The 130,058-nt window shown below is 45.0% G+C and overlaps 3 protein-coding genes across 10 annotated transcripts; 1 reads left to right on the top strand and 2 right to left on the bottom strand.

Moving 5' to 3' along the window:
• Window positions 1–22,932: 22,932 nt before the first annotated feature.
• SOX13 (SRY-box transcription factor 13) lies at window positions 22,933–89,493 on the top strand. Of its 5 annotated transcripts, XM_081914567.1 has the most exons (15): window positions 22,998–23,035; window positions 23,645–23,792; window positions 61,591–61,798; window positions 63,469–63,574; window positions 64,701–64,787; window positions 66,879–67,051; window positions 69,248–69,316; window positions 70,726–70,840; window positions 71,673–71,755; window positions 71,841–72,000; window positions 73,912–74,021; window positions 75,988–76,084; window positions 77,887–78,030; window positions 84,318–84,534; window positions 85,309–89,493. In XM_081914567.1, exons 3-15 carry the CDS (start codon window positions 61,592–61,594, stop codon window positions 85,586–85,588), a joined length of 1,848 nt encoding a protein of 615 aa, XP_081770693.1. In that variant the 5' UTR covers window positions 22,998–23,035; window positions 23,645–23,792; window position 61,591; the 3' UTR covers window positions 85,589–89,493. The 5 variants fall into 5 exon arrangements, with proteins under 5 accessions (XP_081770695.1, XP_081770696.1, XP_081770692.1 ...); XM_081914569.1 differs by lacking the exon at window positions 23,645–23,792 and having other exon boundaries at window positions 22,933–23,035; window positions 70,729–70,840; XM_081914570.1 differs by lacking the exon at window positions 23,645–23,792 and having other exon boundaries at window positions 22,933–23,035; window positions 84,318–84,516.
• Window positions 89,422–115,265, bottom strand: ETNK2 (ethanolamine kinase 2). Of its 4 annotated transcripts, none has more exons than XM_081914572.1 (9): window positions 114,675–115,265; window positions 106,036–106,295; window positions 103,556–103,693; window positions 101,934–102,082; window positions 101,451–101,534; window positions 97,620–97,813; window positions 96,691–96,764; window positions 90,565–90,747; window positions 89,422–89,558 (listed from the first exon to the last, which is right to left on the bottom strand). In XM_081914572.1, exons 1-8 carry the CDS (start codon window positions 115,023–115,025, stop codon window positions 90,615–90,617), a joined length of 1,383 nt encoding a protein of 460 aa, XP_081770698.1. In that variant the 5' UTR covers window positions 115,026–115,265; the 3' UTR covers window positions 89,422–89,558; window positions 90,565–90,614. The 4 variants fall into 4 exon arrangements, with proteins under 4 accessions (XP_081770698.1, XP_081770699.1, XP_081770700.1 ...); XM_081914573.1 differs by lacking the exons at window positions 89,422–89,558; window positions 90,565–90,747 and adding exons at window positions 91,269–91,415; window positions 95,804–96,121 and having other exon boundaries at window positions 114,675–115,105; XM_081914574.1 differs by lacking the exons at window positions 89,422–89,558; window positions 90,565–90,747 and adding an exon at window positions 91,269–91,415.
• A 41-nt stretch (window positions 115,266–115,306) lies between these two features.
• REN (renin) lies at window positions 115,307–128,950 on the bottom strand. Its single transcript, XM_081914577.1, has 9 exons — window positions 128,501–128,950; window positions 125,147–125,303; window positions 124,256–124,379; window positions 123,951–124,069; window positions 123,092–123,288; window positions 122,341–122,463; window positions 121,507–121,651; window positions 120,815–120,913; window positions 115,307–120,433 (listed from the first exon to the last, which is right to left on the bottom strand). Exons 1-9 carry the CDS (start codon window positions 128,632–128,634, stop codon window positions 120,272–120,274), a joined length of 1,260 nt encoding a protein of 419 aa, XP_081770703.1. The 5' UTR covers window positions 128,635–128,950; the 3' UTR covers window positions 115,307–120,271.
• Between the last annotated feature and the right edge of the window lie 1,108 nt (window positions 128,951–130,058).

Raw genomic sequence — 130,058 nt, 5'->3', positions numbered from 1 at the left:
GTGCTTTGTGTGGTGGCAGAAAGTTATATGAAAATACTGTTTTCAATTGTTAATGAACCACCATGTAAGAGAAGAGGGTGGGAGAGAGCATGGACTGACTGGATTCTCTCTCATTCTCATTCTCTCTCATATAGACATGATTAGGTGGTTCCATGTGGTTTCCTAACATTTTCTAAAGCTGGTTCTCCCTCACCCCTCCCAATTCTGTGGGCCTTCCAGTCCTGGAGCTCTGGAGCTCCCTCTTTCTCCCTTTCCCTCCCTCCTAGACTAGACTGCCCTACCTGAATAGGTAAGGCATGGAGAGAGAATAGGAGCCCCTGGGTGCATTGTTTTTTTCCAATGGGCCTGGAACAATTGCTAAATACAAATCCCACAGAGAAAGGAAAGAGAGAAAGAGAGACAAAAGAGGTAACCTGAGCACAAAGGAGAGGAATGAAATGGTAAGTAAAGTCAAACAAAAAGGAGCCTGGCTGAGACAAAAGACATGAACAATATCCCCGAGGCAATAGGCTCCGGAACAATGGGGACAGTGACAGCAACACAAAGGCACCAGTGTTTGCAAGTAGACGTTATCTCACACAGCCACTGGCAGGCTCGGCCCTGGTGCTTCTATTTTCAGGGATGCTTTTTGTGCAATGCTGAACAATATTCCTTGCATGGTTGCAGATAGAAAAGATGGGGGGGAGAGTGATCCTGTGTGTGTCCCCCCCCCCATCTTTGAGGTCAACTCTGTAGTAGTGTAAACAGGCACAGCCCTTTTGTCTATGGACAGGCAGGAGAGGTGGGTTTTGCTCCCTTGGCATAATTGTCCTTTCTCTGTGGATGTTGTGGTTTTGGAACCAAAAGGAACCCTCAAAAGTGTAACCCAGTAAGAAAGATAGGCCTCCCAGGTAGTATATATCTCTCCTTACATTCTCATGGGTTTATGTGGGTCTTACCTGCCCAGGCATAATGCAACAGCGGAAAAAAACAAACAAGCCTGTATGTAGCTATTGATATCCCTTCAACACCATCCCTTGACGGTATATATGTGATGCAAGGGAGGGTCTGCTCTTTGGGAGGCTCACTGTGATACTGAACTCATGGATCTCTTCCTAAATCACTAACAGCCTCAGCTGGAGCTTGGACTGGGTTTTGCAGGCAGCACAGCCATGTATCAGGGCCTGCTCCAGCTGGACTTCCCCACCCAGGGGGCTATATACCACCAACTGCCCTGTGAGATGTACCCTAGTAAACTTATATTTTAATATTACTATGACTTTCTAAAGGGATCTGAATGATACTTGTAAGCTGCCCTGGAAGGATTTGCATCCTGAAAGATGGGATATAAATAGTACTGGTACTAAGTAGTAAAATAATAAATTGTTCGGTTTCTACGTTTGTGTGTCTTTCTGACGGAGCCGCTTCCTGCATCAGCATACAAGGTTAAAATGTAATGATCAGCTGTGTCCACCAATCGCATCAGTGGATAGATGTACGACTTCTCTTCCACCGTTCATTGTGGCAGATGACAGCTTTCTCCCCAGGAGAAAATCCACAACACTCCTGCTTCTCACATTATTGGTATGCACCGATACAGCTAGTGTTAGTCATGAGTGTGACTATGTCTGATTAAAACCTATAGGATGCAAGTTATTGCACTCATTTTCAGTGCAACTGAAGCCCCACTATGCACATGGAAGGGGGCAGGGCCCTGCCATATCCCAGCTGTTCACATCTCCCCAGTGTCTGCCAACCAAATGGAATATATGGGGAAAGGTACCTGTGTGCATACTGTTGTACACATGTAGGCGACTCCATGCAATCAAAGCTCCTGCTTGTGCTGTGCTCCCAGTAATATGAACTGTTTTCGTATGCCTCCACATGCAGGCATCAGGGCCAGGATCAGCAGAGTGTGGGGTCCCCACCACCTTCTTTCTAGTGTACATATGGAAAAACATGTGATGTGAACAGGGCTTATGTAAAGACTAAATTGAGCTGGAATGGAGACATCAATAATAATATTTGAGATGTGGCCTGTAATGGAAGGCAGGAGGTACAGAACCTTTTCACTCTTTCCCATGACTGCCTTTCAAGACAGGTCATGCTCAAAGCTTCATAGACTGCCACCACAACCCCTTTCAGGAATCCTCTTGGTGGGTCAGGAGTGCTTTCTAAGATCCAAGATAAATTAAAGGGGAAGCTGAAATAGCGTCCACCCCACTAATCCCTCCTTAGGGAACTGGCACATGCAGCCAGTGCAGAAGTGAGTCCCATCCTGCCTGCAGCTGATGACACTGGCCCATCAGAGTGATGACTCGAGCATTTGTTGGAAGACATTCTCATTTAAGGAGGCTAGCATTTAATTGTGGCTAGCATCAGTATGGGGGACGTTTCTCTGGTTTTAATCTGTAACTAGTTTATATGTTATGGGACGTGGGTGGCGCTGTGGGTTAAACCACAGAGCCTAGGACTCACCTATCAGAAGGTTGGCGGTTCAAATCCCCGTGACAGGGTGAGCTCCCATTGCTCGGTCCCTGCTCCTGCCAACCTAGCAGCTCAAAAGCACGTCAAAGTGCAAGTAGATAAATAGGTACCACTCTGGCGGGAAGGTAAACGGCGTTTCCGTGCGCTGCTCTGGTTTGCTAGAAGCAGCTTAGTCATGCTGGCCACATGACCCGGAAGCTGTACGCCGGCTCCCTTGGCGAGATGAGCGCCAATAAAGCGAGATGAGCGCCACAACCCCAGAGTTGTCCACGACTGGACCTAATGGTCAGGGGTCCCTTTACCTTTTACTAGCTTATATGTTACTTCTCAACTTCCAGCACACTACTGCCAGGACTCAGCTAGACTGGTAAAGGAAAAAGCAATTTACAGTATGTGTGTTTTATGTGCCACCAGATGGTGACGTGGAGTCCTGCTTTTCTTTACCTGTTTTCCCTGTTTAAATTTACAACGCTTTAAACTGAAACGCTTCTTTGATGTGTCTAGACCCAGCCCCAGTGTCTGTTCCAGGGGTCAGCTGACTCCAGCCCAGGGATGACACCATACACTGTTCGTGCAAAGGCCAAATCCTGCCATCTTGAATATGTAGTAAGGAGTAGGCACCAACGAACACAAAGGAATTTACTTTTGAGTAAGCAAAGCTAAGACAAGGGACATGGGTGGTGCTGTGGGTTAAACCACAGAACCTAGGGCTTGCCAACCAGAAGGTTGGCAGTTCGAATCCCTGCGATGGGGTGAGCTCCCGTTGCTCGGTCCCTGCTCCTGCCAACCTAGCAGTTTGAAAGCACGTCAAAGTTCAAGTAGATAAATAGATACCACTCCGACGGGAAGGTAAATGGCATTTCCATGCGCTGCTCTGATTCGCCAGAAGCGGCTTAGTCATGTTGGCCACATGACTCAGAAGCTGCACGCCAGCTCCCTCGGCCAATAAAGCGAGATGAGCGCCACAACCCCAGAGTCGGCCATGACTGGACCTAATGCTCAGGGTCCCTTTACCTTCAAGCAAAGCTAAAGCACACCTAGGATTACACTAAGAAGGCAGGAATAGCTTCTTCAAACGCTACCATAATTTCAGGGTTATGCAAAAGAAAACAAGAAGGTGGGTCACCACAGAGACATCTCTGGGGGGAGGGATCTATGAAATAAAAGTATGTGCCAAATCAGAAAGAAAACAAAGCTGAAAAGAGGTATTGGTTAACAAAGATTGTTGAACTGACAGATATGAGCACAACCAGAATTTTCTTTAAAAAATGTTTCTGAAAGATAAATAAACACCCTGATAAAAATGATGGAAAGAGTTGTGAAACTCTTTATCCAAACAACAACTGCTAGCTTTAACAGAAAGTGTGGTCAAGTTGCTACCTGTTTTGCAAGGTTTTCATTATCATTTGAAACATCCTGGAGATGAAATACAAAGTCTGACAGGGCACAGGATTAGGTGGAGATAGCAGAAGCTACTAGCTGCACGTATTAGAACCCATGACAAGGCCAGTGCAGGTTGACTCTCTGTTAGTGTCATCAATATGGCAAGTTGTTTCTAGGTTTTCTCTAGAAGATGCAGTGTGGGCCTGTTGCCATAATAGGTTACAGTTAAATCTTCCTTTGTTAACTGGTAAGTTGACAGACCCCCATCCTTTGATCATCCTTTCAGCCAGTTCAACAAAGCCTGGAATAATGGTCTTTTCTATATCATATAGGGACGCGGGTGGCGCTGTGGGTAAATCCTCAGTGCCTAGGACTTGCCGATCGCATGGTTGACGGTTCTAATCCCCACGGCGGGGTGCGCTCCTGTTGTTCGGTCCCAGCGCCTGCCAACCTAGCAGTTCGAAAGCACCCCCCGGTGCAAGTAGATAAATAGGGACCGCTTACCAGCGGGAAGGTAAACGGCGTTTCCGTGTGCTGCGCTGGCTCGCCAGATGCAGCTTTGTCATGCTGGCCACGTGACCCGGAAGTGTCTGCGGACAGCGCTGGCCTCTTAAGTGAGATGGGTGCACAACCCTAGAGTCTGGCAAGACTGGCCTGTATGGGCAGGGGTACCACCCCTATATCATATATGTACAGCAAGGCAACTATTTGGTTCAAAAACCCCTTATTGACAAATGCACTGAGCATTCTTGCCCTTCTGGACTTGAAGGTTGGCCAGGAACTTTATCAAGCAGTTTGTACATTTTACTGTGTGAGTACGGAGAATTAAGACTGTTAACAGAGACTGCTGTTGATGCCCCATATCAGTGTCGATCTGTTAAGGCAGCCCAGTTTGTGGAGATGGGTCTAAGCGCTCAAGTTGACATGGCTCTTGTTTGATCTTGATTGTCTTATCGAGAAGATGCATCCTGTTGTTAGAACTGGTTGTTTCCTCAGCTTCTAACAGCGATGGCTGAAATGAGCTCAATGCGGGGACAAGTGCATGGATTTTGCCTGCAAATAAATCACATATTAACATAGGCGCCGACTCCATGGGGCTTGAGGGGGCCCCCTCAAAAATTCGTTTGGGGGGGCTCTGCCCCCCCAATAATCTCTGGCGCCCCTCCAGCAGAGCGCCATCGCCGCCCCTCCCCCAGCCCAAAATGCACAGGGAGGGGCGGGCTGCATGCCTCCTGCCCTCCCTCCCGAGCAAAAGCTCCACCCAATTTCCTTTGGAGCTGATTAATAGGCGCAGCACGCTCTCCCCTATTCGCTCACGAGGAGGCGGCACCACTTTATTTGCATATTCATGAGCTTATTTATTATTCATGAGCTTTCCCGGGCCCCCCCAATATTTTTTATAAGTCCGCGTCCCTGCATATTAATCATTAATTGCGTATTACCATAATGGATTATGGTCGCGCTATGGGTTAAACCACAGAGCCTAGGGCTTGCCGATCGGAAGGTCGGCAGTTCGAATCCCCGCAACGGGGTGAGCTCCTGTTGCTCAGTCCCTGCTCCTGCCAAGCTAGCAGTTCAAAAGCACGCAGTGCAAGTAGATAAATAGGTACTGCTCCAGGGGGAAGGTAAATGGCATCTCTGTGTGCTGCTCTGGTTCACTAGAAGCGGCTTAGTCATGCTGGCCAGTGGCGTAGCGTGGGGGGGCCGGGGGGGCCGGCCGCACCGGGCGCAACATCTGGGGGGGCACGCTCGCACTCGCAGCTCTCTAAAATCCACGGGTTAGGGGGCGCAAATTACTTGCCTTGCCCCGGGTGCTACGCCACTGATGCTGGCCACATAACCCGGAAGCTGTATGCCAGCTCCTTCGGCCAGTAAAGCAAGATGAGCGCCGCAACCCCAGAGTTGTCCGTGATTGGACCTAATGGTCAGGGGTCCCTTTACCCTTAATAATGGATTATTACTTTAAACTTTGCTGAGCAGTTATTGGGGCCAGTCGTATACTAAGCACTGTACAGGAAATAAAAAACTGTGATAGCTACCCATTGAGTTTACAAACTGTGCACTGTATAGTGCACTGTATAGTATGGACCATTTCACTTCAAAATTATCTATAAAAAGCTAATGAAAGCAGATAGTGGGGGTCATGGGCAGATAACTGAGTGGCTTTGGACCCTGCGAAGTACTGCTGGCTGAATGCACACTTGCTTAAGGGGAACTTATGGAGGAAGCATGCAGTCCTATGCAAGTCCCTTTTGGATATGTGCGTGGGGCCCTGGGCGCCATGCAGCCACTTCATAGGGAATTTTGTGGGTGCTCGGGCACCCAGGGCCTCAGGGAGCTGGCACCTTTGATTCTCAGAAAGGATAAGGTGGTGATATTAGTCTTCCCCTACCCACTGCAGTTGAGAGTAAGTGCATCATGCATACATGCTTGTCACTCAACAGTAGTTAATTGATGTTGACTTCCATGTGTGAATGAGCCATCACAGATAAAACACCACAAACAAAGCTTTCATATCACTTGACATCATCCCAGACACAAAACTTCTCAATCCAGGTTGTTCAGCTATTCTGTTGTGAGTTGTTTATTTACACATTTATGCTTTTTCCAGTTAATGAAGTTTATTCATAGCAATATGTAACCACTTTTTAAAAAGAATCCTAGAAGACACGTACTGTAGGAAGTTATAGAACGAAAGATATGAAGTCATGCAGCTGTGTCATCATTTTTTAGAAGCTGGGAAAAAGTTCAGTGTATCTTTTAATTTTTTTTAAAAAATCACTTTTTAATTTTTTTAAAAAAATCACTTTTTAATTTTTTTTTAAAAAAATCACTTGTCAGTGGAAATGGACAGGCGGATGTGTCTGCATAGAAAGTCCCAGGGTCTGAGCCCTACCATGGAAGAGGCCCTACCAATCTCACTTCCTCTGGGAGACAAAACAAAGCCTCACTGCCTAACAGGCCAGGGAGGGCTGCACATGGTCTAATGTACATGCATTGCATTAGTTAGCTCTGGTGAAAGTAGAGAATAGAGAATACCTCTGTGTGCGACACCCTTGCAAGGTGGGTCTGCATGTCTGCCCTCAGTGCCTTTTATTTTCTTTTTCCCACCACTCGGCTAATATTTCCTGGCCAGTGAGATGCAGAGAAACACATTGCCTGGGGATGTTTTTAACATGGGAGGAGAAAAGAGCCAGCGGAGTTTCCAGTCACCATGGAAGCTTAGGGGCACTTATCTTTACCAGGAGGCAGAAAGACGCAAGAATAAGGGTGCCATTTCCCTTCTACCAGAACTAAACAGAAGGTGTAGTGTTATGTCTCATGCTTGAGGTGCAGAGATTTTGCATGTCTGAGGGATGCACTGGGCGTGGAGCCTCGGGGGAATGTAGAATGGAAGGAGAGAGGCAGGGAGGGGCACTGAATTTTGGCATCGCACAGGGCCCCGCTGAAATTTGAGACCCCAAGGTCTGCCACTGTCCTAACCCACCAACCACAAGAAGGACCATTCATCTCCCTGACTGATGTGTGGGCATCCACCCTCCCTCCCAGTTCAAGTCTGTGCCACTCTAGGATGGGCTATGCTATTTGGGATGTCCATTGTTGTCCTGAACTAACAGACCTATTCTTAAACCTCATTAAGGACCTCAAGCTGAAACTTGTCCCAGGTACCGCAGTCAGTGCGGCCATGTATCGGGCATGTTCAGTTGCTATGTTTGTGCATCTTTGTGCTACAGCCACTTCTCACATCAGCACACATGTCTTTCGCTTGCCCACTTTTAGGTACCACAAACCTCTTCCACACAACAAGAGGAAGGGAATAAACCAATTCATGCTTACCACCTAAACATCTTTGGTCCTCTTCTTTAAAACCGACTCATCATCCCTGGAGGGGGTTAGTAGGTGGAGCCTGCCCCATCTCTTTGTTTTCCAAGTAGTGCCTTTGTTCTCCATTCTTTGTTCTCTTTCTCTGTCTCTGTCTCTTCTGGTCTTTTGTTCCAGCTTAGTCTTTGTTGAGCCTTTTAGCTATTCCTCTCTTTGATGCTTTGTTGGTCTCTTCATCACTATGCTTTTAGTTCCTGTATATTTTTTTTCTCCAAAGCCTGCAATTGTTTCTCCTTCAATGCTGCTTTTGCCCGGGGTTTTATTTTTCTGACTGCATTGTCCACTTGGTTCCAAATGACATGTTCCTGGGCCTGCTTGTCTTTTAAATTCTTGTTTCTCTTGTTTGGGAGAATGATTTTGTGTCCTTTCTTAAGGTTCTTCCTTGCGATTACTTCTTTTCTCCCTGAAGTTGGTAATCGTGGTTGTTCATGGGGGAAGGGGGATCAGAAGGATTCTTGCTACGAATAGTAATTGGTACAGAGGACAGCAATATCAGTTTTCGTCTTCCTAAGAAGCCACTCCACTCTGATTTCAGAAAGTCCCAGGTGCCTCTTCTACCATGTTTGGATGACAAGTTCAACATCGGGGATGCAGAGACAAGTTCTACTATAAATATGCCAGGCTGTTAAACCTTTATTAAGCCAAAATTCACAAGTGCATATATACATATTTTAATCCTAGTCTTCCAGGTCCTTGCCCAACACTCCAACCATTGCACCACTGTGGCTCTCAATATACACATAGTAGTACTTTGAACTTGGCCCAGTAACAAATTGTCAACCAGTGCAGATATCTGAACAGCTCGGGATAGAGACTTTCGATTTCAAACCACCACCACCTCCCCAGAAATGGTTTCTCCTTCTCTTCTGACTTTCCTCAGATTCTGTCCATTCCCCCAGCTAATTAGAGGCAGAGCTGCATTGTTCTCAAATAAACAAAACAAATGATCATGGCTTGAGATGGGGACAGTGACTCAGAATTTGCCTCAGGTGCAAAATACTCTCATGCAGGCACTATGCTGCAGCTTCCAGATGACACTCAAAGGAAGCCCCACACAGAGTGCATTGCGGCAATCCAACCTTGAAGTCACCACTCAGGATTGGTTGTCACCACTGACTCCCCACCCATATTCTCTCTGTGTGTGTCCTTATTTGTTATGTTTCTATCCAGGGCTGTCTTAAGCATATCCGGCGCCGTGGTGCAAAGCTCCCTCCGGTGCCCACCCCCTGTTTCCCAGAGGTTTTTTTAGGGAGGACGGCGCTGCCGGTGGGGCTGGAGGAGGTGGGCAGCGGTTGGAGGGCAGCTCCTCCAGTGGGGAAGAGGCAGAGGCTAGACTCGGCGCCTCCAGGCTCAGCTGGCCACTCCGCGCTGTGGTGGCTGCAGCAGACGGAGGGCGTGGCGCTGCTTCGGCATTGCATGGCGGAGGCGGATGAGCTGGTGCCGGGAGGTGCTGTGTCCAGCCTCCACCTCTTCCCTGGCACCCTCCAGAACTTGGTGCCCTGGTGCCCCACACCACTAGCCTCTATGGGTAAGACACCCCTGTTTATATCTTGTTTTTCCTCCAAGGCCCTCAAGGCGGCATACATGCTTCACCCTATTTTTGTCCTCACAATAATCCTGTGAGGTAGGCAAGTCTGAGTGACTGGCCCCAAATCACCCAGGGAGCTTTATGACAAAGTGGTAATTTGAACCTGGATCTTCGCATCCCATATCCGGCGCTCTAACCACTATACAACTTCTTTTCTTTTCTTTTCCAAAGTCTTGTGGCTTCTCCTCAGATGTCTCTCTGCATTTCGCAGGACCTCAGAAGAGGACTGCAGTTCAATGTTCCACTGTCTTCTTTCTTTCTTGGGTGGGGCATTCTCCCCTCCCCCAGTCAGAGCAAGGTATGGTTAATGTTACACCTGCACAGGTGTTTTCACTAACAACAGAACCAAATCACAATTTGCAACCCTGATTTAGAAGCAGCTTTCCAAACTGTGATTTGAGATGAGGTTAGCATTAACATCCATGTGCTTCTCATTGCTTAGCCATTATGTGGTCTCCATCTCTATCGGGTCTGTGTGGCAAAGCCCCCATGGTCATATGAATTGATTGCCCTGCTGGATAAAACCAAAGGCCAATTTAGCCCAGCATGCTATTTTCAAAGGGCACAAAAAGCATTTGTTCCCAGTATTTATTTATTCTTAATTTTGAGATATACTTTCTCTGGGCTTGGGGGTTGCAGTTTCTGCTTGACTCCTTCCCTCCTCTACACAAACCAGAGGATTCAGAAGGAGAGCAGTCTCTCCAAGTGTCCCTATTTTCTGGGGACAGTCCTGGATTTACAAAAGCTGTCCCAGTTTCTGACTTGATCCCAGAATGTCCCACTTTTCCTTAGGATGTCCCTATTTTCATTGGATAAATGTGGGAAGGTAGTGCTATTTTTCCAGAAAAAGAGGTGCCGGAACTCGCCATGAACGCCTCCCTTTTTCTCTGAGAATGGCAATGGAGCCCACCTGAGAGGTGCTGGAACTGGCAAGTTCTGGCTGAAAAAAATCCCCCATTGGAAGGACATGCGTATTTTCATCGGAGAAATCTTGGGCCGTATGGGAGAGGGTCATGGTGGCTGGCATGGTGAAAGATCCCTTTCCCTCCAAGTTCTCGAGTTCTCGGCACTTTGCTGAAACAACTCAGGGGAGGGGATATTTGTGGTGGAGATTCAGGGGTAGGCCTAACATCACAGGTGAGAGGCATTCTAGATTTACAATGGGCTGGGGACTTGAAAGATCAGAACCTTTATGTCTATTTCAGAATGTGGATGTCTTACCTCTCTCCACCCATGTTTTCATGCAGAAGGTCTTGGATTCAATCTCCAGCATCTGTAGGTAGAGCTAGGGAAGAGTCCTGCATGAAACCCTGGGATGGTTCAGTCGGAAGACCCCAAGACTCTTAATCTCAGGGTTGCGGGTTTGAGAACCAAGTTGGACAAAAGATTCCTGCTTTGCAGGGTGTTGGACTAGATGACCCCAGTGGTCCCTTCCAACTCTAAATTCTTATTATTCCATGAGACAATACTGAGCTAAATGCCCTGATGGTCTGGCTTAGTAAAAGGCAGCTTCCTATGTTCCCACGTCAGGTTACTTCATATCTATTGGTTGTTGATTTAAAATTGCACCTGGCTCATTTGATTATCTGCTCCTTTAAAAGTGAAAATGGAAAGATAAAAGTAATAACACATCAATTTTCTTGAGAGGAAAATGATCTCCGTCTTCTTTCATGTGTTCCACTCTGCTAACATACACCATCTTTAGCAGAGGCACCTGAGGAAAAACAATGGAAGCCACAATTTGTGTCCCTCCCTCTTACTAGTTACCTTGCTTGCCTGCTCAGGATTGGGCACTAGAAAAGGAACAGAGAGGAGTCATGTACCCGCTGGCCTAAGGAGCAAATATAGCCGTTGAGGCGATGGGTTCCCACACAGGCTGGCAAGGAGCAAAGCCCATGCCCACTGCTAAACAATGGTTTGTTTCCTCACAGGAAGTAAAAAAAGAAAAGAAAAAAGCTGGCATGTTCTCCACTGTTTGTTCCCTCCAATCAACCATAAAAAGAACAGATCATTGTCCGATTCATTCCCAGGACGCAGTTGTATGTAACCTGAGACTGCGTTGCTGGAATACTGTAGCCAGCCCAGCATAAAGTAGAGATGTTGTATTGTGATGCTTCCAAGTCTTACAGGGACAAAAGGCACAGACAAAACAGACACTCCCAGCTCTTTGGGAGAGAAAAGGGGGATCTGGCATTTTGTCTTTATCTTACATTATGCATTGTCTTTCTCCATTCCCAGCCTTCTACTTCCTGACTGAACTAGATTTCTTTTGATACGCTGGCTGGCATGACTGGTTTGACTAAAGAAAATATGCTCACGTTCGGAGACCAGTGAGAATGCCAGTGCATGGCTTGGGAGGGCTTCTGGAAGACAGAGACCTAATACAGTAAGCCCACAATTTACGGGAGGGTTTGGTTCCTGGGAATCACGTGCTAACACAAAAACACGGAAAGCCAGGAAGGCCCAGCACTTACTCTCACTCTCAGACCATCTCTGCTCACTCATATCACCCCCTTTTGCTCTCTCAGACCACCTCCGCTTTCTCTCCATGCTCTTGCTATAGGAGCAAGACTCTCCGACTCTGGTTCGAACTCTCCGACAATCTGACACTGCCAGAACACTCTCCCAAGGTGACTGCAATGGCTGATAGGATGTCCAACTGTTGTTTCCCTCTCTCACACCTCCTTCAGACGTATTTCTACCATGAATTTTGATTTCCCCCGTGTTTTTCCGTAAAGTAGCAATTGTGCAAGAAAAGTGAGCGTAGGTTGTAGGCTTACTGTACAGTGGTACCTCAGGTTACAGACGCTTCAGGTTACAGATGCTTCAGGTTACAGACTCTGCTAACCCAGAAATAGTACCTTGGGAACTTTGCTTCAGGATGAGAACAAAAATCGTGTGGCGGCAGTGGGAGGCTCCATTAGCTCAGGTTAAGAACAGTTTCAGGTTAAGATCAGACCTCCAGAATGAATTAAGTTCTTAACCCGAGGTACCACTGTATTGCAAACAGGTCATTCAGATATTGCAAGCATGGCAACAGGCTCCTCCTCTCCCCACCTTTTGTATTTTCCTCTTGGGAGTGTGCACCCACCACCAGCCTGCTACTACAATTTAGCATTTGTTTTAAAATATGTGCATGCCTCTCCAGAACCATGTTATTAGGGAGGCTTACGACCAAGACAGAATCAAATTTAAAATCCATACAAGAAATTGGTACAACACTTTAATCATAGCTTTAAAATTAAGCTAAAACATGGAGGCCAACTATTTGACAGCAGTTTATGTACCTATGATAACAATGAGTTCAAGTCCTGATTCTGCTGCTCTAGTAGGGGCAGATCTGAGCCTGATGGAATAAAAGAACAGCTTCTCATGCTGCACGCAGATCTCCAGATTGCTCAGATATGATCTGAGTTCATCTGTATTATCTCAGGCCATCTATATTTGCAAGAGCCTGTTCAGACTTGAACAACAAAGAATACTGAGAAGTTGCAAGAAAAAGTGTCCATCACAGGCGTCTGGCTGAAGCTTGTGGTGCCACATTTTTCAGTTCACTGAATAATGCTGTCAAGTATTTATGATCTGTTAAAAGTGGCAAACATTCACCCATAAATCATATTAGTGGGATTTATTTGCTCCATACATGATGACTAGCCTTTCCTTATCCAGGTGGGAGTACTGTAGTCTTTTAACCACTGCCAATGAATTACATGCAAAACAGATGGCCCTTTCTAATTTGTGTGACATGGGCATGTGATAATATTCCATTTAAATACCATGAGGAGAGGATTAACAAATAATAAGAGGCTTTGAGGGATCGTAGTGATGGAGCATAGCTTTCCAGATTTCAAAGCAGTCTTAGGCTATTCAAATACTCTTCTTTGGGAAGCGTCCATACCATTTCTTGAGGAAACAGTGCAGTGGTCTTAAGACGTTTTCAAGATGTGGTAGGAATCTCCCATTGTTTAGGGAGTTTAAGATACTTAACAATTGATTTTCAGATCCGTTTTTCTTATATTCCTCTGTGGCTCAATCAATGGCTTGTGTATTGCTGTATTTAAGTAGCAGAAGGCCTTGTGCACTCACTTTATAGCCCAGAAACTCCATGTAGAGTAGATAGAATATAGATATAGAAATATAGGCCAGCTGCTTTAAGAAGCCCAAGGACCTTGGGCCAGCCTTGCAATGTTGTTGTGAGGATAAAATGGGGGGAGGGGGATAGAACCATGAGCTCTACCCTGAGTTCTTTGGAAGATGGGCAGGATAGAGTATCATGGAATGAGTGATAATATATTCACACAAGAAATGCCCTGGTATTTTGTTTCCCAGCAAACCCTGTACTACCCTTTCTTGCAAATCTGTAAAAAGCCCTTGAGTTTATGAGTGTATCTATGAGGTCTGGATATTGTATCTCCTGCTGCTGCTGCTGCTGCTGCTGCTGCTGCTGCTGTAGTATCTCTGCCTCCGGGACATGCAAGCTGCCACCATCACTGCCAATACTGGAGGATAGGAGAAAGGATTGGAATGGCTGAAAGGAAAGTGAAAGTGTTCAATGGTGATGCTCCCACCTCCCATCTCTCTTGGCCCCAGCTGTTGCTATAGCGACCAGAACAAAGCCTTTTCTCTTCCCTCCTCTGGGATTGTTAATTGTTTTTGTTCTCCCCTTAGGCCCCCTTTTTAATTGTCCAGTTGTTCCTAGGTGGGTGGGTGCCTCTCTCCCCCCCCCCATTCTGCTTACTCTAGCTCTCTCCTTTTTATCACATGCAACCAGGATAAATCAATGGAGGCTATTTGTGTTTTAAAGCCTGTAGCATGGTGGAGTAATTAACAGTCTTGTCTCTCACAAAAGGGTTAAAAATAAAAAGGTTCAAGGAATGCTTAGGGAAGGAAGACCCTTGAGATAAAGGGCTTTGATGGGCCATCTCATAACAAAGCAATCAGCCCCCTTTGACCTCCTGGGGCTTGTCTCCCACAGGGAAGCCCTGCCCCTTGCGCTAGCATCTCTCAGGCAATCTCCCACACTTGCACTCTCATTGGGGCAGCTCCCCAGAGAGTAAGAAGAGCATTGATCAGATTATTTCCTGCGGACCCCTATTTAAAAACCAATACAATTTTTCCTTCTTTGGGCTGGATTTTCTCGTCAGAAGGATGGGCTTCCGATTTGAAAAAGAAAGTGTTGTTTGTGTTTGTGTGTTCATGCACGTAGGCATGCACACAGCTATGTCAAAGAAAGAGAAACAGGTCTGAACAAGTGGATGGGGGACAGTAGTGCTAGAACAGATTAATCTATTGCATTGCATTGCATTGCATTGCATTGCATTGCATTGCATTGCATTGCATTGCATTGCATTGCATTGCATCTTTTTTTTCTTTTACAAACTTCATTGGAAATTTGAAAAAAACAATTGCCAAAAGTGATGTCTCCCAAGACAAATACATTAACAGATGTTAAGTCCAATCTTAATTCCAAGCAGTTCATGGCAATTTACATGCCTTTTCCGTCCCCTCTTCCCATTTGAACCACATATGTGGGATAGAGGCCACAGGCCACATGCATTACATGCAGAAGGTCTTGCATTCAGTTTCTGGCATCTCTAGTTAACTGGCCAGGCAGGGAAGGGCAAAGACCCCTCCCACAGACCCTACAGAGATGCCGCCAGTCAGAGTAGCCATACTGGACCTAAACATCAATGAGCCTTGTGGACCTTTAGAGACATTATGGCATAAGTCCACCAGATGCATCTTACACAAAGATTATATGACATTATACAGTTGTCTTTAAGATGCCAGAAGATTATTTCTTCTTAGCCTACTCCCCAGGAAATTATTGGGCTAAATGAACAAATTATCTGATCTGGTGTTAAAAACCTTCCTTTGTTTCATGGGTGAGCAAGGAGACTTAAACCAAGTCTCCAACGTCCAGCAGTCTGCACACTATAGCACACTGACAGTCTTTGATCTTGTTGGCAAATGCTATTTATTTATCTTTAAGAGTTTCTACCAGCTCTTCGCCATACGACCCCAAGTTACAATAGACTCTACAATTATAAAAACACATAAAAATATATAAAAGTATTTCAAATGGAACAGTATAAACTCCATTTTAGCTAATTTTAAGCAGAAATAAATGGGACCGTGGGTGGCACTGTGGGTTAAACCACAATGCCTAGGACTTGCTGATCGAAAGCTCGGCGGTTCGAATCCCTGTGACGGGGTGAGCTCCCATCGTTCGGTCCCAGCTCCTGCCAACCTAGCAGTTCGAAAGCACCCCAAAGTGCAAGTAGATAAATAGGGACCGCTCTCCAGCGGGAAGGTAAACAGCGTTTCCATGTGCTGCACTGGCTCGCCAGCTGCGGCTTAGTCACGCTGGCCACGTGACCCGGAAGCTGTCTTCGGACAAGCGCCGGCTCCCGGCCTCTTGAGCGAGATGAACACGCAACCCCAGAGTCAGTCACGACTGGACCTGTTGGTCAGGGGTACCTTTACCTTTACTAAGCAGAAATAAAGGAGATCTAAAGATGCTCTGGATACATATTGCGCAACCATCAATGAGTTCCCTCAAGAGTCACAAGTTAATGTTAAATAACTTCTCAACATGTACCCACGAAGCACATGTGCCAGTAGTTTCACACCAATCTAAAGTTTGGTGGGGAGTAAAAAAGCTGTATTTTAAAAAATTTCACATGATCACAAAGCATCCTGGTCAGTCTGAATTCTGAGTGTGTATGTGCAGTTTCTTGTTATATGTTCCAAGCCAGAAAATAACTTATGGGGCAAACAGCACTCGGTTCATAATATGAGTATTATGAGCTGAACAAATTTGTGATCTGAGGCAGGGAATTATAAACTCCAGAAACAAATCTGATATGATCCGGTTCCCTGGACGTGCCCTTATCTTGCCTCCTAGATAAAAAGACATTGGGTCCCATTCTATCTTACTGTAACTATCTTACTAAAGAAATGGCATTTCCAGCTTCTAAGGATATTTTCATTTTCAGAAGCCAAGGAAGATACACATTTGTTCGTTATTCCCTTCCCCAAGTCACAGTATAGAAAAAAAGGTACCTGTGTAGATCAGACTTGTATTTTCAAGTTTAAAATTGTAACAATGCAGTCTAACATATAGCACTAAGAAAAGATGTCAGTTGTTCACAGGCCTGAAATTTCAGTACCAAATTGAAAGCTGCCGTTCAAATGGCATGACCGTGACATTGATGGGGGGGAAATCGCTCTGTGCCTACATCTCTGTGGTGCAAACCCTAATGGCAAATCAAAGTGCTTTGGGATGGGACTCTTTGGGATAACTAGCCTGTCAAGGCTATTCTCCTCTCCTTCCAGATTGAAAAAGAGGAGCTAAGAGAGTAACAATTTTTATTTCTTACATCGCTTTCACCCAAACAGAAAAAGGACCAACACAGTAATGACTTGTCCCACATTCAGTGAATGTGATAAAGGGTGCTTCCAGACAGGGGCTTAATATTCTAAATGGGTATCACAAATGGGTTATTGGCAACACGATATAGTTGTTTAACTTACTTGATTTTCCTCAGAAAAAAGGAAATTTGGATTAAATAGAGTAAAATACAGGTTGGCATTTTGATGAAAACAATGTGTGGACACTGCACAAAACTTGCTAGCATTAGATATTGGTAGACTTTCTCCTTTGAGACACCTTAAAAAGGAAACTGTTACATCTGTGCTACCAAAAAGCATTCATTTGCTATCCCCTGCTCCCAAAGTGCCATGGCCAAGTGTCAGGAAGCAGTTCATCTTAAACAGCTTTAGCCTTGGCATCTCTGCTGAGTTTTAAAGCAAAATGCCTGTTGTTGTTGTTTTAAAAAAGACCTATTTACTATCTATATTTCCTTGGAGGACCTCCAGATTCATCTAATGCACCATGACAAAACAAAATAAATAGGGTATGGGTCTAAACTAAATACACATGTCGGAAGGCTGTGGTGCCCGAAATTGCTTGCGAAAATGAAGAAATAATTCCCACAGATGTTTTCTAGGATTTATTTTGGTCTATAGTAGCAGAAAACCAGAATATTTTTTGCCACTTTTAAAGAACTGGCTTATTGTTTCACATAGGTTTCCCCAGGCAATAGCCTGTTGCATCAAGTGCAGGGTGCACTGAGGAAATCCATACTTTCTACACTGATCTGAAGTGCACTGGCGTCTAAATCAAGAGGACAAGGTGTGAACTGAAAGGAGCAGGAGTGCTAAAGGGAGCTGATACCTGGAGAGCTAACCATGCATACAATGGAAATGTTTGCTTAAACACTGGAGCATGAATTTTAAACAAATAAGAGGCACTTGCCTTTTGTAACACACCGTTCTTATAACTCCACCCAATTCCAAGAAAAGCTCTTTTGTTAATGAATTCCAGTTTTGCAGTCTCTCGCTAAAACTGTTCCTATGTAATAGCCTTAAGGTCAGGCAACCATCCTTGCCCCCCAATACTGTAATGCTCTAATTTCTACACGGTATGTTCTCTTTTGTGTTCAGCTAATGTAAAAAGAGAGAGAGAAAATAAAAAGTCACACTTTTTATCATAAACCATTCCATTCCACTTTATTTACTCAGATATAAGCCCCACTGAGTCACATTTAAACATGTCAAATACATACTACTACAAATTCTGTATGGTCTACCTCTGGATTGGAATTCCTTTTAGACTTTAGACTTTAAACTTTACTATGAATCAGCAGCATTCTGCTGGTTGAAAGACTGGCTGCTTCTTGATAACACAGACATTTTGGATTTAGAAGGTTTTAATAATGTTTTTGGGTGGCATGCATATTTGTGGTACGACAAGGTTAAAGCACATAAAGCATTTAAAAACCATATTGTCAGGAAAGCATTGTTTAATGTTTGGATAAGATATAAGGATTTATTGGAAAATAAAACCCCAAGGTGGCTGTCACCAATGGAAGCAAAAGCCCAGAAAAAGCTCAATGTGGAGGCCAAATGGCCGAAATATTGGGAAATTTTGGAACAAGAGGGAGATAGACTGAAACTGCAGAGTTTTGAGAAACTAAAAAACAAAGTGCGAGATTGGCTTCATTATTATCAGATAATGGAGGCATATAATTTGGACAAGAAAATTGGCTTCCAGGTGGAAAAATCAAAATTAGAAACAGAACTGTTAGAACCCAAAACTAAGATTTTGTCAAAGATGTATAACTTGCTGTTGAAATGGAACACTCAGGATGAAACGGTGAAATCTGCTATGATTAAATGGGCACAAGATGTTGGACATAACATTATGTTTGCTGACTGGGAACAGTTGTGGATCACAGGTATGAAATTTACGGCATGTAATGCCTTAAGAGAGAATATTATGAAAATGATATACAGGTGGTACATGACCCCAGTCAAGCTTGCAAAAATCTATCATTTGCCCGATAATAAATGTTGGAAATGTAAAGAAACTGAAGGTACATTCTTTCACCTTTGGTGGACGTGCCCAAGGATCAAGGCTTTCTGGGAAATGATCTATAATGAAATGAAAAAAGGTATTTAAATATACCTTTCTGAAGAAACCAGAGGCCTTCCTTCTGGGCATTGTCGGCCAATTGGTGTCAAAGAAGGATAGAACTTTTTTTTATGTACGCTACAACAGCAGCAAGAATACTTATTGCAAAGTATTGGAAGACACAAGATCTACCCACCCTGGAAGAATGGCAGACGAAGGTGATGGACTATATGGGACTGGCAGAAATGACTGGCAGAATCCGAGACTAGGGAGAAGAGTCGGTGGAAGAAGACTGGAAGAAATTTAAAGACTATCTACAGAAATATTGTAAAATTAATGAATGTTAGAATGATGTTTGATAGAAATTAAGTGGTTTCCAGCTGTAATGGTTTAAGAGAATATGAAGAAAGGGTTATAAACAGGTAAAAATCTAATGGTAAGGATTTGCTGAACCAACAATTTGAGGTGGAATACAAAAAAGGGAGGTATGAGGAGGTCCGGAAAATAAGCTAAAGGAAAATTAGCAATGGAAAATCTGTGTGTTTTTAACTATTTTTATTTTGTATTTTTGTTATTTTTTTCCATTTTTATTGTAATACTTTAAAAAATCTTAATAAATATTTTATAAAAAAAAATAAAGAAAAAAAAGGAATTCCTTTTAGTTGCTTTAATTTTTTAATGGTGTTCTTGCTGTCCTGGGCTCCTTTCGAAGGAAGAGGGGGAAACAGAAATATAAACAAATACATTCATATTGTTGCAGGCCACCGCAATCTCTGAGTGGTGCGAGATTCCAGGGGTTCACCTAGGATTTATGTTTCCTTTTGGGAATGAGTCAGAGCCGAGAATGTGGCGTCTTTATATCTGGCTTATTTGCACCTATAGAATCACAGATTCATAGAATTGTAGAGTTGGAAGGGACCCTAGTCCAATCCTTTGCAAAACAGGAATATGCAGCTGAATTGAACCTGCAACCTTGGTGTTATTGGCACCACACTCTAACCAACTGAGCCTACAGTGGAGGAGTCCACAGCATTAGCACCCTAAAACGGTTTTGTTTCTTCCATAGTCACAACCTTGGAGCCAAACGGAAATCAGTCATTGTGCTCTGACCCTCTTTCCAGTTTGTTGGCTTTTCTGACCTGCAACCTTTTCTCCCTTAGGTCACATTGCAGCCAACTCTCAACTCTACTTCAAACTCTGGCTTTGTCTTCTGAGTCTAAACTGGAGGAGAGGCCCTAGCCAGTCTGACACAGAGCCCCCTCTCCATGGCTTTCTTAATAGCTCATCTCGCAAGTAGTTACTTCATCAGGAAGCCGTCCTGGCTTATATTTTGAGCCCTGCTGGAGCCAGGGGTTCAGGAGGCTTGATGAAATTCTAGCACTTACCGTACTAGATCCAGGAATTTAGGGGAATCTGGCACCCTTGAACTCCTATATGCTTGGGAAAATCTGAATATCATATGAAGTTCCAACTTATTATTGGGGTTTCAAGAACCACAGTCACATTGATATTTATATGATGATTCTCACTATATTTACTTTCAGCTGATTTTAATGGCGCTTCCAGTAACAATACTTTGGATTGCTGTCTTAATTTTAAAATATAAAAAGTGTGTGAGCTCCTACAGTTCGGCCAAAAAGATCCCCAACTCTGTGTTTAGATACTGAGGCCCCTCTTAACCACAAAAGTTGCACAAGAGGACATCCTGGCTTAACTTGTGTTGCCGCTCCAGTTCGAAAAAGGAAGGGGCCCGCAGCCGCTTAGCATGAGGAAGAACTCAGTATATTTTGAAATTTTGCATCCTCCCTTTCACCACTGCTGGATCTCCTACATGAACAGATTTGCTTTATCCCATTGGTCCAAGAAGGTAGAAACTCTCTAGACCCTAATTCAAAATCACACATATTAATACTCCCCTGCATTTGTAAGAAATACATATCTTTTAGTGTGGTAGCATCCAAACTTTGAAACTCATGTCTATTGACATCAGCCTTCACTGTACTCTTTTCACCATCTGCTACAAACATTTCTGTTCAGGCAAGCCTATCCAGATATATAGAGCATTGGTGTTTTAATCTGTTTTTCTAATTATTGTTTTAAATTGGGTTTTTTCAACTCTTTTTCCTTATAATAGTTTTATTCTTTTATTAAATGATTTTGAAGGGGTTACCGCCTCCAATTATTTATTTACTTAATTTGTATCCCACCTTTTCCTCCAAGGAGCTCAAGGTTCTCCTGATCTTTGCTTCATCTGCATAACAACCCTGTGAGGGAGGTTAGGCTGTGACAGGCAGCGACTGGCTCACTGTCACCCAGTATACTTCATGGCTTAGTGGGGATTTGAACCTTTGTGATTTTATATTGTATTTTTTTTTTTAATGTTGTGAACTGTCCTGAGATATGTGGATGAAGGGCAGTATACAGATTTAATTAATTTAATAATAATAATAATAATAATAAACTCTGCTCTCCTAGGTCCTAGTCTGACACTTAACTACTACATGCTGGATCAAGCACTATATAAATGCTATGAAATCAATCAATCAATCAATCTATCAATCAATTTATATGGGAATCCAAGAGATCCATTTCTAAAACCTTTGTTCTTACATGGAAGCAGTTACACACTGGCAGAAAAAGTTCCGTTTCTTTTGAGTGACACTAATAGCTTTGTGACACATAAAGTGGCTCTTTATGCACTCGCTGCAAAAAAGATTAGAATGAGTTAGATTATACTGTATTGCCATAAATTGTTTTAGAGATTTGGAGGTTTAATCTGAAGTTGAGCTGGCTTGGAGCTTGCTGATGCTAATTCTGTTTTTACTTCCCTCCTATCGCATATGTCTGATTTACATGACGGAGGGATGTTCTGTACTATGTAATAATAATAATAAAAGTACCGGTAATAATAATAATTTATTTATACCCTGCCCATCTGGCTGGGTTTCCCCAGCCACTCTGGGCAGCTTCCAGCAAAATATTAAAATACAACAGTCTGTCAAACATTAAAAGCTTCCCTAAACAGGGCTGCCTTGGTCAGACTCATGTTTGTAGCTTCGAGAACACTGTCCAACCATCTCGTCCTCTGTCGTCCCCTTCTCCATCTTTCCCAACATCAGGGTCTTTTCCAGGGAGTCTTCTCTTCTCATGAGGTGGCCAAAGTATTGGAGCCTCAGCTTCACGATCTGTCCTTCCAGTGAGCTCAGATGTCTTCTAAAATGTATCAATACATTTAGTTTATTTTATTTAATAACATTTGCACACCACTTGATTGTAAAAAAACAGACACCTCACAGCAGTTTGCAGAATGATAATAACAGCAAAACCAAGAAAAAAAATCACAAATGTTCTTTAAAACATTGCTGTTGACAATCTCTCTGTCTCAGGAGACAATGGAGGTGTGCATACGCCTTTGGGGTGGGATGAAGTCCAACCATTGGAGGGTTATAGCGCCTGCTGTGGCATAAAATACTAAAACAGATTAAGATGACTGCAACTTTCTAAGCAGTGAAATTGCATGGCTAGCTCAGCTGCTTAGAGTGCCGTGCTGATAATGCCAAGGTTGCAGGTTCGATCCTCGTATGGGACAGTTTCATATTCCTGCATTTACAAGGGGTTGAGTTTGATTATCCTCAGGGTCCCCTCCAACTCTACAATTTTGTAATACAGATACTGAATTGAAGTATATAAATGAACAAACGAAGCGGAATAAATAAATAATTTGAAGAACGAACAAAGAAATAAAAATCGAGCAACCGCATGAAAGTTCGCGCCAAGGAGAGAGAAACGCAACTGGCGCACCGTCAGCCCAGGAAGGCCTGCTCGGCGCAGCAAAGAAAGGCTGGTCGGGACAGAGGAGGAAGAGGGCGAAAGCAGCAGCATCCCTGACCTATCTCCCCACGAGGAGGGAGGCTGGCGGGCGGGCGGGGGCTGCCGGAGAGGATGTTCATTGGAAAGTGCACGGATGGGTGGCCGGAGGAGCGTCCTGCCCACTTCCCCTCCCCTCCCCTCCCCTCCCTCCCCTCCCCGCGGAGCCTGCGACGCCCGCCGCGTGCGATCGGACAGCCCCGGCCGCCTCTTGTATACAACGGGGAGGGAAGAGGGAGGGAGCGAGGGACGGGTCCGGCCTGCCCCTGGGGCGGGGCGGCGTTTGCAAGACAACAGCCCGAACCCGACACAAGGAATCGCTCGCTGCTGCTGGAGGGAGCCGCGCGGAGTCGCCAGCGCCAAGCAGCTTAGTAAGTGCCGCCGGCCGGGTCTTGGGGAAGCCCAGCCGCGCTCGCTCGCTCGCTCACCACCCCGCCCCCGCCGCCGTCTCACCCTCCCCACGCCGCTTGCAACCCCCGAGGGGATGACATTTCTCTCCGATCCGAGGCTGGTGGGCGAGGGAAGCCTCTGGAGATTTCCCCCTACCCCCCAAATAGATTGGAAGGTTTTGCGGGCGCCTCTGGGAACTTGTAGCTGGTTGGGGTGTTTGGAGAGAGAATGCGCGCAGCGCAAAGGCGCGCGCCGCTTGGGTTCTTTCTCGCGCGGAATTGTAGTTAATCCACTGATTAATAAAAAAAATCATTCCGTCTAAGAAATGGGAACTTCATTCATCTTGGAGGGGAGCATCCTGGTTGGCCTTTTCTTTTGCGGGGGAGGGCATGTGGTGTTTTCTTTTTTCTTTTTTTTAAAAAAGAAATATTTCTTTTAAAGCTCGTTCCAGTCCCTGTTTGCAAACTCTTATAAAGGGTGCTCTGTGCGCCGGCTACTCACCCGGCGCGCGCGGGTATGTTTGTGTACGCATGTATTGAAATCGACGGGACAACTCCAGCGCAGGGAATCAATGAATCACTTTCTTCCAGTCCATAAATGCACTTACCCAGGAATGCCCCATGAGAACCAAAAGGCGCTGCAAAGGGGGCGGGTGAATCTCTCCTTACAGTCGTCAAGACATCTCGTTTGGGAGCAATTCTGTGGATTTTAGTGGAGCGACTGTGCGGCTACTCTGGAGTAAGTCGCGTATTAATTCAAGATCTCCGTCCCCAGAAAAAAAGTGCTTTCGAAATAATATTTGCAGTGAGTCCCCTGCTTCCCTAATATGCCCCAGAAGGGAAGGGGTTAAAGTATCATTTGCGCCCGCGCACCCTCTCTCCCCCCTCCCGAAATAAAACCAGACCATCAGGTTTTCTGCACCGTCTCCCATGGTTTTCTGTTCAGTGGCTTTCTCTGTTCGCGCATAGGGACCGTATAAGATTTTGCTTCTTGCCATATATGCATTTAGGTAGAGCTAACTTAATCATATAGGTCAGGACTGAGGGATCGTTTCAAGGAGAATCAGAGCTACTTTCTCCTCTTCCCATTTCCTGCTTTCTATCTCTCTCTCTCCCCCCCCCCCTCGCATCTCCTGGCCAAAACAAAACAGCATATTTATAACTGACTAGGGGCACTGTCTCGCCAGCCAGTCTGTGGGGTTCTGTAACACAATGATTTCATAGTCAATGGGTGATAGGCAGGGTGATGCTCTTACAGTTGTAGGCACCAGCAGAGGTCACCAAGCATGTTATAAAATAAGCAGCCAGACACCATCCAGCTAAAAGGTTAATTCTCACTTACAAAGAGGAGCTGGCAGGACTATAACCTTAACCTGAATTTTCCTCCCCAGTTGTTTTGTTTTGTTTGCTTTCTCGAACAATGTGTTGTTTTATGTAGATCACTCTCAAGTTCCTTTATCATAGAATCGTGGAATTGTAGAGTTGGAATGGTGATTTGTAGCATGTTCATAATTGTTGATTGCTTATAAATAAGAGTCTCCCCCCTCCTATGTTTTGGAGATAGCACAGCCTGTTTCTGGATCTCATCTTTTACTGCCCTTTGTGTAGCACTGTTATTCTGCATGATAGGACACTTCTGTGGTGTTGGGGTAGGCAATGCTTTAGCAACAACAACAATAACAAATCATATTCTTATTGTTTTTCTATTATGTCCACAGTATTTTGTCTCTAATTTGAGTATATGGAATGGGAGTGCAGTGACCGGAGTGTGTGCATTATGTAACTTATCTGACAAACCTGATGGCTGCCCGAGGTGCATTTAAAGGGGAGTGTGGAGAGGAGAGGGCCTTTGCATGTGCATGGCACAGAAACCAAGATAATCCAGTTGCTTTCAGCCCCTGCTCCAAGTGCAGAGGGAGACAGTATCTCAGCATTTAGCATCAGCTTCAAAACGAGTGAAGAACATTTAAGCCTAAATGTTTGCTGCACTTAACTTTGGTTCAACGTGGCCTAATCTTCCCTCATTTTTCTCCCTTGAAAATAACATCCATAGGACTGGTTCTGTGAAGGCAATTAAAGGATTGATAATCTGATCCAATAAGAATTGGTGCAGATCTAGTGTAGAGATAGGAAATCTGCGGTCTCCTCGACTCTCACTAACCTTGACAATTGGGAGTTACTATTAGGCGTATTTGCGCCTGCTTGTAGCTCATGTGAATTGTTTGTGAAATAAATAAGCAGATAATGTGTAAGATGGAGTGCAAAGATGTGTGTGTAGAAGGGGAACCTGTGGTCCTTCAGATGTTTGTGGGCTACAGTTTCCATCATCCCTGGCCATTGACCGCTTTGGCTGTGTCTGATGGGAGCTAGGTTCCAACACAACGAAGGACCACAAGTTCCCTCTCCCTGGTGTAGGTTGGTGTCACAGCCCTGCTTTTTGTCTCCCCCTGTAATGCATAAGTACAAGAGAGAAACTTTGGTGCAGCATCTGTGGCTGAGAAAATAAGCTACAGTACTTCTTTCCACAGCGCACAGTTACTACCGTGGAACTCGCTCCCACAAATGGCATTGGTGACCACTAACCTTTGAAAGAGCATAAGAAAAATTCAAGGAGGAGAAGGCTATTGACCGCTAACTGAGACAGCTATGTTCTGCCACCATAGTTGGAGGCAGCAATGCTTCTGAATGCTGCTGGAAGTCACAGGAAGGGAGAGTGGTCTTGCGCTCAAATCCTGCTTGCAAATTTCCCACAGGCATCTGGTTGGCCACTATGAGAACAGGATGTTGGACTAGATGGGCCACTGGCTTGATCCAGCAAGCTCATCTTATGTCCTTACGCTGTTCTTAAGGCAGGTCTGGACTCTGGCAGTGAGGCCTTTCATGTGCTGGAGTTTAGACTCTTTCAACTCATGCTCCTTTTTGCTGCTGTATCCAGGACTATCAAGATGATTCACAAGACACTTGCAAATGCTAAAGTTCACAGAGTGCTAAAGTTCAAAGGGTGGGCGGGTGGGAAAGGTTATAATACCAGCAGAGCAGGCTTTCACATGATATCAGAGCAAGGCGTAAATCCTTTGAGCGGAATAGGAAATCCATTGCAAAAGGTGTTTTTGCACATTGCATTTTAAAAGTGTACAGCTGTGGGCTGAGATCTAAAGGATTCATGCACACACCAGGCCTCTGCCTCTGGTGGAAGCTTCTGCCCGCAGAAAAGGTATTCTGCAGGCTGAGGGAAAAGCTTCTGAGCGACATTCCATGATGTATCACAGGCTGCCACTGGAAGGAGAAAATGGCAACCCCCTTGGTCTTTTTGGATACCGACTGTGGTGAAATCCGAGGTATGAATATGATAAACATGGGTTCACAAACTGGTGTGTCACCTGGTTATACTCATCAGGGAGCTGTGATGGTCTGTAGGAAGTGCACACTTAGGGGCAAACCCAGGTTGGCCTCTACATAATGTGGGAATTGACCCAAAGATTCATCCTCGTTTGACAGTTTCATATGTCTTAGACTAAGATCCTTTTCTCTGATTAGGACTATTATTTGGAAATATATTTGCCCCCTTCCCCCAGTATCACCTGTCATTTATTTGAACGTTTCTCTTTGTAGGCAATTCACAGTTTGGGCTGCTATTAAACATCAGATTAAAAACATCAATGTGGCCTGGTAACATACTTGCAAGTAAAAGATGAAAATGTTTTAATATCCTTTGGCTATTTTTTTTCTGACAGATTCCTAAACAAGTGTGGTTATGCCAGTAAGAAAGTTAGGGGATCAGGGGTGGAGGCGCAGAATCATGATAGGTGTTTTTGTTCTCAACTTTCAACTAGTGTATTTTTTTTTTAAAGTACTGTGAACTGTGCTACTTGGTTTGCTGAGAATTCAGTCTGACTTTTTAAAGGATTTGGCCGGAGTGAGTTAGCACTGCTGCTATGCTTGTGACTTGTCCTCCATCCAAATGAATGTAGTTTATCTGGAGGCAACAGGCAAATAGCCTAAGGTTATATACTGGCACCTGAATTCCAAGCCTTATCTAAGATTGCAGAACAACCTATTGAGGACAGTCTTTGCTTTCTGAAACAAATACTATAACCCAGTTTTGCTCTCCCTGTGGAACAATATCTTTTTTGGCTGCTAAGTCCTTTGGATGCCTGCCAGGCTTTAGCACCCTGTGTCAAATAACACGCTTCTGACAAAGGTTGCCCCAGTCAGGTGGGAGAAAATTACTCAATGTTCAGGTGTCCATGTGAGTGTTTTGTTTTGTTTTTGTTCTTGGGCATTTTAATTGTCCCAATCTTAGTTTCACCTAATTGGGGCGGTGTGTGTGTGTGTGCCATTGAATTCCACATGATACTCAAAAAAGCACAATAGAAGTAAAATATATAGGGGAATCTCTGCCTGTCAGAAGACACCCAGGCTTTATGAATGATACAAGTTCGTCAGAGAAAGAAAGCACCACCACCACATCTCCTGCTTCTCTCTCCATCATAACATACATGAAGATTCTTGGTGTTTGATGTGACATCATCACTCAGTGAGTTTGTACGCCTCCACTCTCTGTCATTTGCAACATCTGGTCCCACCCTTAATGAACAGAACCTTTTGGATGGCGGCACCACGAGTCACTCCTGAGCAATGTCTGCAGGACTGGCACCAGCAACTGACATTCTTGGGCAGCTGGCAGGGCCCCAACACCCTGGCAGGGCCCAATGCTGACATTGGTCCTGGGACCCCATTCTTTGGGGGGGGGAGCCAGCTGTGTTATCTAAGCCAGCTGAGAGTAGCTGCTTTTATTTTCCTGCAATGCCCCCAACATATCTTCACTGTGGGGTTTTGTGGGAAATTAAAATGGCTGCTGACGCAACCCCCCATGGCTGCTTTGAGGGCTGCTGCTGCCCGCCACTACAACCAAGGCTCAGCACCAAAGGAGGGTTGTCGTTGGAGGGCACTTGGTCAGGGGCCTCTCAAACCTGAAGCTGGTCTTGGAAATCCACCTGGCTTATTCTACCTCAGCTCTGGAAGAGCAGTGAAGATGATGTTGTTTGTGAAGGTCTTCGGAGGAAGTTAGCGTTATGATTGCTGTTGGATACTGAGATACTTTAAAGCAGGGGTCAGCAACCCTTTTCAGCCATGGGCTGGTCCACCATCCCTCAGACCATGTGGTGGGCTGGAAAAAATGAACGAATTCCTATGCCCCACAAATAACCCAGAGGTGCATTTTAAATAAAAGCATACATTCTACTCATATAAAAACACGCTGATTCCCAGACCGTCCTTGGGCCGGATTGAGAAGGCTATTGGGACACATCCTGCCCACAGGCCTTAGGTTGCCTATCCCTGCTTTAAAGGCTGTGTTGTTGCTTTCTTATTTTGAACGTTTTTATAGCTGTTGTAAAAAAAAAAAGAAATCATGTTGTTTTAAAAATTTGTTTGTAAGCCATTGTGGGGGGTCCTTTGGGACTGAAAGTTATGAGTATGACGTGATCATTTGCATATGATGCCCGCCAGATTAGTTCCTTTGCAGGAAACTCTTCTAAAGTTCAAGATGATTATGTGCTCACCTCCGCCACCTTCCAAAATGACATGTTGTCCCTCTCCTAGGCCCTTCCCCAACTAAGCAGAGTGATGGTTCTGTACACAACATATTTGGGGGGACAAATTCGCACATTAAGAGCTCCTTTGGGAAACTAAGGGAGGTATTTCCATGGAAACACTTGTATAGTAGCTCCTTGTGGTACCCATAACATGGCAGTATTCTTGAGGTGTCTGAGATGAGCTTGGTGCTGCTGCTGCTGCTCAGAAGTACTTCCCACAGCTTCCATGGGTCTGTAACGTGAGAACTGATAATAGGCATTGGGGCATAAACATGAAACAACCAGACAGTAACCAGCCTCAACTTCGATTTGATACCATGCAAGAAAGTCTAGCAAAACTGGCAGTCGTGTTCCTAGTTCTCTTCTGCTTAGGCTGTGGTTTGGATTTTTAAAGAGAGGAAGAAGATATGTGGAATTTCTAGGGCTCAGCTAGGCTTTCATATGATAGCCCAGTTGCCTGAAATGCCTATCATCATGGATAGGGCTTTGTTATTTGATGGAAACGGTTCTTGTCAGGGTCAGCAAGCGTATCAATTTGAACACTACTCCCCCAGGTCCTAGTCCAACACTTTAGCCACTACACCACACTGACTGACCAGTGGGCTTGATGTGGGCTGGGCGATTTCTGAAAAGGACTTTGTTGCATAGGTGTAGTGAGTCAATCACAGCAAGCCTCTTGTTTCAGGGAGCTTAATTTCATGTTGCTCCAGGGGTCTCCCAGACAACACTCAAACTTCCAACGTTGTCTTAGGGTTTTGCACAATAGACTTCTTAGAAAGAGTGTGTAATACTGATATTAGGGGAAACTACAAGGCTGAGTGGTGCAGCAATAAAACAGCTGGCGCATTTGTAGTTAAGCAGGGTCTGTTATGGTTTCAGGTTGGATGGGGGACTGTGTGTTGAGATTCCTGCATTGCAGGGCATTGGATTAGATGACCCTTGGGGCCCCTTCCAACTCTTATGATTCTATGACTCAGAAAATGGTAATTAGACACAGGGTCACTGATTTGAATCTTAATGGAGGGACTAGAGGAGTTGTTGCACCCAAGGCACCAAAATAAGAGGGTGATTGCCATGACAGTATCTGTAGAGAAGGCAGTTGTGTCAGCTGCCCGTTCATTGAAGCAGCAGAGAGTACAAGGGCTCAGTTTGTTCTTCCTCCTCTCTTTCTAAGACACAGCCTCCCTTTTCACATCTGCATGTTGAACCGGTATCATTCATTCTGTCACCAGGATACAAAGAAATGTCTGCATAGTTATACATGTGTCCAAAGGTGCATGTGTTTCTCATAGGACAGTCCTCCTTTGCCACATGGTAAACAACTTTTGGAATCGGAGGGGAGACTCAAAAGCATTTTGCAATATGACAAAGAGGCAGGGGGAGGGGACTAAAATATTTCCTTGGAGAGATCAGAGCTCCTTGGGGGAGGCTTAATCTAACTCTTTGGAGCCCAGTCTAACTGGCTGGTAAGGAAATTTCATGGCATAATGATATGTACACTATTTATGAGTCTCTTGCTAAGACCATAGTTGTCCAAAAGATTCTCCCTAAGGCAAGGAGGAAGATAGGTAGCTTAGAGACATGTAGCAAATAGTCACACTAGAAATCTTTCCAGTAGCACCTTAAAGACCAACTAAGTTAGTTCTTGGTATGAGCTTTCGTGTGCATGCACACTTCTTCAGATACGTGTGCATGCACACGAAAGCTCATACCAAGAACTAACTTAGTTGGTCTTTAAGGTGCTACTGGAAGGAATTTTTTTTGTTTTGACTATGGCAGACCAACACGGCTACCTATCTGTAACTAGAAATCTTTGACCAGTTGCCACCTGACTTGCTAGTTTTCATCCTCGGCAGGCCAGTGAGTCTGGATTTTTGTCCTCCTGGGTCACAAACTGGGAAGGATGTCCGGACACTTTCAGAGCTAGTGTGAAAAGCATGACATTTGCTTCCTGTGTTACTTGCATACAATGACATACACTTGGTTTCCACGATATATGCATGTTGTAAATCCCAGCTGCCTCTTGTGTATATCTGTGTCGTACACGAAGCTGAGAATTTCATATGTTGTTCCTGCCTGCACATTCTAAGTGTATGGATAAAATGTTCCATTTGCAACTGTAAAACATAACGTAATGTGTGACAGGTAGCAAAATGGAGGAGAGGAAGTGCTTTGGGGAGCTAGTGTCTCTAGTATGGAACAACTCTGATTCTCAATGCATGCTGTTTAACTAAAACGATCAGATTTCTGCCCCATACTCCCATCTTGATCCTAAATCAAGGCACATTAATTGCAGTAGGACTCACTCTCCAGTCTGAGAGTGGCTGTCTGAGCCAAAAGGTGAATTCTGAAGAACATCTCTTTGAATACAATGACCCTTTCTGGTAAGTACATGCTTGTAGTGGATGGCGTGGCGAGTTGGAGGCACTTATCTGTCACCCCAGCAGCAGTACTGGATTGGCTCAACCTGTGCATTTGCACCATTCTGACCTCACCAGCGCCTACTATGTCTCCCTTGCAGTAAGCAGCAGCAGTGTGCGCCTCCATTGCACCATGCTATCCACTGCTGTGTGTGTGTGTCTGTTTGTAGGGCCTGGAACCGCTTGTTCCTGAGAAACTTGTAAAACTGAACGAAGTGCATATGTTTGGAATGAACAGGATTGAGATGGGACCGGCTGATGACTCTTACAGAAATTTTGGGAGTCCTTCATTGGTAAATTTGAGTAGGGCCATTGGCCAGGTGTTCAAGTGGAACATGTTATGGGAAGTTTGTGGCAGTCAGATTTGTACGAGACAGAATGCCTGTAATTGTTTGTGTGAGGTGTGTGTGTGTGTATAAGAAGGATGGGAATGTGCAAAGACATCTCGAGGATCCATTATATCTTTGTGCACAGATAACCACTCACTGCACCCCTTACAGGATACTTGTCTGTGGGAGCTTGTGCACACTACGACACTGTCAGCAAATGCGGTACTTATTTTTCTCTCTCTGTAGGAATGAATGGCAACCATATGAATATGTACAGGAAACACCACCAAGGTGGAGCAAACCTACCCCCTGCCCTGGTCTCCTGGAGTCTGAGGGGCAGGCTTAGCCCTTTCATCTCAACTGTGTACAGATTGAGTTTCTTGATCATGTTAGCTGGAATGGTGGACACACACCATTGTGTGAAAGGTCACACTGATATTTACAATATTTTATATAAAAGAATTAATAAAGGGGGGAAATAATAGGTCACAGTCATAGCAGGAATCCCAATCTAAATTATCTAGGTGGGGCAGGAAAGTGTGTGTGATGTTGGCATTGGAGGTCAACCTAAAGCAAGAAAACTTAAAAATTGCCCTGTTGGTCCACACAGACCTCACCCCACCTATTCTCATCCCAAATAGCTTCCTTTCTTGTATCAGCTCCTCCCTGTAGTTTATGTACACCCCTAAATAAGAGGCTTGTGGCTTATGGAAACCCTCCCCTGCTATCTTTGTTGTTTGCAAGGTCACCATTTGCTCAGATCCCTCCATAACCATCAGCATTTGACAAATGAAACATTGCTCCTGGTCCCCATATACACTTAAATGGTTAAAGATGGGCCTGTGGTTCCTAACCTCTTGATCTTTAGAACTATTTGAAGGGGCAAAAGATGGTGGTGTCTTGTTTACCTTGTTCCCTGCCTGACAGATTGCATGTGACAGATGCAAGCTATCTAAGTGCCCAACAACTGGAATAGATGGTTCTTTCACATCACAGCAAATCAATAGCCTCTCTTGACCCTCTTCCCCCACTTTGAAGAGTATCTCACTATCCCCACTGAGTGAAATATGCTCCCCGCTATGCATAGAGGAACTACTCTGCTGCTGACTTGGCTGCAAGCTGTGTACACCTCCATCCAGATTGTTTCCTTTGCGCTAATGAGTTTTTAATCATTGGATTCTTGGCTGAGAAGCTGTTGAGTTCAAAGAACTCCTTTCATTTTGTACAGGAGGAAAGTTGGCCTAGCTGGAGGCTGAAACTTTTTGGAAACTTAGCTGTTATTCAAAAACATTTGACTCTTTCCCCACCCCCTGCCCCATTCCCCAACCAACGCACACTCTTCCCCTCCTCCTTAATCCACCTGCTTCAGTGCCATATGTCTAAACCTGGAACAGCTCCAGTCCTGAAACAATGGCCTTTGGTCTGACTTGGGCCTACTAGTAACAGTAATAAAGGCAGACTCTGAAGAGAGAGAAATAGAATGGCTCTTGCAAACTGCTTGGAGTTTGGGCCAATGGGTGCCTAAGTACCAAAAAAATTCTAGATAGAAGATGGTCATTCTAGCATTGGGAGGATGTTTTTATTGATCCAAAAATTACCATGTGAATGGTGAGCCTGGAGGATGTTTGCTTTCCTTTAGCAATCAACCTCTCTTGCTTGCTTGAACCATCCTTTTAAAGACCTAACAATGTGGTAGATACATCATTTGTAGCAACTTCAATTAAATACCCTTCTAAGCTGAAGACTAGCCCTGTTTTAATTTTGTCGAAGCAAGAGAGGATTTCCATCTTTTCTCTCCTTTGCCTCCTGCCCCTAATCATATCCTTCCATTCAGGTCCTGATTTCCAGCCCCCTCTGAAATATGCAAATGGGGCTATGTGGATCCAAAATCCTGCCTTTATGCAAGGAAATGCTTCTTTCATCGTCCGTTCTTTTCATGTGCCTCATAATCTAGTAGTACCTTTTCAGCCAAGCTGTCCTCTGCTAGCTACTACGTTCTGGAGTCTCATTATGAAATTAAATAGTGTTTTGAATTGCCTTGGGTGGGGGGAAATGGGAAGAATGTTTACTAGTCCCTTTGTGCAATCTACTGGCCTGTAACCTTTTATGATGATCAGCACTGCTTCACTTGCACAGTTGGAAGGGGAGAAAAGCAATTGACTGGGATTTTGCATGCATGGCTGAATGAGGATGATAGCAGTACTTTAGGGTCTGAAATTAGTGTCTGTTTTCATTGAAGGAGATTCTCACCAGGCTGTATTTGGGATATATATATATATATATATATATATATATATATATATATATATATATCTCCAATTCAAGCCTCCCGTCCTCTCAGACACAAAGGATTCTGCCATCTCTATTATGTTTTTCTGACTGCCTCCCCTTTCCAAATCACCCTAATCTCCAAATACCAAGGAGCAAAACAGGGTTGCTTCATCTATAGAGGACAAATGGATGCCCACCAGAATTTGCAAAGTGTCACATAATGGTATTAGGTTTTTCCCCTCAGTGAATTTGTGGCAAGAGAAACCCATTTTACAATATGAAAAATGCAGTGTTTGAAGAGGCCCACTCTCTTCTGTGTATGTACCTTAACAATGCTCTTGTCTTTTATATTGCTTTCTTGCAGATAAGGCAAGGGACTTCTTTTCTTATTTTTTGATGGTAAAACCTGTAAGGTGGTATTCAGTTAAGTTTTACTAAGAGCACTGCTGTTGAAATTTATGGACTTCTCTTAGTCATGTTCATTAATTTCAGTTGGTCTATTCTGAGTAAAACTTAGTTAAATACCAGAATATATGGACACTCAGGAGCATAGGGTTGGTTAAACATGTGTAGTGTTTCTGTTGATGTTAGCAAGTCTCCTTATCCCCATGTTATGAATGAAGGAGACAGATTCTTCTTGTGCATTGCAAAGTGCTCTCTGTAGCAATTGACTATACAGTGGTATCTTGGTTCTCAAACTTAATCAATTCTGGAAGTCCGTTCCAAAACCAAAGCATTCCCAAACCAGGGCACGCTTTCCCAAAGAAAGTAATGCAAAATGGATTAATCCGTTCCAGACTTTTAAATACAACCCCTAAAACAGCAATTTAGCATGAATTTGACTATCAAACGAGACCATTGATCCATAAAATGAAAGCAATAAACAATGTACTGCAGTCACACAATCAATCAGTAGCTGAACCGTGTTCCACACAGTCACAAAAACAAAACAAAAAGCCACAAAATGCAAAATAAATAGCAAAAACAGACAGACTTCAGCGTAACACTCAAAACGGAAGTATGGCACTCAAATCGGAACACTTACTTTCAGGTTTGCAGCGTTTGGGTTCCAAGTTGTTAGAGTACCAAGGCATTTGAGAACCAAGGTACCACTGTACAGGCAACCCTCCCATTTACACAGGGGTTATGGTCCGAGGCATCACAGGCATCAGTGAAATCACATATATTTGAAACACCATCAGAAAAGCCTGCAAACAGGCCTCCATTCCATCCCCCGTCCCTTTTTGTGATGTTTTTGGGTCACTTCTGGATGTGCTTGTGCATAGTCCCACACATACTGAATGTGTGTAAATGAGGGGTTTGCCTGAATTGGACAAAGCCTGGTAACCCAAAAAGCAGGGGATGCAAGCAGATGTAAGGCAAGCAAGTAAGTAAGCAGCTTTTAAAAATTAAAAATAATGGAATGATAAGAGAGCTTTGTCTCTTTTAAATAAAATTATGTTAACTTCAGTTCAGAATCATGAAAACTGGGCTTTGGGCCATGTTTGCCTTTAAATGATTCCCTTCAGGTTGGTTAGATCAGTTTAGCAGCTCAACTGCTGTTATTCAAGGGAAATCTTGTTTACATACAGCTTGGATTATAGCAGTTGAACCTGTATCCATTAACATTTACATCTTTGGTTAGATGTAAACATCCATGGATATAGGCGCAAGTGCTCTAATCCAGGCTGTAAGATTTCCCTTGAATAACAACAGGTGTGAAGTATAAGGAAATTGCTCATCACAGCGCCAGGGTGGTAGCAAAGGGTGAAATCAGTCCTATGCAAACTTATTTGCAATAATAAAAATCTAAACAAAAGAATACTTAGATCTGTCTTACATAAGAGATTTTGAGTTTACCCAACAATCAAAAACATTCCTTTAGCGCAAGCTTTTGATTCTGTTGCTGCTTATTGTATTCTATGTGAGCATGGCTCTTTCCCTTCTTGTTTTCTTTTTGCTTTTTCGCTAGCTTTACTTTGATAGTTTAATGGTTGGCTCCTTCCTGTTTTTCTGTTCTGTTTTATATTTGTAAGCCACTTTGACAAACGCCTTTGTGGAATGAAAACATGGGGCATACATATCAAAATGTTCCTTTAAAAAAATCCTAATGCAAAGGGCCCTCCTAGCTTCAAATTACTAGCCAACCTGGTGCATATCAACAGAAGCTCCTATCAAACCAGGGAGGCTAGTGTTAAAGGAACTTGAACACAGTTTTCAAATTACAGCAACCTCCCTAAATGTATTCAAGCATTTGACTGAACAAGCAAATGTGAATCCATGCAGTGTGAGAAACTGAGCTATGAAAGCTAGGAGCTAAATGGCATCTTAAACATAGGTTATGGGCGCAACAATGAAATGTCTAGGCATGCTTTTTTTATAACCAGAGTACAAAGCAGAAAATGAATGAACTGCAGCTAAAATATTATGTTCATTTTTCACATGGTCTAGTCCAGGGGTCAGCAAACTTTTTCGGCAGCGGGCCGGTCCACTGTCCCTCAGACCTTGTGGGGGGCCAGACTATATTGGGAGGGGAATGAACAAATTCCTATGCCCCACAAATAACCCAGAGATGCATTTTAAATAAAAGGACACATTCTACTCATGTAAAAACACACTGATTCCCAGACCCTCTGCGGGCCGGATTTAGAAGGCGATTGGGCCGGATCCGGCCCCCAGCCCATAGTTTGCCTACCCATGGTCTAGTCCTTCCCCTGCCCACTCCCCTAATATTCTTGAGAGGGTCTCTTCTCCAGTCTTCAGAAAGTAGCTGGAAGTGGGGAGGCAGAAAATGGTCCTCCTTTCCTTCCATGCTGCAGTTTTAATCTGAAATCTTAGGCGCAGTACTGCACCTAGAGCTCAGAAACTGCTCACGCTAATGAATTTCCCTATCGCAAAATGCATCTAGAACAATGGGAGTTTCGAACGCTGAATCCATGGATGGGAATCAGAGAATTGTAGAGTTGGAAGGGACCCTGAGGGTTTAGTCTAATCCCCTACAATGCAGGAATCTCAACTAAAACATTAATGACAGATGACTATCCTCTGCCTAAAAGCAGCAACTATTGTGCAAGCTCCACCACGACACCCTGATGCTTGCTTGCCCTGCCAGCTCAGCTCCCCACTTCCCCTCTGTTGAGCAAGGAATGTTTGTTGGGGGCTTTTATTCTTGTTTGCTTGAACATAGGTTGAGCTCTCCATGTTACTGGGGATCCTGACAAAGCAGGGGCCCTGATTACATGAGACGTTCTACTTGCATTTGGCCAAATGCAAAGCTCCTGTAGACCTTCCTTGCTCAGAATGTGATTGAAACAAGGATGTTGTATGCATTCCCTTGCTCTCCTGTGCGCAGTTTTAGCCCATGTGTGCTTAGCAAGGGAGCCTGAGGGAGCCATTTCCAGCAGGAAATGTGGGAAGCAGAGAACCAGTGCAAATTTGCAAGAAGTAATTAAAGTGAGTGGGCAAAATAGTTCCCCAATGATGCAAAAACAGGAGTGGAATCCTATAAGCTGTTCTGAAGAGGTATGAATCTAGTTACTAAACAGCTCAACTTACATGAAACACTTAGGTTTGGATTCAGACTGTTAAAATTAATTGGACAATGACTCCATTCCCACCTATTTGAATAAAATTAAGTTCAACTAACTATATAAAAAGGTGGAGGAAACATCAGCCACACACTGCCTGGTAACCATGTTGTTGCATGTCCAGGTCTTGGGTGCTTGTGCTTCCACCTGATCCAGAGCTCATTTTAGTTGTTTGAAAAGTACGATGAGAGTTTTAACTCTCATCGTACTTACCTGGGAATAAGCTTCATTGAACAACGTGGAACTTACTTCTGAGTTAACATGCACAGGACTACACAGTGCAACTCGGAACACTCAAGATTTTATGGGAAATTTAAAGAGCAGATTCAGACATTCTAACAGTAACAGTGATTTGCACAAACCCTCTTGGTTGTTTATCTCTAGTGTTGTGAACTCTTTGTCCGGCTCTTCTAGATAACCAAACAAAGCAGGCACTAAGTACCGTAATTCGTGAGAAAGTGTGTCATACCCTTGTAATACGGGATTTGCAAACTATTACCAGCTGTGGTATTGAGTCTTATGAGAGACCACAGCGTCCAGCTATAGCCTGTGGCAATCTTACTGCCATGTTTCAACTAGGGAGTTATAGCTCTTCTGATTTACTGTGCTGGAAATGTATCGGTAGCTGATGGTAGAACTAATATGGCTGTAGCTATAAGTAGGGCTTTAGGGTCATAGGAATCCTAGTCTATCCACACTTTTATGTTTTCTGGGTTTTTGTATCAATATGCAGATGACGATTTGGATTACGATTTGTTTTGAAATCCAGTCTTGGAACATCTTCACAAGCATTGATGTTTCCAAAACATTTTCTTGGTAGGAAAATATGTTTATCATGTATTGACAAATGAGAGATTCTTAGGTGTGGGCAACACATATGTGTCTGTCTTGCCATTGAGCAATGCATAATGGAAAGTTGTAATGGACTGGGGCTTCCTAAAATATGTACATGCATCCAATTAAACATGTGTACACTCGTTGAACACACATGGTGCACACATGGCATATTCATATGGTCACATATGAAGTGGTTCTTGGTTTCAGTAACATGGGAAGCATATGTGTGAAGCCAAAGAAAGGTGCTGATTTCATCTATTAGCTTATCATCTGGGTCATTTGTATTAATTTTTGTTTTAAATTTGATGTACAGGAGGCAACAGAGGCAGAGGAGAGAAAAAGAATCCAGGATAAACAAGCGAATAATGTGTGTCAATTTCTGTTGCACGTATATGGGCAGAGTTTCATTGACAGGAATGAAGAACCTGTGGTCCTCTAGATATTGATGGACTGCAGTTTGCATCATGCCTGACCATAGCCCATGCTGGCTGGAGCTGATGGGAGTTGGACTCCAACAACATGTGGAGAAAACATAGGACCCCCACCATTGCATGAGGGCAGGAGGGCTAAGGAGTCATGTCAAAGTCTTCATGGAAAAGGTGAGCTTTGAAAAAGGGTTTGAAGGAGGAGTGTGAGGAAGCATATAGAAAGTGTTCTCAGAGGCAGTTCCAGACATCACGGGTAGCAAGGTAGAAAAGGCAAAGTCCTTGGAGCAGAAGACCTTCAGAAAAACTTACTTTTTAAAAAAGTATATCCCATATTTCTTTCCAATAAAAATTTTAAGTCAGCTGAGAGTGAGTTTCAACCACTTAAAATGCAATATTAGGTAAAGGGACCCCTGACCATTAGGTCTAGTTGTGACCGACTCTGGGGTTGCATCTTGCTTTATTGGCCGAGGGAGCCGGCGTACAGCATGACTAAGCTGCTTCTGGCGAACCAGAGCAGCGCATGGAAACGCCGTTTACCTTCCCGCCAGAGTGGTACCTATTTATCTACTTGCACTTTGAGGTGCTTTCGAACTGCTAGGTGGGCAGAAGCAGGGAAGGGACCAAGCAACGGGAGCTCACCCCGTCGCGGGGATTCGAACCGCCGACCTTCTGATCAGCAAGTCCTAGGCTCTGTGGTTTAACTCACAGCGCCACAAGCGTCTCCAAAATGCAATATTAAAAATAGCTTAAAACAAATTACAGTCACAAGAATAGATTGGGTCTGAATATTGTATCTTGGGTGACAAAGGCCAGGGTAAAGAGACGTGTCTTCAGTCAAAGAAGACAGAGAAAGCAGATAATAGTTGAAAGCCAAGGTTTCATATGCCAGGAGAACTAAAATTATGCCCGTTGTCTAAAAGGAAAGGTCTTCACAAAACAGCAGGTGGCCATCAAAGAGTGAGGGAAGTGGGACCTCCCCCCCCCCCAGGAAAGGATGTAAAGAGTCCTGGTGTGTGCAACCACAGGAAAGGTCCTCTCCTGCTGCCAACCAAATGCATACCTGATACCACAGGAAGGCCCTTTTGTTTCTGAAGGAACTGGGCTACAGCATGCAGATCCAGTTGACACAAGGGTGGCTTGCAGCACCGAAGGCTCCTAAACACAATTTGTAGTGTTCATGTGTTAGAAACAAGTGACTGTGCATCCACTTGGAGAAAAAGAAGAGAGCTCACCTCATGGTACCAGGTCATACTGAGAAACCTTTGGCAGGTATTGGGGGGCAGAACATATCACAGCAGGGTGAAAGTCCTTTTAGCCACCTTTCCCACTTGCAAATATAAGCAGCGGTAGAAGAGACACTGAAAATTGCCCTGTCTTTTCAAAAGTCTCAGCATGACCCTGAGCCCAGCAGGGCTGCCGGCAGTAAAAGAGACACCAGTCCACAGAAGAGAGCAATCCCAGCTGAGCACTTAAAGTAAGTGTCACCTTTAAGGAATACCATTGCTTTTCATCCTGTGCCAGAAAGGGCCTTTTTTCTGAATTGGAGTGGGGAGGAGGGCGAGACTGATTAGTGGGGACATGGACAATATGGCTCCTGGTGGTGGAAAGTCCTTAAAGGTTTACAACATTGTTTGCTAGGTGTCCTTGCTTATAACCAAGAAATCCACCCAACTAGGAGACAAAGAGGAGGTTGGGGGCGGGAGAGCAGGAATTTTGCCCTGCTTTGATCTCCAGCACCTTGGGTGCATGGACCTTGTCCCTAAAATGCAGGACCATTTAGGAGTTACCTCTCTCTGCCTTCCATCTTATAGCGCCATGGCTTGAAGCAAAGAGGCTCAAAGCAGCGCCTGTTCAACACTGGGTGTAGTGCAGAACTTGCCTTCTTGATGTCTGTCTGTGGTTGCTTCTTTAAAGCTTCTAGCCCACATGTTAGCATGAAACAGTTTGTATATACGCAACTGTGCCTTCTTAGTCCCTCGATCTTAAGTGGAAGGCAAGTATAGCAAGGGAGAGTATTATCAGATCAATATGTCTAAATACGTAGAGGGAAAACATTCAAGTTGTGATGTTTGGAAGTAAAAAATACTGACAAGTTATCAAAAGGTCTTTGCAATAGTGCAGTGTTTCCCAACCTTTTTTGGGCCAAGGCACACTTTTTTCATGAAAAAAATCTCGAGGCACACCACCATTAGAAAATGTTTAAAAAATTAACTCTTTGCCTATATTGACTATATATAAAGTAACTCTCTTTAATAGGAATCAAATAAACACAAAGAAAGTATTTTATAATTACATTATTATGAAATAGTAAGTAAACAGAAATATGAAAAATTATAAAATACTTTATTCAGTGCGCAACCTGGGCCTGTTTGGCTGAACACAAAGCTGATATTCTGGCTGGAATCAAAGAAAGACACACACGTAGCTCTTCGTCAACAGCTCTCAGTCTCTCTCTGTATTTAGTTTTTATAGCAATCATGCTTGAAAAGCTCAACTCACAGAGATATGTACTGGAAAATGGGAGCAATGGCAAAATAGCTTTGTTTGCCAGAAGGGGGAACTCCTTGGCAGTTTCCAACCAAAAACTGTCCAAAGGTAGATCAGCAAATCTCAGCTTGAAACCACGATTTTGGTTAGGTGCTTGTAAAACTAGCTTGTAAAAAAGGCTTAGGTGCTTGTAAAACTAAATTCCTCCAAACTTTTGACAGCACCGAATCTCAAACTTGGAAAAGGCAAGAACAGCAGAGCCAATCAGAGAGCAGTTGGCAAGGCTGTCATGAGAGAGAGAGAGAGAAACCCTCTTAAGTACTTGACTTCAGAGGAACTCTTGTACTGTCTTCCAGAGTAGAACTGCCGGATTCACTTCTTGGTGCACAAAACACGCACGCAGCAGGAATGCTATTTCTACTTCTACAACCTCCTTGCCACCTTTTGATTTAAAAGAGCAGCAACACTTGGCTGAGAGAAGACAACTTTCAGCTTTGATTTCTGCTTGCTCACTCACTTCCTCCTGCCCCCCCCTCCAAATGCTGTCTGCCAAAAGTCACTCGCCACCCAAATCTCTCCATGCTCCTGAATGCACTCAGCCCTTCATTTCTAGGGAGGAAAAAAACTAAATAATAATAATTTATTATTTGTACCCCACCCATCTGGCTCGGTTTCCCCGGCCACTCTGGGCGGCTTGCAACAAAACACTAAAATACAATAACCTATTAAACATGAAAAGCTTCCCTAAGCAGGGCTGCCTTCAGATGTCTTCTGAAAGTTTGGTAGTTATTTTTCTCTTTGACATCTGGTGGGAAGGCCGCCTGCGAGGTCTTGCCCTTGCACCCTGCGCAAGACCCACCTCGCCACCTATGAACAACCACGAAAAACCCCCGACTAAGTGCAAGGTGCATTTATTTTCCTTGGTGCCGCCAAGACATTCCCGGAGAGAAACTGGCGCCGTAACCACAGCAGCCCCTTTTTGCTCCCACCTCTTGGGAAAATCTAAATTTGACTCCTGCCGCCCCCAAACAACCGAGAAGCGGCATGGGCTCGAGTTCGCGTGAGAAGAAGAAACACTCTGCACGTGCCCAGAGGCACTCCGCTTTTCTTTCTGAGCCCGCCGCGATGCACTCTGTACATGCTCGCGGGCGCGCCTGCCTGTCTTTCCAGCCCCCGCAGGGCCCCCCCGGCTCACCTGAGGCCCCGCCGCGCTTCTGCTGCCTGCGGTGGTCGCTCTCGTAGAAGCCGAGCGTCTCGGCGGTGTGCTGCTGCTGCTGCTTCCCGGGGCCGGGCGACGGCGGGCTGGAGGCGGGCGGCGCGGAGCGAGCCGGGGACGGCTGAGGGGAGCGGCACTCGCCGCCCGTGAAGCTGCTCCGCCGCTGCTGCCCGGAGCCCGGCAGGAGCAGGGAGAGCTCCGGGGGGCCGCCGCCGCCCCCCCACCGCCCGCCTTCCCCGCTCCCAGCGGAGGCGGCATCGGCGACGCCCGCCATCTTCACGTGAGCGGCAGCCACAAACTCCGCTCCGCGCGGCGGAGGCGGCGGCTGCTGCTGCTGCTGAGGGAAGCCTCCGCTGGCCCGCCGGAGCACGTCATTGCCGCGCGACAAGGAGCGCACCAGACGGGCCCACCTCACCAGCGCGCGCGAGCGGCGAGCGGTCCTGGCGGCCATCTTGACGGAGGGAGGAGGGGCGTTGCCATAGCAACCGCCCCCGCGCGGCCTGCTGCTGCTTCTCCTCCTCCTGTCGCCCAGCCCGAAGCCTCACAGCGACGACGCGGAGGGCGGGCGGGAGCGAAGGGAAGCGGGCCCAGCCTCCTCTGGCAGAGTTTCAGCCCGAATAACACCACCACCGCCGCCGCCCCGCCTCTCGCCGCCCGACTCGCCCGCCTCCCTCCCACGGCACACTAGGCAACCTCTCGCGGCACACTAGTGTGCCGCGGAACACCGGTTGGGAAACACTGCAATAGTGGGAATCTTCTTTGGGTCTTTCCTCACAGAGAGCTACAATTCCCAGAGTTCCTTGGGAAGAGGAATTGACTGTTAAGCCACTCAGAGTTGTAGCTCTGTGAGGGAAGTAACGGTCTCCTCACAACTCTTAGAAACGGCAGCTCCCAGGATTCTTTGGGAGAAGCCGTGACAGTTTAAAGTCGTATGATTCCCTGGTGGCCCGCTGGAATGCGGAGTTAACCAGGGCAATTGACTGTCTGGCTCTGAAGCGCCCTCTCCGATTGCATGGAGCCCGGACAGCCCCGTGGTTTTCCCCGGAGCTGAGGGTGATGAAACAATCGTTGAGACGGCTAGAGCGCCGGTGGCGGAAAACTCATTCTGAATCAGACCGGACACGGGTTAGAGCTCAACGTCGAGCCTACCAAGTGGCAATGGCGACGGCGAAGAGGGCCTTCTTCGCCGCCTCCATTGCATCTGCAGAAAACAGCAGCAGGAGACTTTTTCAGGTGGTTCGCAGTTTATCGGAACCACCTGTACCACCGGGGCCTGGTAGGGACCCCAAGATCTCCTGCAATGCTTTTGCAAAGTTTTTTGCAGATAAAATCGCTCAGATTCAGAAGGAGGTAGACTCCACTGTGGGAGCAGGGCCAGGGCGGGAGAGTGCTAGAGTTCTGTCTGGTCCTGTTATATGGGATCAATTCCAATCTGTTACCTCCGAGGATGTGGACAGGCTGCTTGGACGAGTGAAACCGACCACCTGTCTCCTTGATACTTGCCCATCCTGGCTGATAAAAGCGAGCCGGGAAGCACTGGGCGATGGGCTCTGCGGGGTGGTGAATGCTTCCCTCTGTGAGGGAGCCTTCCCAGACCCGCTGAAAGAGGCGGTCATTAAACCGCTTCTTAAAAAAACATCTTTAGACCCGGCCAATTTGGCCAACTATCGCCCAGTCTCAAATCTGCCATTCTTGGGCAAGGTGATTGAGCGGGTGGTTGCTGAACAACTCCAAGCACGCCTGGAGGAAACGGACCATTTGGATCCCTTCCAATCGGGATTCAGGCCTCACCATGGGACTGAAACTGCCTTGGTCGCGCTGGTTGATGATCTCCGGCGGGCTAGGGACAAAGGTGAGAGCTGTTTCCTAGTTCTGCTGGATCTCTCAGCGGCCTTTGACACCATCGACCATAACATCCTGCTGGACCGTCTAGAGGGGCTGGGAGCTGGGGGCACTGTCATACAGTGGTTCCGCTCCTTCCTCCTGGGCCGTGTCCAGAAAGTGGTGTGGGGGGTGAGTGTTCAGACCCCTGGGCTCTCACTTGTGGGGTGCCTCAGGGTTCTGTCCTCTCCCCCATGCTTTTTAATATCTATATGAAGCCGCTGGGAGAGATCATCAGGGGGTTTGGACTGGGTGTTCATCAGTATGCAGATGACACCCAGCTCTACCTCTCCTTTAAATCAGAACCAGTGAAGGCGGTGAAGGTCCTGTGTGAGTGCCTGGAGGCGGTTGGAGGTTGGATGGCGGCTAACAGATTGAGGTTGAATCCTGACAAGACAGAAGTACTGTTTTTGGGGGACAGGAGGCGGGCAGGTGTGGAGGATTCCCTGGTCCTGAATGGGGTAACTGTGCCCCTGAAGGACCAGGTGCGCAGCCTGGGAGTCATTTTGGACTCACAGCTGTCCATGGAGGCGCAGGTTAACTCTGTGTCCAGGGCAGCTGTCTACCAGCTCCACCTGGTACGCAGGCTAAGACCCTACCTCCCCGCGGACTGTCTCGCCAGAGTGGTGCATGCTCTAGTTATCTCACGCTTGGACTACTGCAACGCGCTCTACGTGGGGCTACCTTTGAAGGTGACCCGGAAACTGCAATTAATCCAGAATGCGGCAGCTAGACTGGTGACTGGGAGTGGCCGCCGGGACCACATAACACCGGTTCTGAGAGATCTGCACTGGCTCCCAGTACGTTTCCGAGCACAATTCAAAGTGTTGGTGCTGACCTTTAAAGCCCTAAACGGCCTCGGTCCTGTATACCTGAAGGAGCGTCTCCACCTCCATTGTTCAGCCCGGACACTGAGATCCAGTGCCGAGGGCCTTCTGGCGGTTCCGTCATTGCGAGAAGTGAGGCTACAGGGAACCAGACAGAGGGCCTTCTCGGTAGTGGCGCCCGCCCTGTGGAACGCCCTCCCATCAGATGTCAAAGAGATAAAGAATTACCTGACATTCAGAAAACATCTTAAGGCAGCCCTGTTCAGGGAAGTTTTTAATATGTAATGCTGTACTGTTTTTAACACTGATTGGGAGCCGCCCAGAGTGGCTGGGGAAACTCAGCCAGATGGGCGGGGTATAAATAATAAATTATTATTATTATTATATATACTGTTTTCAGGGAGATGGGGTCTGTGTTGTCTGGCCATAGGGCTTTGGTGCGTGCCCTTTGAGCCCCAGAGCCGTCCTTGGCTGTGGCAGCTGTGCATCTTGAGGGGTTTGTCAGCTCAGTGCCAGTTTGCCAGGCCAGCACTGAACGCCTCCGCTTGCTCTCACACCTCCCTCTCTTTTCCATGCCCTGCTGCCGTGTGCTCCCCATAACAAATGCTTGACATAAGTGCAGCTCTGTGCCTGCAGAGCAACTGTGCCTTGCCCACATCCCTCTGCTTCGAGCCGGGTGCCAGATCAGGGCAGGTGTAGGAAGGGGCTGCCAAAGCTGTTTGCTGGAGAGAACAGACAGCAGGACAGGCAGGGATAAAATAAGGGCGCACTGTGAGGAATGGAGTGGTGCGGGGAACAGGTGCCTCAGGAGTCCGAGAGACACAAAGAGCCTCTTGTCTCTTGTCCAGAGCTGGAGAACAAAACAAATGCCATTCTTCCTAAACTTTTAGGGTGGGTTGGGTGTAACTGAATGCCGGCAAACAATGCAGAGGCAAAGTTTCCAACTCTCTTGTTTTATTACTCTGCAATAAAAGAAAACTTGTTTTCTGCCCAAATGGCAGGGCCCTTTCTTAGTTATCTCCAAAGCACAAAAATAAAAATGGGGACTTAACTTAGGATGAACAGATAGCAATGAATTAGGAGCCTGCACCCCCAGCTGGCATTTAGTTACTCTGTTGGCAAATGGGAGGACGGGAAGATATGTAGTACCCTGTATATTTATTTCCAAAATAATGATAATGACTATAGTCTAAACCTTACTCTCTGACCGAGTGGCTCCTGACCTGAGTGCTAGAGAATATGGTTTGTGATACAGTCCAATTAGCTAATGTTATTAGCGAAGGAAGTATGAGAGATAACTGTTTTATGGGGAAATGGAGTTTATTTCTCAAGTTCTGGAATAACAAAGCTACAAGATGCCACACAAGCATGTGCTGTATTAAGTGCATTGTAGTTGAGATTCTGAGAATAATTCTGTGAACAACGTAATATCAGCAATCATAATGGTAAATGTAGGTCTTCCTTTGCCTTTGTTTTAGCAGAGATCATAGAAATAATATTTTTGATACAATTCCATTCTGATTCTACTATCTGTTATAAATGGGGGGAAACCTCAAGTTCAGTAACTTGTTATGTCTTTATTGCTGCAATTAAGTTTTTAAAGACAATTGGTATGGTACACAAATTATATGCCGCCGATTAAGAGTAAGAATTTAGCATATGTTGGTTTTGACTGTTGTTGTAAGCTAACCCTGGGACCTTATGATGAAGGACATGCAAGAAATCCGTAAAGAAATTAATAATTTTGGATCGTAAATTCACAATTGCAGGATTGTTTTGATTTTTGCAGAATGCTTTTGTGTGGTGTCACCATAGTACACATAGCACCCCCCCCCTTTCTATTAGTGCCACTGAGCCAACCCCTGTGCTGGGGTTTTTTTACATTAGCATTGCAAACTACCTGAAACAAAAAATGGCTTGTGTCTCGTATGTGAAAATGTCCTTAGATTAGTATTTGGCTAATCTCACTGGCACCTAAGTGCTAGCAAAGGGCAGTCTCTTCCTCTTCTCCACCACACCCTGTCCTGTCTGGATGCAGTGTGAAATGGCATCAAACAATTCTGGTTTCAAAGCTTGAAAGTGTTGGACTGAAAGGGGTCAGTGATTGGAAGCTTCTGGTTGTAGCAGCACATACCCTATTCATCTCCTATCAGACAGACTTCTCAGATCATTAAGATACCCTGTCCAGGGGCCAAATGAGGTTTTGTTTTGTTTTTACCATTTTATTGCTTGTTGTTTGCCACCCTGGACTCCTTTGTGAGGAAGGGTGGGGATATAAATTTCAGAATAAATTAATATTCAGCTGGGAGAGGCACCATTATATTATTGAACGAAAACATGGTGTATTGGCCCTGGGCAATCCTGAAAAGAGAGCAGTCATATTAAGCAGGAGCTGACGCCCTACATTCAAACTTTGCAAGGGAGACTGCAATGACACCAAGCAGACTGGGGAAAGCTACTCTGTGCACCATCAGAGCTGTGCATATCTGTAGGACTGGGACCCCCATCACTTATTTTGGTGAGCAGATGCAAAGGACATACATTTCTGTGAAAATTAAGGCAAGGGAACAAAGTAATCTCACCTCTCCTACTGTTTGCCCGTCGTTCTAGGGGTTCTCTGGACCCACTCAAGCAAATTGGGAGGTGGCGAGCAGGGTGTATGGGGGAAGAAGAGGAAAAATTCCTTTGCACTCGTGGGACTCATTTTTCTGGTTTTGGCTAGTGCAACAACTTAGCTGAATCCAGCCCAGAATGTTTAATTGAAGTGCTTAATAACCCCTGCATCCCCCATCCCCTTGTTTATTCCAGTTTGATGGCTAGTCACTAGTTGCTGTGAGAAAGGAGGACTGCGATTCCATCTGTGAAATTGACAGAACTTGTGTCAAGGCTGCTACACATATTACATGTACCGGTATATGAGACTCCTGATAGACTGCATCTGTCAGGAATCCCTGGAACACAATAGCTTCTGGAGATGCTCAGCAATAGGTGGAGCTGTGCGCTCTGATCTTGTCTTGTATTCAGATCCTTTTGATGAGAAGGCTGTTGGAAGATTAATTTTGACCTGAATGCTTAACTTCACAGCATCTTAGGGTGCTTACCTGTGGAGTTGAAAATGGACCAGGGGCATAAATTGTGGGTCCTCAAAGCAGCAGCCACAGCCAAGCACATATTTCTCAAAAGCTGGAAGGCTTTCAGCTCCTCAGAGAAATGAACTAATTAGACCTAGCAGTTAAAGAACAATTGCCTTGAGTCACCAGTACAAATATGCAACATTTTGGCTCCATTCCTAAAACTATATGGTAACTAGCTCGTGGCAGCGAAAATGCAAACTAATTAAGCTGGTTCATGTTTTGCCGTCCTTCCCCCTCATCTTTTCATATCTATCTTGGACATAGAGTGTGGGAATGTCTTAGAGGAGGCACTGAAAAAGCTGTATAAATATTAATAATCTTACTTTCGTAGATTTTCACGGGTACAGGAATGCAGGTTTTGGTGTCCTCGGGTGTCTTCCCGTGTAAAAGTTGGGGTGTCTAGGCGACGTTTCGACGAGGTCTCACTCGTCATCTTCAGGCTGGTGCTTTCGGCTCTGTTCCAGTAACAAGAAGCCGAAAGCACCAGCCTGAAGATGACGAGTGAGACCTCGTCGAAACGTCGCCTAGACACCCCAACTTTTACACGGGAAGACACCCGAGGACACCAAAACCTGCATTAATAATCTTAGTTTATATATAATTACATGAGTTTTGGTTGGAGGGGCTGGGAGGGCTGTTTGGTTGCTGTGTTATTTTTGTAACTTTGCAAAAATTGATACAATCTAAATAGAAAAAAGGAGAAAGTAAAGCACTTTACACACTAAGAGAAAACAAAAAAAATTCCTTCCAGTAGCACCTTAAAGACCAACTAAGTTAGTTCTTGGTATGAGCTTTCGTGTGCATGCACACTTCTTCAGATACCATCTGAAGAAGTCCATCTGAAGAAGTATCTGAAGAAGTGTGCATGCACACGAAAGCTCATACCAAGAACTAACTTAGTTGGTCTTTAAGGTGCTACTGGAAGGAATTTTTTTTGTTTTGACTATGGCAGACCAACACGGCTACCTATCTGTAACACTAAGAGAAAGTCCATGCAATCACATTTGCAGGTGATCTGTTCTCCGAATCAGAGTGCTATTGATTCTAGTCTATGGAATAGCAGCAGGATCGATACAACAGAAATGTATTATTATAATAAATGTATTATTATTATTATTATTATTATTATTATTATTATTATTATTATTATTATTTACCCTGTCCATCTGGCTGGGTTACCCCAGCTACTCTGGGCCCTTCCAACACATATAGAAACCTAATAAAACATCAAATATTAAAAAATTTCTTATACTGAGCTGCATTCAGATGAACTACCATTCCCTGCAACCTATTTAATGAGATACTTCCTCTTGTGTTTCCAGGAAGTATCTTATTAATGCACAATCTTTAATAAATTAGCTTATAGTATCCAGATTGTAGTGGGCCCTAAGGTGTGTGGTGAAGTGCCACAGGACTAATTTGCTAGATATTGTTTAGACATTGAACTGCTATGCTTTTAAGTTCAGCGCATGTACTTCCCATGATAACAAAGGCAGCTGCTGCTTCAGAACAGTTGCATGTATGTCCTAGGAAGCCACACTTGCTTTCTTACATTGAGGAGAGAGGTTGAGAGGGGTTCATAAACGGCAATGCAAGGGAGAACAGAAAACAGGGAAAACAAAATAGGTCAGCAATGAGGTGCTGTTCTGAGTATATCCAGATAAAAATTCTGAGCAAAATTGGAACTTTTAAGTCAGCTCTGCGATGCTGATAAACAGTGATGTGGTCTTGATACTTAGAATTGGTTGGGAGGCTTCATATTGGCACACATTGATAGGATGCTAGAGCACCGATTTCATACAAAGATAAGGAGAGTCGAGATGGTCGTGTCATCAGCTCAAAGAACTGCATTACATCAGTTTTATTTGGAAGATGGAAAAAAAGTGATCTGGGGGATGGGAAGGGAAAGTCTGTTACAAAGGGACTTCCTCGTTGCTTTCCCAAACACTCAGATAGGGGCAAGCCAGATTGATTTGATTGAGAGAGTGAAGCAGAGCTCTGGTCTTAAGTTGCTGGTTAGTGATGGGGCTCACTGTGTTGACTTTTCCTCATAAGGATGTTGGGAAGATAAAAGTGGCATAAGCTCAGGTAGGTTCCCCAGAGCTCCATGGTGGAGTGCTGAGCGGAAAGGACGAATGAAAAACTTGCAATAAATATACTAGTGGGGATTTAATTTTAGGTTTTTTTCTTCGGTTTCAGCTGAAGAAATGACAGGAAGCATCTTTTGCTTTGAGTCAGTTCCTGTTGGCCTTCAAATATGTGTGTTTAAATGTGTGCGCGCGTGTATCCTCTGACATTTAATATAACGTGGAGCCGCTTCTGACATTGCTGTTAAGTTATGTTGTTAGATTGTCAAACGGGCACAGCAGCTGGGGCAGCCATTAGTCTCAATGCTGAATTTATACTGAGTCAGTTGGAGGGTAGTGGGATGTTGGATTGCAGCTGCTGAGAGCAAGGTTGGTTTTTAGGTTCCTTTTTATCCTTCTCTGCTCCTAGCTAAACACTTTAATAGAAGAATATTTCTGTTCATTGCAAAGTGTTTTGCAGTGCTTCTGGTGCCGCCTAAAAAGGGCACAAAGGGATATTGGAGAGATCATTGTAAGTACAGATAAGCATGTGCCTAAAATTTTTTTTTTTAGTAACCTCTTTTTTAGTCCACATGGAAACACTCTGGTCATCTCTAGATGTGGCATTGGGTCTTTATCCCACTTTATGCCATCTGTCCCTCTCCAACAGTGATTCATGCTGACATCAAAATTGGTCATTTTGCATTTTCTTGGTCCTACCATAAAATTATAGAACATCCCTCTATTACTGAATTTAGGGACTAGTAATAATTGTCTCAAAGCAAGACTTTTTGTACACAAAAAGTATGGGGTACTTTTGATTGTTCTGCGATTTCTCAACCTCATTGCTCCGTGTAATAGCCAACTCAGGTGGTAAACACCAACAGGATAGGAGCCAAAATGGAGGCACTGAGAAACCATGGGGAACCCTGGGGTTTGCAGAAGTGTGAAAATATATAATAAAATCCCCTAAAGTGACAGCCCCCCACTCCAAATAACACCCCAGTGAGGTTTGAGCATGACCATTAGCTGTAGAATGTTAAGAACCAGCTGAAAAAGGAAAGTTTCTCCAGCAAGTTCCAAAGACTTGGAACAACTCAGAGCAGCGAGTTTAATGTGGCTGCCCCTGTTGTGCAATTCCATTCCGATATGACAGGCACCCGCTATCTGCAAGTGGGTGACATTTTTGTTCCTGCAGGCTTTCCCCTCTGGGTATATGGGTCTTTGCTGTGAAAGTATATCTTGTATTGTTTTGATTTTGCTTTAAATGTATCTGCTGTTTGTTGCTTTATTGTTTTTTCTGTTCCTATTGTATATTGCCTTGATATTGTGTAGAAGGCAATTAATAAATTGATGGTGAAGATATGTTGTGCTATTTGGAAGCAGGTTCCATTTAAGGCTTTGGAATGTCTAAACCCCACTATATTTTTCCCCTCTGATCTCTTGCTTCTTTCTCTGAGCTGTCCCAAGCAGTTCCCCCATGCATACTGATCACTTGCATCAGCAAGTGTTGATATATGTGTGTGAATGAGCCATCACACATCAAACAGACAGATCTTTCATATCACCTCACAGTGCCTTGCAGTTGAGTCAGTTCACACATTCAGCTGTGAAACATCACATTTTGCATAGTCAAAGATGGACATGCTTAAATCAACAAGCCTAGCTCATGGTTTGCCCAAATCAGTGTATCTGACATGATCTCTCTCTGTCCTTATTAATTGACTGTACCTATGATTGAGCAACCAGATATTAGAAACGGAAGAAACCCGGAGTATCATCTTTTCTAGAGGGTTGCAGCAAAAACAACCATAAATGACTAATGTGTGTAGTCTGTCACAAGCATTTGCAACTAGAGTCCACTTCACCAGAAGCTTGACTTGTGATCCTAACTTGGCAATCATATATACATACACATGGTTTGGGGGATGGTAGGAGTGAGGTCAGAAGAAAATGAAATGCATGAAGAACAGATAGTGACAATTACATGTAAGCAAAATATTTACTTTCTTGATTAACAATATTGATGATATCACAAAAATCTTGGACAGTTTGATGTTGAAGTAATCATCTCTTCAGGTATCCAGGTCCAAATCTTGCAGGACTTTAAAAGTATGCACCATCACTTTAAATTTTACTTGGCTGGTAACCAGTGAATATGTTTAAAAACAGATACAATACATTCCCATCAAGTGGTTCCAGCCAGCTATACTGTGACTGTATTTTGAACTTGTTGAGGTGTCTGAACAGTCTTCTAAGGCAGTCCCACGTACAACACATTGTAATAATAAATGAACACTCTTATGCAAATGTGCTACCATGATGTGTTCATTTTGCAAGATCTCCACTGTTGTTTGTGTAGAATGTATGTGATGTGGAACATTTTTTAAGGCATAAGAGGGCATACGCCACTGTTAAACCAGCGTATTTGGCGCAGGGCTCTGGGAATGAACCAAACTCTCTGTAATTGTCAACCTTCACTGTTGTCCTCTTTGCTCCAAGGCTATGTCTTGGAGCTGAACGCATGGAGTAGCAAGGCTGTGTTAGTAGATGCGTGGTAAGAATTTCACCTGATGGGTAGCTTCAGGCACCCAAATTCCCACACTCTTGATTAGAAAGACTCTTGCCTACCTTAAGGGGGGGGATGAAAATCATGCTTAGCGTAATTGCTTTCTTACTGCCATAAGGGGCCTGAGTTCTTAGCTCCTTCATAATCAATAGATTTTCCTATGTCTTTTAAAAAAAATTACTGGAATCAGGAACTTTAAATACAAACTATTAATTAAAATCTGTAGCAGGAATACCAACCAGTTCTATGCAAGGATGCTGGAACCAAACAGAAGGCAAGCCATATATATCAACAGCTATTCTCTTAGCTGTTGCACAGTGTCATCAAATGATCATCTGCAGAGGGCTAGTGCCATCATGTTCATTTATACGAGTTGGCGATCTGGTCTGTCTAAGGGGGTACTGCAAATCCAAGGGGAGAAAAATAGAGCACAAAACCCATGTTGGTTTTGTCTGTTGGTTCTTCTGTAGTGCACTCATTCTTGTCAAGGCAAACCTTTATGAACTGAAGCCTCCGTTTACAATATGGACATTGTGAGCAGTCTGCCTTTGTACTACGTTTGGTGTGAATAGAATCCAGTGTATTAAAATTTTTCATATATATGGACCTAAATATGATTTAGCTATACACTGTGTAGCATAGGGGATTTCTATTCTACTCATATTTTGGCTGTTAACCCTCAAACCATTTACTCCTAATAACCCACCTAAAATTACACCCACATCCGAGGCACAGGAGCCCTGATGGAGCAACGAGTTGGCAACCCCAGGCATCTCTCTTTGTCTTTCAGGATCCATCCCACCCCAGACGCTGCCCAATAAACACCCAACACCATGCTACATGTGTCTTTCCCAGCAGTTGGAATACCACTTCAATACCCTTCCCCAGCTGAATTTGTGTCAGTATGGGCATCTAGAGGATTTTTTTTTCTGCAGAGAGGGGCAAAGTAAAACACTGAAAGTGGGGAATAGGCTAGTTTCTTACTAAGAAAAAACTTAGAAGAACAGTGCCTGTACATTATGCTTCATGTGTCAAGTTCTACAAATGCTTGAGCTTATTCAAATCTAAGCACTCCTGGAAGAATCTGATTTTCTAGATCCATTTCAGATCCGGTTTTGGCACAGATACTACTACTACCAATAATAATAATAATAATAATAATAAGAAGAAGAAGAAGAAGAAGAAGAAGGCTGGGGATCTGTGAATTATAGTTTACTGGTGGGGGGCACCCCCCTTCATGGACACCCATGGACTTCATTGTTCTGGCATTACTCATATCCAATGTGCTGCAACACCGCTTGAGTTTTACTCCACCTACTTCTTTTGTGGGTGACAGGCACAATTTCAGGAAGGGACTTGGCCTGGGACACCCCACTGCAAACCTGAGTGTTCCTTCCTTGTCATGGGACAGCTTCCCTTGCTCAGCCCTTTCCTCTCCCTCAGCTGGAGTGGGAAGGCAGCTGGTATTGAAGCCAAAGAGGCTGGTGAATACTGGACCCACAGGTTTTTATCATGGGACGGACAGTGTAAGATAAGCTGGTCTCTGTGCAGTTGGAGGCACAAAAAGCAAACTGTCCCCTCCCAAAGTGATTCTCCAGTCATGGCCAAATTCATAGAGCAGGGGTCTGCAACCCGCGGCTCCGGAGCCGCATGTGGCTCTTTTACACCTTTGCCGCGGCTCCGGGGCAGATACTAGTGAGGGGAGGAGGCGCATTGTGCGCCCCAACACTCCCCACTGTGGCGGGTGCTTTACTGGCTGTGATGTCGCATGGGGGCAGTGTGTGCGTTAGTCACGCACCGTCCCGACGTCACCTTCCCGCCCGCCCGCTGCATTGTAAGGGGCATGTACGTTGGTCACTGCATTGAAAGGGGGCATGTATGCTGGTCACTGTTTTGAAGGGGAGTGAAGAATACACACACACAAAAAGGTAACTTGTTAATTTAACGTTTATTTCTATGAGGAGGAGTAATTCTCCTCCTCAAAGAAATAATTAAAAAATGACAAATAAGTTATTTTTATAATGACGAGTTTTGCGGCTCCCAGTTTTTTTTTTCTTCGGAAACGGGTCCAAGTGGCTCTTTTTGTCTTAAAGGTTGCAGACCCCTGTCATAGAGGAAGGTGGTTTTGCTGCCACTGCTGTTTTCTTAGAAATAATCCTGTCACAACTTAATCATGCAAAGGAAGGTAGTAATTTTGTGCCCATTCTTCACTGAGAAAACTTTATTGATCTTGTTCCATGCAGATCCATTTGAGGTACCATTAACAGACTTGAAGCCATTAAAATTGGAGGGTACATTGCAATGATACACAATGGCAGCCACCCTGCCTCTTTCATTTCAGACTTTCAAATCCACACATGGCTATGCCGTAGGTTCCTTGAGATTTCATCCTACCCAAGAAGGTGCCATTTCCAGATGTGAGGCCTGCAAATGTTCACATGCTGCCAGTCCCAGGGTGGCTATTTTTTGTTACTGGCACTGGATAAACAGGAGAGATAGATTTTAGCCAGGAAGGGTGGCAGTACAGGGAGGGAGAATAGCAGGATGTGTGCCACAAAGAAATAACAATGGAAGTAGAAAGAAGTTGTGCAGCCGCTGTTGAGAGAGTCTGGCGCCATAGCAAGATTTCAGTTTTTTGGGCTTACAGATAAATTCACCCAGCTTTGATTATTCTCAATGGTTATTGTATATTCACTCAAAGCCCAAATTTTTATGAGATAACTCTTTCCCCCACCCACCGCCCCATGATGTATAAGTCAGGATGTTAAGAGTAAGATTTAGAGGTTTGTGATGACATTACCCTTTCAGTGAAGCATAGACTGATCTCTCTGTAGGGGCTGTTGCTAAGCAGCAGTGAAGCACCCAGGATCCTGAGTCAGCTCAGCATTGTAATTAAAGAAGTGACCAGCATCACACTTCCTGAGTTAGGTTAAGGGATAGCTCAGAGCTGCTTCTGATGGGTCTGTTTATCACATCACAATTAATAGGTCCCTGATAAATTGACACATATGGTTCCGAAAATGCAAGTGAATTTACCTGACTGTGGCCATAATCTGTGTTGACATAACTTCAGAATGCAGCTATGATGCAGTGTCCTCATGTAATTCTCATCTGAACTACACATAGTTATTTCCTAATGTTTAGGAAATCATGTACCTCCTCCTGCCTCATAGCTAGCATACGGTAATTCACTGAACACCAGAGTGCTGCTGTTGAAGACAAGACACTTGGATTTGTTTAGTTGAGGATGCAGTGGTGAACAGGAACATAACTTGGGGACAGAACATGCGAATACTTGGCCTGCAGGGGACCGTAGGCTCAGATCCTGGCATCTCCCTTTGAAAAGGGTCCCAAGTTGCACAGCTAGCAGAGACCCCCACCTGGGACCTTGAAAGGACAGCTATGGCCAGTTGAGATAGACACTATTGGGTTAGATGAACTAATGGTTTGATTTAGTATAAGGCGGCTTCTTGTAATCAGATGGAGAAGTCACAGACTTCTCTTAAGTCTCACCATCCAGTCTCTGTGAAAAGGGAATGACCAAAAAAAAGACCACTTGTCATCAGGATGAAAGAAAAGGCAAGCTTACCCCCAAACATTTTACGTGCAAATGCTACATAAACGAGCACCCTTTGGTGAAAAGGTGAGATGCAAATTAACAAATAACAATTGCTTCATAACTTTAAAAAGTCACTGCTTTGTAGGCTTAACTATTTTAGCATACGGGGTGTTTCATTACCCGCATCAGTGCCAATCTTTCTTTGAATCTTGCTGAAATTCTTGGCCTCTGCCACATCCCTTCTCTTTGTCTTGTACATTCGAAGACTTCAAGCTTTGCTTAGCCCTCCCACCCAGTGCAAGAAAAGGAAACATTAAAAGGAAAGCCCTATTACAGGAAGACATTTTCCATGTCCCAGGCCAATTGTTCCGGTTCCCATTGTTTGCACTTCAGAGCGCCCCCCCCCCCTTGAGGTAACTACCTGAGACTATTAGAATGGGGAACAGGCCCAGTGCTGGAACAAGCCTTGTAACAAGATAACTGGCTGTATTTTTGTTCAGCAAACCATGTAATAAAAATACAATGGCTCCCTTTTCAAACAGACACCTATTAAAGTAACAGACCCATTTTGAGAGTAAACTTCCAGTGGTACCAAAAGGTTAAGTACAATACGAATCTGACCTGCCGGAGGATTGGAAGTTTCTCTTTGTGCTCTCTTTTAAAATGAATACATTTTCAGCTCGCCACCAACTGATTGTTCTTGATTCCCCCATTGTCCGGATGACAATGCAGCCCTCTTACATGGCTGCATACCAGCCAGCGTGAGAGCGGGATCTGCAACAAGAATATGGCTTTCTTCCCCCCTCGGCATAATGGGGTTATGCATTCAGCATTCTTTCTGAAGGACTGGAACGAAAGCATGGGTTCCTTTCTGCTCAGTTCATTTTCATCTCTGCATATTGTGCCTTTTGCGGGACGGGGTGCCTTGAAAAACCTTTTTTTACATTTCTTTCACTCTGACCTTCTGTAGGTTCTTTGAGCACTTCTGCAAAATGAAATGTATGATAAGTTGGCAAAGATGGTCTTAGGTCCTCCATGTACCATTTACTACAGCGTGGGCTGTTTATGCTACTGACATCAGAAATGGAAAATGGAGGGCCAACTGCTAAACCTGCCTTTTGTTTTGCGGCTTGTATGTTGCAAGCAATAGGAATGGTATGTTTGCAAATGTAGGCCAATGACAGGTTCAGGAACCACAATTTACTGGGAACTTTGGGTCTTTCAAATGTAGAGCACTGTTGCACACATGTCCTGCTTGTGGACTTCTTATAGGCCTCTGGTTGGCCATGTGGAAACAGAACACCGGACTGGGTAGGCCTTTGGAGAAGCTGAAGTTTTGAAGCATAGCAGGTAGAAGATAAACAAGTAAGGGCAGAAATCCAAGCTCAGTCTAGCATTTATATCAGGACTAGCCAGACTGGAAGCTTGATATAGCCTGCCTATGATATGAGTCCAATGAACACAAATATGAGTCCCCGAGCACAAGCAAATTCACTTTATCCCATCTGGTTTCCACTGGGGATTATCTTCAGCATATCTCCATCCTTCCTGGGTAAGTTAGTTAATATGCACTCCTGCTCATCATTTGTAAGCATTTAGAAGGAGCAGAGTTCGGTCGCAAAGCACAAAAGGCCACTATTTTTCTGAAGTTAAGCGGGCCTGGATCTGGTCATTGATCACCTGGGAGCCGTCTGTATGCCGCCTGGGGTTTTATGATGGAAGAAAGGCAGGATTGCTTGCTTGCTTATTTATTTGGCTTATATCCTGCCCTTTGTCATAGGACACCAGGGCAGATCACAGCAAATAAAACACATAAAAGCAATCAATAAACACTAAAATGCAATATTCATTCATCAAAGTTAGATAAAACGTCAGCAATCTTGTCAGTTTTCCTTTCTACTGCACAAGCCAGTGCCTCAGCATACACAGATAATGCATAAAATGGAAAATAAATACATTTTCTTAAGACAAATGTGTACCTAAAAGTCAGCTCACCTGTATTTAGTTCATATTTATCACTGCATTTGGGGGGGGGCATGAAATGTTGGCATGGCAAGTTAACTTGCACTGCAGTAAATCCTTTGGGAGGCCATCTTTCTCAGATTTTTCTACAGTGGGTAACTTAGATCACTGGCAGGTTAACACATATCTGTTCAGAAAGAATGTGGTGTTCAACAACACACCCAGCACTCTTGCATGCTTGCTAAGATCACAGACTGTGGTGCCCTATCATTTCCTTTTGAGGCCTATTGTGCCGCTTATTGAAGTGAATGCTCAATCTCTCACCCAATCTAATCTGTCATGGGGCATGCCTAGATGGCAGCTTCCTGCTTTGCTGGTGGTTCTGCAGCTTAGCGCCACACTGGAAGTTTGGCACGCACTGCCTTTTAATAAAGAAACACAGAGTTGCACAGTGGGTTATATAACAGCCCTTCAAGGGCTCCTGCTGTCTGCTGAGAACAGTGTTGCAGAGGCGGTCGGCGTAATGCCCTCCAGATGTTTCAGGACAACAGATCCCGTCGTCCCTTACCATTTGCCATGTTGGCTAGATCCAATGGGAATTGGGAGTTTCAACAATATCTGGCAGGCTACCCTGAGCTATGAACCAGGCAGTCCCTAATTCACACATGACTTCTGCAGTGAACTTTGAAGAAAGTTTCCATGACAGTTCCTCCAAGTTCCATCACTACCCACCCCCCCTTTGCAAAATGTGGAGATAATAATGGCCTATTTTTCAATGTCTCATTTGCAGTCATACACACTCACAGAATCTTAAGAAGTAAACTTAACACACGGAGGTTTCCTGATGGGGAACTGTGTGCAGGATCACCTGGTTGCTGAGACAAAACAGTGTTCGAAATTCCGCAGGCGCCTAGCGCAATTTGTTACTGCCATGGGTCCAATTGCGACTATGCAGAGATTTCTGGGGTGCCAGGTTGGTGACTGACAGCTCCATTGAGGCAATTGACTCGTGCACAATAAAAGACGCACTTCTTGTGCTTCTGTGCTGCTGTGGACCCCTTGCTGAGCATCTTAGTCCTCCATCCCCCCTTCAAGCATCAAGCAAAGTAAGGGCAGGGCTGAGTGCAGATATATTTGGCTGTGCTGTATCCTTTCCACAAGCCACCCAAATGGAACAGATCGTATGTTATGTCTGGAGTTTGGATCCTTGAATAATATGCAGGGAGGTTTTTATAATGTAGCATCTGATTGGCCGTTGGGGCCGTCCAGTCCAGCTCCAGAAGGGAAGTTTGAACTAGCCTAGGATGTGAATAAAGGATATATAGCCTGAGGTCTGGGAGGGGCCAGACACACACACCTGATGACTGACTGTTTTTATCACAACACTGAAATAAACTCCATGAAACTGATGGCTTTTCTCTGAGTATATTTCACCACACTTTAAAAATCCTGTCTTGGTCTATAGTTGATACCATTTCCATTTCCCCTGTGTGTGTCTTTCCTTATTGCTTTCTGGGACAAGTGAATTGTCGTAAGAGCAAGCTACAGTCAAGCAATGTAGCTGAGATAATAGAATTGTAGCATTGTAGTATTGGAAGGTACCCCAAGGGTTAACTAGATATTCCGTTGTGATGACCTAGGTTTAAGGCGCCATTTGACGCCTAGCTAGAAACTCAGATATGTAAGCTAGGCACCAAATGGCTCCTTAAACCAAGGTTATAGTTGCCAAACAGAATGCCTTGTTGCCATTTTAGGGCCAGATAGCTCAAAAGCTGTATTTTTCAATACAATGTTTTTGTTCCTGAAATTCATTCTGATTGTGCAAATAAAATATAATGGATAGTATTCTGCTGGATGCACTGCCAGTGTGTGAAAACAGTCAAGATCCAAGGATCCCCAGGCATGTACCTCCAGATGGTGGCGACTTCAGGCGCCATCTTGGCACTCCCAGACACCTTTACTTGGTAGCAAGTGTCTGATAGCCAGGTGCAAAATGCGCCTGGCGAATTCTGGACACTGCCACCATAATCAATCAATCAATCAATCAATCAGCCGTGGCAGTTCTCCTGACCATGCTGATCCTTTGCTCTGCTGTCTGAGCTTGAAGGGGATTGGAAACATCTCTGTGGTGGTGGATGCATTCATCTAGCCTTCATGCCAAACAGAAATTGGAAGTTATTAACTATTTATTAATTAACTTCTCACCTGGCACTAAGTGGTCGAAGCTGCGGCAACGTGCCTTTGTGCTGTCAAGGAATGCAGAAAACTGCCCAGTGTGAGACTTGGGCACCCCAGCCAAGCTCCTTGAACACGATGTGGAGCAGCCGTAGGAAGCAGAGAGCAAAGGCTTTTTCCTGTGGCAGCGGCGCACCAGTGTCAGAGAGAGAGAGAGACCTGCTTTGTTGCCATCGGACGCGCGAGCCAGAGACTACATAATGCAGTTGGCATGCCTCGCGGGGTGGGGTGGGGGACGAGTTGCTGTCACTTATCAGTGCTCCTCCCAAACACATGGATGGCTTTTGTCTCCAGAAGATGAATCTATTTGGTCTCTGGTGGGCTGCGGCATGGATAGGAACGTACCAGGGATGAAAATGGAAGGGCGCAGGCTTCAGACTGGAATCGCAGTAGGAGCCAAAAACCAAGCGGCGGAGGAAACCCAATAGCCTGAAAAGCACAATGATTTGTTCGGAGAAGGGCAGGGAACCGAGATAAAAAAGCCCTGCTAAGATCAGAAACTCTGGCGTGCACAGTGCCCCATTGTTCAGCTGTCACACTTCCTTTTACTTTATTGCTTTTGTCCAACACCCTATTGTTCCACTTCCTTTTGTCCCCTATTCAGTGTGCTGGCTTTTCATTACCCAGCCAGCCTTGTTGTTTTCATTTCTTTTGTCTGAAGTTCCTGAGAGGAAGGTTTTATTTTCAGCAGTTTGATTAATTCACAGCTTGAGACAGCCTTTGTTTGTTATGTAATTACTGCCCTGCGCTTTTCCAGAGCTCCGAGTGGCAGGGATGGTGGCACTTGGCCAGTTGCAATGGCTGCTTTCACCCCAAGCCCCCTTTTTGTGCTTCTGCGCCAGGAAATTGCTGTGTGGTTGCATTGCTGTGCTTTTGGTTCTGACGGGCCTGGAAAGTCCAAGCCGAGAGCCGTCTGAGGGCCAGTTCTCCTGTGGCATTAACATCACTCCTGTGCAATGAAACACACATACAATGTGTATATATGCCATTTTCACTCTGAGGCTCTGTCTTGTACCCAATTCAGGAATTTTATTTCCCGCCAAATTCTGACCATGCCAAGGTATGTTTCTTTGGCAAATCCATCAATGTGATGTTTTCCTACCTTTCCCCCCTCTTTCTCCTCTCCCCACAGGATGTCCATGAGGAGCCCTGCCTCTCCTCAGCTGGAGCTCGATGGAGCCGGGAACATGGTGAACTGCAGTATTAAGATAGAAGAGAAGACTGAGAGCTGCTACCAGTCTACACAGGGGGAGGTGACTGGTGCTCCTCCTGGCTCTGAGAAACCACACAATTCACCATCGCCACTGAGTGAAGTTACTGAGCCCCAAACGCTTCCACAGGTGGGACAAAGTCTATTGGCTTCCATCCTTCCTCCTTGTCCTGAGGCAGGGCACTCCACATTTTCTGCACTCAAAGCGCATAAGCCAGGCCACTAGGATGTATAATTCCACTCAGGTCTGGCTCAAGAAACTCAGACAGAGCAGTACATGGTCTCTACATGGACACTCTTACACACAGACCTTCCCCTATTGCATTATTCAAGTCAACAATAATAAATTAAATATCTAATAATGGACACCTCAAATCAGCCTCCAGAAGTGGCCACCTTACTTTAGCTAGTGGTTGAACTAGCCCAGAGTGAGTTTCCGATATTACATTAGCATCTGTGAATATGGGTATGTGGCCTACCTCCTGGTGTTTTGGTTTTTACATAGAAACAGCCAGCAGCATCATTGTACAGTATGTACGATTTCAGTGTCCTGTCCCGTGCCCCCCGCAGTTCTCTCACTTGAAGTTGCTAATTTCCTTTGCTTGGGATACACACACATGCGCGCGCGTACACACACACACACACACACACACACACACACACTATCGGGGGGGGGCAAAGAGCAGCTTTGCGGGAAGGAATTCAAAATGTTAAGATGAAACAGGGAGCTGCCCCTCAACACTACTGCTCAAGTCAAAATAGGGGGCCCTTTTGACTGACAGTTGACTGAGCCACTGGGATCGTGAATCTCCTGTAGTTTGAACGTGTAGCGGTAGAAACCCTCATCTAAACGGCTAGGTGTACATCTTTTTTAAAATGGCCTGGCCATTAAGTTTTTGCTCCCTTAAGACACATGTTGTAAAAAAGTGGGGGGAAATGCTCAAGATTTGGGGATTATTATTATTATTATTATTATTGTTAATCAAAGGGGAGGGACTATGATTCAATACCTGGCATGTCCATCCTTTTAAATTGTCATTCCTCTCCTGTGGAATCCTCTCCCTAGTGAGGGCTATTAACACCCTTTTGGCACCAGATATAAACCTATCTCTTTTCCCAGGAATTTGATGGATTGTGATCAGTGTTTTGATGTTTACTGCAAATTGTTTTTTTGCTGCTGAAGTTCTGCAGTTTGGGGGCCATTGTATTGGTTTATTGTAATGTGCAATATTTATTTTTAATGCTTGGCCTTAAATATGAACTTTTTGCAAGTTGCTTAGAGACCCTTTTGTAATGAGCAGCCATTAAGTCAAATAACAGATAAATAATTATAGGTGCCTCTTCCTAAGATTTGGGTGAGCCACTACCACTCACAATAGAAGAGTACTGGGCTAGTTTCCCATCTATGATGTTTTGACATCTGAGCCATAATTTAATGTTTACTTTTCCTTTTTAAATCCACAGTCTTGAAAAAGATGTAACTTTTCCTAACAGTTCCATAGGTTTTTGTTCTTCCCTCCCTCAGCTAGTTCAATGGCTGACCCACATACTATTGCAGCAATTTGATTTTGTCCTTGCTTTGTGAGTTGAAAAGATTTTTGGGTGGGTGCGACACAATCTTCTCATTTTCGAAATGAGCACCCTGATTCACCAGGCGAATCTGCAGCTCATTGACTCAAGAGGATGCTCAAACACACCCTGCACAGAAGGAAGATTTCATGAGGATCAGCTCTATCTGTTATCCTTTCCTTTTTAATTTCCTGAAGGCTATTGGTGATTCAATGGCTCGCTCTCTTTCAGGAATCTGCATCTCCAGTGGACAAGGCATTAGACTCCAGGAACTCTGCATTCGAGGTGGCAGTGAGCAACCGGGAAAAATTGGATTTCAACAGAAACTTAAAAGAAGGTAGGAAGGGTGCTTTACAACCATTGCGTTCAGTTAAGTCCACCTCCTTCATTCTTGCCGTCTTTTCTAGGAAGAGGCCATAATTGTGTGGCAGAACACAAGCTTTGCATTCACAGGGTACAAGATTCACGGCATCTCTAGTTAAAATCCCTTGTGTTGATAAGTAGGAAAAGAACCTGCTGGAAGGACCTTGTGGAGGTCCTGTCAAGAGGGATGTAGTGAATGGTAGCTACTCATATATCCAGTAGTGGCTAGGGCAGAGCTATGGAGCCATCCTCCTGGCACCTCCATTGTTTCAGCTTGCCTGGAAGAGGGAAAGCAAAGGAACAGTGAGGTTGGGGCTGCACAGTTGCAGCGGTGGAGCCAATCTGGGCTCCTGTCAGCGCATCTTACAGGCCCCACCTCATGGCTGCTGTGCCTCACCCAGATAAGCTGTAGTGACCCCATTGTCAGGAGAATGGCTCTACAGCCCAGCTGCACCATGCTGGCCCCATCCGCTTGAATCATTTCCTTTTTGGAGTGGCTCCTTTGCTGCAGGTGGATGTAGTTATACTGACAAATGTGCATAATAATTTTAGAATGTTCATACTGGATCAAACAGTCCGGCCATCCAAGTTTCATGACTTAAAGAGTAAATAACACAGTGGTACCTCGGTTGTCGAATGTAATCCATTCCGGAAGACTGTTCGACTTCTGAAATATTTGACAACCGAGCCGCAATGGGCGGTCGGCAAATTCCATTAAAAGAATGAAGAAATGTGCTTCAGAAGCTGTTCGACTTCTGAGGCAAGTTCGAAAATGGAAGCATTCACTTCTGGGTTTTCAGCGTTCGAAAATTGAAAGGTTCGGCTTCCGAGACACTAAAAAACTGAAGTATTTAGATATAGAATAATCTGTCCCCCTTCCTTCAGTCCCACCTTTCAGCAGTCGGTTTCTTAAAAAAGCCCTAATCATCTTGGCCACTGAGGAATCTGTCCTTGGAGATTTGTCCTCCAAATGATGATCCAGTCATTATTTTTGTTGTTCCATATGATGAATGCATTGTTTAAAATAAACTCTGCAACTTTTCTCCTTTCGAATCAGAAAGCCACCTGCATGTTGTACACTAACATTCTTATTTCTACAGTGATGCCGACCATTGAGAAGTTACTGTCCAGTGACTGGAAAGAGAGACTTCTGGGGAAAAATCCAATGGAATCCAAAGATGTGAAAGGTGAGCATCTGGTCTGGTTTGGCTGGGACTGCTTTAAGGCCCAAACCACAGAGAGCAGACATAATTTGTTCTATTGGTTAGAGAGTGACAATATTGGACCCCTAGCCCCTCTTTCCCCCACATCAATTAAGTTAAATTACAAAGCCTACTGTCATTGAATTAATATCACCACAGCTCATAAACCTTTGCCTTATTACAGAGGATATAAAACCAATGAAATATAAGACATGGCTTCCCACCACTACCTAGTGTATCTTGCGAATGTATGTTCTAATACAAGGGTGGGGAACCTGAGGCCCTCCAGAAGTTGCTGGATTACTGCTCCCATGATCCCTGACCTTGCAGACTGGGGATGATGGGAGTTGTAGTCCTACAACACATGGTGCAAGAACAGGTCTCCAACCCCTGGTCTTTGGTGAGAATTGTATATATTATTTATAATTCACAAAACTGATTGCATGTGATGATTTCTCTAGGGCTATTGCTAGGAATAGACCCCAGAACAAAATCTGTGTTGGACTGGTTCATCGCAAGGTGGAACCAAAGTTTGTTCCATCCCATTTCCATTCAGGTTTTCAAGGACAAATCTACATATATAATCTTTAAATCCCACACAGAATACTTTGACATAAGAAATTAAGGGGGAAAAACATAAGGTGGTCCAAATTGTTTGTGCTTACAAGGTGGTCAAAGAGCTATTTGCCTGCCAGCTCCTCTCATTTTTTTTCTTTTTAAATCATCTGCCTAAGAGCATCTAGCTAGCTCAAAGGGCTCCTGCCACTACATGCATTGAAATCGGTGTAGCAAGTAATGACAGGTCTTGATGATGTGCTGCTGTCCTCTGGAAATTTTTGCATACATTTGATATTTTACATTGACACCCCCCCACCTGTAAAGTCTTTGTAAAATATGTAAAATACACTTAGAATGTATGTAGGATAGCAACATTCCCCCCAAGAGTGACATCACATCTTTAAAAATGGATCAATCATAGTGGGATTTGCCACATTGATTTCAGTATGTACAGCAGAAACAGCCCCATGCACTAGTTAGCTGCTCTTAGGCAACTGGAATTGCTTTTGAAGGAAGACAGGCCGGCTAGCCTTGAACCACCTCATAAGAGATTGGGAATCCAGTCCTGTATGGGTTCCAGAGTGAATCCTTGCCCTGAGCATAACATTTGTCCAGGCCGATGGGATCAGGTCTGTCCACTTTGGAATCATGGCTTGCTGGATTCCTCTCAGATCGTCAGAAATCTTGACTGAGTTTGAATTGATATGTACAGCAGCTAATCAATAAAATCTGCATTTATCTGCATACAGAACAATAGTTCTGAAGGGGGAGGGGAGGCATGCATGTGTTCCAGCAGGAACCATCTTAGAAAAGGCATTTTCTCCTGGGTGGGAGAGTGATGGTGGAATGCCTTTTCTGAGAAGGTGCCTCCCCGCTCCCCAATTTTGTGAGTACCTGCATTAAAAAGAATTGATTTTTTTTAAAAAAATCTGCTACCTGATTAATTGCAGCCACCTTTTTAATGAATCAAAAGATATGCAATCAGCTATGCTTAATTGATTATACATTGCAGACCTAGATTTCTCCAATTCTTTTTTGGGGGGGAGCTATGTGTTTAAAGAATGTGTGAAGGTGATTGTGTGGCTTGATCAGCCAGCCCTCCCTTTCTTGCCTGTGTGTAGCAGTGCCAACCCATGCCATCTGCACATGTGGCTGATATGTGAAGGGGCTCTACCTGCCCATTGATGTACACAGGCAGAACTTCATGCGAAGGTGGGACCCTGATTGCTACCTCCCACCAATTCATGGGGACTTCTGTGTGTGCAGATGAGCATGTGAGTAGATCCCCTTCATAAATTGACGGAACAGGGAGCTTTGATCCTTGTGCAAATGGTCATCAGGCACAGGGCTAACCTACCTAGTCCCCATACATTTTATTTCAATGTGTGCGTGTTGTTTGAACCCCCTTCACTCTCCACAAAGTCCTTAATGAATTAGATGTTGCAGACCTGGATTTACAAACTCTCTTCCTGTCCTTCTTCCTCTTCCTTTTTTCCTTTGGGCTCTTGTTTGTCCCAGGAACCCAAGAAAGCCTGGCAGAGAAGGAGTTGCAGCTGCTGGTCATGATTAACCAGCTGTCCATCCTGCGGGACCAGCTGCTGACTGCCCACTCGGAGCAGAAGAACATGGCAGCTATGCTGTTTGAGAAGCAGCAGCAACAGATGGAACTGGCCAGGCAGCAGCAGGAACAGGTAGGAAGTAGAACTCAACTTTGGGGCTGTGTTTGCCAATCTCAACCTTTGGGATAGGTCTTCAGGAAGTGGCTTGGATGCAGGTTGGCCAGAGCCCATGTGACCGTGGCAAATAATTTTGTCAATTCTGCCCCTGATATAATAGTGCTACAGGAGTTACTGGCACTTTACATATCTCAGGTGATTTAGGGGGGAAACAATTTAGAAGTAGTGTAGCTGGTGTGGGAGTCACAATGAAGTGAGAGTCACTCCCACAATCTGTTCTAAAGCACTAAAAGCCTTACTACAAAAAACAAATAATGGGTAGGCACCAAGTAAGTTTTACTAGGTACAATTCCATCAAAATTAATCAACATGACTCAGTTAGGACCAGTAACTTCAGTGGATTGACTCTGGTTAAAACTGAGTTGAATACCACCCTTATCTGGAATGGGAAAACAGCACTGGTATAAAGTGAACAGGTTCACAAGTCATATATCGTATTATCTTCTGGTGATGCAGGGAGGTGATGCTGGTGGGAATAGGTAGATCTGGGCTACTGCATGGTGACAGGGAAGAGTTAAAGGTTTTATTAGCTGTAGCCGTACATAGCATAATCCTATGCATATTTAATCTGGTGCAAGCCTCACTAGGATTACAATTGTAGACTTAAAAAATGGAATACAGTTATAGTTACACAGTATTTGCAATCATGAGAATTTGAGGGTGAGTGGGAGAACCAGCTATTAATGATAGTACCTTTTCCCCATACATGTAGAATTCAGTTCCACAAACTACTTACGATGAGCTACATGAATTATAAATGTAGTTTGATCAATGTCTATAGAACTGTAATGGTTAAGTGCAATTATGACCACTTTACAGTGATTTGTGAATCACGTTGATTCATCTCTCTGTATATCATTGCCTGTTGGAATTCTTAGATCCTCATGTTAAAAAGTGTACAGTTTCCATGATATGTGTGATTATGGAGGAAAAATTAGGAAAACATACAGAACAAAAAGGAAAGTTTATTTTAAAAAACAACAAAACTAAAGAAAACATTGTTTCGACCTTGTGATTTCCAAGTCCATCAATCAAAACTTTTCAAAGGTTCATTTCCCCATTTTAAGGTCTATAATGATCAAGCAGTTGTTAACATGGAAGAATAATTGCAACGTGCATGTCAGTTGCACTTTGACACCTGTCATACTTCTGAAATGATAAACCAAGTAGCAGTCATAGTTATGTACAAATTAGTTGCAGTTTATACTCGTCATAGGACTAAGACAAGTTGACAGCCCCTGTAGGATACAATGGAACCTCGACTTACATACACCTCGTCTTGCAGACGTTTCAAGTTGCGTCCGTGGCAAATCCGGAAGTAAACCGGGTTGCCGTGATTCACGCATGCGCGGAAGTGGCTTCTGCCATCTGTGCATGCGCAGAAGTGGCTGTCGCCGAATGCGCACGCGCACAAGACGCCTCTTCTAGCGTACCATTTTGACCAGCGGACGGACCTCCGGAACTGAACAATTTTAAGAAAATGAGATTCCAGAGGAGTGGGCATATTAGTTTGCTGCGGCAAAGAAGATAAAAGCTCCTGTGAAGTCATAAAAACTACCTATTTTATTACTACTTGAGTCTTTTAAGTAAGGACAATCATTTACTTCATCAGGTGTGGTTATGCATTGCAGTGCTACCAAATTTGAGAGACAGCAAGCCTTCATGATTTAGAAGTAATCCCAAGGGCTTAGATTTTAAGATGAGGTTAGGTATTGGGATACCACTACCTAACTCCAACTCCGTAGAACCATCAAATGCTACCACTTTTCAGGCCCAGTTCTAATGCTGTACACATTATATCAGGGGACATAAACCTGTGGTCCTCCAGTTGTTGCTGGATAACTGGATGGCTGCAGGTTCCTCACCCTGCATTATATTCTTCTTGTTTTCTACTCTATAATGTGCAAATCTGATACCAGATTGATTCAAATAATGTGTTCATTCACCTCTTCCTTACAAATACTCAAGCTTGGCTTGTGGAAGGGCTGGGAGGTTCTCCTTTGTAATAAAGATGGAGAAGTGCTTGGGAAAGCTGAATGGGAAGCGTCATGTGTCTTGATGTTCTCAATGCCTGGTTCATAGGCAGCAGATCTCATGGGCTGCCTGTGTTCATTTGGCCCCTTGGCCCTTCATAGTCTTCTCCTCTTGCAGATTGCCAAGCAACAGCAACAGCTGATCCAGCAGCAACACAAGATCAACCTGCTACAGCAGCAAATCCAGGTAAAAGGGGTCTCCTTTCCCCCTTCACATAGCAAGGAAGATAGACTGAAAATCAGGAGACAAAGGTTTGGCACCTGGCTCTGCCAGATGTTCCCTGTGTAACTAGGTTAGGAGTGTCTATGACATCAGTTATGGGGCAGGTAAAGATTTTTCTTAGCTGTAAAGGGGCTGGTGGCACCTGCAAAGCGCTGTGCATATTGCCCTGCACAGCTCTTTGCAAGCCTTGGCAATTGTCTGATCGCTGGTGTTTGAAGATAGCTGTGTATATAGTGTTTTAAAGCCCTAACAACCAGCTAATCATCAGGGCTTCAAAGCACCATGTGTGCCTCTCTGCAAGGACTCATGGGCAGCTGATTGTTACCCTTTTAGCAGAAGATTCCAGGGACTGAACCCAGGACCTTCCTCTTTCAAAGCACGTGCTCTACCACTAAGCCATAGGCCCTTCACTTTGAAGGCAAATTGATCAAAGCCATTGTGCAGAGGGGAGGTCCTAATTCCCCTCCTGCACTGCAGCCCCTGTCCAATCGCCCTCCTGCACTGCAAATTCCCACCATCCCATCCCTTCTGGCTTCCTTGAGCACAGAAAAGAAAAAAAATGGCACTGAAAATTCATTTTCCCATCTCATTCTCATTATAGTTTGACCCTAAGCTTCAGCCTTCCCTCCACTGCAGTATGGCATGGTTGTACCTCCATAGATATGTTGGGAGGGTACAGAAAGGTTGGCGGTTCAAATCCCCGCGACAGGGTGAGCTCCCGTTGCTCGGTCCCTCCTCCTGCCCACCTAGCAGTTGAAAACACATCAACGTGCAAGTTGATAAGTAGGTATCGCTCCAGCGGGAAGGTAAATGGTGTTTCTGTGCGCTGCTCTGGTTTCGCCAGAAGCGGCTTAGTCATGCTGGCCACATGACCTGGAAAAACTGTCTGCAGAAGCAGACAAACACAGGCTCCTTCCGCCTGTAAAGTGATATGAGCGCTACAACCCCAGAGTCCTTCGCAACTGGACTTAATTGTCAGGAGTCCCTTTACCTTTACCTAATGGAGTGAAAAGTAAGAAGGCCATAGGGATCTCTCCACAACTTCCTTCACCCGATCTTGGATAAGTCTTTTTGGATAGAGTCTGTTGTTCCCTAAAGGCAATGCTTTTTTTCTAGAGAAACAATAAGCATGGACATAGCCTGGATTTTTTTTGGGGGGGGCGGGCAAAACCTCAGATTTGTGTTGATTTGTATTGATTGGGAGGCAGGTGCCCCCCTTGGCTACACCCATGACACATTTTTAACCAAAAAAAGAGGTACCAGTACTACATACCCTTGAGTACCCCCTAGAAAATGCATTGCTTAAAGGTAACTTTGTATTTGGCTCTGTCTGTCTGTCTGTCCCCCTGTCCCCCTCACCCTTTTCTCTCCAGCAGGTCAACATGCCCTATGTAATGATTCCAGCCTTTCCTCCCAGCCACCAGCCTCTTCCGGTCTCCCCAGATCCTCAAATGGCACTTCCCATCCAGCCAATCCCTTGTAAACCAGGTACGAAGAGGCCAAGAAAAGTGTTGAATTCTGATTAATGGGACACAGTCTTTCTGGGTGCTTATGCACAGTTGTCTTGCATGTCCATGGGACCACACAAGTCTATGTGGTTGGCAAATTAATATCTTTGATTAAAGCCAAATCAGTCAGGCTTCTTGGAAGGCCAAGCCTGTCTTGGCCTTCACTTGAGCCAGCAAAATGTTTGGGGCTAGCCTTACCTCAGAAAAGGGCCAAGAAACCACCCAGGATTACAGTTAGTGGTCCTGCAGCTGTGGCAGAAAATCCCAAATTGTCTCGGTAGGGTCTTGGAGAAACTGGCAGAGCTTTATGGTCACAGTCAAGAGGGAAGGCCTCTGTCCCCACCCCCCACCCCGCCAAGTGCTGCATCTGTAGGAACTGTTTTGGGGAAAGCTCATTTGGGCTCCCCTGATCCTCAGAGGAGTCTGTGGTTTAGTTATCAGAGGTGCTTTCTCAGGGTTTAGGGGATAAGATGTAGGCTCCAGTGCCAGTGGATTCACATGAGAAGGACCAGTGTGTGGATCTGGCTCCTCCTTGGAGCTGCTGTCATAGGAAGACTCTGCATCAGAGGACCATGGCTCCCTCAAATGCTCAGAGACACACACCAGGGAACTATTGATTAGCTGTTAAACCGATTTCAATTTTATGCAAACCTGTTTTGGGTTGCCTAACCCTGGGAGCCCCGTTTGAGTTTCCTAGCTCTTAATGCAGAAAGCTTGCGATTCCTGGCGAGATTTCGCTGGGAGAAAGATTTGAGCAGCTGTTTGATTCAGTAACTAATCTCCGACTGTTCTCTTTCCTGTCCCATCTGCAGTGGAGTACCCCATGCAACTGCTGCACAGCCCCCCTCTGTCCGCACTGAAGAGACCCTCAAGCTCAGGCCACCTACAGATCCAGGTACAAGCCCCAAACTGTTTTCTCTGTGGGCTCCCAAACTCCTCTGGGAATGCTCTTCTACTCTCCTCCTCTCCTTCCTTTTCAGGAATCTTCGCAGCCACTGAACTTAACAGCAAAGCCCAAAGGCTCCGAGCTCCCCAATTCCTCCAGCTCACCCAGCTTAAAGATCAGCAGCTGCCAGTCCCTCACTCCTAACCATGGGGTCTCTCAGGAGTTACAGACCAGCCCTCCCAGCCTCCCTTTGGGTAAGTGTTAAGTTGTGGGTGAACATAGCAGACAACACAGCGATTCTTCAAACAGCTCTTGTTTATTCACAGGCCAGAACAGAACTGAACTGAAGGGTTCAGCCAGCCTGCTTATATAGAGCTCCACTACAACACAACAGTAACCACTTTCTGTAACTATCCAATCACTGAACGCCACCTTCAATCTCTTATTTGCATATGTGGACCAGAGTGAAAACTATCTACAGTATCCCCCTGCTGGCCCAGGGTGAAAACTTCAGTACATAACAGTACTATGGAAATTCCCCCTGCTCAGGTTCTGAGCTGGCACAGAAGTGCTTCTGCATTTGGATGACAACTGCAAGATCATGATTTGTTACCTTGCTCTCTTGATTTGCTGTGGGAAAAGATCTGCACCCATCTCTGGATATAGGAAGGACTTGAACCTGGCATTCCTCAGGATTCTGTTTGGCATTGTCTTCGTCTGTTGGTCCTGCTGCACCAGTGTTGGAAGGGGAAAGGCTGTAGCTCATTGGTAGAGCATACAGAAAATGTCCCAGGTTCAATTCTTGGCATCTCCAGGCAGGACTAAGAAAGACAGGAGAGTTGCTGTCAATCAGTGGAGGCAATGCTCAGTCCTGATCTAACTCAGTATAACACAACTTCATATCAGTTATGTCCACATGCTCTGTTTAAATGTGTTTCATTTAATATATGTTTAAATTTTCAGTAATTTAAAATCCCAAGCCTGCTTGTGTATGGCAGATTTTTGCTTTGGTTTTGAAAAGAAAGATAATATACTTTCACTCTAGACTACGGTTACCAGACGTCCCCGTTTCCTAGGGACAGTCTCAGGATTTACAAATCAGTCCCCATACAAAATCCATTGAAGTTTAAAAGTGTCCCCGGATTCATTGAAAAAATCTGGTAACCTTACTCTAGAGCAGCCTTTTCAACCAATGTCCTCCAGATGTTTTGAACCAAAGTTTGCATAATCCTTGATCATTGGCAGTGCTGGCTGGGACTGATGTGTGAGCCTAAACATCTATGGAAGGCACTAGATTAGGAAAGGCGTGCTCTAGAAGCACATATTCAAATTCACTAAAATGTGATTTGTTTCCCATTTAACCACTTTGCTGTGGTTAAATACAGAACACTGAAAAGTGGATTTCTCCCCATTTTCAAATGCATTCTTATGAATATTCATAAGTGGGGACCTGAATCTCCATTCTTTATTGTAAAGGTAAATGGACCCCTAACCATTAGGTCCAGTCGCAGACAACTTTGGGGTTGCGGCGCTCATCTCGCTTTGTTGGCCGAGGGAGCCGGCGTACAGCTTCCAGGTCATGTGGCCAGCATGACTAAACCGCTTCTGGCGAACCAGAGCTGCACATGGAAATGCCATTTACCTTCCCACCGGAGCAGTACCTATTTATCTACTTGTACTTTGACGTGCTTTCAAACTGCTAGGTTGGCAGGAGCTGGGACCGAGCAACAGGAGCTCATCCTGTTGCGGGGATTCGAACCACCAACCTTCTGATCAGCAAGTCCTAGGCTCTGGGGTTTAACCCACAGCACCACCCACATTCCAACATTCATTATGGTACAGTGTTAGTATTTCCAAATGAATAGCTGCAGAGTACCTGGATGTAATCTATTGTGTTTTGCATGAGAGGGGCTCACCCTGCAGCTTCATGATAATGGAAGGCACAAGATAACTAAAGCTTTCTCTTTCTGATAATCTTTTGATGGGTCTGAGAGAAGATTAACGGGATGCTTTAGAAGACAATGGATCTAAGACTGCTGGAACTGGAACTTAAGTGGCATGCCTTTCTTTCCCAAGTACCTTTCTGAGAATGGGCTCTGTGCAAGGGCACCAGATATCCCTGCTTGATCTTGTGACACTGATTCCATTCCATTTTTAAATTTCAGGGTTCCTGGGGGAGGGAGATGCTATCACCAAAGCAATCCAGGATGCCCGGCAGCTTCTGCACAGCCAAAGCAGAGCGTTGGATGGATCTCCAAATCATCCCTATAGGAAGGTAAGTAGTTTTTCTGAGACAGGTTTGGTCCTAAAGAGGGAGAGAGTGGGGATTTCCGTACTGTTTCAGGCACTGTACTTATGCATGTGTGTTTGCCTTGTACATTTATGAACATTTATTCTGTATATATAAAACCTTAGAATTCCTATAACACCCTGAAGATGCACTCTCTGTTAAAAGTCAGGTGTGAAAACCATATTTTTGAGGAAGTAGATATGAATAAGTATAATGTGGAATCTGTGGAGGGATAGACCCATCACCTGTAAGGAACGTAACTGGTACCCAAGTTTTCAAAGTCAACTTTTGTAATAGCGAAGAATGAACTTGCCAAGGCTCAATTAGAAACGGACTAATTTATAATGAGCTAATTGGAACTTGGTTTGGACTTGAATTTAGGTATACATCTTTAAGCTTGAGGCATGCTGAGCTTGTGCTACTAGCGAGATCATCAGACATATGAGAAGGCTTGTGAGCTTCTTAGTTGAGCTTCTACCCCAATAGACAATGTAGTGAGGATTCCATAATTACCTCCACTGTCCCTTCTTTTTGTCCCAAAATATACTCTGCAAAGGCAACAAGAAGGGCTGATGCTGCAGTCTAGATAAGGCACCCCCAACCTTTGGCCCTTCAGATATTTTGGACTACAACTCCCATTATCCCTGACCGCTGGTTAGCTAGGGATCAAGGGAGTTGTAGGCCAAAACATCTGGAGGACCACAGGTTGGGGATGCCTGGTCTAGATGCAGCAACAGCATCCCAGGTACCAGGTTCCCTGGGAACTGCAGTCTCCCAGCTCTTCACCTTTCTTATTAAGACACTAGAATCTTTGGGGAATTATATTTTCCAGGACTTCCCATGCTGCTGCAGGACCTAAGCTGTAACAGTAGTGGCCCTTTTCATCACCTCCAACAATGCCAGGTTGATTCAGTGGGTAAGGGAAGAGGTGTGGCAGTGGAGAGGCAGTTGCTGGAACCAAACAAATTATAATCTGATTCTGGACCTTGGAGGGTTGGGGGTTGGCTCAGGATTAGCCCAGAAGTTCTGAACTGGGAAGCTTGTGCCCTGAACTCCCCAATTCTGAACTTCAGGAGCATCACTAAATAGAATTATTGCTCTGTTGCCATAAAGTTACAAGAAGATCTTGCTCCCATGACTTTTGTCTTTAGAGTGAAGCTTTTAGAAGTGATCTAGAATGATTGTTGGAGTTTCCAGTCTAGTTTCAATGGGGCTTCCCTCTAAATTGAAGGGATTCTGACATTTTCCTGCCCTGCCTGCTGAGTTCAAGCATGGTGGTATGTCCTAAACAACCTTTCCAGGCCCCTTTGTCTTGCAGATAGTGCTGCATGCTGGTCTTGGGCTGGTCCTTGGCTGTCCAGTCAAGGAGCGGCTTTTAGGCTATGCAGCCCTGCATTCTGGGGCTCCTTATTTCTCAAAAGTCATTTACTTTTGACTAGGTAAAGGTAAAGGTACCCCTGCCCGTATGGGCCAGTCTTGACAGACTCTGGGGTTGTGCGCCCATCTCACTTAAGAGGCCAGGGGCCAGCGCTGTCCGGAGACACTTCCGGGTCACGTGGCCAGCGTGACAAAGCTGCATCTGGCGAGCCAGAGCCGCACACGGAAACGCCGTTTACCTTCCCGCTGGTAAGCGGTCCCTATTTATCTACTTGCACCCGGAAGTGCTTTCGAACTGCTAGGTTGGCAGGCGCTGGGACCGAGCAGCGGGAGCGCACCCCGCTGCAGGGATTCGAACCGCCGACCTTTCGATCGGCAAGTCCTAGGCGCTGAGGCTTTAACCCACAGCGCCACCTGTGTCCTACTTTTGACTAACAAGAAGTAAAAGCATACAGTCTTTATTTAGCACAAAGTGGATGCCGGTAAATGCTTCAGTTGAAGTTTTCATTCAAGTTACTCCTAACCTTGCTTGCCCTGGTAAAATTCAGTAAACCACCTTCCCATGTGCTTTCAGGACCACGTCAGCTTGGATTCTTCACCTGCAAAAGAACAGGTGGATGAGACTTCTTTGCAGAGACTGGATGAGTCCATGCTAACCTGTGATGGGGATGGTAATGATAGTTGATCATAAAAAATTATCTATGGTAGAATTGGGTGCGCCCCCCCCCCCCGTTTCTGCTCCTCATAGGTGCTTCTGCTGCAGATAACATCTTTCAGGTCTCCAAAGCCCAATAATTGGGGTGGGGGAAAGGCAAAGCTGAAAAATCCCATTTAGTTAGTATAATGAGATTCCTCCCCCATGGACTTTACAAGTTCTCAGCTTCTTTTCAGTTCCACACTCAGCTGATATGCAGAAACCACATTGTGCTATCTATAGCTGGTGTAGGAGACCTTTGGCTCTGCAGACATTGCTGAACTTCAACTCCCATCAGCCCTAGCGAGCATGGTCAATGGCCAGGGAGTTGTAGCTCTGCGACACCTGGAGGGCCAAAGGTTCTCCAAACATGGCCTATAGGTAGCACAATGTGGTTTCCACATGTCAGCTTGTGAAGAGAACTTGTGAAGTCCATGGTTTGGGGAGGGCAGGCCTTTTTTTCAGCTGGAACTCAGTCCTGGCACCTCTCAGATGGGCTCCGGCAGCTCTCCATTGCCATTCTAAGAGAATGAGGGAGGTGTTCAAGAGAATGAGGGAGGTGTTCATAGTATGGGGGATTGATTATACAAACTTAATGTTATTCCTCTACACATTCATGTCATTGAAGTGGGGCTGCTTGAACTGGCCCCACCTCTTGTCCTGCTAGCTCCAGGTTTCACCTTTGCAAATTGAGCAGAAAGGGGCAAATCTTTACTCCTTTATTTTTATTTAACAAAATTTGTACACTTCTTCACTGCAAATAAAACCTTTAAGTGGTTACAAAGTGATTATCTAAAATTGGATTGCCAATAAAAATCAGTGTAAAATCTTGTTTTTTAAAAAAGCAAAATGAGTAAAACAGTTACAAATATACAATCTAAGCTAGAATTATAGATTATAGATCAGCAATGTACACATCTTGGGTCAGCTTGCCTAAACAGAATTGCCAAAAAGAGTTCAGGGAAGGCACCTGGCTGTTATCAGTGCACAGGGAGTTCCAGAGTCTAAGAACTGCCGCACTAAAAGACTGTTTCCTTTCAAGTGTGGAGCAAACATTACCATATTTACTTGAATCTAATGCTCACCTTTTGGGGCCAAATTACGTTGCGAAAATTGAGGTGTGCATTAGATTTGATGGCGCATTAGACTCTAGTAAATACAGTATGTGGCACCTGTAAAAGTGCCAGTTCCACAGCTCTAAGTGGTTGAGTGGGGGGCATACATGGGTGTAAGGGGATCCTTCAAGTAAAGAGATCCCAAGCTGTGAAGGGCCTTCTTTACTGATAGAAACAACTTGAACTTGGCCTGCAAATGGGAATGTGTGGAGGAATAGCTTCTGAAGGAGGATAAGGAGGGAGCCCACTCAAAGGAGGAAGAATAGGGAGATGTGTGTGGCAAAGGAAAGGTGACCAACCAGATCCCTGTGGGAAACCCTCAAGCAAGATTCAGGCAGAAGGGTGCTCTCCCCGCCTGTGGTTTCCTGCAACTGGTACTCAGAAGCACTGCTGCCTCTAAATGTGGAGGCAGACTTGAACGACCAATAGCTCTCTCCTCTATTAATCTGTCCAATCCTATTTTAAAGCCATCTAGGTTAGTGGCCATTGCTGCCTCCTCTGGCAGCGAGTTCCCTAGATGAACCATGCACTGCATGAAGAAGTATTTTCTTTTCTAAACTGAGTCTGCTGCTTGCTCCTAAACGCCCTAATCCTTTGCCAGTTCTGTTTGGCTTGGTTTTGCCGGTGTCTCTATAGTGGCCGTTCCTTGGTCTTTCCTTCACAGGCTCACGACATTTCCCCGAATCCAGGAACAACAACCACATAAAGCGTCCCATGAATGCCTTTATGGTGTGGGCCAAGGACGAGAGACGCAAGATCTTGCAGGCCTTCCCAGACATGCACAACTCAAGCATCAGTAAGATTCTAGGTAAGTCTGGGCGGGTGTCCTTATTCGTTCTGCTCCCCCCCCCCTTCCCCTCCATGGCTTTTGGGATTCCTGTAAGGCACATTGTTAGCTCCATGCACCCTCAGGCAAGGAATTACTGCTAATCTCATGCAGGTTACCAGCAGGCTGTGCGCTAGGATAAAAGCACAAAAGCAAATCCTCCTCATATTCTCTCTCTCTCTTTCTCTCTCAGCTGTCTTGATTCTTTGGCTCTGACACCTGAGCACACAAGCAGATGTGAAAGCAGCCTTTTCTATTTTTTAAGGTCTTTTTTTGCATTAGAAAAAGAGAGAGCAAAAACCCACATGTGCAGAGGAAGCCCATTCTCAGGGAGCTATAGATACAGCTGTGGTTGTGGGCCTTTTTTTTTTTGCAAGCTAGTGACATAAACTGCTGGCTTTGCACTGACCTAGAGAAGCAGTTCTAGGCCTTGCTTGGCAGCTGTGAAGTCAGCAGGTGGCCAGCTTTTCCCAGTAGCCCTCCGGAGTGAGCCTGTACAGACTTAGCACTTCTTCCATTCAGCCTATTCTGTCTCTTGTTCTTTAGAGCTTTGCTGCTGGAAGAAGGAACAAAATAAGGCTTCCTTCCAGGAACAGGATTCTGAGCTGTGGGTTGGTGGGAGGCAGTCTGTGGACTGCCGCCAACCCAAGGAACTGGTGCTTGAAAACCTGGAACTTAGAAGAGAGTTTTCCAGTAGGTGATTTTCTCTCTTCACACCAGCATGCAGCTGACCTAAAGATGCCAGGCATGTGAAGTTATTCTGAAATTCACAGCCAGCAGAAATCCTGATCGGTTGGTACTGATGAGTGCTAATTAGGTGGCAATCAACAACATGCCTATATTTATTCTAATCTGCGGGATTACCTGTGGAACCCATGATGATTGGGCAGAAAGGATGGTTTATCACAAACCAGCCTAAGTGATAAGAGCAGTGCAAGTATCTTGCCTTGGCCCACAAGGAAGCGAAGGGGGTGTGAATTAAATGAAGCAGTGTAGGAGCTGCTCTGAAAGAGACATGGAAATGATGAGCAACCTGTATTGACTTCTCTAGTGCTTTTATTGGGATCACAATAAATTATTGGCCATCTAAATTTATCTCCCTTTATCACTGTTCCCCGTAGACGATATTTTCTCTGCCAACAGTGCTACACTAGGCCTTGCCTACTCCTGGATGATCTCTGCCCTCAGCAACACTCATGAAGCACATGGTTAAAACAAAGGCCTGTGCGTCAGGCCAAATCCCATAGCTTGGAGGTCCACAAAGTGTGGCCTTTGGACCACCAGTGGTCCATGAGCTTCATTGAAATGGCCCATGGTTTGCCTGTGGATTTATGGTTGAAGATGGGAGATGGCATATCCATTGCAGTGAGTACAGTGGAACCTTGGTTCTCGAACGGCTTAGTTGCTGAACAAATCTGCTCCCGAATGCCGCAAACCCAGAAGTGAGTGTTCCAGTTTGGAACAGTCAAGTTGGTCAACCGATCCATTTTACAGTTTTCTGCCAAAAGTTATAATATCTATTTTGGTGTCGACAGCAAATATCGTAATCTGTGAAGTATATCCAATGGCAAGACACACCTGATAAAATGGATTATCTCGCTTAAAAATGATAATATAAAAGGCAACTCCTGGGTCTCAGTTTCTTACAAAGTATCGCCATGACAACCCACAACATTTGAATTGAGAAAGTAGCCCCATGTTTTTTGCAGTGGCCATAGCAAGCTGAGCCACTTTATGCATACTTTTCATTCCATAGAAAACCCCTGTGTATGGCAATTATCCCTGTTTGCAAGCTTAACAACCACAGGGGCTTGCTTATAAAGGACCAAAATAATAAGTAGATCTACAGCTTTTGTACCTCCACAACTTTCCCATCCTGTTTTACAAGCAGTCCAGGTAAACAATTCTAAGGAATTCTAAGGCCTGGCTGGGGAAAACCTGAGGGTGAAGGAAGACTTTTGCTCCAGTCACTGTGGCTTGCCCCAACCCCTGCCTGGTCCTCCACAACTTTTCTTAGACCTGGCAACTGTATGCTGTTGTTCTGCTACATCAATGTAGATATATGTACATGGTGCTTTAAAGTTTAACTTAAGGGGGGGGGAGACAATGAGCTTCTTGGGACAGGGGCCTGTCAAAAACGTTGACAGTGGGGTCAGTAAAGAAAGGGGAATGATGACATGAGAACTCTTCTTAGTTGCAGGGAGCTCTGCTGTATAATATTCCCAGCTGGTTGGTGGTTTCCAGCCTAAACTATTGAGCAAAAACTGGCATATGCTCTGCCACTAAATTAGAATGAGATTACCTTGTAATCTCTTCTTCGTCAGAGCCAGTAAGCAGGAAATCCAGTTGTAAGCACACATACCTCTGAAAACTCAGGTTGTGAGAATAAAGTACCACGAGCTTGCTATATAAGGTATATTTTGAAGACTGTTCCAATAAGCAAATCATATGATCACTCATCACCTGAATCTTAACCCAAAATTTAAGTAGAAGATTGTGAACTCTTGGATAATAGCATACACTCAATGCAATCCATGTCTACTCAGAAGTAAATTTCTGTTGAACTCAATGAGGCTTACTGCCAGGTAAGTGGGCATAGGATATGAGCCTTATGAACACTGGGCAGTATTCAGTTGCTACATCCACTTGCACAATAGGACTCCCCCACTGTCTGCCATGCACATCCCACACTCTCCCCAAATCTGTTCCAGAAGGTTGCGGGGAGCCTCTAGGAGAGATTTAGAGAGTGCAAGGCAGGGAAAAGAGGGAGGAAATGTTCCATTGTGCAAGGAGAAGTCCTTGTGCTGATGGAACACGAGTCTTAGTGCTAGGCTGGATTCTACCCTTGCTTTGTGTGACATCCAGCTCCTTGTCTGGTCTTTTTGTACACCACAGGTAGAAGTTAACAGCGCAATACCTAATATAGATGTCATGTTTTGTTAATGCTAAACAAAAATAACCCTCACTAGCGGCAGTGCTGTCTCACTCAAGCATGTGTTTCCCATGATGTGGCCTAGTGCTGAGCTGTCGCATAGCCTGGGTGGTTATTTAAAGAGGTTGGTGTGGTTTCTGAAGGAGGTCTCAGTCCACTGGTGCTGGGAGTGAACATGTTAAGCTTCAGCATTGGAGGTTTGTGGGTTACTCTCCGCATGTTTAATCTGGGCTTGTGCATTGTTGCTAAAATAAAAGTAAGGGCTCTTTATTTAAAGGAGTGCTTTTAACCCACGCTGACCTTCAGCATCAAGGGGCCTTGTGGTAGACTGCCTTTTTCACCCCTCAACCTACAAATAGCCACTGTGATGGATTTGTGTTACTTAAACATTACTTATTTGAGAGAGCATATCTCAAAGTTTTCATGAGCTAGCTGGGGGAATTTGCATCAGAATCTTTCTGGCATAGTTTGAAGGTGTGCAAATTTGTATCGTGCCCACATGAACTGCCACAGCTCAATACTTCACAGATATTAATGAATGTAACACTGGTTGGAGCTGCATCAGAAGGAGACGGTAGAATCGACTAGATCTCTTCTGAATGCAGATGAGGATGTTGCCATTTTTTAACACACTCCATTTTTATTTTTATCACCTACAAGTAGAAATTGGGAAGAGGGAGCTGTTTCGTGGTGTGCCAGTTTCTGCTGCAAAGAGGGGGGTTTGTGGTTTTTTTGTACTTAGGTAAGTACCCACAGGGTGGCGCTGTTGGTAAAACCTCAGTGCCTAGGGCTTGCTGATCGCATGGTTGGCAGTTCAAATCCCCGCGGCGGGGTGAGCTCCCATCTTTCGGTCCCAGCTCTTGCCCACCTAGCAGTTCGAAAGCACCCCTAAGTGCAAGTAGATAAATAGGGACCGCTTTCTAGCGGGAAGGTAAACGGTGTTTCCGTGTGCTGCACTGGTGCTGGCTCGCCAGAGCAGCTTCGTCGCGCTGGCCACGTGACCTGGAAGTGTCTCCGGACAGCGCTGGCCCCCGGCCTCTTAAGCGCACAACCCTAGAGTCGTACACGACTGGCCCGTACGGGCAGGGATACCTTTACCTTTAAATATTCATAAATGGCGCCCCCGCCTGCAGTCAGAAATGATAATGGTCCATTCTGCCACCTCATTCAGCTGTATTTGCAAATCTGGTCTCAGGACTCATCATTGTTTTGATTTTGAGTTTCTTTAATAGTTAAGGGGTAGTTCAACCCACCCTGCTTTGCTGTAGTTTCCCTCTCCAAGAAGCCTTCACCAAGTGAATTTTGTCCAAGCTGAGTTTCTCTTGAACACTTGCTGTGTTTGTTGTTTTTAGTCCTGTCTGCCAAAGTAATCTTGGGCTGATTTTCTTCCTCTGCTTCTTCCCCTGCTTGGACGAAACCTTCCATATCTCTCCAGCCTGCATTCTTCACACACTTTCTGGTGGGAATGACAGTAAAGGTCACCCAGCCCAGGGAATTCGAGTTACGGCAGGGCAGCCTATTTTAGCTGTTGCACCTGCTCACCATACCTTGTGCTGGGAAGAATTCAAAAAGAGCAGCATAGGAAGGTGACAGGAAAGGTCAGCAGGAGGGAGGGGTTCTCATTAGCAATAGGTGGGCTGCCTGTTCACAGTGGCTTGTGGCCTTTTATATGGAAAGGCTGGATTATCGCAGTGGGCTCTAGGTGGAGCAAGCCCTTGTCTTGGTCTGGAAACTCCAGCTGGTGCAAAATGCTACTGCTATCCTATTTGTGGGGACAGACTATCGTCAGCACATAATGCCATGGTTTAAACAGTTTGCGCTGGCTGCTCATATGTTACCAGTCCAAGTTAAAGGTTCTTGTATTAATTTGCAAAGCCCTTAATAACTGTTAGTGGTTCCCAGTGACTCAGATGCACGACTTGTATCCCCCACAAGCTGTTCATTTGGTATTGCGGGCCTGATTCTGAGGCACTGCCTCCCAGCCCTCCCTGTTAGAACTTTGGGCATTTGAAAAGACCTTTCTGTTCCAGAAGCATTTTAAGGAAGTTCTCTGTTCTGATGTTTAATTTTCATTGATATTATTCACCATATGCTTTTTGTAATTTTTTTATGCACACCATTTAGAAACTTCAGTGATTAAGTGGCATATAGCTGAAAGAAATAAAATTAATTAAATTCTCACCTGTCTGTTTTGGTATTTGGGCCTTGCAGGATGGCTCTTTTTACCACCCCTCAAGTAATCCAGTGTTTGAAATGTGCAGTGCATCTCTCTGAAATATTAACATGTAAACAACCTTTCTGAGTCAGTGTTTGCTGCTTGACAATAGCTGAGAGTTTCAAATGAAAACTTTTCAGCTATATGTGCTCATTACAAGGTGAAGAAGTCTTTATTAAGCACTGCGTCTCCTGGATTTTGGTGGTTTGATTTTTTTGTGTTCATCCTTTTCCAGTGGTTATCTTGTGCTTGGATAATTTTTTGTGTGTGGACGAGCACTTTCATTATATTTCTTTCGTGTTAATGGTTTTCATAGCATATTGTATTTTGTACATTGTCCCTGCGAATAACTTTGTTTCCTTCTGGTAGTGTGAAGCGATATTAACCATGACGTTAGGGTTAGTGTTCACTGAGGACATAAAATACATACCTATTTAAAAATGTGCAAACTGAACACATGGAGGAATCTATGATCCTTGCTCCCACCTTAAGTGGATTGAAAATACTTGATGGACACCTGCTTCTGCTCTTCTTCATTTAAAAGGCACGTGTGGCATTATGCAAGGGGATGCAGAGGTGTAGGGTTTGTTTTGTTTTTGAAATGGGTGCTCCATCTGGCATATCCATTGCCTTGATCAAGCCTTGCACAATTTGTGGATGAGCACTATTCCCTGTATAGGGAAATTTTTAATGTTTGATGTTTTATTCTACTTTTATATTTGTTGGAAGCCTCCCAGAGAGGTTGGGGCAACCCAGTCAGATGGGCAGGGTACAACTACTTCAACTACTACTACTAAACTACTACTACTACTAATATGTGATCTACCTGATGCAGCCTGTTTGTTGTAATTTATGGCCTTCTGAACAACCCATTTTTGTTGGGTTCAGACTTCAGACTTGGAAGAGTAATTGCTTGCCTATATTTCTCATCTCCAACTTCTCAGATCCATTTATTTTTGTGTCGTCCCTCCCCTTCTCCTTTTGTTTTAAGGACATCCCCTCCTGCTTACATTAAAAAGCAGTATTTTGACAGCACAGAACAGGCTAGCTATACGTGGCTGGAAACAAGAACAAAGTAAACTGGTTAAACCTCTCCCTCTGCCTCTTGTTTCCACTTTGCAGGCTCACGATGGAAATCAATGTCGAATCAGGAGAAGCAGCCCTACTATGAGGAGCAGGCTCGGCTCAGCCGCCAGCACCTGGAGAAGTATCCCAATTACAAGTACAAGCCCCGCCCCAAGCGCACCTGCATCGTGGAAGGGAAGCGGCTCCGTGTCGGCGAATACAAGGCATTGATGAGGAATCGGCGCCAGGACGCCAGGCAGGGCTACCTGATTGCGTGAGGCTCCCTGCCCCTTCTCCCCTCTGTTTGCTCCCGAGCCCAGCCAGGAGCTTCCTGTTGCTCAAATCTGACTTAGGGAGTGGCTGATTTGGGGAGCAAAAGACAGCCCAGCACGTCCTCTGCAAAGTGCCCTTTGCATGAGCAAAATGTGGGACCATAAACCTCTGACTGTGGCCAGCAAAGGCTTCCTTGGTAGTTGCCACAGAGAGGCATGCACATTCTTAAAAATTATGCCTTGGTGGCAAGGACACAGCTGATTTATACTGACCCAGACAAACACTAAACCGGGGGTCTTAACTTTAAGCCTATGGATAGCCTCGCTGACTTTGAAGGGATCACACATGTGATTAAATACTTTGCTGGATCACATCACATCAGCATAGCTGGCACTTCACAGAAGACAGGCAGCCCCGAAAGCTCTTCCCAGGATCTGGAAGCTGGTATCCAGCAAGGGTCGTGGCAGACAGCTCCTCTGTTTCACTTGCATTTCCTAGAGGGCAGCATTGCCCAAACACACTGCAATCTAGGTGGAATCTAGACACATTTAGAAATGCTGTGAAAATGCTTTAAAAAAAAAGTTTTGAAAAATATGTTGAATTTGCCATAAGCTCACTATCACCATCTAGTGTCATATTTGTATAATGCACTTCAAACGTTATATTTGCAGCTGTACAGCTGAGTCCCTAGTCCCTTGTGGAGAGGTGGGGTATATGTTAGTGGCGGAGCAGCAGAGAGGAGGCTATGGTTCTCATGCTGTAATGTCTTTTCTAGACCTCAGGGCAGCCAGATGCCTCCTTCCTCTTCGGATCTCATGTACCAGCGGTCAGTTGGCATGCAGCTGGCTTCACCCCTGATGGACCACTACTTGCCCCGTGGCATGGAAGCAAACATGCCGGTCATCATCAACACCCGTAGCCTGAAGCCAGAGGAAGGGGACGGGGCTGAGGACAGTCATTCAGTGCCCGATGGCGAGATGTACCACTACAGCGAAGAAGAGGATTCGGAGGGCGAGGAGAAGAGCGATGGCGAGCTGGTGGTTCTCACAGACTAAGCCAGTGGTGTGAAGGGGAGGGAGGTGTGTGGAAACAGGGGACTTTCCCAGCCTTTGTCCTCTTTCCAGCATCAAAATAATTAGCTGACTTTGGAAGAAGGCGGGAGAGGGCCAAGGAAGAGAGAAAATACCCCCAGGTTCTTTCGCTGTGTGGCTGCAGATTCCTGGGAAGCAGCCAGACCTGTGGGTAGTTGTACCAAGTTGTACCCATGGGCTGTAGCTCAGCGGCATAGGGGGGCACACTCTGCGTGCAGGAGGTCAATGAAAAGGTTCTTATTCTGAAGAGCCATTGCCAGTCAAAGTAGACAATACTGGGCTTGATGGACCAATGGTCTGACTCAGTGTTTTCCTAGATGTTTTATATAAAAGACAGACATGGAGCAGAAGAAAGGAAGGATCTGGCCTGTGTGTCATTGGTGTCCATAGTGTTGGTAGGGATTCTTGATCATTCATCATCTCTCTTGAAAGGAAGGAATTTTGGCTCAGGCTTGCTGAACGTGCATGAGGGTCAGGCTCAAAGAGAGGCGCCATTCAAGGAGAGCCTTGGAATGCAGATGACATTGCGGCTGCTGAGGGACGTCGCTCCTGCCCTCTGGGTGGAGGCGCAGGGCTCTCTCCTCAAGCTGCTGTGAGTTTATATAAGAGGGAACAAAATCCATTATGAACTGGCAAGGGAGTGCATACAACCGGGAATATAACCTGAAGCCGATCCAGGAATGTAAGATCTCCTGAATCCAACTGAGCAATATAACACCAATCTTTTTGCTCTTCGGAGCAAATGCAAGACTGGGGAGAAGTTTACTCCTAGTCACAACTGCATGTGTCTTCCACAGTTGTGCTGTGGCTTACCAGCAAATCTCTCGTGTCCATTGCTTGCTTGATCTCCTTTCCTTGAAAGCTGGTGTGTGCAGCTGGTTGGACAGAGGCCTCACCTGCTGGCGTTCTGCACCAGCTTTTAGTTGCCACACAGTCACCACCAGTTTATCTGACCTCTCTGGGGCCTTTCAGTTTTGCTCAAACTGGGTGGAACGCTTGTTCCCTGTATGTTCCGGATGCCTGCCAGTTCTGCATCTCCCTCCCCACCCCAACTCCACTTTTGTCCTGTGTTTGTTTCTTTCTGCTCCCACCGGCCCTGCCAGTAAATTCCCATAGAGCCATTTTTAGCTCTGGACTTGAATGAATAACAACGGACATCTCGGAGGGGCCCTCTTCTACCCTTGGCAGCCCTGGCCCAGTTTGCAAAATAAGCCACTGCCCGTTTCCCTCCTGTGCTTGTGTGCTTGCCAGTTCTCAGTATATGCAGCAGCGGGAGACACCCAGCAGCAGCAGCAGCAGGGTTCAAAACTAACTAGATCCTTAGTGGAGATCAGGATCCCTTGGTCATATCTGTGAGAAGAGGAGAATCCCAACTCAGGCAGAGATTCTTGCGGAGTTAATTCTAGTTATGCCACCCTGGTTATGTGTCTCCATAGCATCAGATACCATTGAGTTAAATGGAGCTTCCTCCCAGGTAAGCGGGTCTAAGATGGCACAGGTAACAGCAGCTGCTTGCCTCGGATGTGGTGACAGATTCTCAGGCCCCCTCTTGGGAACTGAACCCTGGTTCCCCATCACCTGTGGTTGTTACAGTACACAGAGACAGTACCACTGAACATTGATAGGGAGGCATTAGGATGAGCCTCCACTGCCATGGTCTGTGATTACCATGTCGGCCCCGCGGAATCGGGGTTCAGTTCCGGCAAGGAAGCCAGAGAAATGGTTAGCACAGCCAAAGAAGGCAGCAGGTGCTTGAGTTCCCCTCTTGTAACCCAGGGAGATTGTGAGGAAAAAATGCAATATGGGACTCATTCAAGGCCCAGTAATTTGAATGAGTACATTTTAAAACCTTTAATGAATTGGTAACTCTAAATAACTGTGGGCCAATCGCACACACCCTGTCAGGTGTGTTCAGATGTCCACCCTGTCAACTTTCTCTGCCTGCTGTGGTCACAACACAAGCCCTTCCTTGCTTATTACAGTGGTACCTCTGGTTGCGAACGGGATCCATTCCGGAGGCCTGTTCGCAACATGAATAGAACGCAACCCACAGCGGCACGTCTGCGCACTCACAGGTTGCAATTCGCTGCTTCTGCGCATGCCTGTGATGTCATTTTGTGCATCTGCGCATTTACCAGAGGCGAAACCCGGAAGTAACCCTTTCCGGTACTTCCGGGTCGCCATGGGAAACAACCTGAAACAACGTATCATGAAATAAACGTAACATGAGATATGACTATATACCCAAGTCCTCCTTGACCCAGTACTGAAGGGGCTTCTCCTGCATCCTTCTGGCCCCGTTCTACTCCCATTTATTCTTTTGTGGAATTGGTCAAAGCAGCTGCAGTAGTTCTGGTACTGATTCACATTGTCCTTGGCCAATGAGTGGAGAATGCTGAATTTCACCACTTGAAAAGAAGGAAAGAGAAGCAGGGGCATTGAGAGGGAATGTAGAGGGTCATGGTCTTAAAATATATAGATGTATAGTGTGTGTGTGTTTGCATACACCCCTTTCCCCCACCTCACCACACCTGATGACCTTCTTAAACTTCTCAGTCTTCTCTGACAATGATCTAGCAGAAGCCAATGGAGAATATAAAAGTAGAGATGCTCCAAAACATGGGAGGCGTTTGCTCTCTACTGGCCAAAGATGGAATGGCATAGAGAAAGCAAAAATAGTAGAAAAACACCATTAGTCTGCCTCATCTCAATAGTGAAAATGGATAGTCTCTGGCTTTTGACAGGATGGCCATCCCAAGTGGGAATCCTCCTCCCTCGTATCTTGGAACAGTGCCTGTATACCGCATCTTTTTATTCCAGATGTGGAGATGAACAATGAGAGAAAGGAGGATTGAGTTGGAGGTAAAAGCAATTCAGCTCCACTTCTATTTTTAAGAAAAACTCCATGTCATCTGAAAAGTCCTTCCTTCTTTGGGCAAAAGTAATTTACAGTGGTACCTCAGGTTACAAACACCACAGGTTACAGACTCCGCTAACCCGGAAGCAGTACCTCGGGTTAAGAACTTTACCTTAGGATGAGAACAGAAATTGTGCGCCGGCGGCAGCGGGAGACCCCATTAGCTAAAGTGGTACCTCAAGTTAAGAACGGTTTCCGGTTAAGAATGGACCTCCGAAAGGAATCAAGTTTGTAACCAGAAGTACCACTGTATTGAAACATCAACCTTTTTTATCCACATGACCCAACCTAAGGGACCAAGATTTCCTTGCTCTCCTTGCATCACAAGCAAAATGGCACTTGCAAGAAGAGTGGCAAGGTGTTCCCCCATTTTTTTTTAAAAAAGGTGAAACCTCTAATTAATGCCCTTGCACCTGGACCCTCGTTCACAAAGGTTTATTCCTCTCTGACTTAAGTCTTTGAGCTATCACACCAGACACACCAGATGAATGCAGGAATTCCCTCTGGAACCTCCCCTTGTCTATCCCTGTGACCTGTGCTGGCTGCTTTGGCTCCCCTGACTGGCTTTACCTGCACCTCCCTGGTGATTTATTCCTCCCCAACTCTCATTTATGTTAAAGACAGCTTCATGAGAGCAAAGAAAGGCACATGTCAGGCTCAATGGAGAGGAAGTGAGACAATTAGCGGGGGAATGGGTAAGGCTTTGCCTCTTGCTGTTTTTTTTATAAACACATCCATCTCCCCACCCGCCCACCCTGGTTTTCTCTAGCAACTGGCTGCTGTTTTTGTTTTGTTTTGTCCCCTCTCTCCCCCCCCCACAAAGATATCTGTACATATAGATAGAGCTTTATTTTGTTAATAAGACTAGTAACTTAACCTGTATATTTCAACATACTTGTTTATAATGGGTTTTCTTTTCCGTGGTACAATAAAGAGGATGTTTTTGAGCAGAGGATTGTGCCGAGATCTAGTTTTGTGGAGCTGACGCAACAGCCCCCAGTCCTTTTTACTTTCTGCCTGCAGGTGAAGATTGAGAATACTTCCTGGTTACGCTCTTAAATACAGCAGGTACATTGGACAAGACAAACCTGCTCTGGGTTAATATGCAGATGTTGGCACTGACCAGGAAACTGTAGGTGTGAGCTATGCAGCCCAGTCCTGTAAGGACCCCTGCAAAACTTGCTTACAAGAGGAAAAAGCCAATTGAATCAGCAGTTGTCTTTGAAGTGTATTCAACCCCCCCCAATACACCTGCTGTCCTTGGCTTCAGTTGCTTTGTGAAGGTGTCTGCTTTTGATTCCTAGTTCTCGTGTAGCTGAAATGTCCCAAATGCTGGGATTGCCAATCCAGCCTTTAAATCACTACTTGATGTGGGGTGAGATTACCTACTTACCCATGCCATCATTTCTATTCAATTGGAAATAATTGAACCTGGACTAACCATCCCGCTTCCTTTGCCCCCTTCTAGTTTGTAACCACCCCACTTTGGGCACCACTGTAAATTAAAAAGAATCAGCCTTCCACAGTAGTTTACCTGACCTATCATTGCCACTGCTGTGGTGTGCTACAGGAATGAAGTGGTGATGAGTTTAGTGTGGTGCAAACGCACCAACAGATTGGCTCTGCTGGTATGTTTGAACCATGCCCCTCCTGGTGTGCCAGTGACAGGAGACAAGGGGGGTCTCAGGTAAGAAGGTGGCGCTCTGTCCATCGCTTCTGCCCTATAAGTAGGGTTGATTTGAATCGCAACTTAAATTAATGATGGAAATTGGGAATCTTGAGACCCAGTTTGCCTTGGTCCCAGCTACAGCATTCCCAGCTCATATTTTATCTGCCCCACGTCACTGGAGAGGAGGTGCACATCTAGCAAAATGTTCCATCTTTTCTTTGCTTCATCAAAGGCCAGAAGCAGCTTTTCCTTTGCAACGGCCTCACCAGCCAAACATCACCACCCGCCAAGCAAGCCTGAAGGCTCAACAGCTCAAATGTATGTGGATTTCTTGGCCATGATTTGAATTCTAACCTGCCAGAGAAAGTTGGCTTTGTTCTCCTGAATTGTTAGTGCATAGTTCTTTATGAGAATGTCTGTCTACCATGGAGTGCAAATATGCTACGCAGTGTTGATGTGATGGAATTATTTGCTGGCTGATCTGAAGGATAGTTTGCTGACGGAAATGACCTTGGGCAGGTGAACGATATTTTGAGCCTGTTGGAGGACAAAAGGGGTAGACAGAATCCATGCGGTCTGCCTTGGTGAGACATCCAGCCATGTTGGCCTGTCATTCAGTGACTGGGTTGGTAGCAGTTCCCTCCTCCCCTCTCACCCAACACCTGCCTATTAAGGGCAAGATGGAACATTCTACTTTCTGAAAACAAACAGGATGGAGTGGCTGGCTACACAATTTGGCGGTCGCTGTGGGGCACACTCGCGTGTCTTGTTTTCTCCAGTGCCAAGCCCAGCTCAAGGAACCGCATAACACTTCTTGGAATTCATTAGTTGCCTTTCAAAATGATGCACACCCAGGGTCTTAATTATCTCTCTTTTTTTCTTTTTTGCTGAAAATATATATGAAGAGAGGCACATGTTTCTGCTGTAGTTAATATATACTTCCTATCAGAGAAGGATCTCTTAAGCACGTCTGAACAGACTGTTTCCTGAATGCATAAAATACCAGCAATCTAATAATAAAGTCAACCTTGCAAAGAACTGCATGACAGCAATGAATATTAGATTGCTCAAGGGGGAGGAGAGCATTTTGACTTGTTTTAATTTTATCACATTGGCTTTATAGATAAAGAGAGACACAGTTGGTGTTAAAAGGGTTCCTTTCTTCCCTTCATTTAGGGAACAAACGTCACTGATTCCATTTGCTCCTGTAAATAACACACAATCGATTTGATAGTGTCAGCAACTACCATAATGAAGAGAAATCTTGCAGTTTTATATACACAGAGCTGAATGCATGGTCGCTACTGATGAGGAAAGTGGTTGGGTCACAACTCAAAGTTCTGTCCACACCTGCAACTTGAGGGAACGCATATAACATGGTTGCATGGGATGGAAAAGCATCAGTAACCAATTAAAGTGGGGATAGCCAATGTCACACCCAGATGTTGCAGACCATCAGCCCCAGCCAGTACGGTCAATAGGAGCTGAAATCAAACAACATGAAGGCATCATATTAACTATCCCTGAGTTAAGAAATGCAGTTCCAATTCTTGGTAAACTAGTCTTGCCTCGTCCATTGATTGGTGGCTTTGTACTGGATTGGGAAAGCTTACACATTTTAACAGGGCACACCTTTGTTGGCATGTCCTGCTTTTGCCCAACCAAGTCAAGATAGTGCAAGCTTTAGAGCCCTCAAGAGCTTTAAAAGGGTCATATTTTGAGGACTACTTTCTACACTACACAACAACACAGGGAAACCTGCTCCTTGAGTACACAGTACAACACGTAAGCATCAACAGTTCATTGTACACTTGTTTTGTGTCCAGAAGCCTATTCGGGCCCCAAACAATAATTTTTCCAGGGTTTTTCAAAGCTGTCATGTGGCACAATAGTCAAAATAAAAACAGAATGTTTGATCTTGGTAGCATACAGCTACAAAAAGACAAGAGTTAAGGTAAGATACTCAATAGCGAGCTTACAAAAATAAATTCTTAATATTCTATATGATCAAATACACAGTGCAGACACATGAAGAAGGCACTCCAAAACTGCTTGCTCATAGGCCAAATTCCAGATAGAAGTGAGTGCTCACTAGCTTTCAGTTGGCATTGGGTCTATAAGCAGAATATTGGAAGTGCATGCTTAGTGTGTGTAGTGTATATTTCATCATATGGAATAATAAAAATCCATTTTCATGCTTGTAAATTGATAGTAGTTGATATACCAAAAGGCTACTCGGAATCCTTCATTCTGGAACATGAGTGGTTTGGCTTCTGGTTCTATGAGGGTTCGGACAGATGCATAAAACGTTTTGGGTTTTCTTTCCCCCTGTGGGATGGACCCAGTGCCTGCCTTCACTTTCCAAAGGGCATGTATCTTTAATCCTGGGTTTCCCCCCACCAATTTGGTTCCTCCTCTATGCTTCTAGTGGGCTACCTGTGTTTAGAGCATTGCTTATACAAACACAACCAGCCTGTTTGTTTTAAGCTGCAAAACTTCTGGGGAGAGGGGACTTGACCCTCAAGGCAAAATTGGTGCTTGTGGATGAAAGCGCAGCAAGTGTGCATTTCTCAGAGAAGTGGCTCCAGTTTTTATGAAGTCTGGACTGTGCCTGAAGCTCCCACACTGCAGTGGCATCACATTTACTCCAAAAAGAACTTCTGCACACTGTGATCTAGTGGACCAAACACTGAGATGGACACATGGAAATATGTGTGACAGCTAAAAATCACCTCAAATGTTGAAATATTCTAGAATAAGGGAAGGGATTAGAAAAACAGGGGTGGCCAGAAAAACTGTGGCCAGGATGCAGCTTATGGAGTCTCCCTGTTGAGACAGCAGCCTCCACATTGATCCTTTCTCTGGTATAGGACAGAAATCACATAGAACTTGATTTTGTGAAGGTCTCATTTCCTAAAGTGCACCAAGCAACCTAGTAGTTAGAAATCACTTCTACATTCACATTTCGGCAGCACGCATGTGCTGCTGACCAGGGGGTTGGGGTTGGAGACAGAGCAGCTTGGGAAGGCATTGCTCCTTGCTTGTGAAAGTACGGTTTTTGCCCAACAGGGTGCAAATGGAAGGACCAGTTTGCATCACCATTCCATTCATTCATGATTCCTCCCACCTCCAGTGTCTCCACTGAAGTCATTCCTGGGACAACAGATATGAAGACAGCAGAACACAGCAAGTGGAAACCCACGAATCTTGCCTATCAGCAAGATTGCTATATTTGCTGCTCATGGATCTGATCGTAGGCAAGATCTTGGAACTGTCTTCTTCACCCGTTGCATTGCAGTCTCTCAGATACAAATTCCCATATGGTTGACCTTCTTTAAAAGATCAAGTGCTTGCAAAAGCAAGTAAATGAGAGAAAATTCAAGAATAGTAAAACCCACATTCCTAAATGAGAAACTCTGCATGGGTGACAGGGTATTCTGGGAAGCTTCAGTGAAATTTCAATCTTTCCTTGGGGAACCTGGGGTCTTCCAGATGTTGCTGAATTCCCAATTCCCATCAGCCCCAGGCTGCATAGCCAGTGATCAGGAATGGCAGGAGTTGTAGTCCCAAATCTGGATGATCACTGGTTCCCCTCCCCTGCTTAGTGCAAAGGACTGATTTGGAAAGCTTTGGGTTCTCACCAGTGGCCAGTCTTAGACCAAAACTCAGTAGACTTCAGTCCCTACCCTGCTCCCCATAGTTCTGCTTTTGTGACAAATTGGGACTGCCCCCTACTTTGGCAGAGTAGCATCTACAGGGCACTTAATGACCTCCCTTGAAATCAATTCTACCTTAACTATACCAGTGCAGAGAAACCACAGGAAATTGAATCCTAGGAGCAGTAGGCTGTAGGTAAGGAAGTTAATTAAAACAGCACAGCAATTAAAAGACTGCAGGAGGCTGGTTGGTTCTGTCAAAATACATATTCAGTGAAAATCTGATCACTGGGGATATGAAAGTACCTAACTAAGCAGTGAGGACATCATGAGGAAGTGAGGGATCTGTAGTTCCTGATTCTATTAATGGTTCACTAAGCAAAATAATATCCCAAGGGACAGGGGGTGGCATACAGACAGCTTCTCATGTTTGATAGATTCCTGATTCTCACTCTGCCTCTCCCTATCCATGTTTCTCCATCCTTGGGGCAAAGCCGGAGCCATGTTCCCATTCTGACTGGAGAACCAGTAGGAGGTGTGTACGTAGGTTTGGTCCTCTCGTAAAGGAACCCAAGAGGCCTGCTTGTGAGGCACAGCACCATGTGAGCTGATCACAGTTCATAAGGAATGTTTCAAGTTGGTTCCAGTTTTTCACCATCTAGGGACAATAAGGTATATTGACATATAAAGTAAAACAGGATGCTAAAGGGGTGGTAGAGGAGGCCAGGAAGAGCATTTGAGCATCTCTTGGGCTTGTCTAATCTACACGTTGCCCTACCGCTGAACTGGCACTGCCACTGAGTCAGTCTGTCTTTTATTTGGGCCATTAACAGCACCATGTCTGCACAGAAGTCAGTCCTGTTGAATTCAAAGGAGCATATTCCCAGGCAAATGGGGTTTAGGATTGCAGCCTCAATTGTTTAGTGTAGTGTGTATTCCTCAGGCAGCTTTTGGGGTCAAAAGGTCCATCGTTAGACTTGACTAGTGCAATTGTCTTCTCTGCTGGACTGGCATCGATTTCATTTGCCTGCTTTTGTGATCTAATCTCATGGAGAAGGAACATGTCGTTTCACATTCTCTAAATACTGAATGGCACAAAGTCCTGCTCAAGGGTGATGTCACATAGAACTGACAAACACAGCAGTGGGAAGGAGGCAAAGGACTGGGGGACTTGTCCCACCCCCAGCCATCATGATGGCCGAGTATTTGGTAAACCTGGTATATCCATGTTTTTTTGCCAACATTACTGTGTTTCCTCCCACCATGCTGATGCACATTGGCCCGTTTTGAAGCAGTGTAGCTTAAATTGTACATGCATACCCCACCTGATGGATACTGTATCTCCAGTAACCTATAGTAAGACTTGCAACGTAGACAACCCATTTGCCAGCTGATGAATTAGGCAGCAGCTGTATTAAAGTTGTACGGTCTGGGGCTTTCCTGCTGCCTCAATATCTTTAAAGAGATCATCGCAGGGCATTGCAAGATATCTTCCAAGCTCTCCCATCTCAATCTCTTGAAAGAAATTGAGGAGTGGGAGGTCTGAGAGGGACTCAAGCTATTCTTATCAGTGTAGTATAGAGATGTTACCACCCCTCTCTTCAAACTTTAGCCCAAGGTCAAAATAACAGAATGCCGTGGTTTGCTGAGACTGCAATCCTAGACAAACTCACCCGGCACAAGTTCCATTGAACTCAGTGGGGCTTAACTTCTGAGCAGACATGCACAGGACTGAACTGTTAAAAGCCCTTTGCCTAGCCATTCCTCCCAGCCAAGGAACAGAGGGGATTCCATCCAGTACAGACCTTCAAGGCTATGCAAGTCTCTAAGCCAACCCCTTCTACCCACTCCTTAAGCCCAGAAGCCCTTGAAGCATTCCTTAATCCCCCAGACTCTGTGAATGCAATCTCTTGCCAGCAGCCATGTCCTAACATCACCTTCTGAAAGCAACATGTGGCAGATAATCCATGGATGGCACAGCCATGTTCCAGGGGCTTGGTTTAATTTTTGGCTTCAAAAAAGGTGTGCTTTTCTTTTCCATCCCCCGTTTCATGATGTCTGACCGCTCAGCATTGAAGCAACTGCAGGAGGAGGAGGACGGGTGGGGGGGGGCAGGTGCTCTACACCCAGAGAAAATAAGTATGGGATCTTGAGGACCAGAAGACAGTTTGGGGTCTTAACCTCACTTGGACATTTTGAAGGATGTCACTGCAGGTTTTGCTTTAAAGTACTGTTTAAATCTTATGTCTGCATACCTGCAGAGAAGGGAAAGAGACAGAGACTTGTTAAAGACGTTCTAGTTATATGAATCCACTCTAGTTCATCAGTGCCTTATGACTGTTATTTGCGGGTGCTCATAGCACCATGCCTTTACATTTTCTCTCTCTCACACACACAAACACAAACACACACACCACTTGGTCCTCCCCCCGCCATTCACATTGATAAGAATCCCCCTTACATCTCTATTCACACCCTAATATATGGATCTATCTCACCCAGTGCTCACAGTATTTTAGGTGCTTTGTACGTTACAGTGACTGTGCTATAGGGAATGTGCCAGACTGGGAGTGGGGGAGATGCAATTCGACTCCACTCAGCCACGAAGATCACACAGTGACCTTGGGTCACTCAACAGCTTATGCCAATATCAAATCAAAATGGAGGACAGATCGTCACTGGCAACTCCCGTGGCACAAAACCACCAATTTTAAAATGGTATATTGCTTCAGAATCATCCTTGCCCCAGGGAGAAATGACACCCACAAGCATCCCTCTTATCTCCCTTAAATTTCCTTTACCAATGCAAATAAATCACACTCACCTGGCAAAATTAAAGTCTATGGTAGAGAACTGGGCTTGAATCAGGCCCCAGCAAGCCCACAGGAAATGAGAGGCCTGTGAAAAAAGAGAATTATCAAGGACACATATTTGGGATTGCCTAAGTAAGAATGAGTGAAAGTGTGAGTGAAGACAAGCATACAAATTTAAAAGCTGTGAAGGTGATGTGAAAATCCACTCACTGCATTCAGTAGAAGTACATGTGCTTCTGTCTTGGGCCAAGCTATGAAAACTGACCCAGCATGGATAGCTCAGTTGGTTAGAGTGTGGTACTGATAACGCAAAGGTTGCAGGTTTGATCCCCATATGGGACAGCTGCATATTCCTTCCAACTCTACAATTCAATGATTCTAAGACTCTGCAAGTGTAATGTATGGCTTCGTTTGAACCAGGAAAAATCCAGCTGCTAAATGCACATATTGACTTGTTCCTGTGACATCCCCAGCACAATCATCTTCTGCAAACACTAGAGCGATTTTTTTCAACAGTTTTTCAAAGAATTCCACTTGTCATTAAAAATATCGGAGCAATTTTGCAACAACAGCACATAAAACCATACAATTAAAACCATACAAAAAGTTTGAGAGAGACAGCAGTTAACCATTGTGGAAAGATGTAGTCTTAATTGCCTGCATTAAGCCTGATGGGGAAAAAAATCAGCAGGCGTTTAAATGGAAGAATTCATTGTGGAGGAAACAGACCTTTGGTGGTACAAGAAGATGAAAAAGACTGCAGAGAAAAAATTGTGAAAAGAGAGAGGTGAACCATTAACAGGGAGTGATGCAGCTCTCTTGAGTTGACAAAATGTAAAAGTGGTCCTCAGAGTTATGTGAACTGTGTGCTATCAGTGTCCAGTGTCTGCAATATTCTCTCCCTCTTTCCTTGCACTTTCTTCGTGATGCACATACTCACTAAAGCAAACTGGTTCACTTGCACATAGAGGCTCTCCAGCTCTTCTTCAGACACATCTCCACTCTCTCCTCTGCTTTTGCTTCCTCCCCCCAGGTCCTCCTGGCCTAGTTTTTTGTAGGCCTGCAGGTAGTGCCTCAACCACTGCAGTTGGATCTCTTTGGAGGGGTACAGGCTGTAGTCCACCTCGTTCAGTCCTGGAGCAGGAGAAGGCAATTGACAGAACATGACATGGGACAGTATGGACCGCTCAGTGGATTCAGGAAAGCTAAGCCTCAAGAACAATGGTGGCAAGCACAGTGAGGTCACAGGGACACTTTTGAGGGATGCTAAGAGTTGTTTGCACTGCTGGGTCACCTGGCAGTTGAACTGGCTTACATAGTTTCAAGCTGAACTGCTTTTTTAAAAGCTGCAGGTGTTAAGGTTAAAATGGAAGAAACAAACATGTTTGGAGAAGGAAATACTAACTCTCCCTATAGCTGTGTTATGTCTTGGCAGAAGTGTTTGGTCCTTGTGCTCTCATTTCCCTCAAGCTTTTGGTGTTGGCGCTGACCTTTAAAGCTCCAAATGGCCTCTGCCCAATATACCTGAAGGAGCGTCTTCACCCCCATTGTTCAGCCTGGATACTGAGGTCCAGTGCCGTGGGCCTTCTGGCGGTTCCCTCCCTGCAAGAAGCAAAGTTACAGGGAACCAGGCAAAGGACTTTCTCGGCAGTGTTGCCTGCCCTGTGGAACACCGTTCCATCAGATGTCAAAGAAATAAACAACTATATAACATTTAGAAGACATCTGAAGGCAGCCCTGTTTAGGGAAGTTTTTACTGACTGATGTTTTAATGTATTTTTAATCTTTTGTTGGAAGCCGCCCAGAGTGGCTGGGGAAACCCAGCCAGATGGGTAGGGTAGAAATAATAAAATTATTGTTGTTGTTTTCTCCCCTATGCTTGGTACAAACAGTGGTTGAGTATTAAGTGAGTATTTCAATCTGGCTCACATCTGTTTTGTTTTGTAGAAATGCCATCAATGGTGCTCATCATGCCTATCAAATTAATATTTGTACCTCACCTTTTTGTCTAATGAGCTCAAGGTGGTGCACATGGTTCTCTTCCTCATTTTATCTCCACAACAATCCTGTGAGGTAGGTTAGACTGAGAGGCAATGACTGGCCCTAGATCACTCAGTGAGCTTCATGGCTGAGAGTGGAATTTGAACCCTAGTGTCCCAGGTCCTAGTCTGACACTCTAACCACTAAGCTGCACTGGCTCTCCTGTCTTTGTGGTTGAAAACAGGAAATAGCACAACCACTGCCTTATTATTTTTATCCCCCCCATTGAATTCAAATTGTAGTACAATAAAAAATACAGTCATACCTTGGAAGTCGAATGGAATTGGTTCCAGAAGTCCGTTCGACTTCCAAAACGTTTGAAAACCAAAGCGCGATTTCTGATTGGCTGCAGGAAGCTCCTGCAGCCAATCGGAAGCCGAGTAAGCCCCGCTGGATGTTCAGCTTCCAAAAATAGTTTGCAAACCGGAACAGTCACTTCTGGGTTGGTGGTGTTCCGGAGCCAAAACATTCAAGAACTAAGCTGGTCGAAAACCAAGGTACGACTGTATAAGAAATAAAAGAAGCAATAAACATACAATTGTAAAGTCACAGTATGTTTAGCACAGCTCATTACAATTGCTATAACAGGCAGAAAAATAATTAATTGGGCCACCAAGACCCTCAGCAATTTCCCCCTGGTTCATGGTGGGAGAAAGTTTGGGAAACACTGATTTACTGTATTTGTAGACAGCCAATACCCTCCGCACAGTGGGCTACAGCACATCAACAAAATACAAGCTTCCAATTCCACAATTTTAAATAGCAGTTACAAACAACAACTTCAAAATAACAGCCGCATATTATTATTGTCTCTGATTCTTGCTGTCCCCTTCTGAAACTCTTCCAGTTTGACCCTGTTTGGCTTTTATGATCCTCATGGAAACAGAATGCAAGCTGAGATGAGAGCAGATGTAATTAGCCACACAATGATTTCCTGTCTTACATAAAAGCTCAGTTAGCAGAGAATTAATAGAGAGACCTGGATAATTACATGCAGGTCCTTCCAAAGGAGCTTGCTTCTAATCCATCCTCTGAATCAGAATTACGGGGTGGGGTGGAAATAATCTTTTAACAATCCAAAAGTACTAATTTTGCCATACGTTAGTACGGCTAGCCTTGTTTGCCAGAAGTTTGCCATTTTTAAAACAGAGGATGCATAACTTTCTAGCACAAAAAGCATCCACATAATATAAGAGAGCATCAGTACTATTCAAGACTGAACTTCCAGAAAGAAAGATGGCGGAGGCAGCTGTGATGTGTTTGTTTGTTTTTTCTTTCTTTTTCCCTGCCAGCAAACGGTTAACGAATGACAGCCTCTGATTGGCCGGGGTTCCAGGAGAGGGGGTTGAAAAGGAGAGGATTTTGAGAGACAGTTTATAGGTTGGGATAGAGGTTGGGAGAATGTTATTGTTGGTTTAGTCGTGTCCGACTCTTTGTGACCCCGTGGACCAGAGTTGGGAGAATAGGTTGGGAGATAGGGAGTGAGAGGAGAGAGAGTTGGTTCTGGGTAGAAACATCCACTCTGAGGAATATATCACAAGCTAGAGAAAGGAGTTTCTGAGCTTAGTGTGAAGGACAGTGTGTGGTGTCCTGTAAGAGTGATAGGCCAGGAATTAACTGGGAGGCTGAGCCAGGAGAAGTAGAAGCTGTGAAAATACAATCTACTTAGGACTCATTCCAGTCAGTAGGGGAGAGATTCTTCTACATTGAGAAGACTCCCAAACCAGTTAAGAGGGGTGTGGTGATTCCTGGGTCTGTTACCTGGAGTACCTCAGGAGTAGGGTTGTCAAAGGGGTGTGTAACTGACAGGAAGTACCACCTTGTTTAAGAACCAAAGTATTAAGCGGCAACAGCTGTGCAACAACTGAGAAAGAACTGAAGTGGAATAACATTAGAATCTGAAGTATCCTATGTTTTACCCACTTTGTGTCAAAGTATAGGGAGTGGTCAGCCTACCCAAATAACCTGCAGGATTCAGTTAGCAAGCCCTACCGGTCTAAACCCATACAATGACTTTTGATAGCACAGCGGGGATTTCTCTCTGCCTCCTCCCATCAGGCTCCCCCAAATGGTCTCAGGGTGTGTTGGGGGAACTCCAGAATAGCACACAGGGGAAGGAGAATGCAGATCTTTGCATCAGGCAAGCAGATATGCGTGCGCTGACAGAGTGATGTGCTTAGTGCTACGCTTAATTCTTCCCTATACTGTCCTGGGAACAATAAAGGTGTAGATTTGCTTTATTTCTTTGACAGCCCTTCTGTAAGATTATGAAAGGAGTTTAAATAAGTGGGTCCCAGTAATTTAATATATTAGACAAAAGCATTAGGCCTTAAAGGAGCAGAAGTAGTTCGTGTTACTATGAAATTAGTAAGAAAACAGATTGTGTGGGAAAGGAATGAACATCTCGATGGCGTAGACCTTTCAGACCTATGGAACAGTAAGATGTTTCTCTTGTTTTCTGGAGGGAAATTTATTGGATCACAGGTAGGCAGGTAGGCAATTCCTTTTCATGCATAAACTTAATTACTAGTGCTTGATAATGTCTGTAATAATACGATTATTTGCAAATCAGTTTTTAAAAAGCTTCAGCTTATGCCTCTGAAGACAGGTAAAAAGGAATTGAATGGCTATTTTCTGCTTCCATGAAGAATAAGAATGAGAAGAGAAAGCGAGATGGAAGAAGGCAGGGAAAGGGGGGGCAGAGACAGCACCAAAGGTGAGTTTAACTCACCTGCAAATTCGTTAAAATGATTCCCAATGTCATATGCTTGATAGTTGTAACCAGTGTATTCATAATCTATGAACCGGACGTGACCTGAAAAAGCAATGAGAGAGATAGTTAGGATTCTTGGGCAGAGTGGGTTGTATCCCACTAAGTTCTACTCAGAGTAGAACCACTGGAATTAATGGACTTAAGGCAGTCGTGTCCACTATTTTCAACAGGTCCAGTGTGAGTATGATTAACACTGTTAGACCCAGTGTCTCTTCAAAGAAACAGGAGAGCTTCTCTGGCATTTGCATTTTGATATTTTTTCTCATTATTAGGTCCTGAGTACTTTGCAAAGCATTAAGTATTTATTACTCCAAAAAATATGTTTTCAGGACCCACTCAATTCCTGTGACTGCAGCTTGTCTTAAGTGTTTTTAATTTCAGAGTTTAAAATAGTTGTGACCCCCCCTCCCAACTCGGTAACCTGCTGGTTAGGCAACAAACCTTCTGCCTTGTTGTAGATAATGTTCTTGCTCAAAAGGTCATTGTGGCAAAAGACTATTGGAGATCGAAGCTGGGAGAGATGTTCTTTCATCCACCGAATCTCTTCTTCTAACACCTCTAGGCTGGGAATGTGCACTTCCTGATGGAGACTTAGGAAGGAAAAGAAAAGGAAGCCACATGCAGATGCTAAACCTTTCTTAGTGCAAGGGATGAGTTTTCTAAAACTGGTAAAACAGGGTTTTCTTATTCTGGAGAAAGATTTTCCTAGGACAGAGACGGAGAACTTGTGGTCCCCTAGATGTTGCTGGACTTCACTCCCATTGGCCCCAGCCAGCATGATGAATAGATCTACTAGAATTGAATCCTGTATTAGGGCCAGTGATCACCAGCAGTAAAACATCAAACCCCCAAATGACCAAAATGAGACTGTATTACTAGTGTAGAGCTTCCTTACTTGGACAAACATTGTTATACAGTCCTGAAACTTTAAACTGATATTACTAACATAAAATCTCTCTGAAGGATCAGATCATCTCCGAAGGGACTCTTTGCAGCTTCTGCATGAAATCCAAGGAGGTTCTCCTTGTAGAAACAGAAAATTATTTTATGAGCTCAACTGCCTTTATTCTACTTCACTCTTTAATTTACTTGCACACTCAAGAGATTGATTATAAGCTAGTGCAGCCTGAAAGCAGCTATTTAGGGCTCTTGATTCACCTCGGTTTCATCATGGTACATGTTACTGCAAACAGGACAATCCATAGAATTCAATGCAAGCCTACAGTGACTTCACACTGTGACACAAGGGTGGACAAGTTTGCATGCCTGAAATACTCTGATTCTGAACTGCTCTCTTCCTGCTCACTAAACCCTGTTACCTTTTCAGCTTCCAACATCTCCTCTCTTCTCCCTTTCATTGTCATCCTACCACCAATCCCCTGGCTCTGAGCCTTCTTTCCCTAGGGGTTCCGGGGTTCCCCATGGGGGTTCCCTAGCTGGTGCCTCCCACCACTCCTCTGCATCCAGCCAGTCCATGACACCCGCAAAATTTGGAAAACCTGTGGTTTAGCTACTTAGACTCAAACCAAATGATGAATAGGCTTCTGAAGAAGCAGGAGGGTCTCCTCCTGTTGCTGTGACCAGCTCCCCTCCCCATAAGTCTCCCAGAGCCTGCAGAGGTATGAAGAGGGCATAGGAGAGTCAGACAAGGTGTCAGAGTCTCAGATTGCTTAGGAAGGACCAGGGGGAGGAAACGACTTAAAGAGCTTTGGGATAAAGAGTTAATTCTACTGACACCTTGTGCGTTATTGCTGACCTGCTCCTGACAGTGGGTGTTGAATAGGCTGAGTTTTTGAAACCAGGCAGAATTGTCTCCCCCTTTATAGTTTATAGCTACAAGAACCATTAGTTGCATCCTTTTGGCTGTGAAGTTTTAGTGGCAAAGTCTAGGATCCATTTATGACTTTGCCACTCTGCTCTGTGTTTGTGTTCTTAAAATTAGTTCCAGTGACTTCTCTCTATTACAGTTCTTGTGTCGTATACTTGAAATAACTACAACATAGCAGGCCAAAGCTACCGGATAATGAATACCTTTATTAGACATTAACTCTTGATTTCCTTACCCAGAATTAGATGCCTTTCTTGGAAACTCTGTTTTCACAATGTTAAAGTACTTGTGCAGTCTATGCCATAGGCAAGGCTTGGGGAGGCTTCCATTGGTGTGAATCCTGTGCATTTTAGCCATTTCATGGGCTACTAGCCTAAAATAAATCACAAAAGTAGAGCTGTTCAGTAGCCACACACTGCTTTTAGTGGAAGCTATGGCAGCCTCTAGAAAACAGCAAAACCTGGATAAAAACATGCAGCCAAACACCCACTTAAAATCCAGTCTGGCATGTGAATTCAACTTCATGTAATTTGGTATCTTAACTTTAAACATGTTCCATGGTTTTCCCTGCTAGAAATCTAAAATGTTTCTACCGAATCCTCTGTAAATTGGAGCAGCTTCAAACATCATTTACTCCCCTTAACCCACCTTCAATATATATAAGATGGTAGAACATAGTCTACCACAGCCTTCCTAAACCTTGTGCCCTCCAGATGTTGCTGGACAACATATGTCATCATCCCTGACCACTGTCTGAGGCTGATGGGAGCTGTGGTCCAAAACATTTGGAAGGCATCAAATTGGCGAAGGCTCGTCTAGTGACTTCTCAGAAACAGAACACTGAGTTGGATCCAGATCTAGTCATGCTGAGAGAAGTGGCGTAGGAAGGGGGATATGGGGGGTGCGGTCTGCCCCATGTGTCATCACTGAGGGGGGTGACAAAATGGCCAAAATATGTGCCTGGTCCATGGGGTCACGAAGAGTTGGACATGATTAAATGACTAAACAACAACAACAATGTGTTTTTAAAATAATTTTTTAAAAATTGGGCTCATGGCACTTTTTTAAAAAACAACAACTCCCGCACCCACTGTACCCCCTTCTTATGCTACTGGTAGTTAGGTGAGGTGGGGGGCACTGGGCGCCACACCGTGGGGCCTGCAGCATGCCTGAGCCACGTGTCTCTCCTTAGGGGGAGGCAGTGGGCAGATTGCCTGCAAGCTCCATGTTGCTTTTTTGAGCAGCGGGGGCTTGCGTCTGCCCACCGTCTCAGCTGCCCTACACCTGAGAGGGAGGCTGCGGAGAGGCTCTATGCAGCGTGCCCTGCCTTGGCTCACCCCGCCCCCATAGATGGCTCACTGCCCCCGGCTGCAGGATGCACACGTAGCACCGGGCACCTGAGCTGCTAGCTACGTCACTGGCTGAGAGTAGGCCTATTGAAATCAATGCGTCTTCAGTTAGTTGTGACTATCAACTCCTATTGATTTCCATGGGTCTGCTCTAAGCATGAATAAGCCTGGATCCAACCCACTGTAGCAAAGGGCTACAACAACAAAGATTTCACTTTTCACTTTTTCTTTTTTGCGAAAGAAGAACATCGCTCAAGTTTAGGGTAAGATTTGTAGTTCCATTCCTAGGGAATAATGAACAAAGGGTGCCTTTCACATCTTAACAGTTCTCCTCTGGTTAAGCTATCACAGGAATTCTACTGACTGCTTATTCTGATTTCAAACATGTTGCTACCTCTAAGCCTAGATTGTGGGCAACTGAGACTGCGCTATTGGTTCGCTGTCAAACTGGATAATCCATGATACAATTAGACATTACACCACTTACCTACCTATAGGGGATCTGTACAGTGAAAAGTCATACCTCTTGTGGTCTATAAACCATGTGAAATTGCCATTAACATGGCTCAAACTGACAGTAATTTCCCTGATGCCTTCAGTCTTCTTTGCCTGCCAGTAGAGTTGCATTTCTTATTAAATGGAGGCAAAGTGGGAGAATAATTCTTGGTTCCCAAAGTGTGCAATTCCCTAGATTTCTGTCGATTCTAAATCTACAAAAGTCCAATCACCTTCTGGATACAGGACTTTGCTGAATGTGTCAAGCAGGGGAAGTTTCTTGCTCTGCTGGCTCTGGCTTACTATACTTCCAGGAAACTCAGCAAGAATATGTAAGTTCCCTTTCACCATTCATTGATGTTCAGCATATCTACACTGTGACAGCTATGTGAGAAAAAACAGGATGCTACTACATCATAGAATTATTATTTCCCCCCTAGTCCTCTCCTCTGTCTGTGAGGTCAGCCAAAGGACACAAAACTCATGATGTGTCACAGATTTCTCTCTGGTCAAGGCTACTGCCAGATCTTGTGTTCCTTCAATAGAAAGACCTACCTTTGGCCACAGCTAGTCTGGTCAGTGACCCAGGCTTGTAGTTTAGTTCTCCTAGATGAACTACAAGCTGTAAACCTTAGAATAAACCCTGGTTGCAACTCATGGTTGGAAAGCTAAGCCACAAGACTGGGTTTGGGTAATATGTTAAACCAAACCATGACTCATTACAGCAGCAGAACAACTTGGGAGGAGCCAAGCACCCACAAAACTCTTCGTATGTCCACCAAGTGTAGGAACTCCTTCTGACAGAGAAGCAATAGGTCTTTGTTTAGAGTAGGAAATACACAACCCCCCACCTCCCATTCCACACACACACCTGAATATATTTGGCTGTCGTATATGTTCTGGTCCCAAGGCCTTCCCTGGCATGAACTCGTAGCAATAGCCATTTTCGAAGGTGCAATAGAGACTAGGGGCACAGCTGTGGTCTTGAAGCACTTGGAAGTTCCTCAGCTCATTAGCACGGTCCACAATAAGCTCTGTCTTCCTGCCATAGACCCTCACCAGGACTGCATCCCCCATGTTCTCAGCTGTGAAGCAAGCCATGAGCTTGTTGGTGATGCCTTCAGTGAAGAGCTAAGTGAGGAATAGATAGAGAGGAAGTGGTTAGGTCATGGTGTAGCAGTGTCTAGAGGGGTAGCTGTGTTGGTCTATGGCAGCAACAACGACAAAGGGGTGGCACCGTAAAGACTAACCATATTTATTATGACACAATTTTTGGTGGCCCAGAGTCCGTTTCATTACAGCACCAAGCGTAATTCTTAACAAAATAATAAATGAACCCAATCCTGACATTGCAAATGCACTAGCGCAAATATTTAGTCGGATACTACCCACCATGAAAAGAAAACCTATTAATAGCCTATAATACTAAATAAAAAGGCCAAGTATTGTTCTTATTTTTATTAAGTATTATTATTTTCTAGGAATAAAGTACAGATTCCATGTTTTGTGAAGAATGACACTTGTGTTTGCTTTGCCAAAAGTGCATGGAAAGAATATGTAGCTCTCAGTTTCACATGTCCTTGATATCTAGAAATTGTTTGCGGAGCCACAGATTCTGAAACAAATAATACTACTGATCATCTATTTAGAAGTGGGGCATGTGGTACAACAGACCTATCCTTCCAAACATGGCCATTGCTGTTGTTTACCGGGATGGGGCTTGGAATGGAGCAGGACAGTGGTGAGGGTCAGGGCAGTGCAATTGCACCAGCAGAGCCACCACCGTCAATGTAGCAGCCCTGCCAAGGCAACTGCGTGGCCACCCCACGACACCAGTCACTTCTTCAACTTTGCTTGGTTCCACCATTCAAAAGTTCTCCCTGTATGTCTTGTCTTTCCACAATTGTGTGCATTTGATCCTCAAGCTCTGGGTAGATAGAATAAAATTCAAAATGAAGCAATTACCAATTTTCTATGATGTCGTTTCATTAGGTATTTCCTTAAAGTTCACTTTCTAAGCAAGTTCACCTCCATATGAAATGAAATGAAATAAAATGCAGTGCAAAACAGTCTTGTGAAATCTCAAACCTGTATGGATAGGTACGGTATTAGGAAGATGATCATATCTTGAAACCATGGCAATATATGCCACAGGACAGCTCATTTACACTATTCATCAGCAAGCATCTTGTTCAGGTTGTGTGCTGGAAACCAACACAGTGTAATAATGGTTATTAAGAGTTTTGAATTAAGACCAGGGACAGCAAGGTTCAAATCCCCACTCAGCTAGGCTACCTTACACCAGTCTCTCTCTCTCCTCTTTCTCTGCTGTACCAAACTCACAGGGTTGTTGTGAGGATAAAATGGGAGAGAGGAAGATAAAAAATAGCTAAATGCAAAGGGTGGTGGGAAGAGAGAAATCAGGTTGGCAGGGCTGAGCCACAGTAAGATGCATATTTGTGATGTGAACTCTTTGGCATAAGGAATCTATCTTAGATACTTTTTAGTATGCATGAGAGTCAGCAAAAGAGCTGCTGTACGAAAAGGGTGGAAATGAGATGCTGATGTCACATGCTTGAGTAGTGCTGTAGTACCAGATGAAAGAAAAGATGGGTTTTAGGATATCGCAGTGAGGAGCAGTTGTACTCTGATGACAACAGAGATGATGCAAGTGTAATTTTAATATTATAACTGGGTGGACCAATTAAAAAATGATAAATAGGTTCAAAAGATTTGTAATCCAGCTTGGTTTTAGAAGGCACCAAGGCTTACTGCATCTGAGCATCAATTTAGATTAAGTTCCTATGCTGGGAAAAGAAAAGTGGATCCACGAAGAAGCCAGATTTCATAACGACTCTGCATATGCCCAGTCACTTTCCCCCCTTGCCCAGGCACTGCATTATGCCAGTGCTGAGTGGACTGTCCTAATAGCTCACAACAAGTACAAACTGGGACTGTGGACATCTCTGTTCGACCTGCATGAGGGAAAACTCTGCAAAAGCAGAATTGTGGTCATGAAGGATTATTTAAAACAACCCTTGGGATACAAGCTCCATGAAATCATGGTGGGAAAGCAAAGCTGTGCAATGTAAAGAAAAAAGACAAAAGTGCCTAAGTTGTGAGGAAAGCATCACTGTAGGGCAGGCAGCCTGGTGTCTTCCAGATGTTCCCAGTCAGCTTGGTCAGGGATGATGGGAGTTGTAGTCTAAAACATTTGGAGGGCAGCAGCTAGGGGAAGGAGAGGGTGGAGAGTAAATCATGTGTGTGTATGCTTTATGGTTTGAATTGATCCTGACATTATAAATAAAATAGTTAACAACTACGGAAGCTTTTGTTTGGACCACCTCTGAATTTTATTTCCCTGAAGCACCAAAAGCCATTGGTCAGCAGCTCACCTGGAGCACAGGTGCTCCACCTGGCCACGCCCTCACTGCTCCTGGACAATGTAAAGACTGGTCACAGTCATCTTCCAGGGAATAAGGAGTGTGCAGCCAAACAAAGGACCATCCAACTGCTTTGGACTTTCTTCTACTTATTATTATTTTTAAGTCAAGTGGCACAAAAATTACATTTGATAAATAAACTTCCAACACTCAGGGGACTACAATAGGATAAAGGTTGATGCGACTTAATAAGATCTGGGGCACTTGGGAAGGATATGTTTACTACTTAAGAGCCATGCCGAAGAGGGTAGAAGGAGCCCAAGGGTAAGTGCATTTGATTTATTTTTATTGCATGCCACCTTGAGGATCATTTTGAATTGAAATGAAAGAATGGATTAAGTGGTGGAACACTTGACAGCAGTGCAAATGCCTCCCCAATTCAGAGAAACACCCCTGAATTAGCACAACAAGTTTAATACTGAACAACTTAGGACCCAAAGACATAAACAAGCTGTGAGATGTGTGGCGTTGGGAGGGCCTGATCAATGGAGATGTCTCTGATGAGGACGCGTCCCTCGTTGCTTTGACGGCTCCTCACAGATGGACAAAGGGTTTTGTTTTGTCTTCTCCCTGGCACTTGGCTGCCTGCCTCAGCATATGGAATTCTCCCTTTTCCCAGGCTCAAAAAACAAGCTCTTGGACTTGTGTGTGCCCTCTGTGCTCCTTTGTACATGCTCATGAGGTCATTTCTAACAGGGCAGCATTAGATCCTCAGTACCTTCAGCACATCTATACATGCATCTGCTTTGGCCTTAGTGAACTGTGCACAGGGATCTGGGTTTACCTTGAACCAAGCTCATAAAGGTTTGACCTGTTTTCATATCTGCCTGGGCTCAGTCAGTCTTCAGAGGCACAATATATGAAAAAGCTGCTTGTGTCTTCTCCACATCCCAGGATGCTAAGAAAGAGGCAAGGCTTCAGTGAGGAGAAGGGAGCTGGGCTAAGTTGGGAAGACCTTAAGACTGATCATTATTGGGAAGCAGTGGCAGTTTCCATCTAAAAAGATCAGGGTGGAGGAAGGGGAGAGCAGTTCCTTGCCAAAAGAATGCCTCAAGCAGCCACCTCTCTATATATTTTTGCAACTGTATTTCTATGTGACCTCCATGCTGATGACATGAACTTTGGTTGTGCTTTCAATTTTTATTCTTTATTTTTGCTATAAAGCTTATGGAGAATATTTCCTGTGGACCTTAATAGGATTACTGGCACTTATCCCCACAACACTTTCCTTGCATTCCATCGTGTGAATTTTAGCTGCTTAATGGTTAATCCTCAATAACCCTCTGCAAATAGGACCCACTTCGTTGTGTAACCTGCACCCTTCCCCTCCCCCCCCCCAGTATCTTTAGGGTCCTCGCTGGTGCCATAGCACTGGGCCAGATCTGGAGAAGTGGGCCTAGCATGCTGTACCACCCATGGCAGTGGTATGAGCGATGGCCGGAAGGGCAAGCAGGGGGAGGGACTTTTGCAAACCTGTTCCTCCTCCCAAGCTTGATGAAGCAAGAACTGTGGTCAGTCAGAGATGTGGGTAAGTAGAAGCAGAAGGCTGGTTCCACACTGCTTTCCCCAAGATGAGGGAGTGGGCAAAACCCTTTCCCAGCAACCCAAAACTATGCAGCAGCTTGCAGCAGAGGCACTCCTCCAGTCTGTTCAACATATCCTAGGTGTGACGAGGAGAGATCATGGGTAACATCCAATGCACTCTTTCCATCAGCACCAAGATTTACACTTGTGCAATGGAACTTCCCCTCTCCTCCCCCTACATGTGCCTCCTGCCCTCCCCAAATCTGCCACAGAGGGTTTGGGAGCAACCCCAGAACAGATTTAGGGGACATCAAGAGTGAGGAAAGGGGAGAAAGTTCCATTGTGCAAGCATAAATCCCTGTGCTAAGGGAACAAGTTGCCTAGCACTGCTTTGGATGTCAGGATCTGGGTGTTCTATGTATACAGGTATGTCAAGCACAAAGCTCAAAATATGGAGGAAAATACAGGAAATATCCTCAAGCTCCATTTGCTAATTTCAGCCAAAGTAAGGCTCCCTTGTAGCTTTCCAAAACAGTCCCTAAGAGGACTGTCACCTAAGGGGGTTGGGCTCCTATGCCCCTTCCCCTATAAACTGAGCAACCCTATAAGATACAGACGGAATCTCTGCCCCAGAGAACTTGCAGCCTCATTTGAAGCCTCATTCTTTCCCGGCTGTTTGCGGATGACCTTTACCATTCATTTCCACACAGCTTTTTCTGTTTGATTACACTTGACAATTTATAAATTTGTAATGATCCTTCTGTCACTGACTCCCCACACTTCCTGGGAATCTGCTTGCTGAAGGCACCCGGCCAAATTGGGCATGCAAACAAATATAACAGATCCGTCTCTCTTCCTTTCAAACCCACGTTATCCTTTCCATTTGTGAGAACCCTCCAAACACACATTTGAGGTTACCTTATCCTTTTTGAGGGGTGCACAGAGAAGGGAATGGCCTGCACAGATTGCCTTTGAGCCCTTTATGGATGGAATTGGTGCTCATTGCACTCTTTCACCAACACGGGGCTGAATATTAGGCGGCAATGCAACTGTTTGGGGGTCTGAATTGAGAGGAAACATCCCTCTCCCTGCTTCTGCCTGCTCAGCTGGCCTGCCTCCAGCTACTGCTGACAGAGTGATGCCAACCTGCCAAATGGGCAGGAGGGCAGAAAGCGTGTCAGTGGTATTCCTACCAGTGGAGACTAGCAAAAGGCCCCCAAATGGACAGGGTGTGACTTAGCCAACCTAAGATTGGTTTGATCCCAAGCTCTCACAGCCTGCACCAACCACCACAGGGCCTGATTACTGTGCCAGTCTGGAGCTGGCACAGGGATCAGGCTCAATCTGCCTGCGCCCCCTTCTGACGCCATAAGTGGCTGGAGCTGCAGCTGCAGTGCTTCCTCTGCAGAGCCTCAGAGGCAGTAATAGTAAATCTGGATGTCTGCACCCATTTGCATCTTGGTGAATTTTCTTTTAATTGGTATTTATTTCCTTCCTTTATTTATACCCCACTTCTCCTCCAAGGAGCAGAAGGAAGCAGCCACAGCTACTCCTAGCTCCATTTCCTCCCTCAAAACAACCTTGAGAGGTAGGCTAAGCTGAGAGACAGGGACTGGTTCAGTGGATTTCATGGTCGGGTGGAGATTTGAACTGTGGGCTTCCTAACCACTATACTACACTGGTAGTAGTATAATCAGCCTCCTCAGCAGTGGTGTAGTAAAGCAGGTATGAAACCCCAGCATTCATTTCACAGCATGGATGATGATGATGTCGCCTCCTGGAGTGCTATTTGCCAATCCTCTATATGTCAAATATATAAGCTTTTCTCAAACAGAAAGCCACCAAACAAGCCCTCAGCAAAGGAAAAGGTTAGCATGCATGGCAAAGGGTTAAACTGCCACTTTGGGGGAGAAAAATTCAAATATCTCTTTACTGAGACACAAAATGTGTCAACAAAATAACATGCTAGCTTCTGAGCCAATCAAAACTCTTCCATTAGACTGGATATTAAGCAAAGGTGTGTTGGAGGAGAGGAATGAAGGGGGAAAGCAAAGGAGGAAAGCTGGCTTGACACTGAGCCATGATGCCTGCATTAAGTCCATATGCAAACCATAGTCTTAGAATGGGTGGGGCCGTGGGGGCTGCAATGAAGAGCAATTGCATGTCAGAATCGCCATGAAACTGCTAGCAAAATTATGTCAAAAAGGTGGAAGACCAAAAAACAGTTAAGATCTCTTTCCAGTCAGATGCATGAAAGTTAGCAGGGACATCCTGGAAGTTTGCAATGACCTGGTCCAGGATATGAAACTGTTCAGATTCAAATGTTCATGTCATTTGCAAAGTGGGGCATGAATCACACAAACACACACAATTCTTCTTCAGCTCAGATTACAATATACAAAGGGTGTGTCGCTCCCAGTCCCATGGCATTGTGAATGCAGTAACAACAACAGCCCATGTCCCAAGTATATTGGGAAATGGAAGCCTCTCAGCAAGATTTGCAGCTTATGACCATTGCCACCAGGTAGATTAAAAGGGAAGGGCTAATGGGGCAGAACTCTGGGAGTGTGTGTGTGTGGGGGGGAGTCTTTACATTTCTGGAACTGAGCTGGGAAATGCCTCAATTGGCTAGGCACAATTCCAAAGTGAGTTTGCCTGCCACTACTTGAAAGATAGAAAGGAAAGTGCTGAATATTGCTTATTTTATTTATTGCCATTATATCCCACCTTTCCTCCAAGGAGCTCAGCCTCAAAACAACCCTGTAAGGTTGGTTAAGCTGAGAGACAGTGAGTAGCACAAGATAACCCAGTGAGCTTTAGGGCTAAGTGGGGATTTGAAGTTTGGTCCCCCAGGTCCTGGAAACACAATACTCTAACCACTACATGGCACTGGCTCTCACTCTTCTGCCTCACCCTTGGGCAGAAACAGTTTGGCAGAAAGATCCTCCCTTACGCTACACAAGGGAATACTGAATAGCTGCTTATTTTCTTCTCAGCAGAAAGGCAAAGCGAAGAGGAACAGAGTTTCTCTGTACCTTATTGAAGTGGGGGTACAACCATGACATTCAACTACACTTCAGGAATGTGGGAATAAACTCCTGTTCTTTTGAAAAGACAGGTGCAAACACACTTTGAAGTACGTAAACTCCTTGCCTAAGAGATTGGGGGATGATCAAAGCCCTCATGAAAGCACACCAGAGCATGATGTTAGTAAGGTATTGCCCTGCTTCTTCAGAAGGTGTGTCAAATGAAATGAACACAGCTTTCCCATTTTCACCAGAACAGATTGCCCAGCATCCCAATTTTATTCAGGGAAAGTGATGGGAGTCACTAGGTTCACCTGAACAAAGTTGCACTTGTGGACATGGAGGAAGTATGCACCATTATATTCTTTGAGCCAGGGACTGTATGTTCCCCTGAGCACCAACAGAGCATAAACAGGGAATGGTAGGGTAAATATTTTTTCCACCTGGAAAAAAATACAAAACCAGTGCATGGCTACCTATGAATATTTTTGGAAGCTAAATGTTTGCATTACAATATAGGCTGGTGTGAACTCCAGTGGAATTCCTTCAGGAATTTTATTCTATACAGACTCTCCTGTTGGGGGGAAACTCAAAGCTATAAAAGGGCCAGGCAGCTTTCATTTGGAATCTTGTTTCATTTGGAAGGACAGGAAATGCTTCTTGCATTTGAGTTCATCTCAGCCTATATTGTAATGCAAAGGGAAGCTTGCTAAATGTTTATACCTAGCCATGCCCTAGGGCTCTGTAGGATTGTCTTTTCCACCTATGGAGTCATGCCCCACAACTGGGAAACAGGGCAATTCATTCCATTTCTGAATTACAGATGTGAAAACTGAGTCAGAAATTCCTTGGCCTGGGCAGACACAGAGACTGCCAGATCTCTCTGCTCCAAACACTGGATGCACCCACTGCCTCTCACTAAGTGGTCTTCAAGCCTCAAAACAAGAAAGCAATGCTGAGTATGGGGTGTGTCACCTGGGGATCAATTCATTATAACCACTCAGAGCATTTTTTGAGGGGCATGGGAAGTTCCACCTTGTGTTTAGAAACCTGGAAGGGCAGAATGACAGGTTCAAGACTGCAGCCTTGGGATCCATGTGGATTAAGCGCCTCCTTCGGTACTCCCAACTATTGACAAGGATTCTAATTCTTGCTTGACCCAGAACCATGCACGGAAAGGGTGAGGTGACTATAATAAGGCAGCATTGGGGTGGTTCTGGCAAGGGCTAACCTCCATCAAATGATCTTGTTACCCATAAGGGAGAACAATGCCGGCTCCATCCTAGTACCGAATGGTTCTCATCCCCAAACCAGCCTCGACCTGTTGAATGTTCCAAATTCAGGCTGGGGGCTGAAGCGCCCTTTGTGCCAAGCCTCCCGCCCCAGACGCCCCTCCTGGATGACTCCCCTCCAAACCCAAGCGTCACACCCCCAGCTACCCCGAGGAGAGAGAGTGTTTGGGTTTCTTTCTTTCTTTCTTTGGCCAGAAAACTCCGTGCTCTTCTGGCGTTCGGTACCTTGGTCTTAACTCGCTCGGTCTCCCATTGTGGTCTCAGCTTTCGGATCAGCTGCAGAGCCCCCGGCAGGACGTTGGTCTCATCCACTGCAATGCCGACACGCTGGATGGCCCGGTAGCTGGTGGAGACGCGCGGCGGCGGTGGTGGTGGCGGCGGCTGCTGCTGCTTCTGCTGCTCGTCCTCGTCCACTCCTTCCTCCATGCCCCGGAGGCAGCCCGGCCACAGCGCGGCTCTCTTCAGGTGCGCGGCGGTGGCGGCGGGCGAGTTGGGAAAGCGGAAGGAAGGCGAGCGCAGCCTGCGCCAGCAACTCCACCCCCTCCGCGACTGGAGGAGGCCGGCGAGGGAGCCCATGTGGAGGGGCTGGGAAGGGGCTGGCCGGGGAGGAGCCGGCCCCGCTCGGAATCCATGAGTCACTCGCCCGCCCGCTCCGCCCCCCGCTCCGAGGTCGGAGTGGAACAGCCGGCGCGGCCCGTATTGTGATGTCACAAGGAGGGGGTCGTTCGCCAGCTCGAGCCGGGGAGAGATGCATTGGCCAGGGCAAGGGAGCAGGAGCGCGCCTCCTCCAAGGATGCTGCTGCGGATGCTGCAATCAGCATCAGCATCCCGCCAGGTAAGGTGCCAGGTGGGGCTCCAGGTTCTGTTGACAGCAGCGAGCAGGCAGCCAGCGCTGGAGACTCTATCGAGTAAACGCGCCGCTCCCCATGGAAGAGTCTCGTGCTGGAAGGCTCTTAGGGGAGGCTGCTGTGATTAAGTCCCCTGGGAGAAAAGGGTCCACCCTGGCAGAGGCTCTGAGCCTTTCAGGCTGCAATTTTCAAAGCATGTTTACTTGGAAGTAAGCTCCACTGAACTCTCAGGTTCAGGTAAACATATCTAGAGATCTGGCAGCTAAAGAGGGGCATGGCAGGCAATAATTCATCAGGAGCAGCTTCCCCCTAGTATGGAGAGGGGGGATGTTATACCTGTCTAATGTGTACTTATTCACACATCAGTTGAAGGCAGCGTGTTTTGGTGAGCAGGGATGACAGCCCTGTAAAGAATTGTCCCAATTATGTGTGGTGTAGTGGTTAGAGCAGGGATGGGGAAGCTTCTATCAGCTGCAGGCAGCATAGCCAGTGGTCAGGAACAATGGGAGTTGTGATCCAGCAACATCTGGAAGACTAGACTAGAGGTTTCCCATCCCTGGATTTGAGAGAGGACTGGTGAGACCCAGTGTCAAAGCCCCACTCAGCTCTGAAACTCACTTGGGCCAGTCAGTCTCAGTCTAACCTACCTCATAGATTGAGGTGATAAAAAACAAGGGGGCCATGTATGCCAGCCACCTTATGGAACATAAATGTGATGGTGATGTTAGCTAATAATTTTGCTTGAATATAACTCAATTTCTTCAGCCAAAAGCATGATCCATAGCTCAGCTATTAGTTTCTTCAACAATTATTAAGGTTTCCAGTTTTGTTCCTGACTGTGGCTATGTGCCTTTAAGGCAGGTGCATGACAGGCAAAGCTTTAGGCAATTAATATTTTATTGACCTGGAGATGCAGTGATTGGAAAGGTGCTCCCTGATATGCGCTATCTGCAACAAGAGTAGCAGCAGTAATCATCATTCTGAAGGGCACGTGTGAAGTGGCCATCCAGTGTATGTCTGTCTCTCAAACCCCACAATGCATTGGCTACTTCAGTCCATGCTAATCCTGAAGGAGAGGTCCATGCTTAACTCAGCACAGGTGTTCCTGATCATAAGTGAAATGCAAACACACACTGAAGCATGTTTTCTTTTTTAAAAAAAGCTCCTGGAGTCACAACACACCATGAGGCTGTTACCTTTTTCACTCAGAAGAGTGAGAAAAAATCAAGAGAATCAGCAGCTTGTACTTAATAGAAAACAAATCTGTTAGTTGGCATGCAAAGGCAATAGGGCTCTACATGTATCCAGGCTACACAGATAAGGCCTGGCTTGAACCAAGAGCTCCTTTGACTAATTCTGTTGATGGAGGAGTGCAGTGGTCCGTAGCTGTCACATAAGGAGAGGTGCAGGTGCCAGAGATCCTGCAAGCTGTAATGGGGGCCTAAATGCAACAAGGCAAACTCAAGAGGTAAATGACATGGGATTGGGCTATGTGAGGGTAGAACAAAGCGTTAGGAGAATGGTCTCCCAGAAATTGGAGAGTGAGAGAGCTTGAAGCAGTGATATCTACATGTTCCAGAGCTGCAGAACTGAAAGGAACTAGCTTAAACTGTAGCCCAGAGGACTAAGGACTTCTTGGTTGTGCTGCTGGCTGTCTGGATCAGATGACACTGTGGAGATTATGTAACTTTCAAGAACTGGTACCTGAATTTGCATGCTCACCTCTACCCTCCTCATTCCTTTCCCATTTTGTATTGTGTTTATTAAATTGTGAGACTGTGAGCAGGGGACTAACTTCTGTAATCACTGTATAGCACTTCAAACACAATCCTAACCATGTCTACTCAGAAGTCAGTCCTACTGAATTCAGTGAAGCTTGCTCCCAGATCAGTAGAGCTAAGACAGCAGCCTTGGTAACTGTTATAAGTGAACACCCGCTCTTTGTGAGATCTGGGGTTTAACATATTATAGCCCACCCAAAAACTTTGGTGAGCAAAATATTTAAAGTATTATGATAGGAGATCATTTACATTTGATTGGTTTATTTTTCCCATTGAAATGTGCCAATTTCTAACCAGGAAGAATTGCTTCTTTCTCAAACATCTAGGAAGCAACACAGAGTGATTTTCATTTTCTCATGAAATAGACTGACTCTAATTATTTTAATCAGAATGGCTATAATTGTCCTCCTTGTTGGTTATGTTCTGAAGTGCTAATACCTCCTGGTTGCAGGTCATTAGTGGCTGTCATCTAAAGCCCTATTCCTGTCCTGTACAAAATGGGCAGGCAGGAAATTGTCCTGCCACATTGGCAGAGGTGTTAATAGGCTGAACTAAGGGTCATTCAGATGCATTAGCTGAAGAGTCCCAATGGAAGAAGTATTCACTGGTGATTTAATTCTGGATACAAATTAAATCTTACATTGCTCAGAGTTGTGAAAGGTCCATCTTCCATCTTGGTTGGTGAAGGCTAGCTGGGAACTGCTGCGCCACTTGTTGGCTGGGATCATCCCTCAAGGTAGGTGTCTGGATTGAGGTGATGATTAGAACCCCCCCCCCGGTTTATACCCCTCTGTAAACTGGGGAAATCCCACAAACTACATAGATTACTGTGTCAGCTCTTCTTCACTGAGGCTACTGAAATTGTGTTGTTCTATTTTGTTGTGAAATTCACTACCAATCAAATGTAAATGTAAACTTAGACAGCTTTGGAAAAGAATTTGAGGAATTTGTGGAGGATAAGGCTGTAATGGCTACAAGGTGTAATGGTAATATTTCACACCTAGGATCAGAGGGGGAGGGCTCTGAGAACATCAGAGCCTACTGGATCAAGCCTAAGGTCCATCTGTTTTCACAGTGGCCAAGCAGATGCCCATGGGGAACCCACAAGCAGCAGCACTCTCCCCACCCGTGATTCCCAGCAGCTGCCTTTCAGAGGCATGCGGCTTCTGACTATGAAGTTTGAACATGGCCATCTTAGCCATTGATAGCCTTATCCGCCATGAATTTTTCTAATCTTCTTTTAAAGCCATCCAAGTTGGTGACCACCACTGCCTCTTCTGGAAGTGAATTCCATAGTTAAACTATGTGCTGTGTGAAGAAGTACTCTCTGTTGCCCAACTGCCCTGACTCTTATTCATTTAGTGTCATTGGATGGCCCTGAATTCTAGTATTGTAGAGAGGAGAAAAACATCTGTATATCCAGAACTGGCCTGCTCATGAAGCAAGGTGAAGCTCTCACTTCAGGTGGTAAAAGCGCAAGAGGCAGTGCTCTGCTTGCCCAACTGTTGCCGTTGATGCCAGAATACCTCCCTCTCACTGGTGAGAGGGAGGCATTCTGTCACATGGCATTGACACTTGTCTTTCTCACCCCTGAGGTGGAGCAGATGAGCAGCAATGGCATGCAAAAGCCCTGACTCCTTCTGGATTTGGCCAGAGCTAGGGTGTTCCTGCATCCCACGTTGTTGCTTGGTTTCCTTGAGCCTGAGAGGAGAAGTCGAGTGGCAGTGCTTTGTGGAATACCCAAGCTATCATCAAGTTCCATGAGAGCCAGGGTGTTCCAGTGGTGGCAGGGGTGGGATGCGGGGTGCAGAAGCGGCAGTAGTTGGTGGGATCGTGGTGTGCTGTCAGACAGGAGATAGCAATTCCTGTTTCACCTCAGGTGGCAAAACTGGATGGGCTGTCCCTGTCTATATCCACTTTCTCTACCCTATGCATTGTTTTAATGCACTTGCTATTGACTTCAAAAAGTTGACGACATCCTAAGTCGATACCTTCAACGGTTAGGCCATGGACAAAATTAGAACATTAGCTTGATTTCTAACCCACGGAATGGTCTGAGGGCTGATGGTAAGCAGGTTAGGTCAGTGTAGAGCAGGGGTAGTCAACCTTTTTATACCTTCTGCCCACTAATACAAATTTCCTTACCTCCCACCAGTGCTCAATGGAAGGAGGATTCCACTTGTGCTGTAGAACCCCCTACCGCCCACCTAGAATCCTGAAACGCCCACTAGTGGGCAGTAGGGACCAGGTTGACAACCCCTGGTGTAGAGACTCTAGCAAGTATCTGGGTGGAAAATGCCTGGAAATGCCATATATGTCATCTTGAATTCCATGACAGAAGAAAGGCAGGATATAGATATACTAAGTGAGTGAAATGAAATGGAAGATTCTGTTCTTCAGTTTGCTTCATGCAATCACTTACAGACACGCAATGTTAATGCAAAAAATTACCACATCAGAATGGGAGTGTCATATAAGGATTTTGTACTATACTTCTTAAACCAGGGCAGTTCTATCCTGTCATGTTTCCCATTCAGTGGAAGATATACCGGTAGTGTCAGGAGCTCCACAAGACTAATTCCCAAGATTCTTTGGGAGAAACCCAGACTGCCAGATGAACCCTGCTTCAGGATTGTTCAGATTGTTGCATGGGACCTTCATTTTCTCTTACACTGTGTTTTTCCTCACGTTTGTTCATTAGCTATCATTTCCATATCTAGCCTGATCATATTTCACTCGAAAACAAGTAGGACTTGTCCCTCTCACAACAAGGACGGCTTTTTGTATGGACGTCAGTAACCACAAAAGTGAAGGGAAATAAGTAACCACAGAAGACGGACACTTCCCAGTCACTTCCTCTAAGCAGGAAAGGGAATTCTACAGGTTATAATTTAAGGTGGAAAGATTTCAGCTGTCCTAGTTTTAAGATAGGAAGCAGAACTTTCAGCTTTCTGACTTCAGTGGACAATATAGGAAGAGGACATTGAAATCCAGGGATTACCGGTATGTGATTCTTGATGTTACTGTTTTATAGCTTTTAGCAATGCAGCAGAATAATTGAAGGGCTTTGCATACATATTGACACAAGTTCTTTTTGCTATTGAAAACAATATATTATTAAGCTGTTCTCTTTCACAGTTTATGCAGTTTCTTCTCAAAAGTTAGTAATCTCTGAAAGAAGGACTCTTCCGTGTCAGAGGGATGTGGCAAAGCCAATTCGGTTGTTCTGCCGGTCAAATTCGGTGTAGTACTCTCCAATGAAACTAGCACCCAGAATCCAGAGAGGGCCCAGTGGAGGAGGAATATCAAAACCTGAGAATGCCACGGTGCAGAACTCTTGGCCATATTCAGAATGCTGCAGAGAGAATGGCACAACCAAGCAGGGAAGTGAGTCAGTGAGACAGTTTTATTGCCTTAGATCAGGCTTCCTCAACCTCGGCCCTCCAGATGCTTTTGGCCTACAACTCCCATGATCCCTAGATAGCAGGACTAGTGGTCAGGGTGATGGGAATTGTAGTCTCAAAACACAAAAGAGTTGTGTCCAACTCTTCGTGACCCCATGGACCAGAGCACCCCAGGCACTCCTGTTTTCCACTGTGCCTATTAGTGTTGCACCATTGCTCAAACTATCAGACCTCAAAAATTTTCCCCTGGAATTTTTTTCTACCCTAACTCCTCTATTTCCTAGCTGCCCTCCACCTTTCCTGTTTATTGCAAATCTTGCCCAGCATCTTACCTGGAGGACGTAGGCGGAGCCACTGAGTATGTAGGCTCTGTCTCCAAAATGGAAGGAGATATCAGGCAGCAAATGAATTTTCTTGCATTCGATGATATACTGTGAGAGGAGAAAGGAGTTAATAGGAAAATGAAACTTTTAGGTCCTGTACTCAAGACTGTGGGGCAAAGTACTTCAGGCAAGAGTTGAAGACCAAGCCCATCTAATATCCATCGGAGTATCTCCCTCATGCCTAGATTTCAATCTAGGTTTCATGTAAGCAAAAGCAACCTCCAAATCCATACTGTCCATACTCTTCACCTTTTGAGAAGACCAGCAAATTACTTACAAGGAGAAGGGGCAGTGCTAAGGTTCCTAGTTTCAGACTTGACAATTGCACCTGTAATCAAGTGTTTTTACTGTAATGGGAGTCTCAGGCATAGAGTACTGTCATGTCTTCTTTTGCTACCTATGGCAGCCATTTTGTGCTGGCATGCATGGCACTTTTACTAAGATATGAAACCCAGCGCTTCACTTTTTAACAAAACAAAACAGCATTCAAGGGCACCAAGGGAGTGTTTGCATGCATGAAAAGCAACCAGGCTTCAGGTTCCACTGCTGTTTTTCCTCATGACTTTTTTGACCTGTCATTTCTTTGTCTACCCACTGCAAGAGAGGATAAGCTTTTGGAGGAGACCTTTCAGTATGCTTACATCTTTCTCTTCAAACAAAGTAGCTCCTATGGCTTTCATCAGAATAGACACTGAACTAGCTGGGCCCGTGATATAGGAAGTCCCGGTATCTACAGATGCTGTGCACCCTTCGTGACAGAACAGCAGCTCGCCCCCGACAGAAACCCTGTGGAGAAAGCAAAACAGCCTTTCATGTTTCAGACAAACCCTTATGCCCTACCCACCCTCGCCCTTGCAGTGAAGCAGCCATTCTGACACCTAGAGAAGATAAGTAACCTATAGGATGTATGTGCTAATATATGGAGTTATCTATGGCACTGCAGATGTTGTTGGACTACCAACACCCATCAGCCAGCATGGCCAAAGACCAGTGATGATGGGAGTTGTAGTCTAGCAACATCTAGAGGGCAATGGGTTCCCCAGCCCTAGAGACCAACCACACATGTGAAAGTTTATTTGACTATTTTTTGTGATATTATGGCCATGAATGTGTTAATGTAGCGCTGAATACATAAAAAGACAAATAAATAAAATTATACATTCCAGACAATGTAGATTTTACAGCTGCATCATATATTGATTTAAGGAAAGAATAAACTGGTGTATGAAAATGCCTCCACATACCCTTTCCCTTCTCTTCCTTAATGCTTTTAAAGTCCTTGTTTTCATTTTGAAAGGATATTTGGGGGGGATATGTTTTGTACAATTTTAAAGCTCAACAAGGATTGTTGTTGTTGTTGTTTTTAAAAAGGAACCCAAGTTTGATAAATGGAGTGTTTATTGGATTGTCACACGGCGATGGAGCTTAGAAGGGTTTGTGAATTACTTGGAGCAGTAAAAAGCAGCATCCCTCACCCTTTAAGATCAATGTGCCAATAGCCTTCCCGGCTGATGCTGTGATAGTGGAAGTCCCCCGTGTAGTAAGATGGGTCACTGCCTCCCAGGATGATTTCTCCCCCAGTGTTCAGCGCAGAATTCCTAGGACAAAAATCACAAGCAGTCACTTTCTCCTTCCTGCCCACTCTTGTACCTGATACACTTGGCATGATATACCTCAGGTTCTGTCGATTAGATTCTTGTTGGCAGGAGCAAAAAAACATGCATAGGCAGTAATGTGAGGAGAGTGTTCTTGTGCATGAGAATGTGGCGGGGGGGGGGTGATACTCAGAGTGGTGCAGTGAGGGGCCAGTGTCGAACTCTGCGTGAATGGAAACTAAGCTTTCCAGGCAAAGAAGAGCAACCCCAGTGTTTGTACATCAAGGCCCAGTAGCCTCAAAGAAATGGATATGCCCCTGATTGAACATGGGAGGTCCTAGGAATTGAACCTGGATAGCAGCATGTACTCTACCACTGAAAACATGCTTCAGCTAGATCAGGCATCCCCAACCTGTGGCCCTCCAGATGTTTTGGCCTACAACTCCCATGATCCCTGGCTAACAGGACCAGTGGTCAGGGATGATGGGAATTGTAGTCCAAAACATCTGGAGGGCTGAAGGTTGGGGATGCCTGAACTAGATAATGAGTTTTTGGTTCCTTATGAAGGATTTGTCCAGACCACCTATGCTCCCAGTTATCTGGCACATAGGCTCTTCCAAACAACCATCACCTGCTGTAGTAGACAGAGAACACTTCTGACGTCAGAATCTGTTCAGACATGATCTTGTCAAACACTGGGGTAACACCATCAATGGCTTGACTGGGATACCCCATACCAAGCACTCCGTCAAACTGGGCATAGTTGAAAGGTTTGTTAGTGAGCGCTGTGGCTTCTGCAAACACCTGGAAAACAGGAATGCCAGCAACCTGGATAGAAGAAACAAGGAAAAGAAAGGTTACCTTTGCTAAGGAGCAAAGCAGGCATGGGTTTTTCTTCCCCAATGTTCAACCTGCATATTTGTAAATAAAGATAAATTTTGCAAAACTTCACCAGCCTCCTGTGACTTCCTTCCAAATTATAATGAACAGTGCCCCTGGAGTTTCTCATCATTCAGATAACTTGGAGAGTGTGACAGTGCTGAATGCCAAATCTTTCAATATATTGTTGAACTCTGCTTCCCATCTGCTGCAGCCAGCAAGGCTCCTGGTCAGGGATGATGGGAGTGACAGTACAACAACACCTGGCAGGTCAGCTGCAGGTCCCCTATCCCTGATCTAGTGGTTGAAGTGACACATGGCAGTCTGGTCTAGCCTTTCCCAATCTGGTTCCCCCTGCCAGATGTTTCAGACTACAATCCCCATCATTCCTGATCGTTGTCCTTGCTGGCTGGGGCTGATGGCAGTTGTGGCCCGAAACATCTGAAGGGCATCAACCTGGGGAAGGCTGGTCCAGACTATGGGGATTCTCCTTGATTGAGTGCAAGAGGTCATAGTCTTCAACCAGTGATTTGGAATAGAAGAATCCAGGCCTGTGAATGGCCTTGTGTTTGCCAGGAAAGAGGAGCCTTCTACCCCCTTATAGTACTTACTGTCACAATGTCCTGGCTAAGGAAACCCTTGACGTGTCCTTTCCCATATTGGATTGCAATTTGAGTTCCATTTGGCCTGTATGTACTTGATTTGGAGGAGTCGTAGCGGGCGTGGGAAGCTAATAGGAAAGAAAGACACTGAGGTTATATTAATTGGTGCACCAGAAACAGATCATACTCCACAATGAACAAATGTTGTAATTACCATGCATTTGAATGGAAAAAAAACCATGAATCCAGGCATTTCCATACTATATTGTTGGCATGTGTTTCCCTGAGTATGCATGGTACTCGCTATCACTTACCGCAGGCACTGTACAGTGGGGAGCACTGGTGGGATGGCACCCAAAGGTTGGCCGACCCTGTGTCAAAAATGACTTTGAAGATCTGGGCTGGCGTGCCAATGCTGATTTCACCAAAATACTGCGTCTGAAAGACATGTTGCAATACAAATAAATAGTGGGTGCTGCTGATTCGTAAATCTTAGTGCCCATCCAGACTGCATTTGGCAACATATCATTGATGCTATGATAATGTATGAGTGGTAGACTGATGCTGCACCAACTACACATTGTTCTGCTTTCTTAGTTGTTTTGTGATGTGTTCCAAATGCTATTATAGCATCTGGAGGGGAGCACTCTCATTTTATTTATTTATGACATTTAAAAGCTGCTCAGTATCTAATAACAAATCTGTAAGCAGTGCTGTTCTACAGTGCCACAAAAGTGCAACAAACGAACAATCCTGAAAGATTTGTACTATAAAAACTACAGCATTTTTGCAGGAAGTTACAGGACCTGCACTGATGGGATATGAAGCAGTGCATCCACCCCCCCCCAAAAAAAACCACCTTTGCAGGTGTACGCAGTGAGGAATGCAGGATCGTGCAAAACCACCCTGTTGCCATCATAAGCACAAATCATCATAGATGCATGGTTTAAAAGGACAGGTGGAAGGGCCCTCCATCGCATAGAATCATAGAGTTGGAAGAGACCACAAGGGCCATCGAGTGCAACCCTCTGCCAAGCAGGAAACACCATCAGAGCACTCTGGTTGTCAAGCCTCTGCTTAAAGACCTCCAAAGAAGGAGACTCCACCACACTCCTTGTTCACGTTCCATAAATATCTCTACAAAGATTCTTGGGCTCCCCTGATCTGCTGACTCGCTTGCTCAAGGGGCATCATCAAACACTCACATCTCTGTAGTTTGTGAGGGTGGTAGGTGCTGTCACATTATGAAGCGCTTCGCCAAGATGGTATAGACTGTGCTCCATGGAAGGGAAGCCATCAGACACTTCCATCCCCATCTTCTGCAGGGTCTCCCTGATTGAGGGCATTTTCTTAAGCGGAATCCTGAAAGGTGTTAAGAAAGGAATTATAAAACTTGGGTAGCCACTGTGAGAATGCAATGTTGGATTAGAAGGCTCTTTAGTCTGAACCAGCAGGGCTCTTCTAATGCTGTTGTGTTTTCTCTGGGATATCCAGAATGCCTCTTCCACTTCCATCCCACAGTGAGCTGAATAAACTGCTGCAAGAACTAAAGTCATGCTGGTGAGGAAATACAGTTTGTTTGAGGCCACTTTCAGACTTTGCTGCAAGGGGGAAGCAGCCTTGTTTCACAGATGACAGCTGCCTTGGCTTGGAAGATACCTCTCACTTGCTCTAGATGGCAGTAAATGCTTGCAATGGACTGTCAGCAAGTAATTTTCCTCTAGTTTTAATCTATCTTTAAAGAGAGAGAGAATAGAATCACACAATTTTATTTAAAAGTCATTTAGCAGTTTTTGAAGCATGTTCTTCAGTCTTGCATATTGTTGTCCACAGCTTCAAACCTGCATAAATTTGTGGTCCTTACATTTTGGATGTTTTAAAAATTATTGTTTTTCCAATATTAAGGGAAGGATGCTTCATGTTTGTTACATAAGCATAATTCTTTATTGCCACCCAACTACACAATCACTATTTGCATTTGTTGCTCTACAACTTGTTTTTCTATTCCTGAGGACCAACCACTCCTTCCTTTTATATCACAGTGACTCCCATACCTGCTTTGCGGCACCCTCTCTCACAATCCCACTACTGTCTACAATGGTTAACCAGACTTGGCAGATTGCTGAATATGCTTCATTTCATTTACAAATGCAGTTTAAATCCATGGTCCCCCCCAATACACAGTACAGTGTAATATGACCAAATAGATGCCGTAAGAATCTGCTCCTGCAAATGATTGACTTTGCTTAACCAACTTTAATACAATGACAAAATCAGCTAAGTTTACAGTAGCTAAATTAGCCATCCAGGTAATTTCCAAAAGTACAATTACCAAATGCATTCGCTTCTTCCCTTAGAATCTTCTTTGTAACATTTAAAGTACAGCAGTGATGCTGTACTACAATGGCAAATTAAAAAATACAATTAAAATTTACCCTTTCTGGGGATAAGTGTTATCAGTAGCATTTTTTCAGCTATTTTTACTCTGCGAGTGCAAGGATTTTGTGACCAAATATTCCACTGTGTTACATAATCAGTGCTGTGTGAACAAAGATGGGCACTTCCTTGTTCTTTCTATGATCCGCTTGCCTTCATCTTCATCTCTAGCTTTCTCTCCCTCATACAGTCTCTATAGGTGGAGCCTTATGTGGTCCTCCCTCCTGTGCCCATATTTCTTTCCTTATGGCAATTGTCTCCCGTTTAACCTTTGCACAATAATAGCCACAAAGAATATGCTTCTGTTTCAGGTTACCACACTGAGGACAGACATCAATGTTTCGCTTTATCTTTATAAGGGTTCCTAGGATTCCTTCACCTGCAGCGATTTACTTCAATGGTCCGCCTTGATTTTGAGGCTGCCATCCAGATTTAAATTTCTGCAGTGCTGCTGTGGCATAGCTATTGGGAAAGTGTATTGTTATGTAGAAGCAGGGACCTAGGATATGTCATTATTAGCACCTTTCCAGAAATGGGGAGGAAAAAGCAGTTGTTCCTCTTATGAGACCCTTGCATTGATTAGGGGGGAAATGGCATAGCTCAGGGGTAGAGAACATGCTTTGCATTTGAAAGGTCACAGTTTCAATCTCAAAAGTATGGGGGGAGGACCTGTGTTCCTCTACCTTCTGCCCCTCCAAAACAGCTTTGCTGACGCTTGTTTAAATTTAGTCCACATTAGGCAACAAAGCCTAATCACAATTTTCTGGAGACCTGCCTTGATTTCTCAGTGGAACTGAGACATCTCTCAATATGCAGCACTGAATTTTAAGTAGCAGCTTAAAGGAAAGGATGTGCTTATTGCAGTCTCCCAAATTCAGCTGTTCACTTCTCTGCTGAGGTGATTTATGCCAATCTGTATGTCCAAAGTTGTACTGCCTCCACCCTCTTCTTCTTTCTTGATCTTCTCTGGTAAAAACATCACCATACAATCTGTCCCCTCACCACAGTCTAAACTTTGTTTTCACCAACCTTTCCACCAGACAGTTTGTTACCAGATCTTACTATTTCTGTGTCCACTTTTTTTATTCCTTTTACATATAACCCACTCATCAAATCAAAGGGCGTTTCCATAGTATTAGGATTAAAGGAGTTAAAGGAGTTTATACCTCAAAGAGTTACAATTCCAGCAACCCTGAACAAGTGCCCAGAATTATTTGAGGGAAAGAAGAGGGAAAGGGTACAGTGGTACCTCAGGTTAGAGATGCTTCAGGTTACAAACTCCGCTAACCCAGAATAGTACCTTGGGTTAAGAACTTTGCTTCAGGATGAGAACAGAAATCGCACGGCGGTAGCAGGAGGCCCCATTAGCTAAAGTGGTACCTCAGGTTAAGAACAGTATCAGGTTAAGAATGGACCTCCAGAACTAATTAAGTTCTTAACCTGAGGTAGCACTGTACTTTAAAGGTACCATATTTTTTCCTCTATAAGACTCACTTTTTCCCTCCTAAAAAGTAAGGGGAATCGTGTGTGCATCTTATGGAGCGAATGCAGGCTGCACAGCTATCCCAGAAGCCAGAACAGTAAGAGGGATTGCTGCTTTCACTGCGCAGCGATCCCTCTTGCTGTTCTGGCTTCCGAGATTCAGAATAATTTTTTTCTTGTTTTTCTCCTCCAAAGACTATGTGCATCTTGTGGTCTGGTGCATCTTATAAAGCGGAAAACAAGGTATATAGTCTTTACACAGCCTTAACAGGCTTTATCCATACTCTTGCTCCCCAACTCTGCCTTTTGACTCGTTTCTTATTATATCTTCACCCATGCCTCCAACTTCTTCAATTCTACCTTCCCCCAATTTGAAGTGCACCATGGTGGTCTATTCTCTCCTATGTAAGTACAACTTCCCACCTGCCACCAGTCACATATAATACAAAATGGGCTGGAGGAAAAACGTGTGAATGCTAACATCAATCCCAGCACAGTAGCTACATCAGGGAATTCTGATTTGTCCTTGACCCTGCTGCATCAGGTACTTAGCCTACGCATTCATCGTGCGCTGGGAAGCAGACAGTTCTCCCAAGACTAGGCCTTGACTTGACTTGACTTGAAAAGAGAAGGCACATTACCTTTGGAAGGCATCACCGGAAAAGCATAAGAAGCAGCAAACCACTGCAAAGACCCAGGACCACGGCATCCTACTGCTGCTTTGGATAGCAGAACCTTCACTCTGGTGTTGTATACAAAGAGAACCCACGTCCATTGGGCTTTTATAGAAAAAGTTGCTGTGCCAAACTTGAGTTTCTGCTCAGTACTGATTGGTAGGGAAGGAGTAATAAATTTTGCTGATGGGGGGGAGTGCCTTTGGGATGCTAAGCTTGACCTCACTTCCTGGCAAAGGGCAGCTTGGCCAGAGCCCATGAAGGCGTGCGTATGAGGACTCACTCTCTTCCATGATTAGCACAGCGTACGTAGCTCAATGAGGAAATCAAGATCCCGCTTATTATTGTGGAACAAATTTAAACATACCCCTAAGTAGGTCAGTCTTGCTCTTTTTATTTAATAGCATTTCTTAGAAAATATTTTATGTTCCTGATCCTTAGCAGGTAGACTCCAGTGAACACTTGCAATTACTAAAGCAATAGTGAAAATTGAAATTAACGGGCCTGTACTATTTCTCAGAGGGACATGAGTGGCGCTGTGGGTTAAACCACAAAGCCTAGGGCTTGCCAATCAGAAGGTCAGCAGTTCGAATCCCTGTGACGGGGTGAGCTCCTGTTGCTCAGTCCCTGCTCCTGCCAACCTAGCAGTTCGAAAGCACGTCAAGGTGCAAGTAGATAAATAGGTACCGCTCCGGCGGGAAGGTAAACGGCGTTTCCGTACACTGCTCTGGTTCACCAGAAGCGGCTTAGTCATGCTGGCCACATGACCCGGAAGCTGTACGCCAGCTCCCTCGGCCAATAAAGCAAGATGAGTGCCGCAACCCCAGAGTCGGCCACGATTGGACCTAATGGTCAGGGGTCCCTTTACCTTTACTATTTCACAGAATATGGAGTATCTATTTTTGTGGTGGTGGTAGGGAGTACTCTGAGCTGTATTAAGCAGGGGGGAAGGTAGATAACTGTATAGATCTCTTGCTATCCTCTCTTACTCGATGATACAGAGGTAGCTGATGAAGCCACTTTGCCCCTTGCTAAAGTTGAGAACGTCTGAGTCAGATCAGTGCCCTGTGTATGCTACCTTGAGTCCTATGGTGGGTGGGATATAAGTGAAATAAATAAATAAATAAATATGGGCCTGGCCCAGCATTTATGCCTCAAAAAAATTCTTAGAAGTGCTTTGCAGCAGTGATGGCCCTATTATTAGGCAGAGTGAGGCAGCTGCTTCAGGTGCCAAATGCTATGGGGTGGGCAGAAGCATACAAGTTTGTATGTGAACTAAAAGGAACTGGTCATGCACTCAGACCCTAACAATATAGTATAATCCTAACCATGTCTACTCAGAAATAATTTCTATGGAATTCAGTGGGACTTGTTCCCAGTTTGGTTTGCCGCTTTAGACTGCCTTTTGAAAAAGGGGTAATGAATTGCCCTCTTTTTGGTCAAGGAAACCTTCTACCTCTGTGGGCAGTTACCAGGGTAAATAAATAAACTCTGTTTTCCCACACACTGTGTCAGGCATCATGCT

This window comes from Podarcis melisellensis (assembly GCF_964234715.1).
Source record: "Podarcis melisellensis genome assembly, chromosome: 6".
In the NCBI taxonomy this organism is placed as follows: Eukaryota; Metazoa; Chordata; class Lepidosauria; order Squamata; family Lacertidae; genus Podarcis; species Podarcis melisellensis.
The sequence above is the reverse complement of the archived record's forward strand: the minus strand, read 5'-3'. Positions and strand labels throughout refer to the sequence as shown.

Excerpts from the sequence above, each read along its gene's own strand:
- ETNK2 (XM_081914572.1), bottom strand. The coding sequence starts at position 115,025 with ATGGGCTCCCTCGCCGGCCTCCTCCAGTCGCGGAGGGGGTGGAGTTGC. Across the intron at positions 97,814-101,450 it reads TCATTTTAACGAATTTGCAG|GACTGAACGAGGTGGACTAC; the intron begins GTGAGTTAAACT and ends CTCCTGCTCCAG. Across the intron at positions 96,765-97,619 it reads AAGTGAACCAGTTTGCTTTA|GCCTCTCATTTCCTGTGGGC; the intron begins GTGAGTATGTGC and ends CTTTTTTCACAG.
- REN (XM_081914577.1), bottom strand. The coding sequence starts at position 128,634 with ATGGACGTGGGTTCTCTTTGTATACAACACCAGAGTGAAGGTTCTGCT. Across the intron at positions 123,289-123,950 it reads TTAGCCAGGACATTGTGACA|GTTGCTGGCATTCCTGTTTT; the intron begins GTAAGTACTATA and ends TCTTCTATCCAG. Across the intron at positions 120,434-120,814 it reads GCTCCGCCTACGTCCTCCAG|CATTCTGAATATGGCCAAGA; the intron begins GTAAGATGCTGG and ends TTCTCTCTGCAG.
- SOX13 (XM_081914566.1), top strand. The coding sequence starts at position 61,592 with ATGTCCATGAGGAGCCCTGCCTCTCCTCAGCTGGAGCTCGATGGAGCC. Across the intron at positions 69,317-70,725 it reads TGCTACAGCAGCAAATCCAG|CAGGTCAACATGCCCTATGT; the intron begins GTAAAAGGGGTC and ends TTTTCTCTCCAG. Across the intron at positions 70,841-71,672 it reads GCCAATCCCTTGTAAACCAG|TGGAGTACCCCATGCAACTG; the intron begins GTACGAAGAGGC and ends TCCCATCTGCAG.